General features: G+C 39.9%; 4 protein-coding genes across 10 annotated transcripts; 2 read left to right on the forward strand and 2 right to left on the reverse strand.

The window, feature by feature from the left end:
• Window positions 1–1894: 1894 nt before the first annotated feature.
• Window positions 1895–36273, forward strand: RGS20 (regulator of G protein signaling 20). 2 transcript variants are annotated; one of them, XM_059860604.1, is made up of 6 exons: window positions 1895–2017; window positions 2199–2201; window positions 28661–28809; window positions 32842–32928; window positions 33772–34006; window positions 35210–36273. In XM_059860604.1, exons 1-6 carry the CDS (start codon window positions 1895–1897, stop codon window positions 35396–35398), a joined length of 786 nt encoding a protein of 261 aa, XP_059716587.1. In that variant the 3' UTR covers window positions 35399–36273. The 2 variants fall into 2 exon arrangements, with proteins under 2 accessions (XP_059716587.1, XP_059716576.1); XM_059860593.1 differs by lacking the exon at window positions 2199–2201.
• A 5509-nt stretch (window positions 36274–41782) lies between these two features.
• TCEA1 (transcription elongation factor A1) lies at window positions 41783–67817 on the reverse strand. Of its 3 annotated transcripts, none has more exons than XM_059860570.1 (10): window positions 67673–67817; window positions 61822–61884; window positions 57297–57402; window positions 49460–49547; window positions 48288–48433; window positions 46630–46686; window positions 45642–45796; window positions 44117–44263; window positions 43123–43194; window positions 41783–42090 (listed from the first exon to the last, which is right to left on the reverse strand). In XM_059860570.1, exons 1-10 carry the CDS (start codon window positions 67739–67741, stop codon window positions 42082–42084), a joined length of 912 nt encoding a protein of 303 aa, XP_059716553.1. In that variant the 5' UTR covers window positions 67742–67817; the 3' UTR covers window positions 41783–42081. The 3 variants fall into 3 exon arrangements, with proteins under 3 accessions (XP_059716553.1, XP_059716545.1, XP_059716562.1); XM_059860562.1 differs by having other exon boundaries at window positions 48288–48436; XM_059860579.1 differs by lacking the exon at window positions 67673–67817 and adding an exon at window positions 67099–67299 and having other exon boundaries at window positions 48288–48436.
• A 5255-nt stretch (window positions 67818–73072) lies between these two features.
• LYPLA1 (lysophospholipase 1) lies at window positions 73073–86772 on the reverse strand. 3 transcript variants are annotated; one of them, XM_059860612.1, is made up of 9 exons: window positions 86627–86772; window positions 86172–86203; window positions 83087–83152; window positions 81530–81577; window positions 80614–80684; window positions 79974–80047; window positions 79101–79202; window positions 77939–78115; window positions 73073–76553 (listed from the first exon to the last, which is right to left on the reverse strand). In XM_059860612.1, exons 1-9 carry the CDS (start codon window positions 86693–86695, stop codon window positions 76500–76502), a joined length of 693 nt encoding a protein of 230 aa, XP_059716595.1. In that variant the 5' UTR covers window positions 86696–86772; the 3' UTR covers window positions 73073–76499. The 3 variants fall into 3 exon arrangements, with proteins under 3 accessions (XP_059716595.1, XP_059716607.1, XP_059716601.1); XM_059860624.1 differs by lacking the exon at window positions 86627–86772 and adding an exon at window positions 81675–81781; XM_059860618.1 differs by lacking the exons at window positions 86172–86203; window positions 86627–86772 and adding an exon at window positions 86286–86428.
• A 2747-nt stretch (window positions 86773–89519) lies between these two features.
• MRPL15 (mitochondrial ribosomal protein L15) lies at window positions 89520–98805 on the forward strand. 2 transcript variants are annotated; one of them, XM_059860638.1, is made up of 6 exons: window positions 89520–89687; window positions 90590–90747; window positions 93111–93276; window positions 93745–93868; window positions 95141–95516; window positions 96962–98805. In XM_059860638.1, the coding sequence occupies exons 1-5, from the start codon at window positions 89589–89591 to the stop codon at window positions 95476–95478; spliced, it is 885 nt and encodes a 294-aa protein (XP_059716621.1). In that variant the 5' UTR covers window positions 89520–89588; the 3' UTR covers window positions 95479–95516; window positions 96962–98805. The 2 variants fall into 2 exon arrangements, with proteins under 2 accessions (XP_059716621.1, XP_059716613.1); XM_059860630.1 differs by having other exon boundaries at window positions 95141–97850.
• The last annotated feature ends 45374 nt before the right edge of the window (window positions 98806–144179 follow it).

Here is a 144179-nt window from a genome sequence, read left to right on the forward strand (position 1 = left end):
TTCTCCTCTTATTTTATCTTCATTTTATTGTGCGTATCATGGTGGGAAAACATTATTTTGTGAGTATCCTTTTTAACAAGTAACACCTTCTTCCTGCAGCCTATATAGACTTATCTGATTTGTAGTTCGTAGATCATTTGATAGATCATGGATCACTTGGATAAGTTTTCTTTTAAATTCATCAGATTCTGGCCCAAAGGATCTCGCAAAGCTAATATGCCACAGTTGTGCATATGTTACAACAGGCAACCTTCTGATTGCTCCACCACCTCTTTGAAATTAGGATTTACGAGCTTAGTGAAGGAACTACACATAACTTATCTGCAGCAGGAGTGGCCTTTTTGAAAGAAATATAAACTAACATGTTATTGTAATAAATACATCTTCTGTTTTTTCCCCTAGTATAATGGAACAATGCTGTAGTGCCAGAAAGTTGGAAGTGAAGTGCTGTGCAAAAACAGGCACAGAAAGATCTGTGCAGTACTGTTTGTAGCCTTGAGAAATAATGCATCTGGGGTTAAAATAGAATTGTTTTAGGGAGTAGGGACACGTGTCTCTGTCTCATGTACATTCCTTTCTCTGTTGAAAGCTGAAGAGTCTCCAGCCACTCTTTGAGCCTACTTTCACCATCAGTCTCTGTTGCTTTGTGCCAACAGCTTTTGTTTGTACAAGGTCTGTACACCTGGAAGTGTAGAAGGAGTGCTCTTCTCCTTCATCCTCTCAGAAAAAGGTAAAGTCAGAACAGTAGCTTTTTGGAGAAAAAATGAAATGCTGAGCTACCCAGTGCTGCTGATGGTAAACCTGGCTAGAGGACAGAAAAAAGAAACAAAAAAAAAAAAAGAAAAAGTTGTTTTCTTAAGTCTGAGCAACAACTCTGACAAAGTCAACTTATTACTGGAGCTTATGCTACAGCTTTCTGTAACAGAGTTTACTGTACAATGACTTCTAGTGCCATTGTCAAGCCTCATTGTTCTTAGTTTTTCTCCTCAGCATTTACTAGATTTCTCTGAGAAGAGGACAGAAGTGTGACTGAGGCAGCTCTTCTCACAAGAGATACTGTGTGGGCAGATGTGTTATATCTACCTTGTATCTACAATGCTGAATTGTCAAAACTTTGGACTCTTGGTAAAAAAAAAAATTGTTGGGTTAGACATATTTTTTAGTTTGAACAAAAGATGTAGCCAATAGCAAGTGGGTGTTGGCAAAAACCTGGCAGCCTTCTATACAGCTGGGAGAAATAATCTATTAATAATCTACCTGGAGCCATAGTCCTTATATTTAGTGTGTCTCTATCCTGAGACGCTGCTGCAGCTCGTGTGCTGTTTTCACTGGTGCTGCAAGGATTAGCAGCAGGCCATCTGTTCAGCCAATGAGGAAAAACATGTGATTGGCAGGTACCACTGACCTAAGACAGACATCTCCTTTTGGTGCTGCCTGCAGAGTATAACTGTGTGCTGAGTTCCTTCTTCTTTCAAGTTGTAAATGAAATACATTCACTCTGAGGTGATAAAAAGTTTCTCGTGGTTGTTACAGCTTGTTTTTCTGGCATGTTCAACCACTCTGTGCTTGTCTTTCTCCTTTGCAATTTACTAAAACCTACAAAGTTGTAAATCTAATCTCTAAGCTGGCACATGCTGAAGGGATGAGACACTGCAGATATCCGAGGACAGATAATCCTGTTTGTCTCCAGAACTCCTCCAGGCTGCAGGAAGAACTGGCAAGCTGCAAGAGGCCTGGACATTTGTCCAGCAGTGTAAGGACAAGCAATCTTTATGTTATTGTCATTCAGCCCAATGTCTGGGATTTGGTTTAATTTCATCATTAAATATAAGTGGTGCTTTTCCAAGAAAGGTCATTGTAAAATTTGATTCAGGAACAGCCTTTTTATTTCTTGATGTGGAGGCAAGTTGTGCTCTACTTCAGGACTCACAGCTACCATGCAGACAACTGTCAGGCAAAGGAGAATCTCCAAAAAGAAGATGAAGCAGATATTAAAGCTGCACAATGGATTTTCAAGGTAAGAAAAAAATTCAGGATTAGTTATACAAATGTCCTGTGGGAGGGGGTGAAATGGTGTATCTGGAAAAGAGGAGAAAGAAGTATTGATGTCATGAACAACAGCCATAGGTTGTTTATCACCAAGACATGACTATTCATGCAGTTTTCCTGAGCCTCATCCCCTGCCCTCTGTACTTCAGCAAGTTGCAACCACAGTGACAAAGGAGGTGGTGATCTGCCTTCCCACTAAGTGTCTGCTTTCAAAGAATATAATAAACACATCCATCTAACAAAAATCATTCATGCTTTGTGAAGCTAATCTGTTGCTAAAAGAGTGAGGGAAAATATGTTGCTTCATGGTGTTTAGACACTGAAGAGTTTTGCTGTTTTTACTAGTACTATGTCAGATTATTTTTATTGGTAGTTGACAAAAGATGATATGCTAAAGAAATCAAACTGCATAATACTGGAGTCTACTAGGGAGTTACAGTAAATCCTCTTTAGTGAACCTATAGAGTATTCCTTAATTAGAAACAGCAGTCATGTATCTTCTAGATTTTGTCAAAAGCCTGAAAGCTGCCTGAGAGGTGAACTGATATTATTTATTTATTTATGCATGTTCCTATGCAGCATAGCAAGAGAGACAAATGCAAGAAATGGTATCTTACTAAAATTTTGGGGCAAAAGTAGTGCATCATTGTGCATGATAGGGGAAAGGAAGTGATAGCAAAGTCCTGCACTCCTGGAACCACAAAGGTTGTCTTTTTTCAGACTTAAAGCATAGACATGCTAAGGCATCCAGTTGAGTTTGTTGGCAGGGTTGGGGAAAGTTAAGACAGGGGAAGGAGCCATTCCCAATTCCACATCTGCCTTACAAGTTAAAGCTAGATTTGATCTCTCCATCCCATTTCCTTAGCCAAAGTATAACCATTTCTAAGAGGCTACTTCATTTGAATTACAGGAATGCACTCATCAGAAATCCTAAATTACTTTCACTGCTTTTGCTGAGAGAAAATGCTCAGCCTGGTTTGCTGATATCAGAAAACTGTTTCTGATAATGAACAATGTACACTCTGTTCAGAATTTCATGTCATTCTGGCCTATTTTCTGTCCATTTGGCACATGAGACTGGGGACTTCTTGACCCTCTTGAAGGCAAAAAGGGTTTTGTCATAGACCAAATGGCTCTTGAAGTTAACCATTGACAGTCATAGTTTCTGAAACACAGATTCTGAGTTCCTCATAACTCATGTCCCCAGTCATTTCTCATTTAGTCATCCTTTAATTCACTGCAGGTGAATTGTTCCCTTCAGCTTGCTGATTGCTTTAGTGGATATTGCCTGAATTTGTAGTTTGTTGCTGAGGTTATGAGAACATGGTGCACAGGACTGAGTCAGTGACCTAGCAGAGGATAACTTATGCTTTCTCCATTCTGCAAAGGATTTGTCTGTAGAGGGACATAAATGCCACTGGAATGTTCAGAGCCAGTTACTGTTCACAGTTCCTTTAACAGCACTGTTAAAGGAACTTCTTCCAGCTTCCCTTCTCCTGCTTGCTGTCTGTTCCATTTACTTTGTTTGGTGCTTTTGTTTCTAAATGCTGCAGCTCTACTGGTGTGGCTCTCATCCCTGGTAGCAGAGACAGCCTGCAGGGACTGCCCAGGAGATGCTCTGTACCACTTTCTGAGCTCAGCTGAGTTGAAATTGCTGGGATGTGGAAGCTCAGATATGAGGCTACACTCTCTGGGGGTACATGTCTCCAAAACTTCATAAACCACATCAGCAAATGATCCTTTCACATATGTAATGTAAGCAATGTTACTGGTAGCTAATGGGTCTTCAAGGACTGTGTTAGTGATAGAAGTTAGAAAACTTAGTCATCCAGAAGTGTGTACAGCCCTAAGGCTGGGGAACTAAAATAAACTGCAGGCTTTACTTCACTTGAGTGGGAAATGCCTCTCTCTTTTACTGCTAGGGAACCACTGCACAGAGGGTTACATGATTTCCTAGTAGTATTTAGGAAAATAACTTCAGGTTTGTAAGGTTCAAGACCTGTTTGCGACTTACATTTCCAGAATCGAGAAGATCACATTAAAACTTTTTTTTTCTTTTTAATAACTCCTGGTGACATTGAAATGTACAGAAAGTTCAGGTTCTTTTGGTAAAACATTTTTATATGTGACACTGCTTGCTGCAGAGAGATTATGTTCTTAGACCTATAATTTGTGTGACTGACAGGGTCCTTGATCAGACTGATGCCACAGTCCTCATTAATTCCCATGCTCTCTTCCACTTTAGATGAGATTTCGGATTTGATACTTCTCAATGTGACTGGTGGCTGCTTCTGAGACCAAGTTGGCACCTAATTCCGCATGCCAAAGAGTAAAAAAGCCAAAATATCAAATAAATTTTTCAATTAAAAAAACCCCAACTAAAACAAAGAAAAAACCCACAACAACAACAACAAACCTAAATATTTTAATGGAACACTTGAATTAGGTTTATTTATTCTTCAATGTGCTTTCAAAGAGAAACTGAATTACAAGAGAAATGTTTTTGAAAAGTGGTAGGCAGAGCTTAAAGGCCTTTTAAATTCTCTTCATAACATTTAAATTAACTCAATGAGTTGTTTTTTTTTATCTCCATTTGCATTGCTTAAAAAACCTTTCTCTCTTGCATGTTTGCATCTTGATTTATAAAAGTGTTAAAAAGCAAAAGTGAATAAACTGCTTTTTGCCACTATCAACACAAAGATACAAGGACTTTCTTAAGCCAGAGCTAACACAGACATTTATGTGTGCTCCCAAGGAGCTTTTTGCAAGTAAACAAAATAAAACACCCCTGAAACATTATGATGCCTTGCATCATATGATTCACTGCATAGGGACATAGTGCAAGGTTTCAAATATATCACAGTTTCTTTCCCCTATGGACAAAATTTAGCCAAAGTCCTGTTCCACAGAGCTCATTGCTATACTTTCCTCAGAAGAGGGTGAGAATGTTCTCCAGAGAGCTGCCACATTTTAGTTCATGTCCAGATTACACCTGGATAGAACCTGTTTTACTTCTATAACGTAATTGTGGTTTCAAAGCATACAGTCTCCAGATTTGGTTGGGTTTACAGGAATAATGCACCTACAGACAGCAGGGGACTGGGCAAGTACAGGTAGGAAAGCAGGGTGAGGGCTCTGAGGGCATTAATAAGTCTTCATGGTCCTGACCAGCCTCAGCTGGGGCCTCTACCCTCACCCATGGACCAGCAGCTCCGTTCAAGTTTAGCCCACAGGGCCGGTTCCCTTGAGCTGAGCCTGAAGGGGGGATGGTCCCCAGTCAAGCGACAGCCATGTAGTGGAGCCTCCCACCCTGGGCTGGCTTCCTGGCTTGACCTTGGCTGTCACCTGTCAGTGTGGGCTTGCCTGGTGGTTTTGGGATCTGATCATAAATCTGATCTGAGGAGCTGACTTCCACCTTGCTGTGGTACTGTTTTATCATCTGGATCTTTCTTGAATTTATCTCTATGTTCTGTTTGCCTTTCTCGTGTAGTGGGAGTGGGATGTGGGATCCCTTTGCTTCCAGCTCATCTTCTGTGAGGAGACAGCCCTGTTCCTGCTAGGGATTGAAGCAGAATCCTTTCCACCTTCTGCTGACATTTGCCTTACCTGTAAGGGCTTCCTTTCCTCCACAGGGCATGGAGCAGAGAGGTGAAGAACAGCATAGTGTGAAGTGAGAAGGTGTGTGCCAAGGAGATGCAGAGAGCCAGTATGAATCCTCCTTAAACAAAAACCTGTAGGCTGAGGCACCGTGATACCTGGTTATACTAGCATGGCTTTCCTGCTTGCCAAGTCCTCTCCATTTAAATTCTGTGGGGGGGACCAGTCAGAAATGGAAATGGCCTTGAGCATGCTGTCTGAAGGACTAGCCCCAGGGAAGCATCCTTTATCCTTGGTCTAGCTGATCTAGCTCTGCAGGAATCCTTTGGGCCTGGAGATGTCCAACATTATTCTATGAACTGCTTGTAATGTGAAAGTCACTCATGACCATGCATAGCTCACCTAAATTATTTGGCAACTGCTGTGAATCATAATTTCTTTGATAAAATATAAAATAGAAATCCATTCACAAACAATTCCAGAAATGTCAAAAATCATAAAAGTTATTTGCAAAACTTTGATGCCAGTTGAATAATTGCACTGCTTTTATCCAAGTACTCCAGTGTCTTCAGCTGGTGAGTGCTGGCAGTCATTAATTGCTGTTACTCTTAACAGTCCCACTGAAATCAGATGCTGTCTTTATCTTTGGTAAGAGTAGGAAAAGTCCTGGTATTGGTAAATATACTCACCCTTTTCAGTCAATATAATCTCCACCAAGTATGTTTACAGTATGTTTTTCATACCTAGTCATTTTTGTGTGTCTGAAAGCTTGTGATTGTCAGAGGGTGTTGAGAACAAACCAAGAACACACTTCTCTGCTTCTGAACAGATCTTGCACATAGTTAAACAGGCTGAAACATAATTGAATAGTCACATATTATCTCTTATGTTTGAGATGGGCAGGGGATGCAAACTGTATGGCTAGGGATTGAACCCCTTTCAGATGCAGCCAGCATTCTTTGTCCATGCCAAAATAGTTATTTGTACACAGCAGATGTAAAATTTGAGACATGTTTGACGCTCTGTTTTATTCAGGAGCAAGGTTTCAAAGGGAGACAGAATTCTGGGAGAGATATGAGTATTATGGGGCATTTAGGAACCACCGAGTTATGAGCAGGTAGTCATACTGACGACTTCTTTGATGATACAGTATACTGTTTGATAGGGAAAAGAGTAGGTATTTTGCCAAATAGTTATAGACTAAGATAATAAAATAAAATAATAAGCACTTGGTTTTAAAGGTAAGCAAAGTTATTTCTAGGATGAGCTGGAGAGCATTATATCTCTCTGGTGTTCTCTGGTGTTTAATTTAGTTTGCTGGATATGTATCCTTTATAACAATAGTATATCTTGTCCCTGAAGTGCTTTCACTAGTTAAGAAAGGACTACTCCTGCACAATTTTACAGACAATCAACCTTTATGAGACCTGCAGTGTTGTCTTGGTTTCAGCTGGGATAAACTTAATTTTCTTCCAAGCAGCTGGTGTAGAACTGTGTTTTGGATTCAGTGTGAGACTAACTTTACTAACAAAGTAAAGTTTTAGATGTTGCTAAGCACTGTTTGCCCTAAGTCAAGGACTTTTCCACTTGCCATGTTCTGTTGGTGAATGGGTGCACAAAAACTGGGAGGGAGCAGGGCCAGGAGAACTGACCCAAACTGGCCAAAGGGACATTCCATACCACAGGGTGTCATGGAATGTTGGCCAGGAGAGGCCAGTTCAGCTCTGTGGGTCCTGCTGGGGGCAGTGGAGGAGCGCAGTGTGCTGTGAATGGGGCACCCTGCAGCAGACCTTGGAAGACATGCAGTGAGCCCCTGGCTTAGCTTCTGTCAGTGCATGGGACTCATTTCATCACTTGCTGGCTACCCCTGCACAGCCTTGCAGAGATCTTTAGTGTTGGGTTTGGGCTTTTGTTCCCACATTTCCTCCATGTGTCCCTAGCATACTAGTCTGCTCCAGGCAGCTCGAAGTATTGAATATAACTCCTTTTAAAACATTATCTTTTAATCTTTAGCATGAAAGTAAGAACAGATGAGTGTGGCTTAAGCAAGAATTGTTCTATCAGACAGAAAAAGTTGTGGTCTTTTACTGTGAGGGTGGTGGGACAGGTTGCCTAGAGAGGTTTTGAAGTCTCTGTCCTCAGGGGACTCCAAACCCTGCTCAGCACAGAACTGGGAAGCCTGAGGAACAGGAGGCAAAACAAGACAATATGCAGAGACCCCCTTCCAGTCCCAACTATTCTGTGAAACAAAGAGCTCTTCAAAGAGTCTTTCTTTTTAAACTTTTCTGTAATTACATGGCATAATTATATTTTAATTCATAAATTCTTTTTTTTTTTCCTTTTTGCATCCAGAAACATTTTTCAGAGAATAGCTGGCTGTATTGCTCAGCATTGTCTATGAGCCAATAATAGCTGCATAGACAGCAGTCAGAGGGCATTCTTTTGTAAAAGTTGTCAAAATAATAATGTACTACACATTAATGGGTAGATTACTTGCATATTAATGGTGTGCAAATTTTCTAGTCCTCATAGATAATTTGTACTAATTTGCAATAATGTGTTTTTCTAATTTAGTGATTTACATATTTTACTATTGAAATAGTCCTAAAGCTTCCTGTTCACACATGCACCTTTGAAGTGGGCAAAATGCAGATTCCTGGCCTGATTAAGATATTGCTGTCAGAAAGAATTTAATGAATATGAAAACCAAAAGGCAAAGTGCTTTTACACTAGTTCTGGAAATTTTCAGTAAAACAACCCTAGACTGACCTGAATTGCAGAGATTGTTTTTATTAATTTACAATGACCTTCTTTAAGTGGAACAAAATGTCATACCGATTAATAAATATCCTACTCAGCCTAAATCTAGATCAACTCATTTGAGATATGGGTACCTTCAGGTTTACAAATACATTAATTTACTATATCCTTTCACCAGCAAGAATTAACAATTTAGATAAAGGACGCAGAGAAAAGCAACATTACTCTGGAAGACCATGGAGACCTTAAAAAGGCATCTAGTTTGGGGTGTCTGGGAGTCAGAAGGAATTTACCTTTACTCCATGATATACCTCTCAGACTCAAACTTGATGAAAGTAAATGACTTCTGGTAAAATACAAAATTAAAATGACATACCTTTCTGCATCACTAGCCCAGCATAATGCAGTTGGTGTTGCTGTGACTTGCAGCAGTTCAGTCTGATGTGTTAGAGATCACCCAAGCATAGCATTCCCATGGTACTCTGATTTATTTCCAATACACCTTATTTCTAATTGAAAGAGGTATTGGTGTATGGAGTTTTTTCAGCTCATATTTCACAGGGATTTCTGAGTGCCAGAGGAGTCCTGAAGTACCAGATCAGCAAATCCTTCCAGTGACCAGGAGAATGATGTGGAGTGCAGTATCATGGTAATCAGAGGGCTGGAACTGCTCTCCTATAAAGACAGGCTGAGAGAGTTTGGGTTGTCCTGCCTGGAGAAAAAAGGCTAGGCTGGATGGAGCTCTAAGAAACTTGGTCTAGTGGCAGGTGTCCCTGTTCGTAGGGTGTGGGAGGTTGGAAATAGATTATTTTTAAGGTCTCTTCCAACCCAACTCATTCTATGATCTAAGATTATCAGAGGCAGTTCTGGGTGGGAGTTTGAAAGTGTCATCTGACATTTGCTGTTAGGGTCAGCCTAAATGTCCCTGTTTAAATTCATTACTCCTTGCTGTGTATACTGTGAGTATGAAGAGTAATTTACTCCTTCTCTTTGCCTGTTTGTATACAATGCATGCTACCCGAGATGTATTTCTCATGAGTGATACAAAGACACAAAAATCATAATTTCCACACTTGCTTTCCCACAGTAATTTCTTTCCACAAAAATTTCAAAGATTCCACAGGAAAATAAATGTTTATTTCAAGCCTTTTAATACTTACTCAGTCCTACTTTCTCAGCCCCTTCTAGGACAGTTTTTTACTTCCATTTATTTGCATCTTTTCCTAAGGCATATTCAGTCAAAAAAGAGGTGCAAAAAGAGATCAGAATCCTATCACAAATACCTTACTTTCTAAGCCAAGCTTCATGTTGCTAGCTGACAGCTAGGTGCATCCTTCTGAGAAGGTCAAAGCCAAAGCCATGCCAAGCCAGGAAAGGCAAGGGAGAGACCATCACTCTTCTCCCAGAGACCATATAGGAGATAAAACCACCTTGTTTATGTGCAATGAAAGTAATAGTATATTTCTTCACAAGCACTGAAATTTAAAAGTGAGACAGAGAGAGCATTATTTTTCCATCAGACTCATCCAAAACATGGGCTGAGGAAATTACTTGGGAAATGGCAAGGATCTGTGAGCAGGTGAAGCCTGGCTCACAGCAGCCTGTGCCTGCTTATTGACAGTTCTGGATGTCTCAGAAGGCTTGGCCTTTCCCAAAGCCCCTCCCTGTCCTAACGGTGATTCCAAAACTCTCAGGAAATTAGATGTTGAGATCTTTAGGCTAACAGGTATTTATCCTACCACCTTACGTGGCTGGAAACAGCTCAGGAAGCTAATTGCCTTCAATATTATACATTTAGTGTCAGTCTCAAAGTAAATCCAATCTAAAATACCATATCAACTGTTAAAGGTAAGAGCAGGCTAAAATAAATCAGGAGCTGCCCAGTGATGCCTGCCAAGCAGCAGCTGATTGTCTCACAAAATGTCACATATTTTTTTCTGGTTCACTGTAGCAAGCAGTTTACTCTCACAAGAAGGATGAAATTATTTTCAGGAGCCTAGAGATGTCAGGTCTATGCTGAAGAACTCATACAGGAAAAGGGGAAAGGCTCAAATTTGTTTTGTTATTTATTTGGTTCCAGCTGTGAACACAGCTTAATATCAGGAAGTAGCTGTGATTTTTCCTGTGACAGTTTGTGTGATTTACTTTAGGACTAAGTAAAGAAGAAAACAGTTCTCACTGTTCTGTTGACTTCACTGCTTCCTTTGAGAATAATAAAGTTAAGAACAAAAACAGTGGGTCAGGCTTAGACCAAAATAGGATAAATTATTTGTTCTTCAACTGTAAAACAATTTATTACGAGAGACAGGCAGATTATAATATTTTAAAGTATTAATTTTCTTGCATTGCAGTGCTTCATTTTGTAAAATCTATGCTCTTTTCTTTTTATTACCAAACAAATTTGTTCAAACACACAGATCCTCATGAGACAGTTGTCTTTGGGGAAGAAAATCTCCTTTAAGGGATTCTTGCTAATGCTGTAGTTTAGTATCCCAGATGAGCTTTGGCACTCACACCTTTTGTGCCTTTGGTACTTGGAACTCATGCTCAGATTTGCAGAGGTGCTCAGACTGTGCTGAAGAAGCTGCTGAGTTGCTCCTCTCTGACCCCTTGTCCTGCTTTTTCATTTGCAAATTCTTGCTTCATTTACATTACCCAGGATTCTGCATGGTAATGCACGGGACATGTACAACATTTATATTTAATATGGGCCCTAAATAAGATGGTTAAACGGTATTTCTCAGTTTTCATCCAGACCTTCTGAGTGGTTCAGCATGGAATAGTTTTCCAGTCATAAGACTGACAAAGTGAGTCACAGCCCTTAAAAGCCAAGGACATTTCTTCCAACTAGCATAACCTAATGTTCACTGAAATGCTTGATTCTGATTTTGATGACAGACTAGTCTTTCTCGCTGCGCTGCATTTATTCTGCTCATACAGACTCTGTGCAGTTAAATGCCTGTGCTTCATTTCAGTACAAGAATAGTGTCTTACTGAATGATTTACCTGGGAAACAGTGGCATGCTCTGGCTGTAAAATTGTTTCAGATTCACAAAAAAACTATGCTCTCTCATTTATCCCTTTGAGTTCTAAACAGATTCTTACCAACATTTCCAAATCATCAGGAGAAGTAAGTTAGAGGTGTTACAGAACAGAGGAAGAGGTTAGGCTGTTGCAGACAGGACAATTTCAGTCCCACTTTGTATTTTCTGTGTTTGGTCAGAGGTATGGTCGAAATGAACTGTAGAAAGGAGGTTGGAAGAAACATTTTTTCTGCCCAGGAGGAGAACATGCTCTTTCAAAGTAGTGTAACAGAGGGAGACAAGCCTCAAGTGTGACCTTGTCAGTAAGTTGATTTGAGCAGTGGGGGACACACTGATAGGAATGTGTGATGGGACACAAAAATAGGAATGTGCAAAATTCTATCCATCAGGAGTGCTGTTCTCCGTCTCTCAAGACAATTCTAGAATGCAGAGCAAAGGGCAGTGCAGGGATACATGATAGACAGCCCTGGAGAGGCCAGAGGAAAAGCCCAGTCTGCATAATGGAGGGTCAGTCTGTACATCAAACAGGAGAAATGTGGTTTCACAGGAGCACATCAAGCACCTCCCTCAAAAGCTCGGTAACTCTGAGTTGGTTTTTTGTTGGGTTTTTTGTTGTTGTTTTTATTGACTCATTTGTTGGGGTTGTGTTTGTTTGGAGTGTTTTGTTTGTTTCTTTATTCCTTTGTCTACTTGAGGTCCTCTGTCTTTAACTTGTACCTCAGTATCTGTGGTGTCAAGGGAGACCTGGGAACAGATACCATTTGTTATGCTGCTTCAAGACTAAGCAAGCACAACACTCAGCCAGCAACTTGGGCTGTCTGTAATTACAGTCTCTCTAATCTTGGCAGATACTCCTGTAGGGGCTAAATCACATAGGGCATCTCTGAAATAAATGTTAGTGAGAGATTGTTCAAGGAAATTCCAGGGCTTCCTATTCACTTCCACTGGCATACTCACTTCTATATAACAGGGATAACCTGACCTCTTTAAGAGAGTATTTGTTTGGTACCACTGATAAATCAGTACACTGGGATAGATAACACCTGAAGTCTTCCCTTTCTCAAAACATGTTCACAGCTTCTTCTCACTGTTTTCCTTATCAAATCAACTCCTTTTCCTCTCATCATCATTCATATGTCTTTTTAAGATGCTGGACAAATACTCCTGGCCACCAGCTCAATCTAGTTTGCAATGAGTCAAATACAGAATTTTGTCTTCATGCAGCACCAGCCTGCAACATTCTCATTGATACTGCCCTTTAACCTCATACTCTTCAGCAGTCTCTCATTACCTGCTCTTTATTCTTTTGTTCTTCTTTTTCAAAGGAATTATAGTGTATTTCTCCTTTCATCTTCTCCACCACCAGTCCTACAAGTGCATTATATTTTCTCCCATCAGTCTTTTAACATGGCTGCATAATTTTCCAATTGATCCATATTTTATAAGGTCCAAAACCTGATGAAAATTAATGGCAGAAATCACTGTGTCTTCCTCAGAAATCTTGTCAAGCTGGAATGTTACTGTGCAACCACCTTGTGCAACCAGGCTTTCAGATTCACTTTGAACAACTCAAAGATTCTGAAACCTCGATCTGTTCAGGGACACTGGTTGCAAATTACCCCGTTAATCTTCCTGTCTGAATCAGCTCTGGAATGCAACTACAAACTGCTCTATAAGACCTAAAAATTGCATTCATGGCAGCTTTGATTTCCTCTTTAATTTAACTATATTTATTACCTTGCAAGTAAGAATCCTGTGCAATAATTAGGTTATGTGTGACCCAGAATATCAGAGATACTTCTGCAGGTCACGGTTGGATTGGTACCTCTTGAGTGACAGTGATATTATGGAGATATTGTTACTTTTTGTATCATGAAAAAAAAGAAATGTTGTTCTCCAACGGATCATTTAATTTCCATATGAACAGAGAAGAGGAGCCCTAATAGCACAAGGAGGAACAGTGCTTTGGCAGTAATCCTTATCCCCATTCAAATTGTAGGTGCACAGTGACACCTTCTGGAAGCTTATAATGAGCGTCCCTGAGCCACTTCCTCCATGGTCTGGAAACTCAGGATTTTTGTACACAGAAGCAAATCCTTTTCTGATCAACATTTTGACCAGAGACTTACCACAGGGTCTGTCATGTCGCTGGCACGTACGCTAACAGAACATGGTTGTGATGGAAGAGATTTTTCTTTTTAAATCAAGCCTGTAAGGATTTTCAATTATTCCAAATAATTCAAAGGTTTATGGGGGGAAAAAATAGAGGATAGAATTAGAGATGTATGCTATCCTAAATGGTTTAAAACAAAATGTATGCATTTTGTTTGGCACTCTATTTTTAATTAATTAATGTCATACATCAAGTGAGAGGAACAGAGAATATTGTGAAGATTCAATTTGCCAAACATGACAAATTATATGAATGACAGCATTTCTTAGTGCATTTGCATTTCAGCAAAGATTTCATTTTTGTGTATATCACATTGCAGTTTCTAGTTAGACCTTCTCTGCCCAAGCCATCACATTCCTGTGTAGTCTGTAAATCTGCCAGAAACTCTGCATCACCAAGGATTTCAAGCACACATTAGGCCACAGATCAGGCCAAGGGCTGTCCAAGGGCTCACAAACCCCACAGAGCCCACACCCACACTCATGGGTCAGAATGAGGAGTAGAACCATCACTGAGCTGACTGACACTCTGAAACCCAGCATTCAGTGCCAATTCAATATTACCAGAGAACATATCCTTAGCTCTAATACTGAATTCCATCTCAAATGTTATTTCTCTTTAAGTTTCCTCTGCCTTAGAAGTAATAAAGATGTGATATGTAGGAGGAGAAAAGAAACAGAGTTGTGAGCAGGGATGGCAGAGGCTTCCTGCAGCTTTGGAGCAGACACTGACTGATATAAATACTGAAGCTAAGGGTGTTGTCAGAACATACATGTGGGACTGGACAACCCTGAGAAAATACATCACCCTAGAAAATGACCTGCAGTGATGAAATAATTATCAAAGCACTAAGCAGAGCCACCAACTGCAAAAAATTCTGCCTGCACTGAGATCTAAATCACATCTAGCCATTCTGATAACGTTTCAAGCCCTAATGTAATGCAATCACAGGTTTTAGCATCAGATCTTGAGGAAACCTAGTCCTCCAGAAAAAGGCTCAGACACCCTGTGGCTGCATGAATGACATGACAGTGGAACTTTCACACTTTGGCTTACACAAAATAAATTCTACTGATTAATAAACACACCACTATCAATGTTGATGAAAAATTAAATACTAACAGGCATCCCTGCATGTAGGATAATTTAGTTAATGCTCTATGGGACCATACTACTCTGTGGTTGGTCTTACATGTTTGAAGATGCCAGTTTATTCTTCCTCCCATCAACTTTGAACCTATATTTCCTATGTGAAACCAACTACTGATAGATCCATAAAGAAAAGCGGCTTTGCCTGTAAGAAATTGATGTTGAAAAAACACAAATATTTAAAAGTTCAGCAAAGCTGCTTCCCATAGTATCACTGGTATTATGTTCTCTTCAAAATATGGTTATTTACATGCATCTTTTATTTTATTTTTCTTTTTACATTTTTAGTTTTTATTAAGGGGTAAGGGAAAGCAAATACTAGAATACTGCTGATACATAAAGAAAATTGAAGTTCAGCTGAAGTCCCTGGAAACTCATTCTCCTTCTGAAAATATCTCCTTTCCCAGAAAAGCCTATCAGTCTTCAAAATGATTTGTAACAAGTGCACTTTAATGTCAATGAAAAAGGTAAAAAATGGCTTCTTACTCCCTGTTTGAATTGCTCCCTAATTCCCTATGAATCAGCTCCATTCAATGGTCTAGAAACTCTCTTTTTAACAATTTAAGTGAGCAGGAAACACTGAAATAGACTAGAACACAAAAGCTGCCATAGAAATGTGTATGACTTCTCCTTGTGCAGGGAGCAGAATTTCAGGTGTGAGACCAACAATCAGCCCTCACACCTTAAAGGCAAACAGGCCCCAAAAAAGCTGATGTGTGCATTATGTCACCCATTAATGTGTGACTGCAAGAATGTTGGAATACAATGTTATTAAATTACAGATACATGTTCTGTATTATCTTTCTTATCACCTCTCCTGAACAGTGAGACCAAATTAAAAAGGTGCCATACAAGTTTTCATTTTAAAAAATACAATAAAATAAATAAGAACAATAACAGATTTCTTCATTTCCACAAAGGCAAAATTAGGAAATCATGTTAACTGGACAAGTTTGCAGAAAGAGGGAGGATGGAGTCTAAGAAGCATCCAAAGGTGCAATATTAAATAGCAGAGGTATCCTCATATAAAGCCATCTCTTTCTGATTTAGAATTTAAAAAACTACTGCATGCTGGATAGAATTTCTTCCTAAAAGTTTCCCAAGACCTTATGAGTCTAATGTGAAATATTCAGAAGAACCAAGTAAAGGGTGGAGGCGGGTTTTGTAATGCCTGTTATACTGGTAGATAATACCAATATTGAAACCAGATCTCTTGATCTATTATTTACCATGAATGTTACAGAAAAAAGGTGCCACTATATGGGATAATTATATTAAATGCACAGCTCACATGCACAGCTCACAGCTAGATTTTCCATAACTTATTTTTTGAAACAGAAATAAGTGCAAGGTCAAATACTCCTGAGCCTTGCTGGATTGACATTTTACTTTCCCTCCGTCCCAGTGAAGATGAATTAACCTGAACAAAGTAGAGCAGTAGAGGGGATCAAGAGTAAGGTCACAGAAATACGTGCAGAGCAAGTTGCTCTGATGACTGGGGGAATTTTCTTTCATGCATGAGAAATGTGTGTTCACATTCCTTTAGGGAGAGAAAGGGTTCCAGTCTGGATCTCTCAGCTCTCTCAACTCTAAACTCCATTTCATCAAAGTCCAAGCCCTTGTTTATGCACTTCTGTCTCATGCAGCTGGACATCAGCCTGCATCCATCATTCACGGGGAAAGGAAGAGAAGATGACTACATTAACAATTTTGTGAGGCCTTTATGCCTCCACTCCATTCAGCTGTTTCAGGATGTGGTTGTGTACACACGCAGTGATGCAGAGGTACCTGCCTACAGAGCGAGACAGAGTTGCCTACAAACCCCAGTCACTGGAAGATAGTTAGCTTAGGTGTCTTTTTTTGTCTAACACCATTTATGCTAGGGAGCATAAATACCATATTTTTGTGCAGTACTACTCACCATCACTATGCATCATGAATTCTGAAAAAAAAAATAAATAGCCTTCTTTAATAAGATATCAGTTAGAACCATTTGGTTTGGGTTGGAAGGGGCCTTAAAGATCACTTCATTCCAAACCCTCTGCCTGTTGGCAGGAACAATAGATCATTACTCTCCTGAGAGAAATGGAAAGGATGATGGAGTAAGAGCATACCTTCCAAAGGGGTAATATTCTGCCAGCATTTTAAACCTAAACTTGATCAAGCATTCCTGCTAAGATTTAGGATGCCACCTGAGACTGTAGTCTAGAGAGGTCTTAGGGGAGTCACATTTACTCACCAGTCTGAGAAATGACTGCCTGTCCTGGTAGAGTGACCAAGAGCTGAATTCAAAGGCCAGTGGTGCTAACTGGTGTTTTGAGCTTGGTCTTAAACCACATAAACAACCACCTCAGTACACTTACTGAGTCTTTGTTCCCTTTTCTCTGCCAAGGAGTGAGGCAGTGTCATTTAATCCTACCTGTCAAACCTATAATAGCTCCATAGGTCCTGTCTGGGCCTTAGCAATTGTAGTTTGGCACAGAAATCTGTTCAACATCAGTTCTATGCTTTCTTCCACAACCAAAAGGGCAGGGATTCGCAGAAGGGCTCCTTGCCTCTGGGCAGGAGGAATACTGAGTGGGGTTGTGGGGTGGGAATCAACCTTTCTATTTTTTCTGCTCTCCTGGGAACATTGTCCGGTTTCTGCCGCAGTTCACCTCTCCAAACAGACCTAGGGGAACTCTCTGCTGCTAAGCAACAGCAAGCTCTCCTTCTGTGTAGGAATGGCAGCTTTCCCTGCTGGTTTCAGCTCTAAGGAACACCTTCGCTGGCATCAATGGCACCACAGTCATGTTCTCCCGTTGCTGTGGCAGTGCCTTTGGCCTTCAAGGGCAGCACCATCACGGTGGGAAGGGCTTTCTTCACACCATGAAGACTTCAGTTCCTCTCTGCTCTTTGATGTCTGGTTGTAGGCCAGAAATAGGGACAATGTTATGGGACGGTCTAAACCTTGATGAAATCATGAAACCCCAAACAAAAACAGGTAGAAATCACGGCTAGAGAAAAGGGAAGCAGAGCAGTGATTTTTGTCCGTTCCTGCTCAGGGCCCATGCTCCATCAAAGCGGTTCCTTCTCTGCAGGACAATGGCACTCAGCAAGGAAGAGCAAGGTCGCGCTACCCTGACGCTCGCTGATCGGGGCGGGCCCGCCGAGCTCCCCGGGAGGCGGCGGGGCAGGTTCAGGACCCTGGACAGCTCTGGGCGGCGAGGGCTCTACTCCGCTCCCGGCCGCCGCCGCAGCTCCGTCCGTCGTCTGCGGTTGGCTTTTCGGGAGGGGATTTTTTGGGAGCTGCTTTTTGGGTGTAGGTTGTAAGTGGCCAAATTCGTTCCCGTGCTCCTCCGAGACTATGGCCAGGCCCGAATCCCAATGGGCACTGGCTGGGTACGAGAGCTGTCCTCCGGCCCTCGCCTGTAGTGCCGGCTTAGGAAAGTTGAAAAGACTGAGTGTACCTGGGGGCAAATGGGGGTGCGAGGGCAGCAGGGTGTGGGCTCACGGCTGCCAGCACTCCAACTCTCATCTGAGCACTGCGGGGCTCTGCTGGGTGTGCTAGGCCCCCGCCTGCCCCTCGGTGATGCTCACTTTTTGTTTCTCTCTCTTTCTTTCTCTCTCTCTTCCCTCTCCGTCCCTCTGCTCCCACACCTCCCCCGCTCGCCGCAGACTCCGAGGCCTGCCAGGCCCCTCGCCTCGCTGTCAGTTCTGCTCTCCAGCCCCTTCCTGCGGCCGCAGCTCCCTGCCCGCCGGCCTTGCCCGCGCTTCGTCTCGGCGCCCCGTCGAGACGTCCCGGAGCCCCGCTTATGTCCCTCGGGCTTGGCGGCGCTGCTGGCCGGGACCGGGGTGCCCGCCCGCTGCCCGCTCGCCGCCCTGCTGCGGGGCCGCTGGGCTGAGCCGCCGCCGGCCCCCGCCCCGGCCCCGCCGCCGCCCAGCCGCCTCCCCCCGGAGCGCCGGAGATGCCCGGCGTGCCACGGAGCCGCGCCGCTGCAGCCACGCGCTGCCCCCGAGCCTCCCGGCGCCGTGAGTACCGCTCCTGGGGCCGCGTCCACCCCTTCCTCCTCCTCCTCCTCCTGCTCCCCGCACCAGGGAAGCCGCTGTCCGCCCACGTGCCCTCAGCCGGCAGCGGCGTGGGAGTCTCGGGGGCGCCGGGCGAGCTCCCGCGTTAAGCCTCCGGGAGCCACAGCGAAGCCCGCTGGTCCCATCTGCCATCCCCAGCGGCCCCTGGTCCGCTGGCTCCGGCGAGGCGGCTCCTGCGGCCGCCCTGCTCCGCACCCGGTGCGCGGGCGGGAAGGGAACAGCCCCGACGGCAACGGGGTGCCCAGTTCCAGGAACCGGGAACGCGCAGAGCGTTCACGCACCGGGTCAGTCTTAGTTTCAAGGGAAGACAGTGTCGGTCTGTCCGGGAGCAGCGGAGGTACTAGCAAGCCGCAGTCGTCCCGTTAACCCTTGTCCCGGCAGACGGCTGCCCGGGGGGTGGAGACGGCGGATCATTATCGGTGAGAGAATCCCCTAAACGTGGCGATGTTCCTAAGGGCGCCTCCGGGGATCGGGATGAGCGCCCAGCCCGGCGGCCCCCAGCAAACCCTTGCACGGAGCCGCACTGCCGCAGCCGTATCACACCTGCCCCGCGGAACGGGAGGGCGAGCCCGAGAGAGTCCGGCGGCGGCGAGCCCGGCGCCGCTGGAAAGCAGGAGGCGGCTAGGGGAGGGTAGGCGTGTATCTTAACACGCAGTTACTTAAAATGTGAGCATGTTCCAGCCCCGGGTTGACAAGCCCGGGTCTCCTCTAAGGCATCTGTGAGCACAGAAGCACCAGCACCGAGCCCCACGGCGGCACCGCCGCCTCTCCAAGCCCTTCCCACTCCCTCCCATCCGCGCGCGCACACACACACACACACACACACACACACACACTCCCCACTCACACGCTCTCACGCCGTTCTCTCCGGCATTTCTCCCTGCGGCGCCCGTCCCATGGCTTTCCCCGCGCCCTGCCCAGTCCGCCGCCGCGGAGCGGGCGCTGCTGTGTTTAATCCCTTTGCAAACCGGCCCTGAGCCGTAGCGGCCTCCGGTGTTCATCTCGCAAGGGGCGACCCGGCGGCAGCCCACCCCGTCGGGCCGTGCCGGGGCGGGGAGCGCGGGCTGCCAGCCTCGCTCCCTCCGGCTCCAGCCACGGCGAGCGAACCCACCCGCGGCCGCACCGAGACGAGCCCGCGGGGCCGGGCGCATGCGTGGGTCTGGCGAGCCGCCGTTCCCGGTCGCCCAGCCCGCCGGGACCGGAGGGGAAGCGTGGGAGGAAGCCCGGCCGGGCCCAGCTGCCGACACCGTAAGTAGCGCTCGGTCCCGCTCGGCGGCAGCCGGCCACGGCATCCCGAGCTGCGGGCAGGCGCGGGCTCGCCGCCGGCAGCCGCGACCCCCGGTGCCGCAGCTGGAGCCGCCCCGGGTGCAGCCGGACGGACGGGACGGGACGGACGGCGGTGGCCCCGCGGCCGGGACGGGACAGCGGCTGTGGCCGCCCTGCCCGGGAGGAACGGCGGGGACTCGGCGCAAAAGGCGTTTCCCCCGGTCTCCCGGTAGGTCGGGAGCTGCAAGCCGGGAGCGCCGGCGCTCGGCTCTCACCGCCACGTCCCTCCCCAAGAGCTCCCAGCTCAGAGCCCGGGTAGCACTCGGCCCCGGGAGCGGGGTCAGGATCCCTCCCTGGGGCGGGACCGCACCCCTGGCCGCGCCACCTCCCTGGCCCCAGCGCAGGTCCCACCTCGGCTCGGCCCCCGCTCAAGGGCCATTCCGCCTCGTCTCACGAAGATGAGGCAGCATCCGTGCCCCCGCCCCACCGTGAAGGGGGTCCCGCGGTGCGTCTGCTCTCGGAGCCCGGGGCTCCCCTGCCAAGTTAGAGAGAGAAGCAGCAACAGGCGAGTGTTTCCGTAGGGAGACTTCCAGTGCCAGCCTGCCTCATCAAGCATACTTAGAGAAGAGAAAGAGCTCTTCCCGAGCTCTGTCATTAGGTAATATCAGTGGGTAAGAAAAAGCAGGTAACGAAAATTGGACACAAATACAGAAAAGTGAAATAAGATTATCCTTGTAGACTCCAGTAAGAACCTATGGTAATTTAATAGCAGTGTAATTTACTTTATGCAACCGTTCCATTATTTCATTTTTGCTGTTGAAAAATGTAAAATGAAAACTTTTCATATGACGCTTGTTGCTATGACATAATGGCAAGGAGTCTCCTTGTACCTCTGTTACACAAATAGAATGTCAGCATCGAATCCAGTGCTCTTCAGAGCTGTGGGCTGTGGAGGTAGCTCCACTGTTGTATTACAGGACCAGAAGCAATAAACGCCAGTTCTACTAAACAGAACACCAGAATCATTATCCACTAGGAGATTCCTAGCTGTGGTTCCTAAAATTAGGAACATCATGTTTAAAATTAGGAGTGTCTCTCTAAACTCAGAGCCAACTGAATGTAAAACTAGCACTGTATTTTATAAAATGCTCAAAGGTGAGAGAACAGTTACTTTATTTCCCTTTAATTTTTTTATCTACTCCTCACATCAATACTTACTTTGATATCTTTACTCTGGGTCCCAAATACTTAATCATGGAAGCATTACCTAAAATGTTATACACCTCTACCCCTTGCTTAGAACAGACTGAGTAGTGATGTCTGAGGACTGAGCTTAAAGTAGTGGGGAGGAGTTTTCAGGCTGTAGGGTGCCTGTGTCTCTTGGAGCTCAGGTCAAATGTTGATGAACTTGAAGCATTTAAGCAACTATCAGTACTCAGTCACTTACAGAAATTCATCCCATCTTCTTGTCACTAAGAAAACTGACAAAGGAGACAGCAAGTCTTGGAAGTACTCTGGAGATCTCCTGGCATTCAGAATTAAGAGGACTCTTAGCTAGAGGTTCATTACTCCTCACTTGCTGTTTTCAAAACTCGTCAAAACCGGGTGTAGTAAAGAAGCCCAGAAAGTGTCAGGGTCAAAGTGAATGTGTGCTAAGCCAAATTCTGACCTTTCTTCAGCATGAAATTGACTTTGGTACTGCTCCTCCTGGCTGACACTGCAGGCTGGCACTACAGCCAGGCTCACCAGGCAGAGGGTTGCTATCACAGTGCCTGCCCTGCAGAGCAGCCAGATGCCAGCGTAGTACAATCCGAAGTGAATCGCGACAATCGGAATCAATAGGAAACAGTGTGTGAATCACTGCTTAATGCACTCCAGGGTGAGTCATCCCGATTCAAACCAGCTTTCAGACCAGTACAATGTCAGTCAGCTTCTCATACAGTTCGATGTGAGTCAGATCTCAGCACCGAGTACAATGTGAAATGAGTCACTGACTAACACAGCGCCATGCGCCTCCAGTACCCGGTGCGAGTTGTCAGAGCTTCTGTGTGATATGAGTCACTCCATAGTACAGTAAAACGGGCTTTTTGGAGGCCATTCATAATTAAGCACAATGCAACCAACCTCTCAGGAGGAGATAATGGGAGTGAGCAGAGTAAACTGCTGCAGGCACCAGCTTCACTGCATAGTAGAGAGGTTTGTAAAATATTAGGAGGAAAGATTTTTTAAATGTTATTGTTTCTTAAAACAAGCTGCATAAAAATAACTAGAAACAGGTGCTTTCTCTGACATCAGAGCCAGCAAAAGCAGGGTTGAAGCAGTGGTAAAAATCCCAGCACTGGAGAAGTCTGTGCGATTTTATGTTGGTTTTTAAGAGAGCTAATCAGTCAGTGTGACTGACATTTATCCACTGAGGCCAACCCCAGATGCCACAGAAGACAAGGCAAGGAATGCTGACAGCTTGTGCTGTGCAGACTAGAAGATCCTGACACTGATTTAAGTTAATTGCAGTTTGCAGTGACCTAGTTTGTGAAGGACTCAGCCTGGGATGAAGTTATATCCATACTTACATTCATACTACCCCACTGTCATAGCAACCACTTAATCAGCTGGACAGAAACTACAGATTGCTTTTGTTGCCTTTTCTATGCAACTCATAAAGAATTCTTGAATGTCTTTCCTTTATTACAGGACAAATAATGACAGTGACCCTGCTAATTACATGTTAGAGTAACATTTTCAATGAAGTCTCTTGTGATAAAATCCAAACTAAATAAATTCTTTATCCAGAGGAGATATAGGGCATCCCTCTGAAAAACAAACGAAGCCCCCACAAAAATCCCATTGAAGCCCCAAATAACTAGGTTTTTAACAGAAAAGTCAGATTTTAGTCAGAGAAAGACTTTAGTGCAGGAAGGTTTTGCAGAGAGTGGCCTTGTGGTGGCCAACTGGGCAGAACTGAATACCAAAGTAAGAGGAATAGAAGACTTCTAAGGCATTGGTAGAAAAATACCTATGACAGGTGACATGATCAAGGCACCATTTACCTCTTACTATGTGGGTGTGATACCCTTTCAGCCATTCCTTTTGAAATGGAAAGCAATGCTTTAAGCTGAATAGATGAACTTGGCTCCTCTGAGCTGCTGCTCCTCTGGAAAACTAAATTAAGTAAAACAAGCAAAGGTACTCAATTTCTGGACACTTGCAATGAAAGTGTCCCAGAGCTGTTAGTTACAGAATAACACTTTTACTCGCAACTTTATCCACTGAAGCCTTTAACAGGCTTGGGCACAGCAGGCACATAAAAAGCTGGTTTATTCCATGTGCTGCCACTTTTCTTTCTGCCAACTTCTGTCTTGCAGTCACAAACTCTCATCCATTTCATCCACCCCACTACAATATGCCAAATCTCCAATAATACAAGGTAACTTTCTAGGAGCTCTTGCTCTTAACCTACTAAGTGGGCAATCTGACAACTATGCCTGAAGCATGTGCATATGTGTGGGCGAGTTCATTAACATATATTAGAATTCTTTTCTGACTAAAATAGCACACTGCTTAATGCAGAAAGCCTGCTTGTCACATTTGTCAATGAAAAGGAAGAAGCACGAGCATCAAGTTTCCTGTTCATATTTCAGCTGACAGTGAACTGCCACAGGCTTCAGTGGGAGTTTGTTGCAGCCCCAAATATATCTGAATTGTTAAAAAATAGATTAAGAGATTTATTTGGAACTTGACCCCAGTTGCAAATCTGTTATGACATTAGTAGATAAGAACAGAATCTCTTCCAACTCACTGCATTTCATCACTGGGAGGATCCAAAGCAGCAACTGAGAGACATACATAACTTCACCTGAAGCTTGCTGACACCAAGAGGTGGCTTTCATTGCTTTAGTGGAGTTTGGACCGGGCCTGAGTATTTGCTGAAAAGTGACTGGACTATATGATCCACATCTGTGCCCTCACTCCAAGTGGCTGTCAGCTCGTGTTCCAGCACAGGGCTTCCCAGGCTCTGGAGTTACTGGGGAAGCTTCATGCTGTGGCCATGAAAATCAGCCCCAAGAACAAGCTAAAGGCTTGCACACCTGCCTGATGGTAATGTATACAGGAGGAAACCTTACATCTCAGTAATTAAGTTTGAGTAATAGAATCTTTGCACTCTGAGCTGAAAAAATGTCATTGTGTTTTAGCATAAAGTAGGGATAAAAGTATAAAGTTTTGTCTACAATCTTCTGCATATTCCTGGGTTTGGGGCTTTTTTTTTTTTTTTTTGGTTGATGTTTTGGTTTGGTTTTTAAATTGACATTTGTGGCTTAGATTTTAAATATTCCTCCTTTGGGAATGCTATTTTCTTTGTAGCCCACCTTTCTGCTGAGAAATTAACAAATACTATAAATGTTACAACTAAGCCAAATATCACCTGAGGTGTTTTTAACCAGGGAAATAATTTTCACTCCTGACCTTTACACTCCTTTGTGTTTATAAGGTTACATGGAGAAATGCTTCATAATCTGAATGTCAGATAGGTATGCTTTGAAGTGCAAAAGTTATGACAGACATTCTTATCTCACCACTTCAGCACTACTCTTAAGGCATTACAGTGGTTTTGCCACTATTGTCAAAAGTAGCATCTCTGATGCTTGCCTAAATCCTTAGACTTTTTTTTTTAATTACTTATTAGCATTCAATAATATGAACACATACATTTTTACATGATTCATAGATGCTATCTAGAGGGATAAGAAAAAAGAACATGTGCCACTAATTTTCCTCTATTTTTGTTTCATTGCTCTTTAGGGACAATTTTATAATGGACTCAATTTGTTTTTATCATTATATAGAGAAGGACATCCCTTTCCTTGGGAGATCCAGGAAGTCTGCACCTTGGCATCTGCAGAGATGCTACATTAGATTGACTTGAAACAATGAACCAACTGGAGACAAGCTGATCTCCTCAACACCTACTCCCCATTCTCATTGAAGTTTTTGAGTAATTGGCACTGTCCATGTGAAATTTAGATGGTTCTGTGGATTACTCCAGGCAGGACCCACTGCCTGGAAAAGTTTCTTTATGTTCCAGTGTGCTGATTAATATCCAGGGTGGAGGATATCCAGAAACTCCAAAGCTACAAAATCAACCCAATTCTGCACAGACTGCAGGTAGTCAGAGGAGGCTTTTAAGTGTTACTTGTCCAGAGTTAGAAGAAACTTCCTGCACATGCAAAAATGATCATGCAGGATAGACTCATGTACACAATTTAGGGAGGTAGAAGATGCTTCGCAGCTCCTGAAAATCATCAGGGATGGATTATGCATGTGCTGGAGTGGTCCCAAGGCACATGAGACAGCTATGTGTAGGATCTGGGCAGTAATGCAGGTCCCAGAGCCTCATGTGACCCAGCCAACACCACCACCATGAGGACCTGTGCAACAGAACCCCCTCTTGCCATCTAGACACTGACACTGACTGTCCCATTCAAGGATTTGATTCCTCACAGTGAGTCAATATCAGCAAAATTAGATCCTACTGACTATTCATGTTATACTCAGCAAGTGGCTGAAACCATACCCACTCTGAGTATAAACAGAGCATGAGATGGGTAGGGGTTGAAATCCTTTGGTTAAGGGTATCTTACATCATTCCATCAGTAGCCTAAAAGCATTTTTGGATTCCTCAGAAAACTTGTACAGGATAGCAGTCCATCTCCAGTTTTCTAATCCTCTGTGTTTTCTTCTCTAACCCATTTTGAAACAAGGCACATTGCTGCTCCAGATGGTGGGGACAGAGAAGGCAGACTCCAGTTCTCAAAGTGCAGAGAATATCCAGTACAGAGGGTTCTCATACAATTTTTTCATTCCCATAGCACCTTCAGAGAGGTCTGGAAATCTGATGTCCCAAAGTAACAACTGTAAAATTACATGAATAGAAGATCTTTTCACTACAAGGTCTAAAAACATCCTCTCCTTTTTGCCCTGAAGGAGCCTGAAGTCTACTGAAGGCAAAATAATAACCCACCTCAACTCCCACAGATCCACAGATCAATAAAGTAATTATTTAAATTGTTGCTAATGTGGGCTGTACTCTTAAGGAGCAAGGACTTTTGTTAATTCCTACAAATAATATTCACTGGATTAATTGATAAATCTACTGCCCATTACTGCACACAGCACAACTCAAACCAGCAACTGCCTGGCAAGGCTCATTACACAGCTCTGGTGGCTGCAGCAAGAAGCAGCAAAGTGCAATGGAAAACTTCCATGTCCTACAGTGAAATTCTGGATATATTAGAAGCAGCAGAAAGACACCTACATACATAAAATGAGGCTCTCCTGAAGTTAGGTAAACAGTGCTGAGATAGATCACTTATTGCTTGTTCTGTGTACCTGACCAGCCTGACACGGTTTTGTCGTATGGGACTTAGACTAAGTGCACCAAAGGAGGTCTACAGCTCTGTAATAACCTGCACCACTGCTCAGCTCTCTACTTTGCCATGCTGTTCCATGGGCCCTGGATTGTGTTTAGCCCAGGCTAACTCATTACTAATATGAATTAGAGATACAAATGTGTGAACATAAATTATCTCAGAAGTAAGAGTGGATGTAATAGGCTATATAAACAGCACATGTCTGAATCTAAGTTACATTTTTCTAATCAATAATAATAGTTTACTGTCCAAAGCAGCAAATATTGTTAGATATATGATCCTTCCAAAAATGTTTTATATGCTATCACTCTCTAATTGAAATGTGAAAATGCTCCATTTAAAAAAGTATAGGTATCTGGAAGGAAATTAATTCTTATTCATTCCATTCATGTGAATCTGAAGCTGACAGGAAGAAATTTGAATCTACAAATACATTGTACATTTCAGTGATCCTTTCACATTTTGAAACAAGAAAGGTTGGGGAGGGGCAGTTGGAAGCTATGTTATTTTTTCTGATTTGCTATTTCTGGTCATTTAGGCATTGCTTGTCAGATTGGGCCTTCAGAGTTTTAAAATGGGTTGTAGTTTCTATCTATATTGTTGTTCTTGTATTTTATTCCTCCTGCTACACAGGTGCATCTTCTGCTACCATGTCATGCATTTGTCTCTTGGGAGAGTGGGTGGTTCTCACAAATACAAAAACTATTAAGCTCTACAAGACAGAAATAAATTCAACATTGAAAAAAAACATAGTAACCAAAGTGCAGCAAAATGTAATGCTGCACTCTGCTAAAATAACATTATTTCTTCTCCAACACTTCTGTCAAGTCTGTGACACGATCTGTACATTCCCCCTTAAGTTAAAACAGCAGCATTTCCTAAACCTGGACAAACATTTTAGAAAGGAAAGCAACTTTTAACCCCCAAGTATTTATCTCATTAGATTCAAGTCTGATATTATAGATTAAAAAAAGAACTCAAAATTGGTAGCAGCTAATTTTAATTCTCCTACAATTGTCACGGCCTCAAAAGAAAGTTTAGCAACCCGAAACAAACCTACACACAAAGGGATCTCGTGACACAGGAGGATGACTAGCTATGTATCCAAAAATCAAATACAAATAAGATTAAGAAAGCCATACTAATCTTTGTACAAGCTAGCATTTTATCTCTCAAAGCATTTTATCTGTCACTTACATATGGCACAACTTTCAGCATAACAGGGAAAGCACTATTAAGTGCTGTAGAGCAAATGTGAAGCTCAGAGACAGGTCAGAAACAAACAGGGACTTCAAGGGTACTTGTCATTTCATCAACAACACTTATCTGCACATTCTGCAAAATGCAGTCTCCAAAAAGGCTTCCTAAAACTGTGCTAAACAACCAACTAGTTCATCCACCAAAAACTGTTTCATGCGGTCTTCAGTTGGGGAGCTCAGTGAAAACCATGTCATTATTAACATCTAGTTTTGTGTTTCCTCCTCACCTTCACAGAAGCACATAGACAAAAGTTTTTTAAAACTGTAGGAGTCAGACCTTCAATGGAGAAATGAGTATTGGCCCTTCCCCCTTTGCTACAAAGGGAACCAGCAGGTTTGAGACATCCTCAATATTCACCAAAGGCCAGATTTTCAGGAGAGCTCAGGTGTCTTACTCAAGCATTGTGAAGCCTGTGAGTTGGCTAATCAGGTGAAAGAAAGAAAAAAAGAAAAAGAGGCCCTAATTACTTCTATTCTGTACCATTTTCCTTAGGATAGCCTTTGAAGTCAAAACCTCAGGAAACCCTTTCCAGCTCCTTGGCTGATACACCTCTGTGCCAAGAGCTCTAGCTCTCCAAGGCCCCTCACTCATGCCTTTTGGTCTCTGCATCACCACCCCCCTCTCATTGCATTCCCAGGCATGTGAAGAATTCATTAGCCCTTGGCCTTCCATCACAGCACTTAAATGAGTGAACCTTCCAAAGGATTCAACACCTTAGAACTTCCATGGGGGAAAAAAAATCAGTGACTTAGCTTTTCAGTTCCCTTGAGGCTGTGGTCTTCAGCACTTCTGGTAGGATTTTTAAAGCAAACAAAAAAGGAAAAAAGAGAGAGATGTTTCTTACTTCCCCCTCCCTTTGTTGCTTGCAGCCCATGGGATCGGAGAGGACAGAGATACGCAAACGGCAGATGGCTGCGACCCCGGAGAGCCCAGGTGCTGCACAGGCTCAGCTCAGCACAGGAAATCGAGGCTCCAATGCCTGCTGCTTTTGTTGGTGCTGCTGCTGCAGCTGCTCATGGTAACTCCTCTCATTCAAGCCTCTAGGGAACAGAATAGCAGGGAAGGCACACATAGCTCCTGCACAGGACAACATAAGCCAAAGAAAACAGATTGTATAATTCTGCAGATCTGGGACACAAAGAGATTGCTGTGCTCTACTATGAGGCACAACCCTCTACTCCAGTGTACTCTTTCTTTCCCCTGCCATTGAAATAACAGATTTTAAAAGAAATATCTGTATCTCTATTGCTCTTTTTTGTCAATACTGTGTAATGTCTGTTTTGTGCTGGATGGGGTAACTTCAACACTGAGCTTCACCAAGGCTCCCACTAAAAACTGAAAGCAATGCCAGAATATGTCAGAGCTTTATTTTTAGATTTGGGCCTTGACAAGAAGCACCAAAGGTGTTAAATGGAGTTAGGAGAAGGTGGAAGGATTTGTAGGTCAGAAAATGAATAAGCAGGTGCCCAGCACATTTTTTTTCCCCTGAAGGTAACTGGATCTGTTGTCATTAATTAGTTTTGCCAACTCATGGCACCTGCAACTCATGTGAAGATAATCACTGGGATCAGAAACTTTAAACACTGTGGGTATTTGGTGAAGTTGAGAAGCTAAGCAGAAAAAAATCAGAAAAACTCCCATTACAAAAGTCCCACTCCTGTTAAGGAAGAAAATTTATCAATCAAAGCAAAAGAGGAGGAATCACTTAATTCCTTAAATTAACAATCTGTTCACATCAATTTCTTACCAGCCCCTCCAGTGATTTCATTCTAAACTGAAGTAAATCTTCTCATATTCAAAAGCCCTGTATCTAGTTTGGGCAATGTGTTACTTCATGGGAAAGAGTAGAACTTGCATTCAAATAAACAAAAAGTCTTAAATAGCCATAGAGTTTAGCCAAAATTCTGACAGCAAGTGAATCCTTCTTAGAGATTGACTATCTACCACATAAACACTTTAGAGCAAGCAAACCTGGCACTGAGGTGATGGGAAGTGGTTACAGATAACCTTACAGCCTGGGCTAGGAGTCTATTCCACTCATGTTGTTTTCCAATAGCACCCTGTGGCAAATGCTTTGGAGAACACCATTAGAAGGCAAGGGAAGAGCAGACTGATCAGTTCCTTGCTATTGATACTCAGCTCATCAGAAGCCAAGACACACAAGGTTCTGCCCTCCCTATTGGAAATAGTGAATATTTTGCAAGGACAAAAGGCTGCTTGGAGGTTTGGGTTTTTTTGTGAGATGCCAAGAACTCTGGCTCTGATCCTACTAAGATTTTCAGCAGGTGCTTAGAGGTAAACTAAGGTAGAATTTAGAGAGACATTAAGACTCTGCCTGTACAGGATCAGTTTGTGACCTATTGCACCTATGTTAAAGCATCCCATACAAATTCCAATGCCATTTCTACAGCTGTCCAGTGCAATTGCAAGTGGCTCAGTCCAGAGCTGCATTACACAAAAATGGTTTTCCATTAAAGGAAAAAATCAGACACATTTATCTACTAAGTCATAGTATATCAAATTTGCATTTTACTTTTTAAATTGTTGATAAAGTGGGGGGGTTTTTTGTGATTTTACCTGATATCAGTTTTCCAGGATGCTCATTTTCTGTGTATCTCACTATTCAAACAATTCAAAGAAAGCAATTTACTCAACAGGGTTTGAGAAAGTACCCAAATTTCATGATGCTTAAAATTCCTATTTGCATTTCAGAATCATCTGGGAAACCAATACAGGCTCAGAAACAGAGTAGCTTGTTTCAGCTTTAAAATAATTTCTGATTTTTTTGAAACAATTGTTTTCTAGTAGCAAGAAATGCAAAACAAACCGTAATTAAGCTATTTATGTTCCCCATTCATAGACCATTTTCCTCAAAATAGCCTAAGCTCTTGGAACAGAAAGATTATGAATAGGAATAAAAATAACAGTCTCCATGAGTCATGCTGCTGAGCTGCTGAACATCCAATATTCAGCATATTCTTAATAGTAGATTTAGAATGAACTGAAATCAGTCTCTCAGCTGGGTGCTCAGAGCCTGTGTTCATTCCTACAGTCAAACCCAAGCCTCCAGCCTGTTACTCTTCCAAATCCTGAGAGGATACAGTATTGCACTACTCTCTTTATTGTTTACTTGTACATTTCTAGGGAAAGAGCCTGCCTGTAAGTAATTTTCTGAAGCATGGCATGTTCTCTTAGGGAGACTTTTGTTATTTCTTTGGTCTTTTTCCTTTTCTGTGCATTATCCCACAAGACTGTATTCCTTTCTATTGGATGTGTTGGTTCCCCTTAATCCAAAAATAGCTCTGACAAGAGTATAACTTTCTGTTTGTGTGTGAGAATACATCACTTTACAGATTCAAAAAAAGGCCAGAACCACTGGTAAAAAGGGTAGTAAAGACTTGAGACCCATATAACCTAATAGAAAAAAAGAACTAGCATTACTACTTACATTTTTCCCTTTTTTTTCCTGAAAAGGTAAGTTGACATAGTTCATTGGTTTGAACATATGGTTCAGATATTGCTGGAAAAAAGTGTTTGCACTATCTGCTCTTCATCTTAGCAACACAAAAGCTTTCCTATATCTTCAACACATGGACTGCCATGGCAAAGAGAGAAACAGGTCTCTGCAGATTATGGACTAACAGTAGACAAAGATGGAGAAGGAAATGCCCAGTAAACAATAAGGCTGCAAATAAGACTTGGCCAAGAGTTTAGAATGCAAAACAGGCAGAAAAATCCACTGGTTTAACGAAAAACCTTCCTAGAGATAAATGATATTCTTAGGGATTAAGGCATCAAAACTTAGAACATTAGCATGAAAGAAAGGTAAAATACAAGTGAGGTTTGGTGTTTCCCTAGAAGTTATAGCAACTGTGTTGCCTTGTTTCAGCTGGAGGGCCCATTTCATATAAATAACTGGTAGTATAAAATATAAAAAACAGTGGGACCTTTTCTTCTTGACATATTTTACAGATTATATGACAGCATGTGTGTATGCACATGCATTTCTCACCAAGCTGTCACAGCCTGGATGAAATGGAATGTAGTCCCCACTCCCTAAAAAAAAAAATTTATTTTCAAATCCAGTTTCAAATGAAAATGAATCATCTACAACTACAAAATAATTTTTTAAAAACTAGAGCTATCATAACTAACATTTGATGAAAGAAGCAAGAGTTCACAGCTGCCTTTCCACAGGACATCAAAAACTGTCAGCAATCACTAGTGCTCGCAGCAAACTTTGTTTTTGTAATGCTACAAACAAGTGTTTCCATTCAGACATAATCAAAGCGATATTCACCAATGATAGATCTGCTCTTTGTGCTCCAGACCTCACATTTTGACACATGTATTAGCAATCTGCTAAAATGCAATCAATCACCACACAATCCGGCTGTATCTACATCTGAACTCTGAAAGATGCTTATCCTTCCAAAATCACATACAGAAGTCTTTAGCTCACTTAAATCTTGTGTCCTGCTTCTGACCTCTGGCTTTCCTATGACGTGATATCACCATTCCAAACCAGTCTTGGCCCTCATCACAACTGAGAAGAAAAAAAATGCAAACAAACAAATCCAAACCAACCTACCTTGAAACCTAACTCACATAACACCAGTGCATCAGGTTCAGCTCAAGTAAAAGCATTGCACTGAGCATACCCAGTACAAAAACCAATTGAGAATAGATTTGGTATGTGACAAAGGGTATGCATGTACACATATACATCCCATACACACTTGTGTGCATCTATACATTTATAATTGGACCTGACAATCCTTATAGATCCCTTCAACATGAGATATTTTATGGAACTATGCTCCTTCTGTAGAAAATCTGTATTATGGAATATTAAACAGCATTCAGCTACACTCAGGGTTTATACAATTGTAAAAATAAGGTCAGAATGTAACTGTGGGTAATGTGCCTATCATTAGCGTCTGTCCTTTTAGAATTTTTTTTTTTTTTTAGTATAGAAGGCAAAGTGTCTGCTGTATGTTCAGTCTTCTTCTCTATAAAGTTGACTAAAACTTTGTTTGCTACTTTTCAGTCTTACTGTTAGAAATCAAGAAGAAGAGAGAGCGAGGAGAACATCTCATGAACTCCAAGCAGAGGGTATTCCAAACTGTGAGGAAAGGTATGGTCTTTATTAAGTGTTTTGTCAAGCTAAAATGAAACAAACCCAACTAACCATACTAAGTAATTGCAATGGTTTACCTGAAATATGAAAATAACTATTATCTACTTGTCATTTACACCCAATTTGCAAGTCACCTATTTTTTACCCCCTAATGAACCAAAGATCTGATCTATACTATTTTACTTCATTTATATGCAGCACATAAGCACATCCCCACTCTCATGACAAATTAAAACCAGCATTGTAAACTGAAATTTTACCCTTTTTCCTGAAATAATTTAAAAATACACCCTGTTCCCACCCAGCAAGTATGCAATGAGCTTAACTGACAGTGCTCAGCCTAACAATCACAATAAACTGGAGCTTAAGTACTCCCAAAAGTCAGGCAACAGTTTCTTCAGAAATGCTCAAACAGGTAAAAGCACCTGCAAAATGGTAACATACAGGTGGGTACCTTCCAAAATGTTTGAATCATTGTTTCTTTATATGCATCTTCATTCAATTTTTAACCATAATTTAAAAAGGAATATTAGGGATAGAAAAAATGTCTAGCTGTTGCACAGGTATTTCTTTGTTGCATTTACTCTGAGCAGTAAACTGCAATTTTTGCATCAAAGCAGAGGCAATCACCTGCATCAGAGCTTTTGATAAGCACACTTTCAAAAAACATCTTATAGATGTGTTTACATGAGTTTGCACTTGGGTGGTTACAACGAGGAATCAGAATCCCATGAACCTCACAATTTTGTTCCATTGTGATGGCAGATGCCTCCTGCCAGCTGCAAGCAACTTGAGTAACAATAATTCGTTTCTCTCTTTTTGCTCTTCTTCCTCCTTAAGCCCTGCTCCCACTCTCGAAGAAGTAAATGCCTGGGCTCAATCATTTGACAAGTTGATGCTTACCCCAGCTGGCAGAAATGCTTTTCGCGAATTTCTGCGAACAGAATTCAGCGAGGAAAACATGCTTTTCTGGATGGCCTGCGAGGAACTAAAACAAGAATCCAACAAAAGCGTCATTGAAGAAAAAGCGCGACTAATTTATGAAGATTATATTTCTATCCTTTCTCCAAAGGAGGTATATTGCTTTCCCTAATACATTCTTTGATGTTTCTTTGCACAGTTAGTTCTAACGTGTTTAAAGCTACAACAATACTCAGGGAGAACTTCCCCCCACCCCCACATTCCACTGCCATCAAGTAGATATTTAGGGGAAGAAGGCAAACATCATTAAGGTGAGATGGTCAAAACTACTTTCACTGGTTGTATGGAAGCTCTTCCTATGTTACCCTGGCATGCTGATGTGGAATTTTTAGTTTGAGGCACAAATATATGGCTAATCACATTATCCTTGCAGAATTCAAATTTTATTTGTTAGACAAATCAATTCCTTTTCTCGTTACACTCCGAAGAGGGTGTATACGTTTCTCCAAAAGCACAGTAACCACAAATAAAGTGTCATTTTCTCACAGAGCAGCTGACAAAATAGGGCATAGAGCAAACACAATGACTTCCCCAAAATTTTCAAAACTATTTTGCTGTTAGCAAATATGTCAAGTTTCAAAGACACCTCAGTACAGTTTGAATATAATCCTGCCAAGCAGGATTATAAAATTTGAAGCCTTTCAACATCCTTGCAAAATTGCAATTTAATTTTCTTTTTGTGCCAGCTATATTTATGTACTTATAAAAATGCTGTTTAAATCTACCCAGTCTGTTCCTGCAATACTAATATCTCTCTACAGACACATAGGACCTGCAGAAAAAAAATTACATTACTGTATGTCGCATGGAATCGTTATATAGCCCTACCTGTGGTTCACATCAACCCACTCTGCTTTTTAACAGCAATTTGATTAAGAAATAGCTTCCAGGTTACATTGTCCACCTGCGTCATACTCTTACTCCAAACTCGGTCTCTTTACAACAGCACCAACTCTCCAGGAAATGAACTGTCACAAAAAATTATAAATGCTCTTTACTACAGAGCAGGAAGTTGGTCTGGAAATAACCCATCGGTCTCAGTAATAAAGGGATTGCAGACAGCCTTGTTCCAATAAGGTACCTCAGTGAGGACATTACCCATACTCAAGATATTACTCCACTCAAATTTAAACAGAATAATTTTTTGCATAAGTTTATTTAGCAGTTTTTACAGTCTTGGAGGACACCAGCTGAAATGCTTAAAAAAGATGGTTTTTTTCAACCAATGAAACAAAACTAAGACCCACCTGTACTAGTCACCACTATTATTTACATGACTTTTTATTTTAATACACAGGTCAGTCTGGACTCCAGAGTAAGAGAAGTTATTAACCGAAATATGCTGGAACCCTCACAACACACCTTTGATGATGCACAGCTTCAAATTTATACCTTAATGCACAGAGACTCTTACCCACGGTTTATGAACTCTTCTATTTATAAGGACTTGCTTCAGTCCTTGTCCGAAAAATCCATTGAAGCATAGAATTTTTTCTTAAATGTATTTATTTTAAAACAGACGGGACTCTGGGCTACAGAAATCCACAGGGAATTTAGAATTAATCAGATATTTACCTGAAAATAACTCAGGCAAGTTTTACTACAGACTGAATAATTTAAATCCGCACAAAGCTCTGACACAATCAAGTAAGTACAGTTTCTGATTAAATTCAGTATTACTTTGCAAAAGGAAATGAAGAGAAATGAAGAAGAAATATTGTTCCAAAAATGCAGTATTTTTTCAAACACAGCAGACAATTCAGACACAAAGCTATTACAACTTATGTCTGAGGTACAAATACCAACTGAGCACGAAACTAAAACTGATTTTTAAGTGGAGTGTTAAGAATTTTCTTGAAAATCAAACCAGTTGCTCCATCCACACTGTGACCAAAGTAAAAATATTACTGTCAATACTGTGTTACTCTAGGCACTGCCATCACACACCTGGCATAGGTACACTCCACTTGTTTTGGTATATTTAATGCATACATGATGCACTCATGGAAATTGGCACGGCAGTCTCAAGTTTATGAAAGTTACTGGTTGAAATAATGCTGCTTATAAAAAGAAATCTTTTGCTGAAGAATTGTTATTTTAGTATTAGAATCTGCTGAAAGCATTAAGTTCCCTTTGTTGATGTTCATAAAGTTAAATTATTTATTTCAGAGGAAGACAAGTCTGGGCATTCAAATTCCAAAATAAAGCACAAGAATTCTCACATATTTTTCTCTTCCCTCAGTAGATGTTTGTAAAACCCTTCACTATTTGTTCCCAAGACGTCAACAGTTTCAATCAGCTTGGGTTTGTAAATACAAAATTCTCCCATTCCCTGACAGATCTTGTAAGGTTTCCATTACAGATATACACTTAATTTACTTAATAAAAGCAGGAAGATGGAACTTGTGTTCTGATACAGCACCATTTCAGACTGTCCAACAGCACCAGCTCTATCCAGTTATAAACCATGTTCATTTACAGCATACCCAAAGCATTACTCTTAATTCCTGGTCATATCTCAAAATCTGTAACCACAGGAAATACTAGGAAGAAAGTAAGTTGAATCCACATAAACTATCTGTAGATCTAATGTCTTCTTTCTTTTAAATCACATGATTCACTACAATTCCACTACATTAAACTATGGAGTTTATAGTGGATTTCCACTGAATTGTATTTTTCCCTGTGTATTTATTTAAATGAGCCAAATGACTCCTATAGGTTGGAAAAAGACATATGGGAAACAGAAAGACACAAAAAAATACCCCCAGAAAGGGGTACCAGACAGACAGAGTTCAGTGATGTATACTGTAGCCTTTCCAAAACCTACCGTTTGCCTAAATCCAGCACTATGGAAAATACAAAATGGAAACTTTCTCAAAAAAAAAAAAAGAAATAGGAAGAACAAAACAGAATTTAAGAGATCAATTTGTTCCTTTATGCACTTGGCAAAATACAGTAGGGGCACAACAAGTAATGTTATGCCCTTACTGTATTTTGAAGCACATACTGATTTGATTTTTTCAGTACATAGCACCACAGGAGAAGAGCTGGTACATGGTAATTTATCAGTGCTATGGGCTGGTTCAAGCCAGGCTGGATGGGCAACCTGGTGTAGTGGAAAGTGCTCTTGCCAGTGGGGATGGTACTAGATTAAGGTACCTTCCAACCCAAATCATTTATGATTCTATGACCAGTTTTCATCATCTCCTTCCAACAACAAAACAGCATTCAACATGTCAGCACAAAAAAGTAAACCTAAAAAACAAGAGAGAGCAAAGCAAAGTGCTTTTGCCTGCTGTAGTACAGTGCTGCATGACTAAGAGGAAACCCTTCCATGTACCACTAAAGACACAGTTCAGTTAGTGTTTGCCACTGCTTACCCTATCAATGCTGCTTACCTCAGCTGAATTTCTATTTAACACACACAAAGCACTACCAATACAATTTCAGTTTATGTGAAATACTACAATGTAAGTAGTAACTTCAACAAAACAAAACAGGTATCTTCAAAAGGCAGCACTCATGGGGAGCTTGCAGTCAAACAGATGCTACTGTATTTGTTTTAATCAGAGTGGGCAGGAGTGCTCTAAACCTCTAAGCTGACAAATAAAGTTTACCTTGGTCAAATTCAGCTTGTTGGAAAGATCATATGTACACACAAAAAAAAAAACCAAAAAAAAAACTTCAAAGCATGTCACCTCACAAAATGGGGGATTTAATTTATTTTAAGTTATCTCTCTTCCCTGCAAAGATACTTCATTAAAAGTTGGAAGACAGACTGAACACTCATAGTCCATATCAAAGAATATATTATATTATTTTGCAAGAAAAAATTCAATGAAGTTAGAGGTGAGAGAAAACTAATTTTTTTGGGCAGCTTTATGGTTAATATTAAATTATGAAAAAAGAAAGTAATAATTTCTAAGCTTATTTTCCATGTGCCACAACTTCTAAGCAATTAACATTCTCTAGGCAATTTTCAGTTTACTTCTGCATTACAATATGTTGACATTTGCAATGTGCATTCTTTCCTGAAATATCTTAACAAATCTTAATGCTCTGCTTTGGGCCTAAGATTACACCCACCACCAGTAGCAGAATGCTGATACTTAGACATCCTGAGAATATCCCAAAAACCCAAACAACCCACCCCCTTAAATATCTTGTTATTTTGAGGCTGGTTAATGTTGGATTTAATTGATGGCATGGAGGCAAGGAGGAAAGTGGGGGGGGGGGGGGGGAGGAGAAGATGAAAACAAAAACCCACCCACACAGGCAACAAATTTTTCATTACATTTCATTGCTATATACCTGCTCATGGTGCATAAACTTCTCAGGGCAAAAGAAAAGTGCACTGAAAAGGAAAAGTTTCCATAGACAAACTGTTACATGAGTAGCAAGAGAAAATAATCATATTGACATAAGACATTATTTAATCATGTAAGAAATTATCAGAAAATCAATTTATCCTAGGTTGAAAATGAGCATGGTTGGTTTGCCTTGGCATTTATCAAACTGCAGGATATCATTAAGCTGTAAAAACTTTCCAGTCCACTGGCATTCTTCCTTCAATGTCTGCACATCATAAAGCAGTAACCCCCACAGAACATGCATACTGTTAAAGACTGCTCTTTTCACCAGCCTGCTAAGCACTATTAAAATTGCATGGGTTCTTTCAGCCAACATATTGTGCTTTACAGTGACCTTTAAATTCCAAAGTCATTAGCACAGTACAAATGGAGGGGAAAAAAATATGTATTCTGAAGGGCTCTACCATATAAAGTTAGATTAAAAATCATCACACAGGCATCATGTACTTAAGCAGTTTTGGATTACAAAGGATATCAGAAAAAAGACAAAGTGATGAGAAAGGCTATCATATCATAATGTTAAGTATTTTTTAAACAACTTTGCTGTAAGCAGTTCTTAAGAACGTGTCTTCTGCTATAAAAGATATGAGTATTGTTTCAATGACATTATGAAAAATTTTTTATACTAAGGTTGTAACTAAATTAATCCCAAACTCTTTGAAATGGTAAAAGAATTCAAGAGTAGTGATGATCTAGTGAAACAGAAGCTAATATACAGCTGTAAAAAATCAAGCTTAAAAGAAGTAAAATTCCTCAGGTTTGTTTATATGAATAACTAGTATTTCAAGATCCATTTCCAGAGGCATGTGTTTGAAAGGTAATACAACCACATTTTACAGAATGAAGACTTCATGTTGATGAATTAAGTCCTGTCCAGGCTGGTAAGGGTTGTGAGTTTCAATTTAAAACTCATGTATGTGATCAAAAGTGGAATCCTGAACTCCGGATAAAAACAGGCCCTTCCTTGGATTTACAAAAGCCAAGATCACTGGGCAGATATTTCTCTTCTGCTTAGTGATAGTCAAAAAGAACCATTCAGTACAAGATAGCTTAAAACTCATACTTTCTCCTGAATGAGATAACAGAATATTTGAGCAAATGTATTATGTATGAGAAAATGTCTTCTAATGAAGGATCCAGAAGTTGTGTTTTTGAGCAGCACAATCCTCTAGCCTGGCTTACAGAAGATTGGATCCTTAAAGAACACACACACACATGCACACTTTAGAAGGAATGTGGCCTACTCTTTCTCTCTATTAGAATTGTGTACAAACTACCTTAAATTGCAGGACAACTCTGCTCCATCTGAGAGGATTCAAGTGTCCATAAAGGTAATATCCAAACCTGCTATTCTTAGATGGAGAGATTCATCACCAGTTCTGCTGGCACGTTTCAGTGCATGAAATACCCCAGTGTACTGGGTCAGTCATAGCACAACTGCAGCCCAGTAGACAAGTCAGACAGCTGGAGAAATGAGACAGCCTCAGCCCCACCTTTGCATCCTCTTCGATAAAGGAGGGCGATTTCAGACAGCTGTTAAACTGCAGCAACTGTTCCATCCAAAGATCAGTACCAGAAAGTTTTATATTTGGATTTGGGTAACCAAAATAAAACATTAATATAAGAGATGCATTTTTAGATCTAGTTGTTGCACTCCATCTTTCACTGGGCAAAAGAAACAGTTCTTTTTACCATGGGGGCAGAAGAGAGAAGGATGAAGGCTGCTGCTCAGGTATCAGGTGAAATCACATTTTATTTCAACTCCTACTGGGATATACCTGCATCACAGAAAGTGAGACCACAGTTCTGGTTCTTTTAATATAGTCCAGATATAATCTGGACTACAGAAAGACAATTACTACATTTTCTCAGAAGATATTTAAGTGTCACAATCAGACACAAAGATCAAAGTCTGAGGAGGGTTATGCAAACCAACCACTGCCTGCCCTGCATATGTATGGTATGAACAGCTCTGGAAATTTAGGTCTACTTGGCATCCAATTTGCTGTCATTTTAACACAATTTTTTGGACTTGTTCTTTTACAAAGGTCCCCAACCAAAGCACTCTAATTGAGTGTAAACATCTTAAATTGGTTTGTTGTCCTCAACAACTTGAAAAAAAAAATTATATCTTTTAGTAACTCTTAGGAAGCAATCCTGCCAATGGACCTACACACAGGTTAAAAATTAACCCATGCTGCTAGTAGAAAAAAAATTCCTAAGAGGCATTAGCATAAGTTAACATGTTTATATATAAAAATCTATTCAATAAATTTTAAATGCTAAGCAATTTTCTGCCTAAAAAAATAGTCTGTAACAAAACTTCTTCTATTTTAATAATTTTTACCCTTCAGCAGAAAAGCCACACTTCCTTGCATAAGCTGACTGGAAAAGCTTGCTGTATCAAGTATTAACCAAACAGCTCTCAAAGTTCAAGTGTCATCACACTATTTCAAACTCATTCATTACGGTTGCCACTACCACACAAAAAACATTCAACATAGAAGAACTTGGTTTTCCTTTACATTCAAGGAATTTATTTTCCAGGAGCTGTCATACTCTTCCCATCCCCTCATGAATAATTTATACAGTGCCAAAATAGACCAACTCAGCCCCAAACTCTAACAAATTAAGTAATATAAAATTAGATTTAATGAATTTAATCTGTTCTAAAGATGTTGACATGTTTTTCCTTGAAAACACATTTGCAAATATTTCTAAACATGCACTGTTAAAAAGCAAACTCTAAAAAAGCAGTATTTATATCATTTCTCATATGGAAAAGATCATAACTTTAATAATTTTTTCCCACTTGCAGGTCTATGATGGACACGGATACCCTACACCTCAAAAATCATTTCATGAACAAAATCAATGCCATTTAAATGAAGGGAGTATAGTATTATCTCCCCAGCCAGTTTAATGTAATGAATTGGTGAGCTGCTGTTATTAGGATAGCCTACAACACAATGCCTTTGCTTATTTACAAAGTCTAAGCCCAAGCTGGTTCTCAAGTACATTAAGCAAGACTGAACACTCAAATCAGATTTAACCACTATTTTAAGACATTCTTAGAAATAATGCCTGCTCACAGAAGGTAAAATACATGCTTTGGGCAATAAAATATATTGCATTGATCAAAGCTGGTTACATAAACAAGCTTAACCAACCATTGCAAAAGAGGTCATCATATCCATTAATAAATATTCAAACCCCATGACTGCAAATTTAGTCCTAGTCCAGAAAGAGCACACAAACTAGAGAGTTAATTAAATTGTGCTTTAGTTAACAACTGAGTTTAATGTTATGAGGAACTTATATACCTTTTCTGCTTGCAAAGCAAAGTGAACAGAGCAGAGAGAAACAAATTTCATTCTAACAACCAAGCAAATGTGGAGAGGCAAAATACACACAGGAGGAGCGTGTATATTTCAGACCACAAAAACTACAGTACATTATTCACATAGTTAGAAAAAAACAAGACAATTACCAAAATGTTTAACTGGTAAAAGTTTAATGTCAACTTACTTATAAAAATGAAAAAATATTTTAAAATTCACCATACAATTGAGCAACCTGGCCCTACTGACTACCAGCTATAGGAAGGCATTTAAGGAAATGATGGTTGTGTCAAAACAAAGGCTAACTTGAGGCATGTATGCTGCTTTGAAATAAAAAGTAAAGAAAAACCAAAAAACCCTCTCATTTGCAGGAAGCTAGATGCTTAGTCTAGTTTTTAAAGCTAATTACAAAATCTTCGTTCATACTGGTCCAGATGTCTTGACAATTTCTTCTTCTAACAGAACTGTCAAAAGAAAATAATGTTTTATGAGATCTTCATACATCTTAGGTCTAAATCTCTGCAAGAAGAAACAGAAATACAGCACCATACTTAGGATATGGAAACGACTAATCAAAGCACTTTCTTATATTTTAACCATTCCTTCAGGCATCTGTATACAGACACTTCTGTAACTGCTACCTTACAAAAGGTTTTAAGGACAAATATACTTTTTCAGTTTCTGCAAACAATTCTATCAGATGATTTCCAAGCTTTATAGATTATTTAGATATCTCAGAGCCTATATATGAACAATATTCAGCAATAAGCTACGTAAACCAAGATACATAAAATACTTTTTTATGTGGAAATCTTAATGTACACCGTGGCATGGCTCTGCAGAGCTGCAGCATTCTTAACATAGAAAAATAACAGAATGAGGTTATCATGCTTCCTATGGCATGTCTTCATTTCAGTGTTTCTGTTTTATTGAACTACCAATGCTTCTCAGAAACTTTATAAATTCCTGTTTCCCAAACTTAAAAAAAAATATTTGATCAAGTTATCACTGCCCTACACTTATCCTGGCACAGAAATACAGCAGCAGTCATCTCTCTTTTCTATTACTTCTTCTTTTCAGATTAGCAAAAAAGCAGAACAAACAATAACAACAAAAAGCCTAAAAAAGGCCAGTTACATTCACCTAAACAGACATTAAAACCAGTTAAAAGAACTTTGGGTGAAGAAAGAGAAAACAGTGACTAGCTTGTCACCACTTAGCATGGCAAAGCAGTAGTGTAACTAAATGTTGCAAGGACTAAGTCCTGACTTCTCTCCCCCTTTGCCACCAACCTTCTTGAGAGATCTCACACCTTTAGTCAAAAATACATTTCTAATGTAAAGCTATTTTGCAATCTCAACATGTAATATCATTAATGGGTTAAGAAGTAACTAAAAGTCAAGAGAAAGTGGTTTGTCACATTTACTGTAAATCCAAATTAACCACAGAGGCTGGCTGCCTGCTATCAAATATGCAGAGCAGTCTAACAGTCTTACCTTCCATCTGTTTCCACATTCATTACAGACAACAAATGTTGTCATGGGTTCATCAGCACTGCGGGTTTGAACCTTTGGCAAAGGCAAGAGCCAGATCGGAAAAGGAAAATTAGTATCTTCAATTTTTGTTAGTGTGTGTTCAATGTAACTGTTTAAATCAAACTTTAACATTGAGGAAACAACCTTGCAAAAAAATACAAGTTAACTTTATGTATCAACTGAAACTGGGCTTTTTGCCTTGCTATAAAGCCACCATAAACTTGGATTTTGAGAGATTTAGTAGCACTAAAACACCAATTTCTGCACTGAAACTGCGCATGTATTTCTAGGAGAAGATTCTGCACTAAAAGTACAATGGCCAGGACAGCTTCACATACATTTACCAATGCAAAGGCTTAAAATCTCATGACTGAAAAACAACTTGCTATTTAAAGCATCTGATAAACAGTACAAAATATAAATGCAGCTGATCCTACAACGAAAATGACATTCCCTGTAGCACAGTTAAGCCAATTAAAGCACCCTTTCTGTGGTTGTAGAAATTACTACAAATCAGGGTCTAGTGTTAGTCAAATAGTACATTAAGTAAATATAAAAATACACATGTATATATATGTACATATAATTTTCTGCTATTTGGTCCCTCTGTAAAAATAAGCTTACACACATTAAAAACAGTATCTCTCCTCCACATAAACCCCTTACAAACATGATGTATTAAGAAGAATTAGCAAAAATTCAGCATTGCAAAGAAACTCAAGTTTCAGTTTATATAGATACTCAGCTCGGATCTACCTAAAATTTTTGGCAAATAGATACAACAGTCTTGCTTTACATAAAAACAACTAAGTAGATCTAGCTATCTTCATGTTTTATAATTTTTCAGCATTTTGCTGAAAGTTCATTTTGCAATTCCAATTTTTTTTCTCTGACAATCTTTATATAGGACTTAAGGTTTGAAAAAGGAAAACAAAGAATCTGAATAATCACGCACCTGGGTGTATGTACAGTTCTTCTTTTTGCACTTGCCACATGTAAACAGATCAGTTTGGGTACCTCCTGTTTTAGCCATCTGGTGCTCTCTGATAGCTTCTTTGGTCAGATTTTTGCGCATTTCTTTCAGCTCATCACTTGCCATCTCCTATAAAGGACAAAGAGCAGACAGAGTTTACTAGAGAGTTTTAGCTTTAAAACAAGTTACCACTGTGTGAGCCAATACAATTTTTTATTTAGAATCCATGAACAACAACTCTGTTGAAGGGCAATGTAATTCTACACATTTTTAATTTTACAAGACTTAAGCTGGGCTATTTCACAGCACAGAAGCTACAAGAAGTTAAAAATGTTCTCTTTTTTAACAGAGATAGGAAAAAAATTTACAAGTTACAACATCATGCATCTAGAAACATTTCTATGCAAATACACTTCTGAAGTTCAGAAATGTAAGCGAGGCAAGGATTTAGAAGTCCTCCGAAGAGGCAAAAAAGATGCTCTTCCTAGGTTAGATCTTTGGATAATTATCTCATTGACCTACATAACATTTATTACAGGAAAAATTTACATTTTTTTGACTTCCATATTTGTACTGATAAATACAGTACAGCCATAATTAGCCATATGTCACCAGAAATCATATTAACTTCGTTTCTAAGCACTAGCCAAAGAGCTCAGAATCACCCATTTTCTTTTTCCTTTAAAATAGTTTTAGTGCACGAGATCTCCACAAGATCTAGTAATCAAGTGTGCACAGCAAAACCAATTTGTTACATTTTTCTTCAAATTAATTTTATTCACCATCCCATGTAGATGTGGAATGAAAATCTTGTATCAATGCTCCTTCACTACTGTCACGAAGTTATCTTAACACTAAGAGGGTTTTAGCCATTTGACATTTCAATCCAAAACATTAATCAAACAAAAAATGTGCACTGGACAGGACAAAATATATGTTTGTGCATATGTACATAAATATGGAGATGAAAGAATATCAAAATACATACTGAAGGTACAATTTCCTTTTTTTACACATTTTTTCACCATCTTCTCTTTGCCCTAACCTTTATGTAAAGACATATTAAAAAAAAACACCCACCAAAAAAAACCCACCACAACTTTCTTTTGGAATAGTTTGTCACGATTTTCATTAATTGACCATAACTAATTTCTCTCAGTCACCAAGACACTCCTTTATATTGTATTTGAGGGGGCAGAATCTAACACATAGAAGCAGAACTACAGAACTGAAACAAGATGTTAACAAGATGTGCTTTCATATTTCTCTCCTATAAAATCTCATTTTTCATTTGAATTTCTAGATCTATTTTGACTTGTAAAGACACTTTCATGCCCTCTACCCCAACACAGGCCTGTAATTCAATTTCTGCAAGCCATTAAAAAAAAAAAAAAGCCACAGTCATTCAGAAGTACACCAGCTTGCACAAATTACTTTTATGGCTAATAAATACAGGTCAGGGTGTAAGTCCAAGATGGAAATAGTTCAAGACCTGTGCTTTACTTACCTCTGCTGTCATTTTAGCAAATTTGTCAGGAGGAATGTTTCCACATAATACATTTTTCCTTAGGTTAGGGTTCTTCGCATCCTTGAGATTCGCTATCCTACTTCGTACCCTATTTTTGTATTTCATATCAGTGTTTTTTAATTCTTGAAAAATAGGTGCTTTGGATTTAAGGAACAAAACATGGATAAGTAAAATAGAGTAAAACATTAACAAATAAAACAGAGCATTGGAAAGGATTCATTCTGGGGGCAAGTTCTAAACCAATGTACTTCTCCACTGTCCATCAAGTCCTCCCCCCACCCCAACCAACAGCTACTTTCCTGTTCAACACAGCAGAATTCACAACCTTCTGAATCCTAATCATAGTTTAGTACAGGGTCAGTGAAATATGAATTTTTGGGTAGTAGGACCTCAACTGTAATTGTGAAAAGCCTCCCATAACTTTATGTCCAGTTTCTTGATCTCATCCTGAGAATTAATTTCTGAAATATTCTAACAATGACAGCTCACTAATACAAATTTTTTTGTTAAAAAAAGAAGCACAGACCTCTGTTCTGGAATGATTCAAACACTGGTACCAGAACCACCCTTTTGAGAACTGTGAATTCATTTAGAAATAAACTTGTAGAAAATGATTAAGACTGTTAACAAGAAAAGATTTTAAAATAGCATAGAAGAGCTGGGCATTTTATGTAAGAATTCTCCAGTAAGATATAATATTGCTGCTACAAGGAAACATATTGAGCCAAAAAGAACCCACACACACTCACCTACACACATTCCTACATATTTTAAGGCAAATCATTTAGGCTGGGCTGGTTTTTAAACACTAAATTTATGTACTGATGTGTTGAACACAGTTGCCATTTTTGTTTTATACAAAATATAAACACACTCAATATATAGAACAAGTTAATTAATTTGAAAATTACTGTGTTTTTCAAAAATACTCCTGCTCTAGGGCACACAGATATACAACAAAGGATATCTTCTTCAATCTGAGAACCCAGCTCTTCTTCATCAGCACCAATAGCAATGTAATCGTCTGAGGAAAACAAATGATAAAATATTAGCAACCTGACACTCTGTGTTCTATATCCCTGAGATCCCTATAGTTCCAGAATGCTCAAACTCAGCAAATTATAAAACAGTTGCAGTGAGTCTTCTTGTTGTATATGTAACTTTAATCTACTGTGTACTTAACCTTTCAAAATTTATTAGTTGGAAGAATACAAGTAAGTGAAAGAAGGCGAACAGAATTTTAAAAGAGTCAAAAACATTTAAAAACCAAAAAACTTCTGATACCTAGTTGCAAGCCCAAATAGGAACAAAAACCATTGTTATACAGAAAAATCTAAAATATTCCAATGGGCTTGGCATCTCTCCCATCTCCACAGCCTGTGCACAGAACAAACTATCATAAAGGGAAACATTTTATATGGTGTTTAATCAATTGTTTTAGTCCATACAATACAAGAATAAGCAAATAAATGTTTTGCATGCGTGGAAGAGAAAGATTTCATTAGAAGCATGGTAATTAAATAACAAACAATCTTATTGGATTTTTTTTTAAATGCAAAGCAGAGATGTAAAGACATAAATTAGAAGAAATAGACCACAGCAGCCTTGAAGGCAGTAAAACACTTGAGCTAAAATGTCTCAACTCTTTCTGACCAAAATGCTTCCCCACAAAGACGTCTACCTTTCCAAGACAGCTTAAAAACAAACTGCATATAATGTTTGCCTCCTCATTTCAACATGGGTATATTTCAGTGAGTAACCCAAACATCATGTTCTTTAGTCAACATTGCTTATTGTCTATACCTGAATTTATATGAATCAAAAGAAAGAATAAAAGAGTGAAGAGAGTAAACACAGATGATTCAGAAGTCTACTTACACTGGGCCAAGTTAGACAAAGTTAAAAACAGAGAAACAGGAGCTGGGTCATAATTTTGACAAAGAGAAAGATGCACCAGAAAAAAAATCAGGTAATTCTGAAAAGTCCAGTTTTCAGTTTGCTCCTTATCTAGCAAATCATTCAATTTGTCAGTTTAAAGACACCCAAGTGTATATGAGAGATAAAAAGAAAAAATCCCAGAACAGTCAAGGAATTTACAGACACCCAAAAGGCACGGGGTTAAGAGCAATGTAAGAGTTTATTATTACAAGTTATCTTAATGAAATGTCAAGAATAAATCTAAATAGAAAGGCAGCCTTCAAAAATTGAAATCTGAAGGCTCCCAGGACCTCTGGTGTAAGACAGTCCTGCATGTAGTCACACCCTCACAGTCAAAAAGACCGAGACAAAAAAAAAAACCAGCCTCTACAAAAAGATTCAAATGAAGCATTAAGGGGGCAATAACATTCTTGAAAAGAAGATCCCCTGTTGGCAACGTATCAGATGAACTGAGCCACAAAATGTCCTGAATTAGCAGCAACAAAAATGCATTTTGAAACATCCCCATGCCATCAAGGTTACTCATTACTTGCACCTTGGGTGAACTGGTTTATGGGTCTACACACAGAAATGGATGCAAACAGGGTTTATTCTACCCTACAGGGTAACAGAAAAAGTATAGTGGGAAAGACAGAAATAGAGAGGAAGGAAATAGTTAAACTGGAAAATATTATCTAAAAAGCTCACCTCCTGTTCTGAGAGCTGCAGAGAGCATTTCTCTACATTTCACTCGTACAGAGTCTGAAGTGCTTGGAGCCCGGGGAAAAGAAGGGATGAAAGAATTTGAGGGAGTACTACCCTCCTCCTTCCTGCTGCTGGAATTGCTACTTGAACTGCTAAAAAAAGACAAAATGAAAACCAATATTAATGTTTTTTCCCCCTTCAAATAACTTTGTTTCTGAGCAAAATACGGGTCTTTTGCTACATCCATTTGATGGTATTCCAAAATAAGAACACAAGCCACCTTTTAAAAGTTATTTATAGCTGTAGAGTCAGTACGATTTTTAAAGTGTCTTTAGACTATTCACTAGGGTATTCCACACAATAGAGACAACAGCAGGTATTTTATTCCATTATGTGGCACATAAGCTTTAATTCTCAGTTCTTTACATTAACATGAAATCTTTTTTCCTCCCACGGACCTTTGCTTTAAAAAACAGTGACGATACATCACACCAACATTCACTCTGCATGCCTTGCATTCAATCTGCTTACTGTACTGAAGGGGTGCCACGGTCACAAACCACCCCCCCCCCACAACTTATGTAGTTTTGCAAACTTTAAACCAAGCTTTCAGCTTCCATCTGGACATACAGTTCGAGGTTCAACTTAAATTTTAAAATGGCTGCTGAAAAGAGATCACTAAAGTCAGAAATGTATAGAAGAAATGGGCTTGTGAATACTCTTTTGTAAATGTTCTTTAGCTCCTGCAGTGACATTAATGCAGGCTTCTTTTTCTGGTAACATACTTTGTGTTTACCAAAAAAAGTGCAGAATGTTTATTAAACTTAAAAGCTAACTCACAAAAGAAGCATATGCAATTACCACCAAGCAGAGAAAGCTGTTTAACAATTCTCAAAGCTGGCTGCTAGTACCAAGAGAGGACAGAGTATTTGACAGACTCAACAGATGGAATAAACAAAACTTGTCTGGCCATATCTTGACCTATGTTTGTTGGGGTTTTTTTCATGTCAACAGGAGCACAGTTTACTTCCCCAACAACACACTGTTTCTTGTACAACTCTGTCTTTCAGAAAAGAACACGGCAGCTGTCTCTAATATTACCAATTCAGACCAAATAGTTTAATGTTAATTTATACTGAGTGAAACTATTTGCACAGCCATTAAGAATTAAGCACCTTTCTTCTCTGGCATCAGGGCTGTTTTGTGAGGAAGATGCAGGCTCCTTTTTCTTTTCTTCAGAATCTTTATCAGTTGAAGGTCCATCTGGAAATACAAAACATGAGAAACTCTCTTCTACCCAGAAATAGTAACTGATTTAAAGCAGTGATAAAATATCATGATTTTTCCCGAATCAGTTAGAAATGCTATCATCTCCCACTCTCTGCTTTGACCTTCTCTCACAGTACAGCCTTCCACTTCCCAACACCACCCTCCCAATGCAGGAAATGGAAAACATGACAACAATTCAAATCCTTCGAGTCAAGTCCAGCATCTGCTTAAACTGGCAGTAAAGACATGATAGAAACATCGACTTTTCTGATTAATTTTTTCCAACACTCCTGCATTAGGTAGACAGTAACTTCCCAGGTATTGCATCAAGTCTCTGGAATTTGTCTTCCATGCTTTATATACTTAAGTTCCTTCTACATACATGCCATTCTTTTTAATTATATTGTGGAAGACAGCATAGTTGGCAAAATATAAAATCACTTTCATATTTTCAAAGGAGTTTTCCAGACACACAGACAGTATTTTCTGTGATAGCTCTTAAATTATTTGCCTCGCTATTTAAATATATTTGAATCTGCCATTCGCATATAGGTTATGTTTCACTACAATTTTATAAAGAATAAGGACAAGAGTCTTTATAGAAAAGAGCAATCACAACATTTAACTCAGGCACAGCAAAAATGCAAACACCCATTTCCATTGTAAAGAGGATTTCAGAGTGGCTAAATTGAGTGCCTGCTTTGATTTGTTCTCTAGAAAGGATGGCTCTCTACTGCCTACAGAGAAAGCCTAGTGAGATTGGCATCACTGATTGACAGATTTCATTAATTTCTCTTTGCAAGCTGCTATAACACTTCTAAATTCATAGACTGTATTACTGGAATAAGCATATACTACAAACTTGAAAATTAATTAAAAACAGGACAAGAAAAGGAGGGAAATCTGTTAAGGCTCAGTCTTGCCAACAAAGATGTCCTGAACTAAGCATGCTAATCCTTGTTTAAGCAATCTAAAAGTATCCTTATTTTCAGAGGAACCCCATCCCTGTGCTTCTCAGAGGAACTTGGTTGTATGTAACACAAATCTGGGTCTCTTCAAACATCAAGCTTTTTAATTTTATTTTTATAGAGCAGAAAATAACTGTACTGGCTTTATTTTTATAGGAACAATAAACTGAACATGATTTTGATCCTTTCCTTAACCTGTGAGTTAAGGAATTTATCCAAACAAATACCACTTTGTTAAAAAAATCATCATAAAAGGAGAGCAGAGACAGCAGTACTGGATCAAACCAGGCACCAATCTACTATCCTGTCTCCAGCTGCACCTATAAAGAGATGCACACAAAATAGTACAAGAGCCAGAAAAGCACAAGAAGATACTTCTCCAGAGTATTTCTCCAGCCTTCAAGAACTCACCCATTGTTTGCAATGTTGTATTCAATCCTTGAAAAATTTCATTTAGGAAAAAAAAGATAATTTAACACAGATGATGCATCAGGCTGATTGCCTTTAATAAACTGAAGATGTTATTTAAAAAAATTCCTAATAAAGAGACCAAATTAACGACTTCTGTTTATAAAAACAATTTCACTAAGAAAGCAAACAAGACTATAAACTGAATGGATCACATGAGTTCTCTGCTATGACAACTGAAGTGCACTAAGAGAAGGAAAACAACTCCCATTTTTAAAATGCATACTCGCTCTCTCTATGGCAACTACTGATTACATGATATAATCTTTAAAGATGTTCCAAATATGCATACAATCTTATTTAACTTCATAATGTTTTAAGAACATGCTCATTTTTGTCAGAGGCTTTAAGACAAACCAGTAGATCAAACAGGTATCTTGGGGTACTGCTCAAGTCCTGCAAAGCAGGAGGTGTGCTTCAGCCCATTTACCTACACATTTTTTTGGCACACAAGTTGTCAAATTCAGGTCTGACTTGTGTATCTCTGGTTTATTACGCACACACACCACAGTGGTATAGCTGGCACCCAGATCACTTTTATCAAACACTTCCATTTAGCCCAGCACCATTTCACCAAGGGCAGGCACTTGCCAACACCTGCCAATACCCCAGTGGCTTCTTTCCCTTATGGAGGGCAGGGTGTACACAAGGCACACAGATAAAAGCACAACTCCTCCTACAGCTGCAGACCAGTCTATGCAAGGATGTCTCAAACCAAGGTCAGACTTGAGCAGCTGAAACTGGACATCTTTAGCAAGTATGTTTTCAAAACTACAGCTTCTTTAACCACTTAAGAGTTTTTGCTTAATCTAGTTTCAAAAAGCTGAAAATAAAGTTAATATTATCCTAAGTGTTTAAGTTGCTTTATGGCTCATAAATTGGAAAGCACTAGAAGAGATGCTTTCCATCTTTAAACTCACACAAAAATAAGGATATCTTGCTTTACTGAAATACTGTCTTGACAAAAGAACAGAGTGCAATTAACAGCCTGCGAGGCAGCATTTCATCTATCCTCCAGGGATAGAAAAATTATCCTTGACAAATTAAAAGTCCCTACTAATTAGGTTATTTTACATTCAATGACCAGACTCTAATACAGAGGAAGAATGACATTTAATGGGAACTATGAACAACCACAGAAATTTTAACAAAGCAAGGTGGAAAAAAATGGCCCTTCTGTGAAATGTCTTTAAAAATTCCAATGTGATTTATCTCAGAAAGTCTACAGAACATTATAAATATTAATATACTACAAACTACAAGTTGTGCAGTTCCTTTTTGCAACTCCATACAGCTATTCAAACTTACCAAATTTTTCTTCAGAAACAAGTGGAAACTGTCACCAATTTTAGGACTGAAAACTGTAACTTCGCAGTTTTAGCTATTGCATCTTCAGGCAGCCATAAAAAAACCTCAAAGCTTTGATTTTTTTATAAGAGAAGTTAATTTATATTAGTACTTCTTCTTTAAAATATAAAGAACATGGTAGTAACAAGAATACACCATTAGTCACTGGAATAAGACATTCAAAGTTTAACAACAGAACTGCAGTTTCTACCTGGAACTTGCAATTAATTTTAAAGATACTTGAAGCTTCTCCAGTGAAAAATCTCTCCAGGGTCAAATAAGACATAACAGTGGTTTGTGTTATCAAACCAAAAATTTTAACACAATAAGATACAGCCAGATATCATAATTAATCTGAATGTTAGAAGCCATTAATAGCTTTCTCCTAGATTGTTCTATGTTACAAGCCAACACTAGACATTTGCTAGTAACAAGAAAAAACTAGAAAATATAAAGATGAAATGTTATAAATTTACAAATCTAACTTCAAATTAAGAAAAATATTAAAGTAAAAAAAATTTCCAGAAACATTAATGAAAGGGGGCTAGTTATTACCTGGAAGCACATGAAAATTTAATTTACCGGGATATTGTGTGTTGCCTACTCAGGAACCACCACCAGAACTTGGAAAGTTTTCTGAGTATTCAGTTTAAATAAGTTAAAGGAAAGAGATCAGAGAACCGGTATCAAATTACATAATCATTAATTCAACAATGACCTTCATATGCAATAATTATTCAGGCTCCATTTTCCAGAATCTGACCAAATAGTCTTGAGATGCACAAGCAGCTACACTTGTCAGCAATTCCTCTACAAGACGTATTAAGGCATGAAGGTAAGATCAGTAAAAATTTCTTTTCAGTGGTAGCTCTGGAAGGAGGAACATCTAAAAGTCCATAAATAAACAACAAAATTATGAACTATTTGCTAAAGATTTTTTTATCATCAGTGTCAAAAGACCATGACACATGGACTTATTCACTCTATGTGTTTTTCTTTTATATAGTAAAATGCATTGTGTGTTGTTATCTCTCCACTGATTAGCTTAACAAATTACAAACCTACTAACAGTACATGAACAGTTCAAAATAAACACTTCACAAGAGGTGATTTCTACAGCTCATACTCGATATGAAAATGAAACCACTGAAATTGTTTTTGCACTTGATTCTGCTTGATGTCTTATATAGACATGTACTCTTCTTATCAAAAGTAAATAATATTTGTAAATGCTATTAGATTCTAATTTAAGAACTTGCTTTGCCAGGAACATTTTTTTTGTTGAGCAAACGAAGCAGGCTTTGAGATGTCCTTGAACAACTTCACTTATGACAGCATTAACATATCTGTAAGATAGTCATAGACTGCACCTGCTGGCTCCAGAAGAATCAAATCCAGGTTTGAAATAACAAAGGATTTTGTGAGCAAAGTAATCTTAGTAAAATACTTCCGTGATGCCTGACTGGTGTTATTAACACTTAAACACTCTTAAAATAAAATTACTCAGGCATGCCCTTCTTTGAAATAGGCATTTCAAAATGTTTGTGGCCTCATTTTAAGTTTTCAGTAGTGGCAACAGATGATCACTTAATAATATTGTACCATGCTGCTGCATTTTCAGTTCAGTATATAAAGTAACTGGAGGAAAGTTTACCTACAGGTCTGGACATTTTTTTTCACTGTATACTCTTCAGTTCAGCAAGTAATTATTTATTATGAGGGTTATATTCCTTAAGGAATTTTTGTTGCTTTTCTAACATAAGAAACACTCCTGACAACCTAAATGAGCGTGCATAATTCATTATCTGCACAGCATACTCTATATATTCAGCTACTTGGCAAAACAATCATTATTGGTAAATCCCATGTTATAACTGAGCAGCATTTTATTCTGAGAGGTGAATTTAGCTCCTTATGCAAATTGTGACCATCTCTGCTGTGTAGTTTAACTTTCAGAAAGTATCTGAAAGGGACCTTGCACTGTGAGGTGACCTTGCTCACCCAGTGAGTCACTTCAGATGGTTACAAGCCCTCTGCTGCGCAGCTTCTGACCCCTCCAAAACACATTTGGTAACCTGGGAAGGCTCAAGTCAAGCCACAAAGATCTGGTGATTCACAACTCACTTTGATTTGTATTCATGTATCCCATGCATTCCTAAAAACTAAACTCTGATAGCATTGAACTGAAACATTACATGCAGCCTGAACAGTGAACAATTCTTGCCTAAATTCAAAATGTCATTTATAAAAATAACTCACAAAGACTTCAGAGCTCTGAGTACAATGCCTGGTAGGATTAACAGCTGTCCGCTTCTGCTGCCATCTTTGCTCCATACCATTTTACATGCACTATAAACAGCATAATCGAAACTGATTTCTCAAGCAGCTCAACATACGGTATTTCGCATTCTTCCAAGAAAGTCAAAACTAATGATAAAACAGAATAAGAGTACTTTGTAAGATTCCCACCCATACTTATACCCTATCTTTCACAGAAACTTTTCACATGAAACTTTACATTCTAATGAGTAACTGAGCAGTGATAAAAGAGGCAAAACATTTGCCTTACTATGCTTTATTAGAAGATCTACATTACAACCAAGGAAAATTTAACTACCCAAATTCTGAATGTAAGCAGCGCTGTAATTTCAGGATCAATTTGATTTTATGTAGTAAGTGCACATACTAGAGCTGGCACAATAAATTACACACAATAATATCTGTTCTGTAACAAAAATTACCACATGAACGAAGGTCACATACTCACTGCCTCAAGAAGTACTCAGTTCTGATAAATGCCAAAGATTTCTTATTTGCTTTCCAGCTCCTCACGTTTGACTTCACCTCATGCAAAATGCCTTAGTTAGAGTCTCCCAACTGTGTTGAAACAATCTGAATCTATCAAGCTACAAAAGGGGAAGGTCCACCTTGCCCCAGCTGTTTGTTACTGCTACAATCCTTGTGCAGCAAACAGCAACTGCAAACAGGCTGGACCAAAAAGTCATAGTTGAAATTTCAAGCCAGAAGAAATGAACAAAACAATTAGTTTCCAACTGGTCAATTCCCAGCTCTGGTCTTCTGGAGAGCCACTCCAGCACCAGTTGTAACACAGGAGGGAGCAAAGAGGCAGAAGGGAAGTCAGGAGCGCTCCTTTGCACAGCAGCCTACACCCAGACTGACCTGCTGTGACCTTCAGGCATCACATTCTTACCCAGACTACGACAGCATGGAAACCCTCCAGGCAGGAGTAACACTCCCCAAGTTTCACAATGTTTGAACACTTAAACACCAGTAAACTTTAAGTAACAACATATTAAGACAATTTTTACTGACTTAAGGAACTCTAGCATTAAAAAAATGAGAGAATTATTTTTAGTGTCTCAACAAAAAAATGGCAAATCCTTTAGTCAAAAGACAGCAATAATCAGGCAGATCTCCCACTCCCCAAGGAGAGCAGCATCTGAGCACACTCCCAGTGAGAATTCTGTTGAAATTGAGAGTATCTCCTCTACTATGCTGTCTAAGCTAAGTGGCAGTATTAAAAATTTGAACTTCAAAGAAAAAAAAATAACTCTCACCAAATACTGATAGGGTTTTGTTTTTAAAACTTAGACTAATAACTTTTAATTACTTGAGAGTTAAATCACTCAATCCAGCAGCTACTTTTAGAAGTCTTTAGAGTAACTGATGCTAATATGCAAGTCAATTTCTCTACTTATATACCTTACCACTTTTATATACTGATTTAATAAAGCTGGACTTTCACATTTAAATTTAAAAAGTATATTACTTTCACTATTTATCAGTCATCTCTGATCAGATCCTACACTAAGATTCAAAATATGCATTTACTTTTATTATTATGGTCATTATGAATTTTAAGGTGTTTTATCAGCACGTCTAGTATTACCCAATTTTAACTTCTAAAACTAACATAATTAGTAGATAAGTTAAAAGTCTTTAAGGTAGCTTTAAAAAGTTTGCTGTAGAGACTGTTGTTTCTTACTAGAGCATCAAAGTTTAAGGTTCTGACAAACTGTCCATTTCTACAGAGTATTTTCTATATCATTTACAAGACAGTAATAAAGTATCTGATAAAACACTTCATAACTGATAAAAATGAAGCTGAGGTCAAATGGAAGGGGACCTGGTATTTGGTATATTTTTCCAGACAGAACTGTAAATATTTAAACTGCTAAGTAAACTGTTTTCTATTTTAAAATTTTAAGCTTCAAAAATCTTAATTTACTTAAGCTTACATACAAAGAAACAAAACAGAGTGCACCACAGTGTATGAACAAAAATACCTGGACATATTCTGAGATTTAAATGTTTTCAGACGTATTAAATACTTCCAAATACCCTTGAATAAAACCTTAACAGAAAGGTTTTAAGTGTATTAATTACTTTAAGGGAAATTAAACAAAAAGTATTAAGTTGCTAATTAGTAAGCTGTTTAAAATTATGAAGGTTTTAGTTTTAGAAAGTGCAGCTCTGTTTCTTGCTACCTGCAAGTTTTAACAGATTTTAACATTTTTAATGTTTTTTTTCTCTTCATAACCAAACATCAAAGCCTCCACACTCTCACATGAGATTTTGCACGAGTTTTTCAGAGCACTTGTTATATTTGACGAAGAAACTAGTCAAGAAGTTTGTTAGTGCTTAGTGCTGCAGTACAGTCACTCCAGCTCAAATGCAGGCAATGAGACTTCAGAAATTAATCACATCAGAGAAGCTGACTTCCTGCTGCCTGCCAGCCCCAATAAAATACATTAACTGTTTCTCTGCACACACTCTCACAGTAATGGCCTGGTGACAGTCAAAGAGTAAAAAACCAATTATACCAGCACAGGAAGTTTCAACATTCACACAGAAGCACAAATATGTCTAAAGCAAGGCAGTGACAATGATGAGCACCGAGTTAAAACATGCAAGAACAGGGATGTTTTTGTTGCCATACCTAACAGCTTCTTCCAAGACTTGATAAGAGATTTTGCTAAAGATGTAACCTCTTCATCTGTGCTTTGCTTGCGTATTGCATTCACTGACATTCCAATTCTGGTAGACTGCAAAGGAAATAGAAATATACATTATCACAAGTGACATGAGGACAATTTAACAAATAAACATACATAAATTTGTACTTTGACATTAATTTTTACAGCATCTTTTTTCTTTTTCTTTTGTGGTGGGTTCGTTTCCCTTTTTTCTCGTGATTCTCAGTTCAAAATACTGCAAGCCTTTAGAAAAATTATTTTAATGACATGGATATTTTAAAAATAAATACAACAGTATTACCATCTGTCTTCATCATAAAAATCTGGGGAGGGGTGGGCAGTGATTGTGGGCACAAGGCTTAAGGACTGTGTTTATATTTCAGCACTCTAAGAAGCTTGCTGACTTCTTCATTGACATCATACTCAGAATTCCCATTTAGTGGCTGTGGAAAATGCTGTAATACCCAGCTGGGAACAAGCATGTTTTAGGTAACTACAATTTTTGGTGGTACTGACATTCTTTAGAATCATTAGCACAAAGAGCTCTGACTTTAGACAGAAGCAGTACTCTCTGTGTTTAAGATTTTAAAGAATGAGCTATCCTGTCTTTCTGAAAAGGCCAAGACAGTGACAAGCTTTAAACCTTTGCCACTACTGCCACCTACAGAGCGAATATGAGAGTAAGTTACAATTCACACCTTTCAAGACCCAGAAGACGAGGACATAAGTATAGCTCAACAGTAACATTTTGGAAGATTTATGGCTAATGTGTACATGTAACAAGGAGAAAATTTCCACCCTTTTAGCTCCACAAGAGGAGAAAACCATTTACCAATATAAATAAGGATTTTATTATCTTTTTGTATTCTGACTGATGACTAAATTTTTTTATTTGCTGTTAAGATGCTCAGTTTTGTTGCATTACCATTTACAGGACTCACTAAATATAAATTACTCTACTTACTTTTGCAATAGATCATCATTAACGTTCTTCTTCTTGAAAGGAAAATTTAAATCTTTCTAGCTTGCTAAAAATGGAAATGATTTGTTCCTGTAAATTACTTCTTACAACCCAAACAACACTTTCTGAGGCACCATGGATGTGCTAAATGACTGGAAACATACTGAAATAATGCATAGCTATTTCAGCCAAGGAAACACATTACATAACCTCAGGCCTGAGCATCAGCTCTAAACATGCATTTTGAATTAAAGAAAACAGATGGCTACTCACCTGTAACTAAAATGTTCCAAGATGGACTCTGATCATCCATATTAATGGTACTGGCCATTTCTCTTGATATTTTGAACACTTAAATCTCAACAATATGTTCAGACAGTAAAAAAATAACATGTCCTTGAAAAGCCATAAAATACCACATCCAGATGGGAAAAATGTAACTACCAAAAAACCCAACCCTCCATTAATAGCTGGGCACAATGACAGCCTATGCTCATCAGTGAAGGGAAAACACACAAACTTGCAGACTTACTTAGCTAAGTAAAATCCAAAAATTCAAGTAAAACTCAAAACTAACCAGAAAAATTTCTTCTCCTGATCACACAAGAGAGACAGTTTATGGGAACTTTCTGAACTGCTTTCTTAAAGTAGTACATAAAAGCAACTCATTTGTTTGCTTTTATAGAGCACTGGATCAGGTCTACCTGAAGAGAAGAAGTAATGATCTACTAATTTATCTGCCTTCTAGCTAGCACAGGTAGTCACAAAAGATCAGTGTTATATTCTCAAAATTATTATGTTTTAGTGACAAACCAGCTGACAATATTTGAAATTTCCTTAGTCATCCCGTCTGTTGCCATTGTTAAATGAAAAACTCAAGTATTCTCATTCTTCCCCACTTTAAATTCTAGAGCACTTTCATCTGCTTTCAGAGTAAAGACAGTCAAAGACAGCATAAGAGAGCTGTTTTCACCCTGAAGCACTGAAGCTTTAGCCAGCAGGCCTCAGAAGGTGCAAGCAGTAGTGAGCACAAGTAACCTATGTCTGAACACAAAGCAGAGCACATGGGGGCAGCAGGTGCTCTCTAAACCAGAACAAATGCAAAAATGTAAGGAACACAGCCAGGGAGGGAGAGCAACCACTGAAGCAAGCAGACATGCTTCCAACTTAAAACTGTAAGTGTATGAGGGTAGAGAATTGGTGAGCACTTGGACCAAAGCAGAGCCAAACCAACCACTGAAGAATAACCACCCCTGGGTTTCCAGGTCTTGCCAGTGAACTGCCCTAAAGCCATTAACAAGGGCTGCACATCATAACCTAGTTCTGTACCTGTGTGTGTAACTTCCTGTAAAACCTGTTTGTGAAAATAGAGCCTGACTGTGTCACTCACTGTCTAGCTCTGCACTAACCACAATTAGCACCAGGGACACGATGCCTTTAATACTCTGAAGCTGCTAAACAGATTTGCAAGTCAGACCACCGCATAAATTGTGTGAGGAAGCCTACTGGCTCCCTGCCTAGCTGAGCAAGGATCAGCTTGCTTACATAAAACTCATCAGATGCAACACAGTGGTATTATTGCCTGTAATCACTTCAGCTTTCTGTGAAAATAAATGTGGCAAGAAAGACAGAAGACACCAGCACAAGTCCAGACTAATATGCACAAGTCCTACTAATATGCACCTTCCTATTGCACATACCTGTGAAACTCGTCAGATGACCTCATAATTTCAGGCTGAGGTAGCAGCAATATTACACAAAAAATCATCACTTCTCTCATTACACAGGAATAACAGAGCTAGCAGAGCTTTTCTCAATGTAGCCAGCCTTCAAAGCTTCATAAAAATGGGTATGGAAGTATGCTTTTCATTTTTGTTCTGCATTTCATCAATTCAAACACAATTGTCAGAAGTCTTGATCTGCACAGAGGAAGACTGCCTCCACTATCTCATGATCATCACCCTTCCTGACAGTGGCACACTAATGATGCACCACCAGAGCAATGAGTATGATTTCTTCGCATTTCAGCTCTTGCTCCGAGTCCACCATTTCTTAAGCAAACTTGGGAGGCCAACAAAGAAAATTTATGTCAGATTTAATATTTTATCAAACTCTCAAGGAAAAAAAAAAGTAAATTTGGGTCCAAATATGTTGCTAAATGCAATCTTATGCAGTGGAACTGTTTTGAATACAGCAATGGATATTTACGAAAAGCTTCCTAACGAAGGTACAGACAATGAACTATGCAAGAGTATCCCAAAGTACTTGAAATTTCAGAGCTCTTGCAGACAGATTTTTAACTCCAAAGGCAAAATAATGTTACTATACTTAATGCAAAATATAATTTGCATTAAGACCTGCATTAAAAAATTCCAAAAAGTCACGTAAAGCAGAAGGCTTTTCTGGGTTTTCTCTTGTTTTGTGGGAGGGTATTTTTTCTAGGGGGTTTTGAGTTTATTTTCTTTTAAAAGAAGAAGGTTGAACATAAGAGACAAAGCAACAGAGTTGTACCAGCATTCATACATAAAAGTGACACCTTAATCCTACTTTCTGTCAGAAATAGTATTAGTAATAACTTACTAAGTACATTCTGCAAGTATTAGGACGCATGAATCAAAAATGCTATCACTCCTGACACCTTTAAAATTTGAACTTTATAGCTAATTCTTTATCTGTGACCATTAATTTCCCCTTAGAAAAAAGTTACTTTTCAGTCTTCTCCAATTTAAGCGGCTACTGCAGCAAATCAGATCTCAGATTTAACTGAAATTTTAAAATTTTCACAGATAGGGAATATCTGGCTAGTTTGGAACAAAAGTTGCTCACTGAAGAACTACATGATAAGCTCTTAAACTTGTCATGTAAGGAAAGTTGACCAATGTTATTTTTTGAAAGAATTTACAAAAATATATGAAATATTGTTAAAGATGGAATTCTAAGCAACATTAGTGAGAGTATCCATGCAAGTGGGAGAGATTGTACCCCTCCATCACTCCAGCCCAGGAGAGTAAAAGAAGAGTATAATTACCTTAAGAAATACATTACTCAGAATGAGGAAGGGGGGACACAGAGTGTTTCTCAAATACAACTTGCCTAAAAGGTATCAAGTATGTTTCTCCTCACAAGGCAAAACCAGAACTAACTACACAAGAGAAGATGGTATCAGATATAATCAGGGGCATTCTCCTTCAAGAAGAAAGAAACACACTCATTTGTGTTAGAGTAAAAATGTAAGATTCTATGACTGGTAAATTTGTAAGTAGCTCTTCTCCCTTGTCCATGACAAAATTTACAACTCTCAACTTAATCAGAAAGATAAGCTTTAAGAGTTTGCTACTGGAAGAAAATACTTAAGATAAGTGTGCTACATGAGGTGAAGTGAGACTAGATTACCATGTAACAAAAAGCTTCCAAGGACTTTGGACATAGGAATCTATTTAAATAGTGTAACCTTCTTTCAAATCTGCTGGCTCCACCTTCTTCATTAGGGAATTAACATTTGCAACACAACTACAATAAAATCATACCTGCAGTAACTCAAGGGTCATGGGAATATTCTTAAGCTCCTTCAACAAATCAAGAGCTCCAGCCTAAAAAGAAAGAAAATAAAAAAGTCAACTTAGTAGCAATCAGGAACACCAAATAAAATATCAACAATATAATCTTATCTGCCTTCAGGGCACTGGGTTCAAACCACCAGTTCTCAATTTATCCACAGAACTAGAACAAGGAATGGTCCACTTCACAAACTCTAAGCATTTAGAGGCCTTAACTTGGAAATCAAAGTATTCACTCAAGACTAGGGGAGTTTTACCCCAAGTAACTCAAATGACAGTCAAAGCATTCTGACAATTACTACTTAACCAACACACATCTTCAAGGGTGCTTTGCTTAACAGCATCCGAAACAATCCAGACAACAGCAGCAACTTTCAGCTCAGAACAACCACATCAGTTTTAGGACAAGAACTTGGAGTTGAGAAGCTCTGCACAGTCCATCAATATTGCACATATATATAAAAAACATACACAGACATCACTCTTTACTATATTTGTGGTGATGTGGTAAAGCCACACATCATGGGTTTTTCTTTTTCCCCTGCTAAGACTGTTAGGAAAGGTACTAACCACTTCTGTGTAAGCAGCTTTCTAGATAGATGATTCAGGTTCAGAGATTGCACTATTAGATGTTAGCAAAGTCTCTACCCAGCTACTTTAACAATTGGTTCCTTAGCAATATAGGCCTTACTTAAAAAAAAGTTTGCATAAATGTGAGCTCTGTAATTCTCTTTAACCTCTCCAACCTTGAATGATTTACCAATGCTACTTCAGCAAAGTTCTGCACCATCCACTCCTGACTGTGCAAGTGGGCCGTCAGCCCACACAAACCTCCCAAAGGCTGAGATGATGTGGCTGTTATTCAAGTGCATGTGGTGCTGAACCTGGAAGCTATGAACAGAAGGGAGGCAACAACTGCCTGTGCATCCAAGAGGCCGTTCAGTTCACTCAGGCTCAGTTCGTTACTTTTTTTTTTTTTTTTTTTTTTTTTTTTTAATCCATGAGGTTTGGAAAGAAATCCCACAAAATATCCATTTGAAAATCTGTGGAATTTGATTCACTTTTTTTTCTCCTTACCTCTTAACTAATCTTATTTTATTTTGCATTTTGCTTGCTTTTCAAATTCTCCCTAATGAACTTCTATTATAACACCTGTTGCAAGGATACTTAAAATATTCTGCTACAACTGCAATCTTACACTATAACCACTAAAGATAAAATAGCCACCAGGAGGTTGAGAAAGATGGAAGTGGAACTTTTGGTGTCACATCTAAAAACCCTCAGCTTTGGACACCTTCAAATGTTGGCTACAACCTTTGTTTCACAAACACTTCTGACCCAAAGAAACCTCCAAACCCAAACTTACATAAATTCAATTAACATGTAAAGCTAAAGTTTTACTATTTTGCCATGATAGTAAAAGTTCCGTTTAACTTTTATTCATGTTATACAAAACTTCTCCAGTCTTAACCACAGAATTTTAGCAGCAATGATGCAAGACTGAGAAATGTCACAATGTTTTCAGGTGCTAAATTGAGTTGGCATACTAAACCATATCTTTCTCTCAACAGCCATAAGGGTGGTTTCTTCTGTGCAAACACAGATCCAAATAAAGCAAGTTAATTATCTTCACTGCTACAAAACAAAATCAAATTCAAGAAAATTTTCTTAGCCAAAACAAAACTCATGACAGAAGTCAATGTGCCATTTTAAAAAATATAATCCAATAAAACTTACCTCCAAACTAATTAAGTTATTAGCACTGTACACAGCATGTAATTTTAAAATTAACACAGCTGATTGTAGGCTGCAAATTCAATATGAAAGAAACACCGTAATGCAAAGTAGCATTCTCTTAATCTCATCTTAGAAATGCAGCCTAGTCAAAATTCCTTTGCCTGTTATATCCCTTCCCAACTGCACATGTGAAAACAAATTTATTATTCCCAGAGTAAATGTTTTCCAATACTAGCAACTTCCAATACATAGCAGGTTGACATGCAGATTGACAAGCAACAAACTTTAAAATAAAACAAAACAGAAAACAAACAAAAACCAAGCAAACAAACAAACCTGCAAAAAATCCCACAAACGAACAAGAACAAAAAAAAAAAAAAAAACCTCACAAACAAAAGACAAAAACAAAAAAACCAAACCCAGCCAAAAAACAACAGGTTAACAGATGTTATCTACATTTTATGCTGGTTTCTATACCAAATTACCAAAATTGATAATGCACTAATACTTTCTAAGCCTTCACTTCTCTAATCAATTAAACCGTGCACCAAGAATTAGATGCTTTAAAATTAAATTTAAATTGGTTTTAAACTCGTACCAACTAAACAGCTTTTCATAATCACTCTTCTTAGCATAAACTCAAATGCTCTCTGTATCTCAAAACTAGTGTGGAAGTTGCACAGCATAACTTGTAATTACTTTTCTCCTAATGTAAGACTTCTGTGTTCAAAAAACCCACCAGTCATTAAGAGCATTGCTATAAACCCTCTTTTAAAAGCATTTCTATAATTTTATAGAAAATTAAAGGCTATGTCCCATTCTCCTAAGCTAGCTGGCTTTCAATTTACCTTGTCACTTAACAGAACTCAGCTTCATACAGACTTAGTAGATTACTCAGCTTCTTTCAGCTGGTCAGACGACAGCACAGAATGGTATTCTATAGTCATATTTTAAAAGCTGAGCTTCAGGCAATAGAAAATGGAGTACATTTTTGAACACAGCAGAGCTATCCAGTCATAATTCTGTTCTACTTAAAGGAGTATACATTAATAACACAGACAATTTTATTTTCTTCTCTAAATTTACTCGAGCATTCTTCTTTTTTTTTTTTTTAATCCATGGGTGCAGCCTTAGTTTTCATACCTATGAAACTAAGTTTTCATTACAGCAGCTCAATGAAAGAAAGGTGTACTTACATACAACAGAAGCTCAAAGGAAGGCACTACAGGTTTTAATCCAATCACAGCTCTGAAGGAGGAGTAGTATCTATTTCAATTTGAAGCAATGGCAGAAATGTGTATCGCACAGTGCATTAAATACTAAATCGTATTATTTCATTTCCTCCTTCAAAACAAAAGAACTGCACATATCACTATTCACTAAAATAGTTATGAAATCTGCACAGCTACAATTAAATTCTTAGTCAAGGCAAATCACCAAGAGTCTGACTCAGAAAGAGTGTCGGCATGGCCTGCCCTTTTAACTCATCAAAAGACATGTCACAGAGTGCTTTGCCACAAGCCAGAGTCACCTTTTGTATGAGAGATCAAACATTTCTTGTCATCTGACTCTTGACAGCTTCAGAGAGAGCAAGTATCAAAGCTTTTCTTCCTTTCTTTTATTATTAATGTGTCTCATCAAATCATTCTCATTCAAAGACACAGACCAAATACCTGTTCTTGATGAGTAAAAATGGAGAAAGGAACACAAGAGGCTGTCAAGAGTATCATTATTCAGTGGGTACTTGTGTAAGAATGCATTTATCAATTTTTCTTCATCTTGGTGAGACAATAAAGTACCTCTTCATAGAGACTACCTTAATAATTTTGCTAAAGTTAGCATTTTAACTGCAGGACAGAATTAGGTAGGAAATCACTTTGTGCAATAAAGAAATACTTTGCAAATGACAAAGACTTAGAAAAATGGAGAAATCTCCTGGTTTGAATACTAAAGTACATCCTCTCCTTTGACGCCGCTAAGGGCTTTTATCATACCACACACATGGGCTTTGGACAAACTGACAAATCTCCACTCTTCGCCACTGTGGCAGCTCATTGAGAAAACATCAGCCTAACAAAGGAGCCACTTGTGCGTAGTAAGGAGCCTGACTGAAGGAGCTCGCTTTCAACACAGCACAAAAGCCCAACGCCTCTGGGGCTCCCATGCTCTCACTCCTCGCTCTCACAGCTGGGACAGAGGTGAACATGAAGGTCCAGCTCAGGCTCCAGCCAGGCACAGCCCGGCCCAGCTGTGCCAGCTGTGTTCAGCCACGTCACATCATCACTGACCCCAAGGAAGTCAACGCAGCGCTCCCCAGAGCTCTGAAAGTTAATCATGTTACACATGCTAGAGAGTGAATACATGTTCCCAGCTGCTGTTAGGAATTTTATGCAAACTCCTAAGCCTTTCAGATCACAGAGAAATACCCTGTGGTCACCTGCAGCATCCCTGGTATTGCGGCTCCCCAGGAACAACAGTCATTCTCATGCTACCTGAGAGCTGTCATTTTCTTTCTGTTATCAGAAGTTTTACAAATAAAATGGAGCTGGCTGCCCTTTATCAGTCTCATGACCATGATATTTAAGCATTTCAGTCAGTAAGTCTTCACCCTTTCAACACCTTGAAGGAAAGAGCCACTACTTCAGTTTTAGAGAAAGTGGGACAGCAAATGCTTTTGTGCTTAAATGCATGGAGAATAGAAATAAAAACAAAGAGGGAAAAATAATGGAATTAATAAATGCCAGTGTCACAAAATATTCTTTCCTCTAAACAAGGGTCTTGCTGCCATAATGTATCATTTGAGAGTTCAAATATATCAGAGCTAAATCATGCCATATTATGGAACCTTATGAATTGAAGCATGGCTTGTGAGTACTGACAATGAATTTGTCTGTATTCTGAACTAAACAAATGTCCTTGGTTTAATATAGTCAGTATTTCTATAAATACACAGATATTATTAATAATGCTCTTTATACTCCCAAGTATTAAGCAATAAGAAAACTACTTCTATAAAGTTGAATTGCAGTGTTGAGTTCTCAACTATTACTGTTACTAAGCTTTTCATGCACTATCATAACATATAGAAAAAACCCCCTTTAACTTTACATGTATAATAGTTTCTTGCAGGAAGAACAACAATCACATATACAAACACAAATTTCCAGAGAATAGTAATATGCCCACCTGATAAAGAAATAGTAAACAGAGTTGACAACTTACTTGCATGCTACTTTATGTATAGCACCACGATCATTTATCTGGTTGTTGCTCTACACTCTGATTGTACTTACTTTGATGTGTTTGCAGACACTGTATAAACACCATATGTTACCTCAGTTCTTTATGAAGGGCATACATGACAATAACACCTCAGCTAAGCCAACTGAATCCTGCCTAACTATATTTTTCATACGTTCTGAGGCACAAGTTATTCTCCAGATTAATAAATACATTTAGAAGTGTTGCAGGTTAAAGGAAAAAAAAAAAAGAAGAAGAAAAAATGCTTACATTCCTCATCTGTTTGTGAAGTTTACCCACTCAACTCCGGCCCTGCCGCAGCTGAGTTCGGGCTCTTCACTCATATCTTAGTTTTTACATCCCACCTAAAACGCCAGCTTTCACACCTAAACGCGACAACAGCCCACGTACAGGGGGCCATCTCCGCAGGGTTCTCAAGGGGGTGACAGGTTTTCTTTCCCCGCCAAGGCCAGCCCCGCCGTTCCAGCCAGCAGGAAGCGAGGGCGCAGCCGCTCCCAGCCAGGGCCGGTGCCCGGGCGGGAACCTCCTCTCGGCCCAAAGCGCTGCAGCGAGGGCGGCGGGGCCGCCCCGCGGGGGAGCAGAACCGGCTGCCGTCCCCCATCCTCTGGCGGGGCCCGGGGGAGGCGCCGCGGCCCCGCGGGGCAGCGAGGGAGGCAGCGAGGGAAGCGCCGAGGCCGCCGGGCAGCGCGGGGAAACGCGGCGGCGGGAAGGGACAGGCCCCGTGCTCGCGGGAAGGAGGGAGCGCGGGGCCGGCCGGGGCCGCGCCGGGGCCCGCGGCGCCGCCGCCGATCCGCCTCCCGCCCCGTCCCGTCCCGGCGCTCACCGCGTTCTTCTTCTGCACCATCTTGTCCATCTTCTTGGCGATGCGGATGATCTCGTCCTCCGTGGCCATGGCGGCGGCGGCCCGGGCGGCGCCAGGCAGCGCACGTCGAGCGCCGGCCGCGGGAGGCAGGCAGCGCTGCCGCTCGCCGAGAGCGGGGGCGGGGCTGCGGCCGCCCGCGCACCGCGCTACCCCCGAAAAAGCCCCAAACCCAGTAAAAGTACAGTGAGATGTCTGACCTCTGGCAATCTTCACTGGCCCCTGCACCGAGTCCGACCGAGCTTAAGAAGCGTTTGGACAACCATCTTCAGGCCCACGGTGTCATTCTTCGGTGTCCTGTGCGGGGCCAGGAGTCGGACTCCATGATCCTAGTGGATCCTTTCCAAATCACGACAGTCTGATTCTGTGACCCTCTTACCCTCTCCATCTCCCAGCAATGCTTCTAGAGCCACCCCTGCTCGTACCCGCGGACACAGTGCGAACCACGCCGCCCGGAAACCCCTTCCTACGGCAGCGCTTTTCTGCGGCTGGCAGGAGGCTCGGAATTACAGCAGACACTTGATTTTCACTAGCGTCAAAGGGATGGGGAAAAGCCCCCGTTCCCTCTGACAGAAAAGGTTTTTATACATACATCTTTTCAATAGTTACTTTTATATTAAATCGAGTGAGGGTTTCAAATTGCAGCTTCAGAGTGAAGTTTGGAAGATAAAAGCTCCGAGGCATTACAAAAGAGCTGGAGATAAACTTTGGCATTGGCCAAGCATCACAGTGTGAGGTGCTACCGTGCTTCTAAGTCTAAGTCTTAGATCTAGTTTAAAACTTGTGTGTGTTCCAGTGGGATATACCACATTAATAAAGTTTGACATACAAAAACTACACAACATTTACTAACGGAAGTCTGTTCAGCAGCGGAGCTAGATGCCTTCTTACTGTGATTTTTGATTGAGAACAGCATCATTAAACCATTTTTGCTGTAAAACAGGAGTGTTTACTTCACAACAGCAGTAGGCACATCTGAAGGTCACAGGAAGATTATCCCTTCCTAAGATCCGGAGGGTGCTTACACAGCCACTCAAATCCATCCTTAATAAGCAGTCAAATGCTGTGGATGGCCCAGTTGTGAACCAAGGGCTGTAAAATATGGACATTTTGGAGAACAGGTGAGGCAGACCTTTTCCTCCAATAGCACTCAAGGAAGCCATTATAGCAAAAAACCATCAACACACTTGTCTGTCATGCACTGAGCAGCAAGACTGTCCTGTGTTTTGAAGCCAAACAGAGACGGGTGGGTTTTGGGCACTTCTGCATCCTGCTCAATGGACACCATGGTCAACTCTAAGGCCTGCACATATTAGAAGCAATTAATATTATCTGGGACCTACACAGGATCTTCCCCCAGGTTAGATCTGGGCCATGAACTGGACAAGCATACAGAAACTTTGTCTGCTGCCTTTTTGTTTATTCTGACCAACAGGGGGTAAAAAAACCCCACAAGAACAAAGAAAATATTTTTTAAGGAAAAGAATACCTTTTAATTCAGGAGCAGACTATGGGAAGACAAAAATAAAACAATGCAGCTTCTGAAATGTGCCATTTCAGGTTTAATTCCATTTTGTCTAGATTTAGTTACCTAGTACCTGTAATAATCAAACACTGGTATTTAACCTGATGCTAACCTCAAATGAAGTTTAGCATCATTGTTCCCCACAATCACATAAATGATAAAAACAACACACAGGGTGTTGGCAGCTCATAGCTATTGCTACAATACAGGATCAACATGCTTGTACATGTTCTACAGTAGGTGCAAGTTAGGTCAGGGACAACACAATCACAAAACCAGAAATCTCAAATCAGTCACTTAGGTTAGATTAAATATATTTAAACTCTGGAATAAAGTCATCCAGACTTTTCTAAAATTTCTTTTAAAAATACAATTCAACACCTACTTCACTGGAAATGCATGGAAAGAGTTCAAATTGCAGATGAAATCTATTGACATCCAAAATGTATCAGGTGAGAAAATGACAATTATAAATCAAATCCCATGAGAGCACTTATAAAAGACAAGCACATCATACTTATTTAACATCTAATCTTTAAAAAGTAGCATCAGAGAAATAGTTCAGTAGGGAAATCAAAGAATAATCAGATGGCAATGCATACCCTTTTTCTTTTTGCAAGTAGATGCATTAAAAGAAAACATAATATAGCTCACATTATTTATATTGTATGCTACAATACCAGAACAGGATCAGTTAACTGAATAAGTCCTAACCAAATTCTTTATATCAGCTGCTCCACCACCCTGGGGACAGCAAGTCTTTGTTGAAAAGGAACACACACCACCCCTCGTGCTTGTTCTCTTTTAGCTGGTTCTAAACCAAGCAGCTTTGTACAGCATCAATCTCTTCTATAACATGCCACTCCAAGTCCAAAGAAGAGTAAGAGAGAGAAAAACAACCTAACTGACCTTTTCCTTTCTGTTTAGCATTATTCTCCTAAATTAACACATTAGACAGAAGAAATAATACACTGTTTGTTGCACTGCACTTACCTGTTATGGCACATCCTCACCTTCCTCTTGCAACATTTTCTAAAAGGTTTTGCACACCTGCTCATGCAGAAAGCCTGTGTCCAACTCTCATTTGCTGGACCACGGGGCTTTCTGCAATACCAAGACTTAGCAGGCAGAGATGACTCTTCCTAAAAGAGTGCACTTCTGAAATAAAGTCAATTTTTACTGGCTAGTCTCTTGATATGAGACAGCATCTTCGGAAATTTGGCGCAGGAGGGGCAACACAGTAGCACATTCGCTACTGCAGAATTTGAAGTAAAGAATCCCTGAACTGCTATCAAGGCACTTAAAATCCTTAAAATTTTCAGGACTGATACTCTGTATCAGGTAGTAATACAACTGTGCAATATATAACATTCACAGCATTGCAAAAGCTTTTATGTAACCATGTTATGGTTACCCTCTCCTCTTTATTTGAGCCCTGGGTGCAATGTCTTAGATCTTCCACAACAGAATCTCAGCTGGTCTGAATCAGCCAAATGGTCACCAACCTTTGCAGAGGAAGAGGAGATGAGTCCAATCACAGACACATAAGAGGAGCTATAGCAAATGGAATTTCCAATTTCTCATAAAAAGATTTTATTCAAAAACTTCTGAAATAGCAATAAACATCTTGATTAGTTGTTCTATAGCTATACAACAGATGGGTTGGATTTTTTTATTTACTTTTTTCAAAATGTTATTTACATTTTTAAAATGTCTTCACTTTTTTCAACTGAGAAGCTGTAACAGTAGGCATTCAAATATAAAAAAAACTAAGCTAATGTTTTGGGGTTTTTACTTCTATTTTAGTGTCAAGAGTTTTTAAGTTCATTAGGCTTCTCTATTCTGTGGCAACTTTATCTATTTTTTCAATACAGACTTAAAATATTTAAGTCTTTTAAAGATCCCCTCTGATAATTTCAAATACTGCAACACAGCTAGCAAATTATTTCAAGCACAAACTACTTTAAGAGTTTGCTTGTATTCCCAGCTGAAGAACATTCAGACTCCATCTGCTCCATCTGTTAATGCAGAGAAGTAGCTCTTTAAAACAAACCTTAGATGAGGGAAGTCTATTTTCTCCTCACAAGCACAAGCTAAACCTCCCACTTAGATGCCTGAAGCAAATTCACTATACCTCTGCAAACTGGCTGGAAGTTTTAAGTTTTACTAGTTTTGCAGATAAAAAATGAGGCAATGGGTTGCTCTTTTCTAGTAATTGGTCCTAAAAGAAAAACATTATCTACTGGTTCACTTTGTGGACGCCCATTAAATTATACAAGTACTTTGTATAAATCAACTTTAATCAGCTACATCAAAGGTGCCTGTTCAACTCAAAGAGAATGAATAAAATCTGCAATCCCAAAGGCAAATGTGGTAAAATGAGTGGCAAGCAATGAAAAGGAAGGAAAAAAAAAAAAGTGTGGGCAGGGGGAATTACAGCTATTAATCTTCAAAGAACCCCATTCTTAATTTAACCAACAGACATTCTGAAAACTTCTTGAGTCACGTTCTTCACTTACACCACTGCTCTCATACTATATTTGATAAAGTTTAATACACTACATTTTCTTGTTTTGGGGATTTTTGCTAGTTTTAGGCAATTTTTCTCTTCAGAATTACCTTATCAGGGATGCCAGGGCTGAAAGTAAATAGAAACTGAACATTACTCAAAATGTTTTTCAAAAAACATAAACTGGCAGATTGCTCTGCGTAATATTGCATCTTTATTGTTACTAGCTATTCTTAGACTCTTGATTTCCCACAACCTATTCACATAGAGCACTGCATCTACCACACATTCCCATACATTTATGAAATTCCTCATTGTACTCCACACTGATTTTTGCAGTCTGTGGAGACAAGTGGCCTTTAAGTTGCTTTAAGCCTCTTGAAGGGGGAAGTCTGCCTTTACCACACTATACTCCATTCCCTCTCTTCCCAGATAATCCCACTTTTCTCTAGAGTGCCCTGCACTATGTACAGCACTGATTGCCTTCAAATATTAAACTAAATAGTGCATGTAACCCCTGACCTGAAAATTGTCTAACAAATTTGTGAAGTGGTGTGTATGCCAAACTTTAATCAACTTCAAATCCTTTCCAACAGCACAGAACACCCAGAGAATGGTGCAGCAATCCAGAGTGAGAAGACTTGGGCTCTTCAGTGTCCTAGAATAACTTTACTAGAAAATAACTTAATTTCTTTGATCTTTCAATATTATTGCAAATTCCAAGAAAACAAGTTAAAATAAAATTAACCCAGAATTTGAAAACCACCTTCCAATCATACTTAGGATTCTTTCAACCAAGTAGCAAAAATTAGCTTGGTAAGTGATTTTTCTTTTTAGTAACTACAAATCGTTGTTCTCCTGTATTATAGTATGCATAGATTACCATACAATACATTTTCAAGGAGCCTCTAGAGTGCCTGTTTCACAGCACAGCTGAATAAAAGCTCAACTTCCTTCAGGTAAGTATGGAAAAAATCTTTAGTACTTGCCCAAATACCAATTGAAATTTATTTCACAATGATTAAAAATTGAAAGCTTTTACATTTTCCCTAGTACAGAAATAATTTCTAAAGTTAAGATTTCTTATCAGAAATAAAATTAGTAAAATAAATTACATTTAAGATGTTTATAGTAAATATAAATGGCTTATATTTCTTAACACAAGGAATAAGTGTTCAGTATTTGTTTGTAAAATTTAAGAGACAGGCCTTTTACATATGGCTTCATTAACATCTTACAGTTTGCCCTCAGTCATATCCATCAACCCAAAAAAGACCTCTACACATAAAAGATGCATCCAAATGATTTCAATGAAGTGCAGTATACTTCATTAGAGAGAACATGTTTTAATTAACAGTTCTAATACCAGTTACAGTGTACAGTACTTTTACCAATCTACTGTGTTGTAATTATACAGAGACCAAATCATACAGCCCTCACCATAGTACAGACCCCAGTAAAGTTTTACCTCAAGAATCCCTGGAAAATTTAGCTTATAGTATACAATTCAACATATTTATTCAAAAGTGGGCAATATATTCCAACAAGAAGTCAGACTTCTGACAGTACAAAACTGCAGTCCAATTTAAGTACCATTTTGAAATTAAGCACACATAAAGGAGTTAGATACCCACTGAAACAAACTGATCTGCAAGCAAGGTATTTTCTTATCAATGTTTTCAAAGGTTTGATAGACATCATCTCCTTTGGTGGAAAGTCTAACATGACAAAGAATAGACATTATTGGAAAATTTCAAATTGTAGTTTAAGAGGATAGGACATTCATATTTAGAACACTGACAGTCCAACTTCTCCATTTTAACAGAATACTATGAAAACTCCCCCATCAGACTGAGCTATTTTTCAGCCTCAAATACATGCATTATAACAACAATCCCAGCATCAAATCACTTCAGGTAGTGAAGATGTTCAGCTGCAAGATCATACACAAAGCTTTCAAACCAGCTGGGAAGTTACAAAAGACATGAGCTCAACATATACAGTGCAATATGGGAGGACACACAGACTTGAAGTTTCCTCTAGCTTCTAGGCTCTTTAAGAACTCCCAACCACAGTATAAACATACACTCCTGAATAAAAAATAAAGACAAGTATTCTTCCTAGAATACAGAAATTCAAAGTAAAAAATTTACTGTTACTGACTTTGGTAACACAGCTCTTTGTAGATATAGCAAGCAGTGAAACAACAATATGAAAAAGAGTCTTGTTATGATAACTCAATGTTTGAACAAAGTTAACACATAAAAAGCATTTCTAGAAAAACATCTGAAAGTATCATGACAGTGACAGCTGAAGCTGACTTGGATTAGAGTGTCTAAGTACTAGAATATGATCACAAACTGTAAACACAGTTCACCAACTTGAAGAAAGTGTTATGGAGCTAACACAGAAGGAAGCGAGGGCAGATCTCATTTTAACATTTCAGAAATACTTTTCAAAACTAATTCTTGCAGAAGGAAAAATATGTGAAATGAGCACACAGTCAATTAGAAGTTAAGACAGATAACCAGAGTTATCAACAAATCTACAAACAGAACATGAAAACAATGAAGGAAAAATTAGAAGCTTGTGCAAGAACTTTGGAAATACACCAATGCTCAGGGAATTATTTAGACAACAGGGGAATGAAAAGAAATCTAAAAAACAAGGAGAAATAACATATAGTTTGCTTACCAAGACTGCAATTTAGTAGAATTGCAAAATCAGCTAATGCAATTTGGGAATGACTCCAAGCTAGGACATAATGTTTTCTCAAGAGAACTTTGGCACAACTACAGTAAGAATATTATAGTTTCTTCTGTGAACTAAATTAACTGAAAGACAAATTGGCAGATCTATGGAAGTGAGCGACTGAGAGAAATTACTAATTAAACTTCAAAGTTAATAAAAATGCCCTCTTAACTACACAGATGGAATATCTAAAACTGTTTCATCACCATTTAGGAAAAAAACTCTTTTTCAATTTTACATATTAAGAGATGTTGAATAATCCAGAGAAACTGGATTAGAAAAGAAGCAGCTTCCTAAAAATGAAGTGCAACATGAAAAAAAAAAAAGCACTGAAAACTGGTTGCTCAGACTAGGTAAACAGGTCAGATCTCTGGCAGCAGCAATGTTAGAGGAGAGATATAAAGGTGCAATTCTTCAGGTATATATTTGTACTGGCAGATACCTGATGTAAATCCACATACACTGTAAGAGGACCCCCAGGAGAGGAAAAGTACCTTAAATTCAGGTGTGAAACACAGTGCTGACATGACAGATACATCCAAAATAGAAATATTCTTTGACTGTAAGCATATTACAGGATAGAACATTGTTATGCAGCAAATGATGCAGTAAAAAGTGTTTTAAACATTTCTAGTATGGTGACAGCCTCTGAATGCTACAAAACAGCTGCTCCCAGCAGTAAATTATGGCTCTGAACTGAAAAAAAGCTATTGAGTGTGCATGAACTCCTGTAAACCAGTGCATTCTACAATCTTAAGGTTCTGAAAGAAGAAATATTCTGTATCTATCTTGTAAACTTACTCCTTTTTTCCCAGGATAGGTCTTCATATTTCTAGGCTATACTGTTCTGGGGAAATGTAGAAGGACAAATTTAAAAGAAAATGCTTTGTTCCTATTAAGGAAAAAAAAAAAATCAAGTCTCAACATGTAATTTGAGAAGGTATTATATGGTATTATCTAAAAGTATCACTTTAAAATTTTGCTAAATTATATCCCAATTGCACTTATATTTCTAGCAAAAAAAAATTCAAATAAGTGTGTGTTACAGATGAGAACTCAACAATACAGAGAACTACACAGCTGCACTATTTTCAGTTATTTTCTCCAAAGCACAGAAAAAAAATCAAAACAATATTCTGTAGTTGTTCATGTGAAATACATAAACAAATGAAAACTACAACTAAAGCATCAGATGAATATTCAGTATGAAAACAAGAATTTTTTTAACAAAACTCAAATTAATCCTCTGCACTTTTTCAGAATTCTGTTCCAAGTCAACATTTGCAATGAGTTTAAAAGAAAAAAGACAATAAGACAAACAACAGTCTAATAAGGAATGAGTCCCTTTAAAATTTCCACAGTATTTATCTATATGAACATTTTAAAATTGAGGTGGTTTAAATATAAGAAATACCTTTGCTGACTTCTAGCCATTATAGAATAACCCTCCTTATCTGTTAAACAATTAACATATAATCCATAAGCTTTATCCCTAGTAGCATTTATTCTATCATCATATGCCCAGTACGTTACATGTTCTGTACTTTATGCCCACTGTTTTATGTTGAGTTCTTTATGTATTCATTACATAAAAGAAATGCCACATGTTTTCAATGAGTTTTAAGAACAAATCACATTTCAAGTAAAACTAAACTGGTCAAAACTATGTTGCTCACTTAAATTTAGTTTTTTATTACTTGTACAAATAGTTTGAAATTCTGCAATCAAGAAAAAAAAAAATCAGCCATCTTAAAACAGTTACATTCTATCATTGTTACCTAGTTCCCTCATTCACATCATTCCCAGCACTGGGAGAAAAATACTAAAAAGATTATCATTTCTTGTACATGTGCATTATTTAATCTTCATTGTAAGTATAAATTTGCAACACAGTAGTAACACTGTAGGTATAGAAATAATGTTTCCTATCAGGCATATGAAAAGATTTAACACTCTACCACAGTTGATGCTGGTGTATTTATATAGAAAGCTTCTCACAGATCAGTTCAGTCTACGGGAGGTAGATGTTTGTCTATGAACTGTTTTACATCCATCATTTCCTGTTCAAAGATAAAAGGATGTATTAGTTGAAGTCCTCTACTACTACATAATCAGCTACACTAAATCATGCTTTAACATTTGAGTTATAATGAGCAGCTGGGCTAGAAATATTGAGCAATCAGTTACTTAATTACCACTCTGCACACAAGTCAAGGCTGATAACTTCATAGGGCTGATAAGTACTTAGCAGAGGCTAAAATACAAGAAAAAAAGCAAAGACTACTTTTTCTCTTCCTCTGGAGCTGAACAGGCAAGCTACATATTAAGTGATCTTGATAGCACCAGGTTGACTGTGTAGCTAAGGCCATAGCTTCCTGTACACTTAAAACTTTTACAAGTTAGCAGCAGCATGGAAAGCCAGCAACTCCTCCTCCTAACCATTCAGTTTAATTTTCAGCATGCTTCCTTCCTTAAGGAAAAGAAATACAGCAAACAAGACTGAGAAACTAATCCATGGTATTTTTTTAATTAAGTCACTGTTGTAAGAAAGAACACATTACTAATATATTTGTGTAACAGCTCAGCAATATTATAGGCTAAATGCAATGCTACTCTGTAAATGTTACAAAGAGGTTGTTCAAAGTTACAGTTCCCACAAGATGCAACAATCTAAATTAACATGTTACTGGTGCTGGCAAATGGTAAATCTGTTCTTTGCCTCCTCTGAGTTCTTGCTCCCGTCACTTTGTGTGAGTTCTAATGCTCCAGCTCCCTAGGGTGCAAACACTGAAGACTGCAGCTTTTTGCCATTTTAGCAAATTCAAATGATTCAAGGAAGTTTCTGATCTGCCCCAGAGTTGGTACAAGGAGGAAGTGAGGGTCACAAGGTCAGGAGCAGAGGGAGTCCACCCCTTTCTAGCAGCAGGAAGTTATTACATCAGCTCAGCTGTCTGCTGAGCCAGAACCATAAATACAGGTTCTGAGGCTGCCTCTTCCATAGTGTCAGACCTCCCTCTCTACTCATTTGATGTCTCTCTCCTCAGAACTACCAGGATTCTTCTCTCCAAAACACTATCTTGGATTTATGCTATGAGAATTTGTCTTTTAATGCTAATTAGTTTTTTCACTAAGCAAATAATGAAAATTTGGGAAAAAGAGCATTTTCTAGACCAAGTCACCTGGTCCCCAAAATACAATCTTACAAGGAAGTTCTCACCTGTCATACAAACTTCTGCTTTGGATGCTTTTTAGCCCAGAATTCAGTAACTCACCAAAATAAGTAGCATGAAGCATTTATTAAAAAAAAAAAAAAAAGAAAGAAACAAAACCAAAACAAGCAGAAAAAACAAAAACTAACCCCCCTACAAAAAGCCTATAAATATTTGTTTTGAAGGAAAAAGAATTAACTATAACCAGCTAAAATGGGGTGTATTTAGAAAATTACCTCAAGAGATGAACTATGCATCATGCCAGAGTAAGTCTTGAAAGTTACATTGGCTGGATTTATCATAGTCTTCAGCTTCTCAACAGTGAGGGAACCAAACATTACAGGAACCAGGGGGTCACAGTCCCCGTGGCATTGAAGAACAGCAATATCCTTGTTGACACCACTGATAGGGCCCTGGGAGGGGTGGAATTAGACAGGAGAAGAGAAGAAAGAGACACTAAGTGGAGATAAGGCTAACAGCTTTGAAATAAAACAACCCCATGGCACTATACCCTGTGGCATGACAAGCAAATTGAATTCTGAGGGGAAATAGTACAACATATAGCCTGGAAGTAGCTCCTTATGAAGTAAGCTCTGTACCTGACAACACATTAAGCTCAAAGACCTGCAAATAAAATTTTGACAAAAAAAGTTTTGTAGCAGAAAGTCATAATTTCTGACCAAGTAAAAAAACTGAAACTTTGCTCAAATGCCCAGTCTCTAATAAGAGAGTGCCTTGCAATGGAACAAATGGCAGACAAAAAATTAACAAAATTTGTTATATCTGTCACTGATATGTTTTATGAAAAATCCTTTCCTTAGGATTTTTCCTCCTGAGAAGCTGAGAGGCCTCAGGAACAAAATGTAAACAATGATTATCTGCTTCTGTGGAATGCAACAGCTGGATCTGTGATTGGTCTCATGTGGTTGTTTTTAATTAATAGCCAATCACAGTCCAGCTGTCCAGACTGTCTCAGTCAGAGACAAGCCTTTGTTATTCATTCTTGTTCTATTCTTAGCTAGCCTTCTGATGAAATTTTTTCTTCTATTCTTTTAGTATAGTTTTTAATATAATATATATCATAAAATAATAAATCAGGCCTTCTGAAACATGGAGTCAACTTTCTTGTCTCTTCCCTCATCCTGGGACTCCTGCGAACACCATCACATCAAGTCCTTTAAATTTTCTAGTAGTGTCATTTTAAGCAAAAATAGCTACTGAGTGTTTCTTCATTTTCCTTACTTAACAAAATCTAAAATTTTAAGGCCTTATTTTAAAAACTTCTAAATTATCAAACAATAGTCATCATCTGGTAATAATGATGACCACTAATTCTTGCACAAGATTCAGAGATACTCATTCCCCAAGTGCAAATCATCTCAGGAAAGAAACAAATACCTGAGGAAAAGAAGCCCGTAGAGGAAGCCAGCAGCTGAGGGCTATGACACCTGCTAATTTCTGATGTGTTGTAAGAGCTGTATACAATGATAAAGCACCTCCCTAAAATAGAGAGGTATAAGTATTATTAGAAAAATTACAGTAAAGTTCTTTTTAACGTTTGCTTCAAAATCCCTGATTTCTCCTTTAAAAGTCTTTTCCTATTGCAATCTATTCTTCTTTAGAGCCAACAACTAAAACCAGTATTTATGTACAATGTTTGTTTTGCTTTTTTTCCTCCCTTCCAAGCCCATGTGGTCAATTAAGAAGTAAGCCAGCAAATTTACTGTAACTAACAGTTGTCAAAAATAAACCCCAAAACCAAAGACTATTACTTACAACATTTTATCACTGTAATCATTTTATCACAACAGTATTACCAATACTTTAATATTTAATTCATTTGCGTGCAAACTGGGGGGAGTTGATGTATGGCCCAATCAATCAACTAACCTACCTACCACATATGCCTTACAAATGTAAAGGAAAAGATTTCCCAAATAAATCCAGACCACCAAATATCTACCAAATTCAGTTAAAAATAGGAGCAAAAGTTTCAAGCCAAACTATGTAGGTTATGTGCATAAAGATTTTAAACAGACTATTTATTTTAGTACTTTTTTTACACATGTATGTTCATTTTCCAGCGAACAGTAATTATTTGCATAAAACTAAAAAACTTCATTTCTTTAAGCAAAGGAAAATTGGTACATTAAAATTTTAGAGGCATCTAACATCAGCTGATTTCAATTTAAGTGTCTGGGTTTCTGAGGTAAATAAAGCTAGGTTACTTCCCTAGAAAAAAGACAATGGTTCTTTCCAACCATACCTTACCTGAGAAAAACCTCCCAGAATAATTCTATTAGAAGGAATTCCGTTTCTTACTTCTTGATCTATCAGTGCTTTAACTGCAACATAAATAAAGGCCAGCTGTTAAAATCCACTCCATTCTCTAGCAAGTCCAGAAGAATAAAAATACCTTCTTCCTGGCATCAAGAGAAAGCTAGCGAAAGGAAAATCTAGGCTGCTATACATTAAAAGTACCAGAAGATCTAGAGCACAGTCAGAAATATCAGTGCCACTGAATCATTTCCAAAGAGAAAAACATGCAAATAGGTTTTGCAAAAGAGCCAGTGTTGGGAAGATGGCATCTTCTTCCAAGTAAAAGCAAAACAACTCAACTGCTCTGACCTGCTGCACTACCCAAAAGCTCCTTAAAAAAACCTACACTTGTTCCCATATTTCAGAGTATGAAGTGTTTATACTGGTGAATTACTCTACTTACTAATAAAGTTAAAAAACAAAAAAACAATAAACAATTAATGTAGCTAAACTTTGGTCAGTGATAATACCATATACATATACTTTTTTCCTTAAAAAAATATTGGCTTTAGAAAACCTGTTTCAGATTGATAGTTCATTTTCAAGAATACCTGGAAGTACTTTTAAGACATAAAAATACTCCTAAGTATACCATTCTCCGCTGCCTGCTTGATTCCAGCTTCATCTTCCTGTGAATCTGGAGAAAGTCCAATGATATCAAACCTTACAAAAACATCAACAAGAGCATTATTCATTAGAGCATCCATTCCACTTCCTTAATACACAAATAATGAAATCTGGATGTTTTCCAGACAAAAATGTTAGCTGTCATATTGTTTATTACCAACTACCCATAGATAACAAGAAACAGTGCACAATCTGTGAATGTGGCTTAAAAGACTAGATCTAGTCAACAAGGCTGTTCTGAGTTTTGACATCTTCTGTAACTTACTGCAGATTAAGCAGCACAGTTTTGATATTTGCTCAAAAAATATTATCAGGAATTTTGCCGGACACAGAAATTAAAATATGGTTTGAAGAAATACAAGAAAAATAAACACAAGTCACTTGGGGGTGGAAAGCCCAAAATCCAATAAAACTGAAGATTGGTTTAAGATCATTGAAATACACCATATTCTTCTGGTTCTCTATTCAGAATGGATGTTCTAAAAAACAGTTTCTACATATCCTACTGACCCACCAAATACTACTCACTAGTAGCAATAATATTTCCATTCCAAGTCTCTACTTCTACTGACTAGGAATTCAGACACAATGCATACTACAGACCATACCTGTAGAATAAAATGGGGTTTTGTTCTAAGACATACAAATTAGTCCTTTAGGAATAATCACTACCACAGATACAAAATGATAATTAGAGTGCACTCATGACAGCCCTTTTAGCTCTGTACCTTTATAAGAAAAGATCTAAAGTAAAAAGGCTTACACTTGCATGTGATTAAAAGCAGATACTCAGGTCGTTCATGATTTTAAATTAAGAACAATGAGTTCATAGCCCCAGATATAATTTGATTAGAACCATCTGCATTTGGACAAATACTTACCACGATGGCATAGACATGTTCATGTTCAAAGAAACAGGCATAACTGGCCTAGAAATGAGAATGAACACTCCTGACATAAGATATACACTGAAATTCAATAATGCAGATGCAGTTATATCATGAAATTGCATATCCTCTGTCTTACTTTTAAGCAGTAATTAACATTAGCTGTTTTGCGGCATCTGTTGAAGAAACTCTCTTGAAACCAGCCAGCCCAAACACATTTAATATTCAGGGTTGAATTACCACTCTCTATGGAAAGCAAGCAAAATGTTAATGGCTGCTTTAAACGTGCATGTGTGCGAGTGCATGTATCTCATAAACGTATTTTAATATACATATATCATTTACTTATTTGTAATTAGGAATTATTTATCACAGTTCCATTCACAAGTTCAGCGGATTAAGGCACCTTATACAGCAGCATCACCAGGAAACAGCCAAAAGCAGCACATGGTGGAGCCTGGCCGTGCATGCTTCTGTCAGCGGCTGAATCTGCTTGGGCAATGCCTGCCCTCACTGCTGGACTCCTTCCCAGCGCTGTGCTGTCGTGTGCCATCTCTTCAGCCACAACAAGACAGCTTCAGGGGATCATGCCATGGATCAAACCTGGCTCAAGTTTTAATCTACAAACTGAGCAGCATAAGTTCTGTGGGGAAGGACTGATAGAAGACAAAGGGCAAGCAAAGAAAACAGCAGATATTGCTAAGCTCCTTTTGAATGATTCAGCAAAGCTGGGACATGTGGTAAAATAAATAAATAAATAAACCACAGCTCAGTAATACACCAAAACATTGCTTCCTTCTCTCCCTATCATCTCTGCTCCATGTCTGCCAAGACCACTTGAGCAAGAGACAATCAGAATTTTGTGTTAAAATAAATTATTATACTTTATTAGTTTTTCTACTACCAAGTCAATAGTAGATAGATCTTACTGCCTTATTTAATGGTGCCTGACCATGCTTAGAAGTATTTCACTTCTCAAACTGCACACAAAGACAGCTCAAATTGCATTATTTGCTGAAAATACCAATATCCTGTCAATCTTTAAATTTCTTTGTAACCTACAGCAAGTTTCAATCTGCTATACACACACCCAAGTTTAAGTACAGCTGGCTAATGCAAATTATGTGTAATGGTAAGTAAAATTTAAAAAAATTATTCCATGATAAAACTGTTTTTGACAAAAGATTGTTGGGGGGGGGGGGGGGGGGGGAAGATACCAACAAACAACTCAAGCCACTGTGAAAAAATTCAAAATAATATAACTTTGTACCTAAGACTTTCCAAATATGTTCTCAGTCTGAATAAGTACCAGAACCAAAGTACAAATAAAAATGCAGCTTTACCCCAAAGTAAGTCACACAGAATTTCCTGAAAACAAAAAACATTTAATAGCATCAACACTCTTTTAGATTGAACTTTTATATAAAAAAACAAAATGCAGGGATATCAGATACCATCTCACTTCTGAGGTGGCTCTCTGACATATGCATAAGCATGTTAACAGACCATATCTCTACAGGAAAAGGTAAAACAAGAAAGTTACAAACTTACGCATGTGGGCAAATGTATTTCACATGGGGGCTTTTGATACCAGCAAGTGCTTCTGACCATCCGTGCCTGTTAACAAACACATATTCAACTGCTTTTAGGTTTTGGCTTAGCTCTTATTTCTGAGCTGGTGCATCAGCACAGACCAAATACGAAACATGCTGAATTAGATCAATATAAATACACTTTTAGAAAATATTTACATCAACCACAGTATACTGGGAATGTAGTACTAAACTTAGAAGGTCTATTCAGCCCTTGAATGCTTGTGGAATACATAGAGTCAGGAAGATTTGATCTAATTTGGCTGCCATAGTTGTGGTGCAGCTACAGAAATATCACTTTGGCTCCAGGCAAAGCCCACTCTGTATCCGTCTGGCTTTATTAATTCATGTGCCACAACAGATGCACACAGGTATCCTGCTTCCAGGCAGCACAGAGGCTGCTTTGGTGCTCCTGCAGAGCTAAGACAGCTTCTCTGACAGCCAACTTGGCATTCTGTAAACCACATTTCTTGATGTGGGACAGCAGCAAACTGACACCTAAGCTAAGTCCACATGGATCCAACCCAATCAATCAGCCCTATTAACTCCAGCTCAGCTTGAATGCTCTTGGATTCAGTTAGTCCTGAACAACACCCTAGATTGCAGTAGCTTTTTAATCTCAAGCAGGTACTGTATATGAATGTCCATAACAAAACAAGATCTGCACAGCAGGTGAGTTAATGAGCTTCCTCCAAACCAGAACACTGGAGAGCATAAGGTCAAGACTCACTCCAGGCCTCATCTAGACAAGAACTGACCTTGACCCAAATCTGAACCCATACACAGCCACTGCACATGCCTGAACTTGGCTTTCCAGAACACTCAATAGCACCTATATTTCCTGATTTTTCTCATCATTTAGTATTCCTAACTCACCCACTAAATTAGATACTGGAAATTTGGTTCTAAGCAGGGAACACCTCTAACAAATTCGTCAGTGATAAAGATAAACTAATCAGACTAACAGCAGACCAGCCATAAAAGCATGATTGGTTTAGTTTTAATACCATCCTGAAAAGTTAATTAATGTATGTTACCTGAAGTTGGAGACATTTCCAACACACAGACATTTGAAACACTGACTGTAGTATCTCAGATTACCTCCTACCGGTACTTTCAGATATATTATTAACAAATTGCAGGAAATATGATTTGCAGTATCACATTGAGTTGAATAAGAGTCTAAAGGAGAAATACCACTGAGAAAAAAGTTACATAAGAATTTAGGGACATTTTTAAGCCAACTATGAAGTTGACAAATTTGAAATGCAACACTGTGTACATACTAATGCAGACTCCTTAGAACAATTCTCTATATGGCACCTTTTGTTCAGATTTTGACAAGTATGTATCAATCTTTAAGTGCCATTTATACTGGAGCTAAGACAGAAAAAGCATGTAACCTCTGCTAAACACTTTCCAAAGTAAGAAAAATGCAGCTGGTAAATGGAAATGATCAATTTAGAAATTCGTGTGAAGTGGAACAGGTCAGTTTAAACTGGGGGAAGTTATAAAAATGTTAATAGGTTTGCTTCAGATGATTTTTTTGGGTCACTCCTACAGCTTTTACTTAAAAAACCCTCAAATGACAGTATATCAAAGGCAGTCTATCTAATCTGCAGCAGACTAGAAAAAGAAATACACCTAAATCACTGTATTTCCACAGAGGTGTCATGTCTTGTCAAATGCAGATGTTACAGTGTGCTCACTGCATTTGCAAGATTGAGGCTGTGCGCTAGCTCTGACACTGAAATGGAAATGCCATCTTGTCTAGGGAATACAACTTAGGTTTAAGAGAAAGTCTCTATTTTTTGCCCCTGCCAAAACAAACACCAAGCCAATTTGCAAGGACTCAAATTCCAAAAGCTCAAAAGATTCTGCAATCACTTGCTGAACATTTGGTGCCAAGATGCAGGCAGTACTGCTGCCTCAGCTGCCTCCTACCAGCAGAAAGGAAGAGGGGTAATGCAAACAAGGTGTTGTGTCAGCACAACAAATCAGAACAAAAACCTCCACTTGTAGAATGCTGCCAAGTGCATGGACTTGACTCTTTTCTAACTTACTAAATGCCCAGGTTATGCAAGTTTTAATTCTGACAGCTAATTTTAGTTAGTACTTTGGAAAAAATAACATAGCAAGTTTCAACCTAGAGGACACATTCAAATTCCAGGTAACAAAAAAAAAAGTTCTTAAAAAAATATTATGTAATTTTGGCCACAAGAGAGCACAATAGACAAAGCATTCATGCTACTTATTTTCAGTATCTAAGTGCCAATTCCTTTAAAGTATTCCACTAAAAAGGCTTCAACACTCTCTTAACTTGTTAATTCAATGGCTTTAATGAATGCATGCTTATTTCTGGGCACACACAAGCTTCAAAAGGAAACATTACACCAGAGCTAGAACGCCTCCCAGAAATTCCCAACACTTTCCATTTCTACTCAAACATGGAAATAACAGGAACAAGGCAACAGGGCATTACACATTTTATTTGGGGGGCGTTTCTTAGAGTCTAAAGACCATATTTTAGAGACAAAAATCTGTAGACATTAGGTGACTACTTTGGAGTTTGCTTATATAGATCAAAGAGGTGTGGATTTTAGTGCAAGTATAACATATTGATGAAGAAACCACGGATTAACAGCAGCTATTGGCAAACCAGCAATCCACAAGTCTGGAATAAAAAACTCTAAATTTAGACAAACACAGGAATAACCAGAAACCCACTCTCAGGAAAGCAAATGATCAGAAAACCACAGACTTCTTTTTGTATAAAGTTTGTCTCAGGAACAAAAGAGAGATCACATTCAGACCAAATTAGGTAAGTGAGTAAAGTTTTCAAGGACTTGGTGGAAAATTTTAATTAAATAGTTGTCCACCATCACTGCAGGACGCATGAAGTTTTATCTGCTGTTGGCCGTTGCATTCAGTAAAGGGCAAAATAAGAAGCTTAAGTAAATTTTAACTGCTCACGTGTTTAAAATATGCAGGTCATATCTGAAAGTATAAAAGCTACTGAGTATGCAATAGATCAGAATACACACCCGGTATCTCCTAATCCGTGAAGAAAAATGACCTGAGGGAAATAAAACAGCAACAACACAAAGAAAGACAACAAAGGCAGAGGTTTAGGATCGTTGAACAAGCAGCACACGCACCTCGCCCACGAGCCCCAGGAGCCCACCCAAGGTCAGGCACGGTTCGGAGCGCGGCACCACTTTCTCCCAAGAAAACTCCGCTTCGCTCACTTCCCCTCCCCGGACCCGCCGCCATCAGAGGCCGCTCCCCGCGGGCACCGCTGACCTTCCAGGTACCGAGCCCGGCCCGCCTCTGGAAGGGAAGGGAAGGAACGGGAGACACCCGCCCGGGCCGGGCCGCCCGCCATCCCCCTCAGCCGCGGCGCGGCCGCGCCTCGCCCCTCGCCCCCCGCCCGCCCGCGGCCGCCGCGCCAACAAAGCGGGGCGGCGGCGCTCCCTGCCCGCGCCCCCGCCCCACTCACGGCTGCCGTCGCCTTCCTGGCGGCCGGGACGATGGCAGGCAGAGGAGCCGACATGTTGTTGCCGCACATGCACCGGGCTGCGGGGCGGCCGGCGGGACACGGGCCAGCGGCGGGGAGGCGACGCGGGAGGGCGGCGGGAGCCGGGTGGGAGGGGCGCGGGCGGGCGGGCGCCTTGTGCTGTGCTGTAAGGCCCAGGGAAAAAGGAAATTACGGTATTCTTAAATAGGTGAAATATAAAAGGCTAATCACGGGATGGCAGGAAAAGCAGCACAAATAGAGCAAACAACACGGCTCGACGGGGCTCATCTGTACTCATCGGGTCAGATGCCTCCACCGCTGAATTAAGCTTGGGGCTTACAGCTCCCAAGCCACTGATTCTTACTCATCTTGAAATGTCTTAGGCTATTCAGGCACTCTGGTTGGAGTTACTGGATCATTCCAGTCCATTCCAAATACTTAGACCAACTCTGAATATGTATGGCAAACACATTTTAATCAAAAGGGAATACTTTGTTCTTTGTCTTCTATTCCATACATCTTTGTCAGATATTTACTCCCAGAAAATCAATATGCTCATTGTGTTTGCCGGGTGGTAAGTGGCTGCCATCGATGCTTGTTTGGCAGCTCCAAGAGCAGCTGAATGCACACTATGCTTCTTTCACATCCTTCCCACTGCTGTGTTCCATCCCAAACAGGGACAATTTTTCACAAAGCTTTTGCTCATCAACATCACCAGCATTGGCTGCATAAAATTTATTGGAGGAGCCCTTATGCCAGCTGTGTAACATTGAATGCACATCCTCTTTTGCCACGATTGTTAGGCTGCTTTGATACATAGTATTGATGCCAGGGCATCCCTGTTATGGCTAAAATTTGATTATTTTCATAGGTAACTTTTGTGGTTTGATTTGTCTCTAATTTAGCGTGTGCTCCTGCCTCATGTACTGTACCCAATTCAAGTATGCTAAGAAAATACGGTTTATGCATTAAAAATTCTTCAAAGATGAGGAGCTGCACATAATGTCAGGTGCTTATTAAGTATGCTGAACCTGACTCTTGCTCTAGATCATCTTTTTGGGACAAGAAGAAAATTTTGTTTTCCCTCTCTACTCTGCTATTTACCATGTAAATGTCACTTCCACAAAGTGAGCTGCTGCTGAACCTCCAGCCTAAGAAGTAATAGTCTGCTAGTAAACAGAGCAAGATTTTAGTATTTTAGTCAGCAGAGCTGGAGTGATCTTACTTGAATTCCTGGTTGCTGCTAGCATGGCCCCGGGGGCACTAGGGAAACGTGAGCTCTGCATGGATTGGGAATGGGGCATTGTCTGCTGGGCACAGACAAGTGTTCAAGAAACTGACCTTCAGGAATGCCAAAGGAATTGCTGAAAACATCTGAGCTGTGAACCTTTCAAAAATGGTACATTGGCTGTCCCTTCAATGTGAGATAGCTATCTTAGGTATGATACTTTTCTACCTGATTTGAAATTTCTGTTTAGAGCAGTGAGAGTTTTACAAGGCAAAGCATGTTTTAAATTATGTCATTTTCCCTGCCCTAGAGGCTAAAATGGGCTTAGATAAGATGGTTGTCCATACCAGCATCTTGTGCATTGCTACAATGTAATGTTTCATAATTTTTTTGAAGGGGGTAAGAAGCTACACTGGTTTCATACTGAAACTCACAGATTTTTGCAGCATGGTTGTCATTTTACCTCCATTTATTCTCAGGGCTGGCAGAGCTGCTGCCTGATCCCTTTTCCAATCTGAAGCAGACATTGAACATATCAACTGTCAAACCGAAGTTTCAGGATGGAAAGCAGGATATTACACTGAGGACTATCAGCTTTGACAATGGGAGCTGTCCTTTCTGCTCTGTAACTCCACAAAGGCAATTTCTACAATTCAGTTCTTCACTGCACTGAGCCTGCACCCCACACACCCTCCCCACCAGACCAATATACTGATGGAAGCTGCTGTATGGTTTTCCAGTAGGTACACATTTAAAGTTAAAAGACTGAAATAATAGATGTGATCAAGTACTGCAGCAGTACTAGGAACGTCTTTGTCTCAGTGTTGACTGCACTAATTTTCTTCCCAATGTTCAGTGAGGGACTCAGCTTTGGATTTGTGCTGAACACAGGAAGGGTAATACAGAGACGTTTTTGTTATTGCTCAGCAGGGCTTACACAGAGCCAAGGTCTCCTCTGCTTTTCAGGTTGCCATGCTCATGAGAAGACTGGGAATGCATAGAGACACAGCCAGGACAGGTGACCTCAACCACCAAAGGGATATTCCAGACCTTATGGCATCATGCTCAGTATATAAAGTGGGGGGAAGGAGGGGGGATGTTTTGGGTGATGGTGTTTGTCTTCCCAAGTAACCATTACACATGGTGAGGCCCTGCTCTCCTGGAGATGGCTGACCACCTGCCTACCCGTGGTAAAATGTGAATTCCTTCCTTCTTTTGCTTTGCTTGGATGCACAGCTTTTGCTTTGCCTAGTAATGTCTTTATCTCAGCCCACGAGCTTTCTACCTTTTATCCTTCCAGTTCTCTCCCCGATCCCACTGGTGGGGGTGATCCTGTGTGAGGTTGCTGGCTGGGGTTAAGCCCCGGCCGTCTCCCACCGCAGCGGATATTCCACTATCTGCACGGGTGCAGCTGAGCAAGGCTCGGTGCACCGCCCGCCAGCCGCGTTTAGATGCAGCCTGATGGTTTTAGAGACTCGGCTTGGGAACACTCAGCTGCGGCTGCGGTCTCAGTAATAAAACAGCAGTAACAAAACGCCACCAGCGCCCTGTGCCCGACCATTGAAATTCTGAGGTCCGGCACCGCCGGAACACCGGGCCCGCCGCCGCTGCCTGCGCGACACCGCTGCGAAGGCGCGGCAGCTGCGGTTTACGGCGCTGCCGTAAAGCGCCGCGGCCGGGCGCGATCTCCGCGGGCGCCCTTGGCAGGGAGCGGCCATGAGCGGTAGCGGCGTGAACCGGGGCCTGGAGCTGCTGCGCTCGCTGCCCAGGGTCAGCCTGGCCAACTTAAGGCCCAACCCCGGCTCCAAAAAGAGGGTGAGTGCCTGCGGCCTGCCAGTTGGGCCCTGGCGGCAGGACTGTGCCCCGGCAACGGGCGCGCCCCGTCCCGGTGTGCTTTGCCCCCGGGCTGTCAGAAGGACACCGTCCTGGCACGGCCGGGAGAGCCGCCTGGCCAGAGGAGGCGTGGAGAGGCAGAGGAGCGGATGGCACTGCTGTGTGTGTGTGTGTTGGCCCGCCGCTTGCCCTTCGCGTGCCTTGTGGCCGATGTGTGGCCATCCCCATAGAGCTGGCTGGTGGTGGTGCTGGCTGAACCTCAGGGCATTGCTGGGGCTGGAGGGGAAGAGTAAAAGGCTTCGAACTCTCAGATGTTTATGGGATGGAGTAATATGTTTGGAAATGGAAGGTTAGAAGGTGTACAGAGGAAAGGAATATTATGCCAGCTAATATTCTTACTTCTTGAAAACAAACCTGTGATATGTGTCCTTATAAAGTGGTAGAGAAATTATGAAAAGAAACCAGGGAGAAACCCTTGTGGTTTATATTAGTTTATATTATATATTAATATGATTGAACAGGGAGATGAGGTTCAAAGTCTGAAACCGTAGGAACTGAGAGGGGAATAGCATGCAGCACTCTTCTAAAAGTGCTGAAGACTCCTGAATAGTATGGAATTCAAGTGCAGTTTTGTGCTAGACTCGACCATCCTTGCCACCAAAGGAAGCTGACTTGTCCCCAGACTATTTGTGATGCCAGCCTAAAGCTGTGCTCTGCAAAAATCACATTAACTGCTTTTCTATTTTTCCACTTAGAAAAGATCTATAATTTAATTTTTCCTCAAGAATCAGCATTTTCTCAGTTGTGTATGTCTCTGAAACTAATGTTTTGTAGGTACTGGTTTCTGCAATAATTGTCTAAATGTACCATTGATTGTTTTGAAGGAGAGAAGACGTGGCCGTGGAAGGTACGGGGGTAGGAAGTGTGGCCGAGGTCACAAAGGAGAAAGACAAAGAGGGAATCGGCCTCGACTGGGCTTTGAGGGTGGCCAAACTCCATTTTACTTGGCCATACCAAAATATGGATTTAATGAGGGACATAGGTAAGTTCTAAATGTTTACCTGGAAATTAATCGTCTGCATTTCTTGATCTTTCTCCTGAAGCAAGAATCCAGGATGCCAAAACAGGCCTAACTGAAAAAGTTCAGCTTCCTAAATTCCTCTCAGGTTTTTAGCTAGTTTACCAGAAGAATCTCCCATTTCTTGTGAGATTATTCTTTTAATTAATTATTTCCTGTTTTGCACATCTGCTTATTTACTCTCTTCTCCTCATAATCCTTCATGTGTAGCAGACTACCTTTCCTTCTCCAGCTGAGTGAATTTCTCCTCTGAAACTATTTCTTCATTCCTGCTTGTTTTTCTTTTTGCTTCATAACCCAGTGAACTGAATGGGAGCAGTCCCAGTGACTGGAGTGAGGATGTTGGGCATGGAAGTGTAATCCAAAGCCTTGTTTTGTTGTTTCTCCTCACTTTGTTCACCGGAACCTCTGATCTGCTGCCGGCCAAACAGTTCTGCTTCTCTTCATGATTCTACCTTTTCAGCCCTCTGACACTGTGGTGTTTGTCTGTCTGTGCTCTGTTACATCTAGGACCCTAGTAAGCTCTTTAATACCAAATCTGCTGGATGAGGCATTAAATCACCTTTCACCATTGCTCTTCTTGGGCATTTTGCCTTGTTTAATACTTCTGTCCTTTGTTCACATTGTGTTTGTGTCATGTCCTTATTCCATCTTTTTAATGTATTTTCTCCAGTCACTGTTCTTACCTGGAGAGGTGCATGTCAGCATTTTCCAATTTTCCTTCGCTTATATTGATAATTTAAAAAATTTTGATTAAAATGTATAACATTTTTTTGAAAGCTGGGTTTGCTTCATCAGATAGCATTTGTGTTACCTGGGCCAGCAACCATTTTGTTGCTTTTTGATCTGGTCTTGCAAACTTCTGTGTCCATACGATGCTGTTACAGGCAGTAGTAACAAAAGCCTGCTACAGCAAGCAGACAGTTCAAGGATGAAAAGACTAATGTGTATTTGTGAATTGTTAGACTTGATTTAATGTTCCATTTCCTGATACCACTTCATCAAATAGCTGAGCACTTTTATATTTCCATTCTTAATGCATGCAGTAGAACTTACAGACTTGTCCCAGTTTAAGGGTTTCCTCTGAATCTTAATAGTTTTGAGATGTGACTCAAATTCTATTTCCAGGTACTATTATTTCCTCCTGTTTGCTAAATTATTATGAGGGTAAACAAGAAGCACTTTCAGTAGCTGAAGGCAGAGTGTAAATCCACAGTCCTGCAAAGGAAATGCTGCAGAATGCAGACACTCAGCTTCTTATGGTAATAGTGGTCAAAAGTTCATGAATAACCATCAGCAAAAATCCAGCCTCCTGCAGTGACAAGAAGTTATTAGAATCTTGCTGTTTTTAACAACATCTGACAGCATGTGAAAACAAAAAAAAAAGTACTCTGAGTTTCAATGTTGTTTGCAAAAATTCAGTGTCAGGCTGCTGTAAATGTTCCTGTGGTGAGCACTGTAAGTGCACTCGAGTGATGCTGTTGGGGTGGAGGGAGCACGCTGAACAATGTTCAGCCTGTTTATCTTCACCTCACTCCTCCTTCTGCCCCCACTTCTTGAGCCCTTTCTCTGTAAGGGGCTGTCTGACAGCAAAAATTCTTGTTGCTTGTCCTTTGTGCGTGGCTTGCCAGTAACAGAGATCAGCTGCTTCCCAGTTTGTGAGCTGCCACTCAAAGCCTTCCAATAGCAGCCATCAAATGGATTTTAGGTTTAAGTTTTGGGTATCAGCATAAGTGGTTTGTATAGACAGGAACAGACTTTGGCTTTGGAAAACTGTGCTAGGGATTGGTTTGTACAGTAAAGTTAGAACTTGAGAAAAAACAAACGGAGGTTCTGCTGAAGGCAATGGCATGAGATTCCAGCTCCCTTTGAGGAATGTGGGTTAATGCATATTTCCTCAATATTTCTCTTCCTTGATGGTGTTTTGAGGGAGATTCCTTTCACTGAGTACTTTCTGAGATGTTGGGTACAGTGGTAATGGATCAGAAAATCTTGTTTGTAAACTATGCATGTACAGAATTTTGCTGATAGTCTTTGACTGTGTTTGTATGGGAGGAGTTCTTTGGTTTTTTGACAGTCTTATCAGCAAAGCACTCAAGGTGGATTCACTTTGAAAGTGGTCATTATTTACAGTCTTGTTGGTTTGCCAAGATGTGTTGACACTGTAATGTTTTAGTTTTTTGGTTTAGGACTAGATAAAAACCAGAATATCTCAGTTGACCAGTTGCTATTAAAACTTTAGTTTGGTAAATTACTCATTGTTTTGTTTGTTTTTTGTTTGTTTTTTTGTTTGTTTGTTTGGGTTTTTTTTGTCTTTCTCACCCCAGCCTCAGACGTCAGTACCAGCCTCTGAGTCTTCGGAGGCTGCAGTACCTGATTGATTTGGGCAGAGTTGACCCCACGCAGCCGATTGACTTAACTCAGCTCACTAATGCCAGAGGTGTGACAGTGCAGCCTCTCAAGAGGGATTATGGTGTTCAGCTCGTGGAGGAGGTATGCAGACAACACACTTGGTACTTCAGGCTTTCAGATTGTCATTCCCATGGTTTGGAAGCATCTTTGATTCTCCAAATTCGTTTGCTGTGGGACTTTTGTTCATCATAAATCCACTAGAGGGCACTGTGTGTCAGCAAAAAAAGAAATAACTCTGGAGGATGTCTTCATACACAAGGGACTGCAGAAATCAGAGTTAAGAAGTACCTAACAAAAGGCTGAAGAAGTGTTTTACAACAGAAAACTAAAATGTACTGAAAAAATGTATGACTATTCTGGAAATTGAAAGGTTTTTTAATTCAGCCCATGTGACTGAGAGCAACTTGGTTACTTAACTTTGTGCACGGAACAGACAATTCATAATATTTTTGCAGGATTTAATGTTCCTTACAAGTTCTTAGAGAAGAATAAACATGTGTCTTAAAATACTCATTTTAATGTTACTGTAATATGTGTTGAAATTTACAGGGTGCTGATATTTTTGCAGCAAAAGTAAATATTGAAGTGCAGAGAGCATCTGAATTAGCAATTGCGGTGATAGAAAAAAACGGAGGCGTAGTAACAACATCGTTCTATGACCCAAGGAGCTTGGGTAAGAACTTCTTTTAATTTCTGGGGTTTTTTTGGGGTTTTTTTTGGTTTTTTTTTTTTTTTTTTTGGATGTGCAGAGATTAAATGATCCAAATCAAACTTTCAAACACAGTTCTTAGTAGAAAGTAATCAACTTCTAAGCTTCAAAAACAGTTACATGTATATTTATAGAATCATAGAATACTTTGGGTTGGGAAGGACCTTAAAGATCATCTAGTTCTAGCCCCCAGTGAGGAATGATAATGCATCCTCAATTTTGCCTTTTTTAACCATTCACCTGTTTAGCTCTTCCAGTGTTAGTAATTGTATACCAATCAACCAGTTAAGGAAATCTGAATAGCTTTGTAAATAGAGGAACTAAAAATATGTTTTGCTGCATTTTTGTCTTCTGTTTCCCCTGTTTAATAGCACTAAGAAAACTCAGGAAAAAATAGATTTAAAAAACACTGTGGATGTTTATATTTTTAATTTAAAATACTTTTCCACTTAAAGTGAGGAAGTAAGTTACAGAAGCTCAGAATCATTCTAGTTAAAATGGCTATTGTTCTCAGAACACTTTCACTGAAGAATGAGGCTTTGCTTTGCTTGAGGCTGCATCCTGCCTAACATTCATTCATGCAGTTTTTATTGACAATAACACAGCTTTCATGTGTGAATGAGGCTGAGAAGAAGAGGAATAGACATTTTAAGTGTGCAAAATATGTTACCCTAGGGTGATATAAGTTCTGGTATTTTTTTTTTTTTGTTCCACAAAATAGTAAAAATAATAAGGTTAAAAGGTTCTGGAATATAATTTGCTAAAATCAGTAGAATTTCAAGAACATAAAATAATCTCACAAAGGACTGAATAGGTGCATGTGCCATTGAAACTTTATTTTAAATGCTCATAGAAGCACTAAATTTGACATTAGTTGGTACGCTGTGTAAATAGCCATGCAAATGCATTGTTTCAAACTGGGAAATAATCATGTAAATGAGTTTAGTTATGGTTATCTTTCCCAAGTAGTCATTCTAAATGTATTAGAAGTAGCAACTCTTCCAGACTGGCATTATAAATATCAGTTAAAACAGAGTTTTTTGTATGGTTAAGTGAAACTTGCAAACCACTATCTCATTCTGAACAAGAGTATTCTTGAGATTCAATTTTTTTGCTTGGTCCTTTTTGATGCGAGTGTGGTAACTAATTCAGTACAGAATAAGAAGATGTCATTTAATGTCTTTAAATCTGTGATATGAAGTGCCATCACTAACCTTCTCTCATGTTTGCCCACAGAAATTTTAATCAAGCCAGTAGTATTTTTCCTGCGTGGCAAACCAATCCCAAAGCGAATGCTCCCACCTGAAGACCTCGTCCGTTACTACACAGATCCCAGGAATCGGGGCTACCTGGCAGATCCATCTAAGGTTGCAGAAGCCAGGCTGGAACTTGCCAAGAAATATGGCTATGTCTTACCAGACATAACTAAGGATGAACTCTTTAAGATGTTAAGTGCACGCAAGGATCCTAGACAGATATTTTTTGGTCTTGCTCCAGGATGGATTGTAAACCTGGCAGACAAGAAAATTCTGAAACCAACTGATGAGAGACTGTTGAAATACTACAGCTCATGAATTCAGGACACAATTGCAGGTGTACAGGAAACATCTGGGTATGAAATAATGGGTAGAAGTGGTGTGTGTTTGTTTGTTTTTAAGACTCCTATTATACTAGAAAAAACATTTTTTTCTTCATGTAATCTTCTGGTGTAGCTCTCAACTTTTTTATTGTCATAATAGAGTGTATCAGAAGTCTTAACATTTTAAAACAATGTGGAGTCTGACATAAAGTGGGGTCTGGGCACTTTCTCTTCCAATGGTTGGCCAGTTATTTTTTTCAGACAAAAGGTTTCAGTGTTGCATTTGCTTCAGAGGATAATTCCAAAGAGTCATTTGACCTAATAATTAGTTTATATTTCCCCTTCTCAGTTTAAAATCGGAAACTTGACTGTACAAAACCAAAATTAGTTTTACAGTCGTATTGCATAAAATTATAAGTTCTAGAAAATGTATCTTGAATAGCTCTAAGAGGTATTTTTGGTTGGGGAAAAGTAAAAAGAACCAGAAATAAAGTACTAAAGATTGCATTAACCTCTTCAATTCCATAGCTATATTTTGGATTTTGCCATTGCCATCAATAGCACTAGAGCTTGAGAGATCTTGATTTTTCTTTTATTTCTTCATATGCAATTGAGGAGGACAGAGAGTGCTGTTAAACATAACTTTCTATCTAAATTTGGGGCTGGAGAGGGTAGATAGCTGTCTTAATTCAATGGCTTTTATTATTCAGAATTTAAAACTTGTCCTGACACAAATGTAGTGTTATTAATAAAAATGCATAGCAGAATCCAGAGTCAATGAAGGACAGTGACAGCTGATTATGAAGGATGGGGATGTGATGGACATAGTACACAGTTAGAATTCAGTTTTCAGCTTGATCACAGATTGCATGTGTGACAGTGGACAAATTAATTTAAATGTTGTGAAAAGTTATGAGCAAATTGTTCTCATGGGAGACAACATTTTAATCACGCCAACTTGATTAAGTCTTGAAAAATACTCTTCAACAAAGGTTTGTTTTATCAGTCTCTCCAGAATACTGCATTATTACAATGCAAGAGTACTGTAGGTTTTGTGTGGAAGCATTGGGCATTGTGTGGACTGGGCATTTGAGACAGTGAACCAGACAGTAAAGGAGGATGAGAAGGGAGACCAAGATGATGTATCAGAATGTGCTCTGTCTGCTTGGAAGTTAATGAGCTGCTTCATAATTACGTGGTTTAATGGAAGCTGAATTTGGCTTTAAAATAGTCTTAATTTGATTATAAGAATGCAGGAAACAGTTCAGGAGAACAGAACATGAGATGTCATCTTGCTTTCCAATTTTGATGTGCCTTTGGAAATGCTACTTAGAGTTTCCTGTAGCTGCCAAACCATCCCATCTCATAGGGAGAGTCCTCTGTGTGCTAGAATCTCCTCTTTCTCCTGTGCAACATCTGTATTTTGCTGGTATATCTCAATGGGGGAGGATTTAAGAAAAATCTTCTTTTTCTTTCAGACAATAAAATGAAGCGGATGAATTTCTGTTGGTGTTTGTTAATCAGCCCAGATTTTTCCTTCACTCAACAACCTTCCTGATCAATTAATATGACTGTTATCACAGAACAAAATGAAAGAAGTCTTCTCATTCTGATTAAATAATCTGAAATCAAGAGATTAAGAATAAAAAGTCACTAAATTTTGACAACTTACTCTTCAACTTCAATTGTTCCTTGTTAATATGTGTTAAATGGTATCAGTAATGTTCATTCCTCTAACTTGGGGTTTAAGTATAGGTGACATGTACTAAAACAACAGCAATATAAAGTTGGACTATGAATAGCAGGAATTTTGTTTTAGTGGCATTAACATTCATATTTGATAAGGTGTCCAACACTTTTTTGGCACATTAAGAATAATACTGTGTGCCAAAAAAAGTACAGTTGGTGTTAACTTGAATGTGAAGTAAATAACTTTCTCACTTTAGATGTATCCTGTTCTGCATCCTGATGATTGTTGGTAAGAACCTTAATGACAAGCAATACTTTTTTCTTTTTCTTTTTTTTCAAGTTTTTGTTATTACAATAACTTTACAATAACAATATTACTACTGCCTCCATTTGGGAAGGAGTTGGAGAGGGGGAAGAGTATTTATTGCCTTCCCTTATTTGTGCCATAATGTTTCTGTTTTTATGAATCAATTCACAATTGTATTTTGTGGAGGTGGTGGTACTCAACAGGAAAGCTACTTAACTGGAAGTGAAGAAGGAAGTTAGTCATATTAGTGAAGACCAGAAGACAAAAGTGTTTATGTATCATTGTGTATTTTGGGGAGGAGAAGACGGGGGAAGGCAAGTTTGTTTCCATTTCTGCTCTTTGTATTAAAATGAACAAATTGCTCTCAGCAATTTTTTTCTTAATCAACTTCTTTGATACACACTCCTGCGTGCATGCACTGGTTTCTGTAGGTTTCTGAATGGCTTTCAGGTGAAAGGGTAACTTGGATAAAATGATAACAGTGAAAGAAAGAATGAAAACAGGAAACAGATGTCTGGTGACGTTGAGGGATTGGATAGCACTTATTCAGTGAACGATGTCTTAGTCACAAGGCAGCTGTATCCTGGCTCTGATACTACAACGCTACAAATACTTTGGAGCCAAAACAGCCACGTTCCACAAAATCCGGTCATTCTACTTTATAAAGGTGATCTTTTATCATCTTATAGTTGGAGAGGGCAAAAAAGGGCTGTATGTTCCTTTATTAATAAAATAAGCAATGCTTGTCTTTTTTTCTCACTTCTGTTAACAGTAGCCAGTATTTTGTATCAGTTGTTTGCATTTTTATTTACTAGTGCAAAAAGTCACAAAGCTATAGAGGATTTCCTGTTCATTTTATCTCATCAGGAACACAAGTCTCCTAGCAACCAAATACAGAATTGTCAAAAGCACAAGTTATTGACAAGGTTTCTAATAAGTCTATAATAAACAGTGTCCCAAAGGACTGTTGTTTATATGTTAGGCTTCCTGGGGCAAGACTAAGTCAATGCTGGCATCTAAAGCCATTCTCATTACTTAGGTATATGGACCATGTTTTCATGTTCATAAGATAAAGGATTGTCTTGAATATCTTGTTTTGACAGGGCTTTTTCATGTGCAACAAGTGTGACATGGCAAGAAGTACCCAATCTACTGTAGGTGGAAAAGTATTATAGGGTAGCTGAGGAAAAGGAGCTTTTATTCATGTCACAAAATGCTGAAAGCCATGTCGATTTTTATCAGCAACATCATACTTCTGAATGACTACTCGATGAAACTGATTACAGATGTGAGACTGCAATCTAAATAAAGGTCTGTAAACCTGTCCATACCTTGTTTCATCCTGTGATAATTAGAAATCACGTGTTTCTTGGGAACAGATTCTACGGACTGCAGCCAGTCGATGCTATACTTACAGGTGGCTGACTGCAGACTCAAAATGAAATGGATTAAAATATGTGTTTTCCCTTTTCTTATATGTATAACAGTGATAACATGGCTTCATTATACTTCATATAAAATTTGTGTTTAACAGTCAAAAGTTGACTGTACAATCCACTGATTTCCAAAAAGGAATAAATTAAATCAGTGCCCCTGATCTGAATCTTTGCTGGCAGTGTGCCAGCATTGTTTTGACATAGAAGCATAATTGATGTTAGTCCTTCAGGAAGTCATATAAAAGTGATCAATTATGAAGATACCTTCTCATTACTGTTTTATTATTTTCTACTACTATTTCTATTTTCTATTATTTTCTATATTAAAACCTTAAAGGCTAATGCAAAACTAATTTTGCACTGCTTAACACAAGTTTTTTAAACAATTTGAAATTGTTGCACAAGTCCCATATTTTAAATATTTAAGCTTTGCCTACATCTAAACTATGAAAATGGTCTGTATATGCAAAATGTCCAGTTTAATATTCTATATGCAGCTTTACGTTTTAAAATTTTCGAAAAATATAATCAGACAGGAATAATTTTACATAGCTCACAATCCGCACAGTTTAAGGTTATGGTTTACTCTTTGAAAAGAGAGGTCCAAATGTGACAGGGCTCTTGCCCATTAGAGGAAAATATGAACGTTTTAAGCTCCTTTATCTCCCACCTAGGTGGCTCCTCTTAGTCTTTTGTAGCAGAAATATACAGCATAGTCTAAAGAAGGATGGTTTTTCAGTGGAAGCAAACTATCCTCAGATGTATTCTGTCTCCTGTGCTTAATGTTCCCTCTGAAGCATCTGCATCTTCCCAAGGTCTCTTCTCACCTTTCCCGTTGTAGTGGTGGGAACTACAGGGCTCAATCATTCTCACAGTGTCATCCTGTCTGGCCCACTCTGGGTTTGAAAATCTGGTTGTTTTATGTGCCTCTGGAGCAGGAAAAGTGTTGATCATTCCTGCATCTGTTTATATGGGGGGGTTGGGGGGGATTGGCTAGAGTTTCCTGGACTGGTGTTGCTTTTGTTGTTAAAAATGTCAACAGCAATGTTGTTTACTTGTTAACCTTGTAGATTCCAAGCTACATGCCAAGCAACTTGGAGGGCCCTTTGAGCAAAGGATTTGGTGTTTATCAGTCAATGAACACTCCTAGAAGTGTGCCTGTGCACTTAAATCAGAATTGCACACACTAGATACCAGTATGAAAGGATAGACAATTTTGCATTCAATGGACCAATGCCCAAATCTGTCTCTCCTTGCACTTTTCTTCAGCCTCTGTAAGATTTATTCTGTCTCATGGTAGCATTGTCCTGTCTGGGTTTTAGTCTCTAAATATGGGCAGGTTAGTCTGTATTCAGCCTGAAAATCTGCCATTTTTTTATTCCTTGGGCAGATAATGAGAGCTAGAAGTTTGTGGACATAAAGTGGCCGATGAAAAATAAGTTGATATGTAAATTTATGGTAAACTAGTTCCCTAGGGGTTTTTGTGATGCTGGTATAGTTTGCTCCCTGTGCAGAGTACCTTAAATTAAGAAAATAAATTCGTTTGGTGTCTGGCAAGGAAGATGCATTTTTTAGTTGAACATAGCTGTGGTCCAGTGCTGCAAAAATTGGAATACACGTTTCTTATGCAGTTATTATAGTGAGGTATTGTGTTAGTTTCCAAATTAACGCAGGTCTAAATTTACATTGCTTACATGTAAACAATACTTCAAACTCCTCTCATAGGAGTCTTGCTGCTTTTGGAGTAATGTGATTGATACAATCATTGTCTAGAGCCTAGAGAAAGGCCATTTTCATCTTGGACCAGACATCTAAGCAGTTCAGTCACACTCTAGACTCCACTGACTGTGACAGGAGTTGTAACATAGCCCTCTTGTATGCACCCAAAACCCCAGCATCTGGAGCAGAATCACACTCTTTTTTTTCAGTGACCCGAGATATTTGAAGTTAATGGTCAGAATTCCTGGACAGGATCAACATCTTGCCAGTGTGTGTTGCTGAGCTCTGCCATTGGGATCTTGTGAAACCTGATCTACTAGGCTGTATTTATCTTTGAAAATAAGCATGCTCTTAAAATTACTTAGTGAAAAAAAGCAGTCTAGAGGGTCTATTGGTGCCACAAGAGGCGAGATGCTGGCAATCAGACAGTGTTATTTTAAAACTATTGGAGACAGCAGCTTCTCCAGGATACAGAAATTGGTGACATCCCCACCTGGAAGTCTCTGACTTTCAAAGTGGATGACTCCCAGTTCCCAGCCCTGCATTGATGCTTCTGCTCAAAATTTGCCTGCTGGCCTGCCTTCTTTGACCCTTGTGTAATGTGTTCTGATGTTTGTGCTAGTTCTAATGTATATGTTTACTCCATAAAGAAAGAATAGAAACTCGCCTGAATTTGCAAAAGAAAAAATTGGGAGAGCAGAATGGTGCCTCTCTTGAGGTGTCTGCTTCACAAGTGCTGCTAGAGAAGGTGACTGAGATGCTTAAACACAGATGCTGTCTCACTGCTATCTGAGAAGATGCATCCAGTATATCCTGTAGGGTACCCCCTACAGCTACTGTGACAGCTTTTGATGTTAGTACAAAAGACAGATTTGGTGGTGATGTGCTTGGCTTTTGTGCATAGGCAATCATTTATCCCTTCCCTTGTTGTTGTTGTTGTTGTTTCTCGTGGGGTTTTTTTTTTTGTTTTTGTTTTGCTTGGCAAGGCCATTGCGCTTATTGCAGCAGGCAGTCTGAGTATGGGCCATGTACTAGGCTTGAAAATGTTCCAGACAAAATATTATTCTGCTGTTTTTTTGTTGGACTTGGGTGATGTGATGTTGCTGCTGCCCTGACTTTTAGGTAAAATTTCTGAGCTAAATGTGACTTTGCTGTTGGGCTTTGTTTTTATTGTTGTTTTTGGAAGGCTTCCATCCTTCCAAGTTCATCATTAAAGGTAGATATTTACTGTAGGATGATCATGAAATGAATTACCATAGTGAGGATGTGATTGTGTAGTAAAGTTCTACCTGGGTCAGTTTTTGTGCATTCATTTATATGTCTCTGAGGGAGTTGAAGCTCTGGGGTGCTCTGATTTTATGTTTGATATGGGAAAGCTTATCTGTCCGTTAAGAGAACCTAAGAAGAAAATGGGAGGTAAAAACCTGTCAAGTAATTTCTGCTGCATCTTGTGAAAACTGCATGTTGTTCCAATTCCAGCTGTTGTTCTTGACTGAGCTGGATGGCTTTGCTTATGGCATATTGGGAAACTGCAATGGCAGCAGACCACCATGGGTACTGACATTCACCTATGGTATATAACAGGCTGGGGCCAAAGGAAAATTAATTTTGGAGACTTGGGAACGTGAGAATCAGGGCATGAGAATCCCTGAAGAGATTCCATAGTCAGAAATGTGTATTCTGCAACACCACTGCAACTGTGCTACATGTTTAATTATGCTTTGTTTTTGCTGACTATACTGTTATGAACTGTAAGTAGTCAAGAAATTATTTAAAGAATATACATTTTAGGTTTTCTTTGTTGTCCTTGGAGTTTTCAGCTCTGCAGGAATCTGGTTTCCAAGTATTGTTCCTGTGTCCAGCAAGACTAGAAGCAAATTTAAGAAGTGGGAGCCAGCATTTTCATGTGATGGCAATATTCCAGAAACTGGTGCTCTAGGATAAACAGTAAATACTGTGAGGCTTGCAAAACACTTACTCATTCATTGCTAATACCCTGCTGATATTCTCACTGTTAGAGAGCATAATTTCTCTGCTGTCTCTGCAGGTGACATCCAGTCACATCTCCTCAGCAGGAAACCTGTCTTTGTTTCCAACATCCAAACCTGAGGGTAACAAATATGATATTACCAGGTACACAGGCACCCTGCACAAACATCCTTCTCCATCTGCTCCTCTGCCCTAATTAGGAGACTGCTACGGTCATTTGTGGTGCTGGGAGCATCTGCTTAGTGGGGACTGGGAGAAGAAGGTCGGGTGTCCTGGTAGAGGCAAGGCTGACACCTAGTGACCAGATGTATTTATTCCTATGGGAATTCCGTGTGTTCTGCTTCAGTCGTTATTCACTCTTACCTAGGTCTGCAAGGTGTAAACTTCAAAGTGAATGGTTAGTTAATTTCATCGTCATTTTTGGCCTTTGCTTTCATTGTTTCTAGTATACTCTTCTGAAGTTGGAGTTCAGAAATCTTGCAGGCTTTTTCTCACCTGATGTTGTAGAGGATTTTGCATGCAGTCTCCTGGGAACTGTTCATGCCAGCTGTGCTGAGCAAACTGAGGTGGCTGATTGCAATCAACAGTAACTTCAGAACATCATGCTTTTTCTTTTTGACTTTTCCTTAATAAAATCATGGCTGACTGCAGTATCTGTATTATTCTTTCTCATCCTGTGGCAAAGAATCCAAAATCAAATGTATTGGAATATTCTCTGAGTTGCAGTTTTCTTCCTGCAGATGTCTGCTGACCAGAGGGTAGCATCTCACAATTAGGCTGCCACCTGGAAAGCACTACTTGTTCCATCATCATTGCAGATCCTGCTGGAAACACTCTGAGTTCTGGGATATTAAAGAGGAAGAGTAAAATTTAGCTAAAAGACTCTTACAGAATGCTTTCTTTGGTTATGTAGATTAGGATTTCGAGAGTATAACATATTGATGAGATTTACTTTTAACCTTTACCAAAAGGAGTAGACATATCAATTTAGGAAAACAGCCCCCCAACTGGAACCAAAGGAGTCATGTCACGTGTTGACTCCAAAAGTAGACTGCAGAGGGTCTCAGTGGCTGCACACGCTAATGGATTTCACACTAATCCCTATACTGAAGCCCTAAAAAAGCCTTCTTGGAGCAGTCCTTGCAATTGGAGGAATATTTTGTCTTTAAAATGTCTTTTGTCATTTAAATGAAGTACTGGAAATGAGGTTGTGTTTGCTACTAGCACTGTGTTTGACTACACAAGGAGTCAGAGCTCAATGTTTTTCTGTGCCTGAAAGGAAACTTTGATTCTTCCTGAATGAAATAACTAGGAACTTGCACAAGCCCTGTGTTGTTGAACGGAAAAGGCAAGCTTTTTTACTTCAGATAATCTTTTATATCTCACTCTAAACTTTATGTATGGCCCCGATTCTGTATCTGTGGCATGTTTCTAATTAGCTCATGAAAAAATAAAGGTTCTGTATTTTAGAATCTACTGATTTTTCCTCTGCTAACTGCTGTCGATAGGACGAGCCTCTGGAGAGAAGGCTAGCATGTTCCCAAGGCAAATTCTCCTTCACAGCACTGTGGCACTAGGAATGAGAATAGCAAACCTTATAGAACACATACACACACTGAAGGTTTTTTCCCTCTCTGAAAACTGGTGGCTCAATTCCACATCTCAAAACCATCACCTGATATTGTTTGTCTGAGGTGAAAGTTGTATTTTCTTGTGCTTGCAGCCATCTTTGGCGTCTCTCACAAACAAAATTTTATAAGGTTGTTCAATTGCATAGTTACTTTGAATAATTATTCTTAAAATTCACAAAACCTGACTTCTAAACTTAATTTTAATTAATTAATTAATCTGAACAAAAGCCAGGGAACAGGTAAACATGGCTTTGACCAGGGGTAGGTAAGAGACCTCAAATTTTTCATGTTGAAAGAGAAATATTTGGGACTCTGAAGACCTGAAGGCCTTAAATGTGATCCTTGAGTTTATAAGGAACTCTTTATATATATATATATATATATATATATATATATATATATATATATTTTTTTTTTTTTTTTTTTTTTTTTTTTAATTGGTCAGACTAAGCCAATTGTTTTCTTTATTTTGGACCCCAAGTGCAGGATTCCTGCCTTTGTTCAGAGCAAAGGGGAAAAATAAAGTTCTCCAGTATCAAATAAGTAGGCACAAAAAAGCAGGGCATCTGTTAGAGCTCCATCTCTACGTACTGGTAGACACCACCTCTGGAAAACCTACTCAGAGCCTCAGTCTTTGTCAGTCATGTGCTCTTGCACTCGTAGCAGTAGCACCAAAGCAGGTGCCCAAGGGTACATCCAGGTCCATGTCTGCTCCAAAATAAGATTTGGTGTGGAGCAGACATGGGAACATGTGCAGGCAGAGCCAAGGTGTGCTGGTTTTGGTTGGGATAGAGTTGATTTTCTTCACAGTGGCTGGTATGAAGCTCTGTTTTGGATTTGTGCTGAACACAGAGATGTTTTTGTTACTCCCTTTTCTGCTTTCTGTACTGGCACACTGGTGAGGGGGGTGGGGGTTCATAGAAGGGTGGGAGGAGACACAGCCAGGACAGGTGACCCCAACTGACCAAAGGGATATTCCAGTCCATATGGCATCATGTTCACTACAGAAAGTGGGGGAAGAAGTAGGAAGTGGGGAGGCATTTGAAGGGATGCCATTTATCTTCCCAAGTCACTGTTACATGTGATGGGGGATGGCTGAACACCTGCCTGCCCATGGGAAGCACTGAATCAATTCCTTGTTTTGCTTTGCTTTTGTGTATGGCTTCTGCTTTCCCTGTTAAAGTCTTTATCCCAACCTGTGAGTTCTTTTTTACCCTTCCAAATCTTTCCCCAATCCCACTGGTTGGGGCAGTGAGTGAGTGACTGCATGGGGCTTGGCTGCTGGCTGAGGTTAAACCATGTCATAAGGGAAATCACTCAGAGCAATCCCCTGTGCTCAAAACTCCCCCTGACACCTATTTCATGTGGTAATCACAGTCCTCCAGCACTGTACCAGCCTGGAGATGGTGGCACACAGAGAGCCCTGTGACCCAGACAGGTGCTCCCATTTCCTCTCCACTGCTGTGACCTGGATGGAAAGTAGCCTGTGTCCTTCCTGTCCTGGATCTCTGGGTTGAAATGCTTTGTTGGCTGGACTGGGAACTGAAGGGTTGACCTGCTTCCTGGCCTAACGCAGGGTTTTGGAAGAGTTCTCCTCTGACAGAGCTCACCTGCAAGGCCCCACCATCAGCTGCCACATGGCAATGGGGGAAGAATTGACTTTCCTTTCTTTGTGCAGTGTCAAACCCAGTCAGGACAGTCACTGGCCCAGTTCTGCATGCTCATAAAACCACCTGCCATCATACTAAAGCAGAGAATGATGTTTCAAACTCACATGCCTTTGTCAGAAGGAACCATGAACCAGAACCATGAACCATGAAGCAGAAGGTCATGTAGGAACCAACAAGTAAGGCAGGTAGTTCTGCAGCTCTTCTGATTGTATTGTATCCAAAATTGCCAGAGATTTAGAGCTACTTCTGACTATTCAAGGAGTCAAGCCACTTATATTTCCCTTTTTTATAGTAAGCTTTACCACCACTTTACTTGGATTTTGCATGTTTTTAATTGATAATGCTGTTGAACCCATCATATACTTGCAAATGTGAAGTACAATGGCATTTCCTAATTTCATTCACAGCTGAAGTTGCAGTTAAATTAAAGTTAAAGCTCAGTGTACCTATTTGATCTTAGTTTTCTTCTAGTGACTCAGGATGTGTCCCCACTGCACATTCCCTTGTATTTTACATGGCTGTGTTCTAAGAATACCAACTGACGAAACCTTAGGTAGAAGAATTTATAATGTTGAGATTGTTTGTTGGGTTTGTTTTTTTTTTTGTAAAGACCACCTGGAAATACATAATTTTACAATGATAAACTGTTTTGTATCTCTGCCCACTAATACTCTTTATCAGAAGTAGTCAGCAGTTTGTGATAATTTCTGCCTAGAGTGTTATTGACTCCTTTTTGAAACAGGAATTTTTGAAAACTCCTAATTCCACTTTCCTATAAAAGCTTATCAACTAGTCCAAATAAAGACATCATGTGAACTTTTGTGGTCATTGGAGAATGAATGAATTTTTTTGTATGTATGATCTACTTTTTTTTTTTTTTTTGTATGATCAGCTTATTCAGATTATTAACATGAACAGAAAGTTCTCACTAAAATAAACAGGTCACAGGTCTATTATGAAAGAAAAGGTTGTGATGACATGGAGAGAAATGAGAGAAATGACTGAGCGCTACAGGACATAGGTCATCCTGACTCATGGCACGTTTCTATTCTGATTAACCTATCTGTACTAATTTGTTCAGATCAATTAGATTACATATCTTTGTGGTTTTTTCACATCCAATCTGAAAACAAATGTGTCCCTTATTTACTATGAAAATACTGTAGTTTGTTGCCCCTTGACTGATAATCAAAATCCAATCAGCAAGCTACTCCCTGGCTACTACTTTGTTCTGGTAGAAATCATAGTGTACATAAACCACTGATTAAATCAAACTCCAGCCTGGTGGCCAAAAATACACCATCCTTGTATATAATCTTAAAGAATTTTCAAGGAAAACTTTGACCTGATGCCTGGCAGTCTATAGCTTTTCTGGGAGGTTGATAACTAGTTTTCCATTGCTCACAAAGTTTGGAAGGCACAGACAGGGCAAGAACTGGCCATTTTGGCTTTGCCAGAACTTCATTAGATAGCAGAGCTCTTAGATGCAGGCCCACCTGGGAAGGAGGGGAAATATACTTTGGGAGTTAACAATAATGCCAGCTGGCATTCCTAGAATATGACAGCTTCCTATAATATCCATATACAGTCAGAAGCCGATTCCCTTAGTTGGATTCAGGGAATGATAGAGCCAAGTTTTCCTGTGTTTTAATCCGATTCCCTAAGGAAAAATGTTGTGCAGCAGCACACACTTGCCTGCTTGTGCATGCATTTGGCTCCCTTAACTTTTCTTTTGAAACCTCTCGAACTGTTTCAGCTCTGCTTTATGGAGGAGTAGAAGTGCTAAAGAGGGAAAGGTCCCACAAGCCCCATGCAGACAAGAGGAAGACTGGGAGTGGAATCTCAAATGTCCCCCATAGATTGGGGCTTAAAAGTGAGTTCTTTTCCTCTCACCAGACAGCAAACACAGGCTCTCAGACTTCAACTGGAGAATCCAGGCTTTAGCAGGGTGCTGCTCCTAAGCCGTGAGTGAGGGCGCATCTGCTGCCCTTCATGCTGTTGGAAGGATACACAAAGGTACTGATTGGAGAGGGGAAGGATGAAAAATGATCCACAAAATGTCCCATCAAAGGTAAAACAAACATTTCTCCCCTGAGTATTTTACAGCTGCAGAAGTCATAATACTGCTTGTAACAGTAGTAAGAACTACTCTTTCGGCTGCGCTGATTTATACAGACTTGATACCCTTTAATGTTGGAAAATTTAGAACTGTAACTGTTGCATTTGGTCGCCTGCAGTGGGTCTGAAGCTGCACATATAACCTTCTGCTTTCATATCAACAGTCCTAAAATTTTTGAAAATTTTACAAGTGTATTTAACACAAATTCAGCTCTGTAAGTTGAATTTTCATATGCTGCTTTGTTCCAGTTTTGCCTCCATTTACATGCTGCTATGTTGTTTTTTTTTTTTACTTGCTTCCTCTAAACAAGGAAGACAGTTTGTTGGTCAGTGTCAGAACAGATACATAAAGCACAAATCAGTAGAGAGAATAAAAGTTCTAATTGGTAGCTGCTATCAGCCTAGAAGATTCTCCTTAACAAGATAATTTCCTAAATTTCTGTGAAAGGAGCATTTATCCTTCCTCTTAACTTATGCCATGCAAGACTTGGTGGTTACTTTTATTGATCACTCAGACAATCATAAAGAATAATGTTTTGCTTAAACTCATGCTGCAGATGTAGACCCATTTCAAATTGCCTAAAAAATATCTTTTTTTAAATGCTAATAATCTACTTTATGAGAGGAACCAACTTCTTTTCCTCTCTGGCTGGGACTGGGGAATGCATCTGCCTGGGTGACTCGGTGGGAAGCAAGAAGGGAGCTAACTGAGTTCTGTGGGAGGCTAGCATGGTCAGCATGTTCCACTGCTCGAGAAAGCGACTGGCTGGTAATTCCTGGCATCTGCCCAGGGGATCTAGCTACCAAAATACGTTTATTGTAAAACACCAGCACCAATGATATGGAGCAGCCAGCTGCCCTGTGGGGGCTGGGGCTGAGCTGAGTGTCTCCCAGAGCTGCAAGGGCCAGGAGTGAGGAAGGCTGCAGCAGGAGTCTCTAGTTTGCAGACGTGTTGTTCTTCACTGTAGGGTTTGTGCCATTGGTGGATAGTTTCTTCTTCAAGTGCATTTCTTTCTGACACTGATTAAGAAAATCTGTTGCTCTTGTTTGGAAACGGCGAGTGAAAAAATGTGCAGGGTGGAGACAGATACAAAGCAGCGTGAAAAGATTCAATTCACAGGACTGAATTTGAGTTTAATTCACTTGGAATAGCTCTGCCAGTGGCGGTGGTGATCTGCAGGGCTTTGCAGGTACAGTACTACCGGTGGCTATCGGCAGGGAGATGCACGCAGTTACACAGTGAGCGGTACACCCATCACCTCCACTGCCTTACGAGAAATTATAATTAAGGCTGAAGAGTGTTTGTTTGGGTTTCTTTCCTCCCCAGAATGAACATCCAAGCCCTGGGGGGAAGGAGAGCGGCGCAGCGGCCGCTGGGGGGAGATGTTCCCCCGGGCACCCCGGCTCCGAGCGCCGGGGGAGCCGGAGCGCTCCGCGTCCTGCTCAGCCCGGGCAGTAAAACCTGCTGATTTGAGGCTGGACGTCTCGGGGGGGCTCCGAAGCAGGACTGCTTCAAAATGTGTTTTGCACCACAGCAGAGCGAGCTCTTTAAAACGGTGGGAAATGTCCCCCAGAAGTCTTTTTTGGTAACGAATTACCCGTGAAAGCTTTTAACGCTTTCAGTCACGCGTGGAGATTAATGAAGCAGCAGCTTTGGGGGGGAAGGAGAGTTTTGAAAGATAGTGGTTAGTAAATGGGAAAGCTGCCACCATATTACCTTTACATTTCCTGGTGTTTACAGCTGCAGTCCTTGAGGATATCTGTAAGTCAGCAAGGGTAAGATGAATACTCTTACCACACTGAAATAATGAAGTGGTGGTGAAATCCTTTAAGATTGCCAGGAAAAGAAGTATTACAATACAAAAAAGCAAAGGTCTCTTGTAAAGACACATTTTCTTTCTCTAAATAGATTCAAATGGCGATGGAAAGTATTCAATAAAGCATTATGTGTTTGGACCAGATTTCAAAAGGATTAGAATTACATTAAGCTACATCACTCTCCTAACAGCCCCACTGACCTGCTTGTGAAGTTACTGTTTGGTGGAGGTAAATTTATTCCTCTGGCTTGTAAATTAAGAATTGAAGGTATGCTGAGACTTAATTTTCTGGGTGGGAAAACATCACCAAGCAGTCAAATATGGGAACAAGTGGCCTTGGAAAATCAGGTACAATACAAATACACAGCATTTTCATGTTCATTTCCATAACCAAAGTATGGAAAACCTGTTTTGTGGTATGTGGTCCCTGTTTATAGCATGATACTCTAAATATCCTACAAAGAGGATACTTTTCACCCTAAAATCTGGCAGTGTGCTATTCTGTGGACCCAAGCACAAAATGGCCAATTTGAGGATGACAAAAAGCAGAAGCAGTGTATTTCTGCTGCTGATATATGTCTGATATATAAAACCCCCCTCCAGTCTAGTAGACTGGGTAGCCATAGGAAATATGATTACTCTGCATATATTTGATGAATGATGCCTGAGAGTTTTGCTGTAGAGTTCAGTAAATGCAGATTATTGTTTCAGAAGGCAGAAGTGATTCCTGAAATTCCTGTCATCATCTCTTTGAAAAGATCAATCAGAATAAAATGCTGAGCAGGTAAATAAAGGACTTCTCAAGCTCTCCATCTGATTAATTTCTTATGATTTTGAGGTAAAACTATGGATCAGCACATGAAATATGGCCCAGGTTAGAAAATGAGTTCCAGATATCATGAACCTGGTTTATGAACTAAGCTGAGATCTTACTGTTCAATTGCTTTGTTCAGGTGTAGACCAGAAAATAAAATCCTGCTTATTTCAGAACTGTCCTTGATGTTTCCACAGGTTTTGTGATATTTTCACAATGGGTGAGACTTAGAACAAAAGCACAAGGGCAGATTCAACTCCTTCTGAATATAAATCTTCCTCTATGCATAGTCTCTTGTAATATAAAGAAATTCCCTACTGAGGCAATCTTCTCCTTATTTATTTCAGGATCACATGAACTGGTAGAGAATGTCCTAAACTTTCTTCCTAATTCCCAGTTAGGCAAACTGTCTAGAGTCAGAACAACCCTGGCCTCATACTTCTTCCTACAATCTCCTGCTGAGTGTAAAATATGGCTGTCTTGTGGTTTGAATAAGGCTTTTAATGTGCCATGGGATGTCACGGTCCACAGAAAGGGAATACAGTGTTCTACTTGCTGAGAAACAGAAAAAAAGCTAACCAAACTGGTTTCTTCCTCCTGAGTACATAGAGACTGGCTGGAAATCCAATCACTGAGACTAAAAATATCAGCGTTGATCACAAAAAAAAAAAAAAAAAAAAAGCACCTGACAGATGGATTTAGTCTTCCTTCAGCACAAACATCTATTTGCCACTAAAAGTTCGGTGAGTTCATTGGTCTTGTCTCCCAAAACATTATTGACAGACTCTGGGATAAGGTGGATGTTATTTCTTCAAAGTAATCCCTCCAAGAGGGAATGGTCAGAGCTCTCATGGGAATATAGTTCCTGGTTTATAGTTTGTACATGGCTGGGGGAAAAAGAAAATTTTATCTGATCATGTAGAAGAAAAAACTTAAAATCAGGGCTTGGTCCCTTCCCACTGCAATGTTTAAAAGAGCTGACCCCATTGTCCTCACACTGCTGCCTATTCTGTCCAGTCTGGGCATTGATTTCTGTGAAATGCCAATGAATATAAAAGCACTTCAGGAAAAGCACACAAGGAGTGCAGCATCAAACATCCCCAGTCCTGCTGAGCATTCCTACAGATTTCTTACTGCCTTTTTTTCCTTCCTTCTTCCTGATGCAAAAGTTGCAGGGCCAAGTGAGGTGTGGGATGGGTAAGTTCTATCCAGCCCTTATGAAGACTCACCTGTGAAAATGACCACCAGCTGATGATGATATTTCAGAAGCAAAATAAATCAGCATTGCTTTGAGTCAAATTTTGTGCAGTGGACTGGAGACCTCAGAAAATGTGTAATGAAGACCATGACCACATGCTTTGTTCCTAAGTGCTCGAGCATGTAGAGAAGTTGGTGAGACAACTTAAGATACCTTCAGGAAATTTTTGCTCTATCTCACTCCTCTACCAAGGTGGACCCTTGCACAGTCCTGATTCTGAGGATAATATTACTTTTCAGAACTTTCTTATTTCCAAGCCATTACTGAGATGTATTTTCTTCTGGGCTTTATAGCACACTTTTTTACCGGGTTGGACTCAACCAAGGCTAGTCTCCATTTTAATAGATGTATTTTCCACAGGAAATTAATGTATTGTTTCCCCAAAGCTATTTCAGTCTCTAAACTTCACTGCAGTCTGCCCAGTTGCACGATATTTCAGCCAGCTAAACAAATCTAGTGCCCCTGACAGTCCTTTTAGTAGTGCTAGCCAAGGGAATTGTGCCAGGCTTAGATTTATTACTTGGATCCTCCAAATGACAGTGCCCTGCAAGGGATCTGGTGGATGAATATCCCTGTAATTTTTTTCACCCAGCAACCCTGTATGGAGGGGTTACAGTGTTTTCCTAATTGTTGTATTAGTTTTCTTCCCACATGTGTGCCATGGGACCTAGAGGTGCCAGGATATAGGGTATATATGGGCAGTATGTGTATCATGGTACCTGCAGACACCAAGGTATATGGTATTTATGGACTGTACATTTATAGAGATATCAGTGTATTCTGTCTTGGACTGTGGATTTGTATATTTGTAAAAGTCCTTTCATTCAATATTCTGGGGATTTTTAAAATTAGCATGAGTAGTTTGATTTCTCCCTTTTCTCAAGAGGCATTAATAAAATGGCATTGAGGGGTGCAGCTTCACTTTTGCAGTGCCAAATGCTTGCAAGCAGCCAGGATCCCTTCCCTGAGCCGCTCTCTGTCGGGATGACAAGTCGCTGGCGGCTGTCAGGTCTGCGTAGGAAATCTCCACAGCGGTGCTGAGAATGTTTATTGTAGGGAGAGAACTTTTGCCCTGTGAAGTCACCTCCTACTAGTCACCAGTAGGTTTCTGATATTCTATCACAGGAAATTCCTGGTGGACCACAAAAGCAATCCCCTGAGTCCAGCTGCTGGCGGGGAGCAGTGGTGCACCACACCGCCCGGCTGAGCCTCAGCCTCCAGCGTGGGGCAGAGCACCTGTGCCCTGCAAAATGCAAACTCTGTGCTCCTCAAACAATGTTAAAATGAACTATACAAAGGGGCAAAGGTCAAGTGAACCATTATTGTGCTGCATTTTATGCAAACAAAAAAAAATGTATTAGAGGATGTGCTTTGTATTGTAACAAGGTACTGTAAGATTATATTTAGGCTTCATGTCTTTGAAGCCCTTGGTAACACAACTGTATAATCACAGCTCTTGATGTTAATGAGGAAGTTATATTATAAGGTACCCCATCTAACTGGGAACAGTGTAGGAAGGATTAATAACCTCTAGGAAAGCATATAAAACCAGCTACCAACACTATCAGGTGAATATATACACATTTCTACAAAAGAGAAAAAAAAAGCAAAAAAAAAAAGCAATAGACAATTACTTTTGTCACCTTTGAATACAAAGGCATTGCTTGGCAGGTGCCAGTCCTTTTTCTTGCACAGCTTGGAGGGCACAACTCTCCTTAACACTCCATTTTCCTCTGCTCTTTTGCCAGGGTTTCAAGCATTCAGTCAAAGCAGCAAGCAAGACTGGATGAACCTTTATCTGTGTGAGATAGTGCACAGCAGGGAAGCAGCCTTGGAAAAGATGAACATCATGTATGTGGCTGGATGCTGTGGGGCTGCTTGTCCTGTAACTAAAAGACATCAAACTCCTCCTTTCTTCATGAAGATAAGGATATTGTGAAAGCAAAATAGTGACCCCTGCTAAAAATGGAGGACACACCTCCAGAGAGCTGCTATTAACCTCTAATCAATGCCTGATTTCATCTGTCTGCAACCTCAGGATGTGTAAGCCCTCTGAAAAGGACCATCTCTGGAGCTTTTGGGATTTTTATGCCATGTTCCTTGTTTGGTTCTTCTGAAGTTCTTCCCTGTTCATTGACTTTTGCATCACCACACCATGGCTGAGCAGCCTCATCAATCTGAGCCAGTGTGTGCAGGTGCAAGCAGCCAGGAGCCAGCACTTCAGGCATTGGCTCCTTTAACCAGAGCAGTGCAGTGGAACAAAATTGTGCTTTAAGATGTTGTGAGGTTTGGGATTTAGATGGTGGTGCATTTTTTTTGAGTTAATGAGTATGGCTGCCTGATCTCTATTTTGCAAAGAACACTTCTAGGAGGGTAAAACTATGTGTGGCTGATAATGAGCACTGTGGTAACCTGCAGCAGCTGCACCAGGTCCTTATAATCCCAGAGCATTGTATTTCCAGACCTAGGAGAAAGGCATTATAATAAGAGATGCTATCCAGAGTCCCATGTGATTTAGAGACACATGCACCCTTTTTTAAAACTGACTTACTGAGAAGTGATGGGCTGGGTAGGGTCTGTAGAGAAGTCAGATGGGCATTTTTGAAAACTGTACCCCTTATTTTAAAAGAAAGGAAAACGTGAGGCAATCACAGCTGATTCAGCATCCGGCAGCCTCAGCCAAGTCATATTTTACCTCTTCCCTTCCCTCCCCGCACAAAACTTCCAGGAAAACCTGCAAAGAAAAGGCATATGTGGGTAGGAGGAGACCTGCTTTTAATTTCTGTACCTCCTATTCAACACAATGCCACACAATGCACAGGATGCGAATATCCCAAGGCACTTATACAATACAAGTAACAAAAGCACACACACATGCACCAGAAAAGGGGGAGCAGCAAGCATGACATGGTTCTAAAACAAAATGCAGGTAAAATGTCTGTAAAATGCTTATCTAAAGGGGATATGTGGGAAAAAAATCATCTTGCAAAGGGAGAAAGTGGATGCTGAAGAAATGTTCAGGTGGTCACAAGACTTTGAGTTCCATTTCAGAACAGCGATTATCTGTTTTTCCCTACCGTGTTGAAAGCAGTGGTCAGCCCTTCATTATCAGAAGGGCAATCAGTGCCTCTCCAGTGAAACACCCTGATACTTCTGTGATCCCATCTATGGAGCAACCTGGAATCAGCACTGAGTCATATCATGGCTGTTCCTTGTTTCCCGGTCTTTTGACTGTGGAGAGAAAGTGTGTGTAGGAGCTGCTCACTCCCACAGACCCACTGCCATCTGTTTAAGAGAAATCATTCATGGGACCACTATTCTGGTCAAGTGGTGGAAGGTATTTGGAGAAACACCCAGCATTAAAGCTACTGTCAACACTAAATGAGTGCATCAGAGCCTCAACAAAGAAATCAAAGTTTTCTTCAGCTTTCTTGCTGATGCGTTGCTCCACATTTCCATTAGAAAGACAGTGTTGTGGATGAAGCAGCTGGAACCTTGCCAAACCTGCTCTTGCTTGCAGGCTCATAAAAAGTTAGTGATGAAGGAGCTCATAAAATCTGCAAACCTACAATCTTCAGAACAAAAAAAAACCAAAAAACAAACAAACAAAAAAAATCTACAACCCCCCCCATGCAGTCTTGAGATATTTGCAGCAAGAATGTATTCTGTGTTTTTGAACAAGAATAAAAGTAAAACACTTTAAATTAGAAGTGAGAGACAAGATCTTACAGTCTTTATTAAATGCATCCATGTTTTAATGTAAAGGGCTTTGTACCTAGATAGAAAACACTACATGATTTTTAGTCAAAACAGTGTTAGCTAGGGCCTCAAAATCAAATGTGAACATACAGAGGCATAAAGGATAAACTGCATGAAATTTAAGTGGTGTGTAGCTATGAATCCTTTCTCCCTATTACATGTGGTCACTAGAAGAACTTAATGTACATTACTTAAGAAAAAATGGAGTTGGCACTTTTTTTGCATTGGCATGTTGATGGGCAGTTGCTATCAGTATAATGTAATTTTAGTGGCCAAATAGAATTGTTTGCAACACCTTAGCTGCCTAATTCTGAATCCAAATAAAATGAACAATACAAAATTTTTCTTTTATATTGGTTTGGTTGCCACATCAAATCCATACTTGGTGTAACATTACTAGGAAATTTACTAGGAAGGAGGGAGAAGAGCAGCAAAAATACCAGAGAAGACTTTTTTCTTTACACAGTGAGACAAGGCAGAAATTTTTATATGTTTACTCTTGAAATCATGACTGGAAAAACCAAATGGCCCAAACCCATCTGCAGGCCATGGTATGGCAACCATGCCTTCTGTGGGATGTAAAGCTGTAATTGCTGTGCTTTTAAAAGCCACATCCAAGGTTTCTGTAAGTATGAGTTCTTGCTATATAGTATTGTATACCACTACTCCTTACATTGTGCTACAGCCCTTGATTTTGCTTTCCTAAAAAAAGGGAAAAAAACCCACAAAAAATGAACAAAGTTTTTCTTTTTTATACTAGGTAAGTGTTACTTTAAAAATGAGTTTATCTTTGGTGTGAGTTTGTACTTTGTATCCAAAGTTTTGTATTTTGATAAGAGGTTAGATAAGTAAAGAGCCTCTCATTCAGAGCCTCTCCATCCAGCCCCACTTCCCAGTGAGCTCCTCACCTAAGGATTGTAGGTTGAAGGCTTCCCCTTCCCACACAGCTCTGCAGAATCTGGCTTTGTCTGGCATCTCGAAGTCCTGACCTGCTCAGGAAAAGGAGTCATTTGTGCTGGACATTGGACTGAGTGGTGAAAGTGACCAAAAATGAATCAGTAGGTTCGTTCCAGTAAGTGATTTCATTTCTTCTTGTGCTGAAAAAACTTTACTTGGCTGAAAGCCAGTGATTTGCCTAGAAAGACTCTGGACACAAATGTTCTCTGCTCTGTGAAAATTAGCTTGCACTGTGCATCAATACCCTTTTAAATGTTCTGGTGTCTGTAAGTGTGCACTTATAAATCTCTGCTTTCCTAGTAAAATAGCTCCCAAAGCTTATCCCATGGATGCTCTGTTTATAGTTTCTTGCAGAAGATAGAACTTTTATCTCTGCATAACATCTGGTGATGTATTTACAGCCGTACAGAATCCAAATTACTTTGTGGACAAGTGGTTGTAGGCAGAGCCAATTTTTGGAGAGTCTTGTCTCTTCTACAGGAATTGGATTAACTGAATGAAAAATTCAGTGGTCTGATTACCAGAAAACTTTTATGCAGTTTCAAATTACTCCTGCTTTTCACTGTGGAAACCAAGACCTTGTGGAGGGACTGAACCTGTTAGATTTTGAGTACGTAAAATCAGAAAGGTTGAATCAGAGTAAAGTAGGCCTGAGATATGAGTCCATGAATTTAAGTAATGTTTCAAGAGTGTATTGTGATCAGCAGACTCTTATGGAACAGTCTGCTCCATAAAGGAGTAGCTCTGTAGAGGAGCCAGAACTTCTCACTCATGGGCTACAGTGTCACTAGATTGCCTTAAGAAAAATTTACTTAATTTACTTTTTTTAAGCAATTAATTCTGTTGCTTTCCATAGGTCTGCTTTTGAGTGGCAAAATAACCTTTCTCTGAACAGAGTACAAGCTACACTGGATCTGTTATGCTGTCATTCCAAATGTCCTCCATCAGATTCCAGTGCAAAGAAAAATGATCAAGATTTTAAAAACTGAATAAAATATATAAACCCCACATAGTGAAAAACTAATACTTTTAGTTAATCTTGAGAGAAGAAAGGGTTTTCTGTTGGGGCAATCTACACAGAAAAGGAGCAAGCTTCATGTGAGCGAAGGTACGAAGAGAATCTTTCTGAGATCTTTGGAGTGTAATAAAGCATAACCTAATCAGGGCTGACAACTTCACACAACGAAACAGATCTGACAGCCCAGTGTTTCAGCATGCAAAGCTCTGATGCTGCCCCTGATTAAAAACAGCCTCAGAACCCAGATGGACATTTATCACTGATATTGACAACCTCAGCCTGGCAAGGCAGTGGGAAATATGTCCAACCTCCAAACCCAAATTTTGCAGTTAAGACTTCTCTTTCATTTTGGTTTGCTCTGGAACCACAAACATAAACATCTCCATTTTTGTGGGCTGTTAACACACAGAACCTGAACTGAAGATCAGAGCCATCTCCTTCCTCTACTTGTCTGCACTGGGTTCCACCAGAACCTCATCTAAGGGTGATGACAGTGATAACAGTGAAATTTGTTTTTAACTAGCTATAGTAATGTCTTCAGATCAGAAACTGCACTTTGGCAGTTTGTGACCCATATTCAGTTTTGACTCATGCTTGTATTTCCAACTAATAACCTAAAAAGCCCCCAAACAACCACAAACCCCTCTGTTTCCACCCCATCCCTGCAGCACAAACATGTCAGACAAAATGACACTTTATTCTAAAGCTTCCTATAAAGTGTTATGGCTTATGCTCAGATACAATACACACCACCACAGACTTTAGTGCTTGTGCCTGCTGCTATTATGGGAAATGAGCAGTTGACCATATTACTGACTCCTGCATCTCCCAGGAGTAAAATTTATTTGAATAGAATCCCCTTCCCAGTCTTGAATAATTAATCTTGGGAAGGAAGGATAAGAACACCCTAAGTATGTCTCTTAACTGCAGGTGGTGAGCACGGGATATTCTGTTTTTAATACAGGTTTTGACCAGGAAGCTTCATATCCAATGGACATTCTCACATTTATATAATTAGGAAAAAATCACAGTGTCTATCTAGGATTGTTTGGACAAGAATTGTGTGTTATTGTCTCAGTGCAGCAGGAATGTCAGCTATGAAGAGAGGAATTCTTCACATCCCACCCATGGGAGCAAGAGGGAATCTCTGGCACATCCCTGTGTCCAGTCCAGCAGCGAGACAGCTTTCAGTTGTTGGACACAACATAAATTAAAAGTGAACTGCAAAGTAGGGGGGAGCATGGGTGTGTTTTGCTTTGACTGCACTGCAGCGCACAAAGGACACATTTTCCTCCTGATTTTTTCCCCTCTCTGCTTGTGCTTCTTTTGTTTATTTGTTTTTTAACATCAGGAACTTGGGTTTGTTTGTCCCTGGAAGACTCTGTGACTAAGCTGAACTAATAATAATACTACTGTAGTGAATGCTGAGAAATCAAAAGGAAGGGATTTAGTGATAGATGTAGTAGTGTTAAATAAATGGTTTCACTCGATCTTTAGGGCCTTCCAACCTAAACAATTGTATGATTTCTGCAACTGGGGCAGCCATCTCTGCCTTTGCTAACATTGCACTGACAACTGGAAAACTAAATTTCTTGGCCATGTACCTGTGGGGCTCTGGGGTGGCCAGTTCTGAATACTAGCAGCATTAGGTACCCTATGATGGATCTATAAGCCATTTTTTTATTCAAGCATTCTGATGCTGGCCAAGAGAGCTGAGCTCTTTGTTTAGCTGTGAAAGGATCTACTTCCACCTTTAAAATTCTCATAGTCAGGTGTACTTGATTTTTCCCTCTCTGCTGCTTGCCTTGTGCTAGAAGTCCTGGATCACATTCCAGGATGCCACAGAGACCACTATATGGAGAGTATTTCTTCTGCATGGAGGCTGCCACAATGCTCAAACCTTCTGTGAGACACCATTTCCCATTTCCTCTGTATTTATCCAGCTCCAGAAAAAACATGGCCCCAAGCACAACATTCAGCTGCAGGTCTGTGGAGGGATAGAATGTGAGAGAATAGAGATAGGGCAGAAGGTAGGCTCACCCCTGAGGAGTTGCAGCTGTACTAATTCCCAAAGATTAGGAGCAGGCCTGCCCTTAACAGGCCACAGCTGCATCCAGTGAGGATGAGTGCTAAAAAAGAGTGGGTTAGCTGGTGGGGAAGAGAGCTGCAGTTTGTTGGTTGTACTGTAAGGAAGAGGGAGGCAGTGCTGTGAGGAGCTGCCTATGAGAAATCACCAAGAAGGTATGGGAATTTACAATAAGGTGACAACACAGATCCTTATTAGAGAAATAGAAGCTGGGTGTGTTGGCACCTGCAGTGCCCCTCTAACACCTGCAGTGCTGAGCACAGGGCTGTGTGAATGGCCAGCACAAGGGAGAGGCTGAAAGGAACTATGCACTCAAACCCCAAAACAGCTGTCCTCCAGCCCAAACAGGTCACAGCTACAGAGTGCAGTGTACATCCAGCCATCTCTCCTTGTTGGCCCTCTGTGGAGATGCTGGTGGGTATGTCAGTTCCCTAGAACCCAGGCTGTTTCCCTGAGAAAGAGATGTGGAAGATATGTGTTATCTGATGAGCAGCAGCCACCACCTCCAGGTTTCCAGGAGGAAGAAAGCCTAGAGGGATGACTTTGGAGAGGATACTCTTCCAGCATTTTCCTTCTTGCAGCTGTGGGCTGCTGAGAGCCATCAGATGAGTGAGCGATCGTGGGTTTCACCTGCAGGTCAGTGCATTGCTCCTGCTGGGAGAGTTTTAAAATGTTGTGTGGGTAAAGTGTGTGTGCCAGACCAACAGAAGCAAGGAGTCCTGTTGTGGGTGCTGGGCACCTTCCCACAAAGAACAGATACCTGTATGGGCTGCCCCAGGATGTGCCCAAGGAGTGTCGCAGTCTGGAGCGAGCACCAGAGTCTGCAGCACTGACAGGGCAACACAGCATCAGCAATGAGGTAAGGACATGGATTTGGCTCATTGTGGGATTTGGAGCTGGGCTCAGTGCCTGTGCCATGGGAATATCTTCTGATATCTTTCTGTTCTTCCTTCAGGGCCTTCACAATTGCTTCACCCCTTGAATTATCCACTAAGAGCTCAGGGCAGGGGTCTTTCAAATATTGCCTGGCAAGGACATGGAAGATAAAGACAGCAACATGCAAACATAGATTCAGAACTTAGATCTTCATTTCAGGCCTCTGGTTTCCCTGGTACTGGTATTGTAAAATCCCTTTCCAGCTAAAGTCTGTTTCTCCAGGGAACTTTGATGCCATAACAAAAATAGAGGCTTTTTTTTCCCATTTGATCCACTTTGTACACCAAAAGAGAATTGATAAAGAGGGAATGCAAGCTCACTTCAAATAAAAAAAAGGAAAAAAACCTGAGGGCTAATGAATTTGTGTATCTTTAGAAGTGATTATTAGACATAGTAATTTATTTTCTGTTTCTGTACCTGTGTCTGTGATTGTAGGTCACAGCAGTACCCATAAGGATAAATCTGTCCAGGGGATCCTGTAAAGCAGCTCATAGGCAGGATGGCAGGCATAGGAGTCCATGGATGAACAGTGGCTAAGCTGGCTCAGCAATTTAATTAGCTAAGATTAATACTTCTTTCTAGTGTGACCTGTATGAAACATAAAGGTCTTTGTCATTTAATTTGATATCCATTCATTTGCCATTAGTTTGGTAACAAATTCAAGCTTTTCCATGCCTTTATATTCTATTATTTTTCTGCCTATTGTTTTTATCTACTTTTAAGTATAATGCATCCTATAAGAATTATTTTATTAAACAGTGTTTTGAGGAAACTCACATATTACTGGAAAGTTGAAGTCAGTCCAGGAACCCTCCAACTTGCAAGCTTCCAGTACCTAAAGGAAACCTACAAGACAGATATAAATAGAAAGGCTTTTTGCAAGAGCATTTACTGATAGGACAAGGGGCAATGTTTTCAAACCAAAAGAGTGTAGGTTTAAATTATATTGGAAAAAAAATCTTTTATGTGAGTGTGGTGAGGCACTGGGACAGGTTGCCCAGGGAAGTTGTGGGTGCCCTATTCCTTGAAGTGTTCATGGCCAGGTTGGATGGAGCTCTGAGTGATCTGGTCTAGTGGAAGGTGTCCTTCTCCATGGCATAGGGGCTGGAAAGAGGTGATCTTTAGGGTCCCTTCCAACCCAAATAATTCTGTAGTTCTGTGATTTTTATAATCCTTGTATTTAATGTCTGTTGGAGCTTTCTAAGAGATTATTTCCATTTTAACCATGATGCTTTTCAAGATTTAGAATGCAGAAATTCAATAGCTCTTTCTGAATCTACTCATCAGTCTCACCTACCTGGAATGAGCTGATTTGGGGTCTTGGTTGCTCTATACATCCTCCTAACGTGATTTTCCTTTGCTAATTTAATGCCTTATGTAATTTAAGGCTCTGAATCTCATTAATAGTTGGGGTGTTTTTTGTACATTGTTTTGACCTTAGATCTGGTAACTGTGGGTCACCACCTATAATGAATAAATTGGAAGTCCAGAATGCTGGCTGGCAAAGTCAACTAAAAAGCCAGGGCTAAAGTGATGAAGTAAAGGGCACACTTCCTAGTGTCATCTTGTTTTTCAGTGCTTAAAGCTTTCAATTGTTATGTACCCAATTATTTCTTTCAGGTACAGCATTATGTAGTTGAATACATATCTTATGGGACTATTAATTTAATAAAAAATACTTATTAGCAGCATCCAAAGAGAAGTTATTCAATGGATAAGTGTCTGTTCTGCATTTTCACTGAATGAAAGTGACCTTTTTCTGTTGAAAATCAAAGTATGTCACTCTGCCATATCTCTTTAAATTCAACTGTATAGTTTCTGTCTTTATTCAGTTTACAGCCATATTACCTCATCTCAGGCTGGCAAGGCTGGGCCACCTGGGATCTCGTGGGTGCTTTGGGAAGTGTTGGTGATTCAGCACAGCAGTTGGCATGCTGCCCTCTGAGTCTCTGTGGAAAAATTCCTTCACCACTGCACCTGGGCACCATCTGTTGAAGGAGGTGGCATCTGTCAGATGAGGTAGAAAACCAACCCTTGGAAACTCCAGAGTGTTTTCTCCTGGTTGTTGCCCAAGTAGTTTTCTACCTAAGTAATATTTTTATGAATATTTCTCTTGAACAGCCAAAATATGTACAAGCACACACATCAGTAACTTTGGTACCTTCTCTGTTCAGGAGATTCATAAATTAATAACAGTCCCATGGATGCATTAACTTGTAACACATTTGAGGGTTTAGCACTATTCCAGCAAGTATTGTTTAAACTGGGAGGATATAGAAGGCAAAAATCTTTCTTTTCCTGTATAACAAGAAGTGATTGAGCTAGGTTTAACTAATATGCTAGTAAACCAAAGCCAAAATTCCTCTTGTTTAACCAAGACAGTATCTAAGGACTCAGATTTTAAAATAGGACTCCTAACTGGACTTCTGTGAGCAAATGGCATTAACAGGCAAAGGGGCTTCTTTTTGCTATATTTAGTAGGGACTGTGTTCAAAATGTGAATGTCACAACACATCCTCCACTGACTGTCACATCTTACTTTCTAGCTAGCTTTTGCAAATGCTGGGGGTTTTAGGAAGAACTTTTTCCTTGTTTTGCTAGCAAAGATTTTGATTTCTTGGTCAGAAGGAAAGAAGGACATCTCTGGTCTAGCCCCAGCCCCATGGACCTCCTGCTGCACCCCTCTGTCTTCCTTTCCCTGTGGGCTGCCTGGTGTTTGGCATAGTGGCTGCAGGGAAGAGGTAGGCAGGGGGTCACAGGCAGCCCATAGGGAGAGGCAGTCCTTACAGCCACCCCAATGTTTCCCTTCTCTGGGAAGTGTTGCTGTTAGGTGTTGAAGAGACAAGAAAGGCAGAAGTGAGCTGGGGGAATGGCTGAAGTTTGGCCTCCCTGGCTCAGCTCCCTCTCCACTGGTGACTCCATACGTGGGCTTGGAAAAGCTTTGCACAATAGGTACAGGACCACGGAGTGGGCAGCTACAGGGGCAGCCTCTCTGGAGGGGAGCAGTATGCTCTGCATGAGCCAACAGAGAAAAGAAGAGAGCTCCTCATTCCTCCGTACCATGTACGTATTTCAGTATGCTTCTGAAGTCCACACATCCAAGAAGTGGCATATTTTAGCTCAAAATCTACAGTAGAGACACAATGTTATTAGGCAAGTAAAATAAAACCAAATTTAACACATGGCAAAGGTGTTTCTGGTTTTTATTAAATTTTTTTAGGGTTGGTCAGTTCTGCTGTGCAAATACAATGAGCTGAGAGATTTAAAATACCCAAATGGGCAAAATCTGTGTGATCATGTATTTGAGGCAGATTCATCTCACTTTTATCTGCTCATCTGAGCCTGATGACTCTGGTGGAAACAATGCTCTGGACATCAATCCAAAGTTTCTCCTGATGCCTCTGTGACATTGATAGATTCTAGCACGGCTTCCAAACTGTAGTCTGATGGTCATATTGTGGATAATGCACCTTTAGCCCTACCTCTGCAGAGGGGGGTTGCATTATTCATTATTACTTGTCTCTCTCCAGTCCGAGTTCACGGTGATAAATCTAGCTTATAAGGCACTTACAAAGATGGGTGTGGTGTGCTGATAGCATTCATGATTAAGTGCTTTCCTGTGTCAAATATAGCCTGTAATATACTACAAACAGGCAGTAGATTTTTTTTATACAAACTGATCTGGCTGCTATCAGACCCTGACATTTTATACTAATACTTAAAATAAATCTAGAAACAGGAAAGAAAGTGCAGAATTATTGTTTTAAGCTAACTGTGAGGGCTTATCTTCAAAGTGACAGAGTTTCTATTGTATTTAAAGAAACTGGTCAGTATACTGGCATAAAGGTTAGAAGTATGTATGAAGTTGGAGTTAAGTTCCAGCCTCAGTTTTCACTTTTGATATAGACCCTCTAAGATGCTTTTTTGTGTTGTGCTAACATGAAGATTTAAAAATACTTGTGCTTTATTTTTTTCCAAGCTTGCCAATTTGCGTTAAAGCCTACTCCTATTGAAATCACTGGGAGTTTTGCCATGTATTGTAAAAGGTCTGGGATGTGGCAGCATGTACTAAAATATTTGTGATTTGTTGGACTAATCGGACAAGAGCTAGGGATATGTGAGCTACCATCATCAGCCTTTTTTTCCACATCTTATCTCAGGTAACTTTTGCACACCATTTGAGATCCCTGGTTTAATGGGTAAAAACATGCCAAAAGTTGGGTCCCCTTGAAAATGAAGACAATTTTCTATCTGAAAGTACTCACCTTAATGTATTTTAAAGAGTTGGCATTTCACTATATGTAAGGACTAGTTAGACAAATGGCCCAAAATCAAGCTGAAAACAAAACTGAGTATAAAATGTTTTAATGAAGGTCATAAAATGTTCATCTGCTAAATAGAGGGCACATTTCACAATCATGTATGAGATTTGGACCATCTTGAGGCTGCTTTCACTGCCAGGCTCTTTCCATGAGCCTGACTGAGACTGAGCTTGTCAGTCTTCTGTGCAGCACACACCCATGGTCACACCAGGCTTGGCTCCAGATGTGGAGTGCTGAGGGAAAGGTGGATCACATTTAGACTCTGATGTGGTCTGAGCTTCCCTTCCCACAGGCTGGATAGATCAGGTGTGATACTACAGACCCTGGGAGATTTCTTGTGTCTGGCTCATCATGAGCACAATATGAGGGTTTGGAGTTAGCGCTTCACCTGGGCAAAAAGGTAATGGTATGGAATTCTGAATAAGGACCAGGAGAATGGAGTTTCCCACCCTGAGCCTGTTCTCAGGCCTGATGGCAACTTCACTGCATAGATGTTTGTTTTGTCATTTTGCCTGGAAGTGAAAATTACTAACAGTGACATGTCACTGTCAAATTCTGAATATAAGGAAATGTGACACTAACACAAAATAATTGAGAAATAAAAATTAGGAGCTTCTTTAAAATGGGAAAAATTGTAGTCTTGAAGGAATGGACTGACACACTGCTCATTAAACATGTAGGATCCTAAAAAAATCTATTGAATTTATGCATAATGAGTTTTTCTTATTACTGTTACCATATAACTCTTCTCATAGGCCCTAAACCTATGAAATATCAACAGAGAAGAACAACTCAAACACAAGAGAAATCACACTATTAGAATTGCTTGCATGTGCAAGGTTGCTTGATTGGTTTACATGTCTTTGCTCACAGCAAGAAAATCCAAACTCCAACACTTTTTTTGGCAGTTTGATTAGTGTTTTGAGTGGGTATTATCAAAAGAAAATTATTTCTGTCTCCAACTGACTAGTCTGAAAATCAAACTCTTTTTTTAAATTAGTATATAACTTTTTGAGTCAATAGACATAAGTGGCATTTTATGTGTGGGTTGAGTGGCTGATGAAGGAATAATGCTTTTCTAAGGCACATGTGAGAACATTTTTTTATTAGAAATTAGAGCATACATTCCACCAGTTTAATTACCCAACATATAAAATGCTGTTATGACAGCCTTTGACTTTCTGAAGTCATCTGAATAAATAAAATCATTCTTAGCTAATAGAAAGAGAGGAAAATATTTCTGGTGCAAGTCCATTTGCTTCTTCTTGCTGACCAGTGTTCTAATGGCGGTTAGAAGTGGGATTTGTGTGTCATTGATCATTTTACTAGAGCAACACTTCTTTCCTCAAAGTTAGAAATTATTTCCTGATAAATTATATTAAACAAAATTAAAATTATTGCAAAAATCACATTCCTGTTCCTGGAGCTTGGAAGTTTTGTGAGTCCTTTCAACAGACTCTGTTTAACACACTGTGATGGCAAGGGGTGAGGCAAAATTGAAGGAAAAAATGCCTGACTGACAGCACCCCACCCAGATAAGGCCACTGCTTAGAGAAACTCGGGAATGTCTCAATGCAAGTGCTGTGCCAGGAACACACGCTCCACTGCATCCAGGAGTGATTTTCAATCACCCAGCTCTTAAAGAGGTCAGCAGTAGCAACAGCCTGCAGGCTTGTTCTCTCCTCTCAACACAGGAAAGACTCATGCCCCTCCTCAATCTGATTTTAGCTCCCTTTTCTTGCAACCTCCACCTTATTTATAGAATCACAGAATAATTTAGATTGGAAAGGACCCCTGAAAGTCATCCAGTCCCACCCTTTGCTCCTGACAAGGCTGATTTGAAAGCCAGATGAGGTTATTCATGGCCTTGCCTCATCAAGTTTTGAAAGTATCTGAGGGTGGAGATTCCCCCACCTCTCTAGCTGGGTTTAACCACTCTTACCACAATGTTTTTTTCTTCTTATCCGTGCTGAAAATTTCCCTGGATGCAAGCTGTGGGCATTGCCTATTGCCCTTTGGCTGCATGTTTCTGAGACAAGTCTGGCTCCCTCTTGTCCTTTAAGCAGCTGAAGATCAGAGTCATATTCAGAGTCCTTTCCACCCCCAGCCTTTCCTTCTCCAGACTGGCAACCTCGGTTTCCTCAGCTCTCCTTGCCCATCGTGTCCCACAGCCTTGGTGCTCCTCCACTGGGCTTGGTCTGGCACACTAATGCCTTTTAGTGGGAAAAGCAGACACGACAAGAGTGGGCATGGCAGAGCATCCCAAATGTGGCCTCGGTGGAAGGGAGCAGCTGTCGGCTGCTCTCTGCTGAGGCAGCCTGGCGTGTTTTAGCTTTCCTTGCCTCAAGGGCGCACTGCTGACTCATCTTCTGCAAGTTCTCCACCTCAGGTCCTGCTCTGCAGAGCTGCTTGCCCTCCCAGGCAATCTCCAGTTTGTGTTGCTGCAGGGGGTTCTTCTGTCCCATGGGAAGGACCTTGCATCTGTTCTGATGAATTTTATGAAGTTTCTGTCAGCCAGAGGATATAGGATATAAGGTGTATATCAGCAAATCCATCATCCTTTCCTTCACAAGTTCTTTCATATCTGTCTGTCTTTGAGCTTTGACTTTCTGACTTTTGTCAGAGGCCCATGGACAAGTGACTGGCTTGCCCCCCTTAAATTTGGCTCTGCACCACAAAATCTTTGTGCTTTAAAACACTTTTTACTGTCTATATATAGTCTGAGACAGGATTTATCAGGTCCCTCACAGATGAGGGCAGGTCTAGCTCCCTCAGAGGCGCACACTACCCTGTGTTAGGCCAAAAAGCAGGAGAGGAGACTGCAAGTGATTGTATCACTGGCCAAAATGAAGAAAAAACCAATGAACAGAAAGGACACAAACCTAATTAAGCTATTTTCAAGCATCTGGTGAAAGTATTCAATAGTTAGGAAAATTTACAAAAGAAATACAGAAAAGGAAAAACCCAACCAAAACCCGAGGAATATCATATAAGAATGGGCATACAAGAAATTAGGATATGAGACATTGCCACCAGAAGGTATCAGTTAGTTAGTTCACTCTGATCTTTCTTCTATGGAGATGCCAGTGGCCCATCCCTGGAAGGGTTCAAGGCCAGATTGGATGGGGCTTTGGACAACCTGGTCTAGTGGAAGGTGCCCCTGCCCATGGCAGGGGGGGTTGGGACTAGAAGATATTGAAAGCACCTTCTATGATTCTGTGGTGGTATGATATGTCATAAACAGGACCCTATTTCTGCTCTTGAAAGTGAGAAAGAGTGTAATAGCAGCTTTTTCTCCTACTGGAAAGCAAGAGAAATTTCTGAACACGTGCATAAAAAATTCAGAAACATTCATTATCTGGGAGTATGTTTTTTTTATCACAGCTGGCAGAAAAAGAACCTCAGAGGACTGAATTTTATGCTGAATTCCATGTCTCCTATTCTGGTGATAATATCCAGGAGAATGCTAAAGGAGTCTGTTGAGAAGGCAGGACTTTGAGGAAAACCAGGACATTTGCACACCTGATGGCAATTCAGGCTTGTTCCTGGCCAATGGATAGTAGTTACCCACAAACTGTGTATCAAACATCTGGATATGTAGTCCACAATCTCTTAAAAACTTATTTTAGGTCCTAAACTCTTAAGCAAATCTTTTATAATTTGTGTTAAACTCTCAGCTTTTCACTTGAAATCCCGAATTAGTCTCTTGCTGCCTCTTCATATGTGATTAGGTATATTTTTCATGCAGTATTCTCAAAAAATATTTGAGATTTTTGGAAGACTTTAAACAAAACTAGATTGTCATCTCTTGTCTCAGCAATACATGATCACTATCCTACTTAGAAAAGGACTGATAATCATACTGTGAGAGCTCTGCTGGAGAATTCACCTGGGCCAGATTCAGTGTCTAAATTATAACTAAATTTTTGTATGGTCAAATAAGAGAGGTGAGCAAAGATGAAATAGTTCCCTCCATCATAATTATTTGAATGACCATGTGTTTGTCCTGCAGAATGGAAATGCCTTGGAGCGGGAGATAAACGTGGGAAGGGCATGAAATGCAGATGTCCTTTGTTCATGACACTGGGAGGAGGAAACTCTAGGAAGCCTCAGTGCCTGACTCATGGCATCGACTTTGGAGTGAAATTGAAAATGTAGCTGCTGACAGCAGCAGACATGGCCAAAGGCATTGACAAAGCTCAGGGGTCAGACTCAGAGGTGACAGACTGATTTAATTTCTGGGACTTGACATAAACAACACATCTGGTTTAAAAAGCAAAACAAAAACTTATGTGAGGAAAAAAGATGGCTTGGAGTGTCTGAAAGGCCTTTGCCAGACGCTCTCACTCAGCAGTGCAGTTCTCACTGTTCTGGATCACTTCTTTGCTGTTTATCTTGAGTAAAGCCCTTTGTAATTAAGTTAATACTGATTTAATCATGACAATCATAGCTGGTAGATATCCAAGGAAATGATAGCAAAAATTAGGCAGTGTGCAGATTGCATCTATGACAAGAGATTGAAGAATAAAAGAATACTGCAGAGGCAGGCCATCCTGCAGGTTTTTTTTGAAACTGCTGTTGAAAACAAAACCAAACAAGTGGGAAAGTTAGGGCTCCTTCTTCTGCAAGATTACACATGATTTGTGTACTATACTTGGACTAGTTTCTTAACACAATCCCATGAAGTGGTGAGGGTTTGACGGCCACGTTATTACATCGCAACTTGGCTGAGAGGTTGTGGGAGACAAACTCATTGTGTTTCAGGTCATTTGTGCTCATTAGCAAGTGCAAAGTCATCAAAGCCATGTTTGCCTTCTGCTAAGTGAAGCTGCGGCTCTCTCACCTGGACTCAGCATCATCCAGATATGCAGCAAGGTTGTCCCATCTAACACCTCATCTTTTAAGGAAAATGAGTTGGGATTATGAGACGTTAGGCACAGCTCGACTGTTTCCTCAGGTTTTCTAATGACCTGGTGTGCTGTCTGCCCAACAGTAGCAGTGGATTGGAGGAGTCCTGGGGGCAGGTGGTGGAGCCACTACCTGCAGTGCCAGTACAATACTTCATCAGGCTTAGGCCTCCATCCTTAGACTGGAGCTTGCTTAGATAAGGTAACCAGTGCTAGCAGAGGAAAACCCTTTAGCATGATTCATGTGTTACCTGAAACAATGTCACAGCACAGTTTCAGATTAGAAAATGTAATTACCCTGATCAGTTGTTTACAAAGAAATTGTTTGAAGCTTTCCAAAGACATTGTTTGCCATGGGGGCAGTATCACTTCCATTGTGTGTTTTGTGTACTGGCCTGACAGATAATGATGGGAGCTCCCAGAAAATGACTCTCCCTCGGAGCATCAAAGTTTTTGTAGTATTTGTAACCCAGCCACAGAATCTCATGCAAGATGCATGCAACAGTCTTTAAATCTGTCACTATTAAGCTCATTATGTTTTAATTTGAAAATTGGACAGTCAGTTTTCAATGATTTATGGCCTTATCCTGAACACACTGAAGTCAATGGAAGTTTTGTCCTTGGCTTCATTTGAAATAGGAGAGAGTTCTTGTGATGTAATGTTTGATCTCCAAGCAATGGATTCAAGAAATAACTAGATCTGAGTAGTTATCAAGATCACTTAGAGCTAATCAGATAAAAACTCTACAATTTTGAGGGAAAGAATAAGAGTACCAGAAATTCAGGGCCACAGAATGCCACGGGAAGACATAGTGGAGAGCATTTCTGTGCTGACAAAATTTAAATCACAGTCAGAACCATTCTAATCTGACTCAAGCTGGAAAACCCACAGCTGACTTGCAGAGCTGAGCAGCTCTGAAGGACTGCCATTTAGTTTTAAATTGCAGTTCAAAACTGTTGCTGATCTTAAATGCTACTTCACTGTGGGATCAATATACGAGACAAATCTCTCACCAGTTATAATCTGGAAGTAAAATCTGTTTGTAAACCTTTGAATGCAAGGGATTGCTATGTCTGAATGCAGACAAGTTCAGATTTTTTTCTTTTTTTCCTTCTTCACATTAGTGTAAGGCTGCTTGGTGTGGGGACAAGGGGAATTGACAGTAACTCTGCTGCATTGATTTTATGGAATGGGAAATTTTTCTAAATGGGAGGAGCTTTGTAAATTAATTAACCAAACACAGCGACAAGAGCAGTAGAACACAAAGGTGAAGAAAACATCCTTAACCTTAATTGTGCTTTAACATGGCTGATTTCACAGCTGTGTGGACACATTCTGCACTGACTTTAGTGCTTTACAGATGTGCCTTTTAAACTTCATCTTATCCTTATGTAGATCAGACACTGGGCTGCCCTTAGTCTTTGAAGATGCTTGAAAACAGCAAGTCTAACACATGCGAGATTTTGCTATATTTAAGTCACTAGTTTTCAGCTATTCTAGAGGAGCATCAGGTGTGTTTAAAATGTATAGGCTTTGACTGAAGGGATAACTACTGTGAAAGGTGTACTGAATGCACCATGAGCTGCTCAGAAACCCAGCTGAGCTGAGTAAGCTCAAACTGCCAGCAAGCTGGTTTGCTATCCAGTGCCAAAACTGGATTGCATTGCTTCCTCTTGCTATGGTGCTGGTGGCTAGTTGCATGCCCTGCATCAGTATGAAGTGACACAAAGATGGAGCAGGGATTCACATTTGTAAAATCTGGGATTCAAACATAAAAACAGCTAGTCTGGGAGACAAACCCAGAGAAATCTTTTTGTATGGCATTTATTAAATATTACTTTTCAATGGTGAGGGACATTTATAATAATCTTTCACCTTTGCCAGCAAAAGAAGGAGTAGTCTCAGTTATCTTTGAAACCCAGAAGACCCCCTGTTCCTGTGCAGAGGTCTAGAGAGCTGCCAGAGCCACAAAGGCATGCTCCTGACATCTGTAGGCCGTGGTTTCAAAGATCTCCTCCCTTACACACACCCTTTACCCCCCCCCCCCCCCCCTTCATTTTGCCTTCCTCCTCCAGCCTGATCCCCGTGGGTTCCTTGCTGGAGGCTGTGCCAGAAAGAAAATGCAGATCCTTATTTTAATCATCCTTAATGGCTGGGAGAGCTACCCATACCCCACCATTACCACTTCTGTCAGAGATCTGCCCCAAGAACTGTTGGAATTATCTACAATTAAGTGTTGGCTGTGATGCATGACCCTGGTTTTACAAGTCCAGAGCTAGATCTCACCTTCTCCGCAGTAGGGTGTGCAGATCTCTCAGCCAGCACTCCTGCACCATGATGCCACTCTGATGTTGATTCTGCCACCAGCCTTCCACTCGTTTTTGGTGATCAGATCACAGCATTTTCACATGCTTAGGTTGTCATAGGAAAGCATTTCTTGTCCCCCTGTGCTCCTGACAGCATTGCATAAAGCCACTTCCTACACAGAGCACAATGAACCGGAATTTCTCCTCCTACAGAGGGCCATATCCTCCCTGCAGCTGCACACACAGAGTCAGAACTTGTAAATGCAGGCTAACCCATGGCCTTACACAGTGCTGTTACTCCTGGTCTCTGTTGGAAATAGCCATCCGGATGGAACCATTCGTGAAATCCAAAGTTTGTTTTTCTCATGTGCAGTAGTTTTCCAGTATTCCAAAAAGAGGATTCCTTTGGAAGGGGGCAGGATAAAATTCTTGAAGAATTGAACCCATTGATCTGAGCCATTTCTCCCATTCCCAGAACAGAATAGAGACAGCCAATAGACCACATACAGGTATGAGTGTAGCAGGAAGATCCAAGTGGTTGGAGCACTGGAAGACACTGAAAATGTGAAGGGGTCTGAAAAACTGGTATTTAATGCACTGATCTTTGGAGCCTTCACAATGAGCATTGTTAGATATAGGATCTGCTAAACAATGAGTCCTTGATAGGACATAATACCTATTCAGAAGCTCAGCTTTGCACACTTGCTCTTAAAACATCCTTAGCTCAACTTAAATTTACCTTTGTTACACACAATGCACATGTGACAGACGGTTGCATTCATTCATCTACTTTATTTAGATCTTTGACAGGCTTACCTACTCTCTGCTGTAAAGCTGGGATTCTTATGGGTTCCTGAAATCAATGTTATTGCTAATTAGTACCATTTGAAATTCTCAGTGTCAGATGCTTCAGGCAACACAGAAATAACATTGAGGAAAAGTTAGAAACCTGGAGGTCTGTGAGCTAAACCTGATTCTGCCTAATTGCCTTCTGTGCTTACCTTCTATTCTCTGCTTGGCCAGCTTCTCCTTTTGAATAAGAAAAGTAATTTCCAGCACATACTGTCCTTCATCTACCAGCCAGTAAAGACCCAAAAGTACTGCTTGTTGTTGGCAATTGGTTGAGCACCTCCTATTACCTCAGGCTGGCAGCCAAGCTGGTAAGTCTGGGAAAGGTATGACAATCCAGGATGCAGTATCCTGACTGTACATAATGTACTTTACCAGCCAAACAGAGGCTTTCCTTAGTGAGAGGCATTCCTCTAGTATGACAGTAAATGACAAAAAAATGGCAAAGTTTTTCCCCAGAAACACTCTGTTCTGCTTTAATTCCTTAAATGGGAACTGACTTGTAAACAGTTGCTTTTGTAAGCTAGCCTGCTCTTTCAAATTTTGCCAGTGGCTCCTACAATCACCTGAACAAAAGTGACCATTTGAAAATATGTAAACTTTTAAAATATCATAAATCAAAAAAAGGAAATTTCAGGGCTTCAAAACCTATAAAAATATATTTGTGCATTTGTTCAGATGAATTTAGAAGAGTTGTTAACTATTTCCAAGCTCTAAAGAGAAATTTGAAAATAGTGGTGATGTTTGTATGAAATATGTGCCTAAAGTGTTTATGGCAGTTTTTGGAGACTCTAAACAGGAAAAATATTTTCTGGAGGATGTGCTGGCATGCTGCAGTTCCAAAGAGCAAATCCATAGTGTGGAAAGACAGTACCCTGTAGTAGTTCAGGTTTTAATTAGAGGTAAACACTACTTAGCCCATCTGATCCAAACTCTTCATGGAGCTAAGCAGTTCACCATTCAGATTCCTGTCTGCCACTGTAAAGTGCAGCATTAATAGGGGAAAGAAAGAGGAGAAGAAGGAAAGGACTGCTAAACATAGGAGGTCGTTCTTGTCTGTTGGACAAGCCTGTTCTTGCTTCCCTAAGAAGAGAGTTTGCATATTAGTTGAGGCAGGAATGCCAAGCTAACCTTTCAAGGAGGGGAACTTATGAAGTAGAAGTAATTGCTGGTGTGATTGGCCAAGTCAGAATGATCTGAAAAGCTCGTCAGGGTGATTGTGATTTTGATCAAGTACAAGAGCGAGGAGGAAGTAATGCATTTGCCTATGTTCCTTATTTAACAGTCAAAAGAATAGATGAAAATTAAAAGTAGAAGCTGTGGAATCTCCTGAAAGCAAATTTATTACCTTTAAGACATACAGAAATGAGAATCTTAACTCAAAATTTGATTAGAAGAGATTTCACTCATGGCACTTGGCAGCCCACTAATTGCTCACATTCCCTGCTAATACAGGTGCTGTGGTAGAGAGGCAGACCAGGCCAAATCTTACAGCTATTGCCAGTCCTTTCATAACTCCCACTTTCCCTCCCCTTCTGCAGTGCTTTAAAATGACGTTGAATATTTAAGGGATTGATAATGAAAAATATAGGCCTGCCTTTTAAATGGCCATCACTTTTTGTCACCAGACAGTCTTATTATCTGTGATTGGAGAGGGTGAAAATCCTTGGCATGTAAATAAGGTGCTTGGCGAGGTGGCAGACGAAGGGGCTGTGGATTGACATGCACGGCCACCAAGGGGGAGCCAGCGTCAGACACCCTGGCTGGTCAGCTTGGCTTGGAAGGCTCAAAATCAATGAATCATAGAATTATAGAATCATGTAGGTCCTCTTGTAAACCTCACGGGCAAATCCACCTCTAAACTAAGTGCCACATTTACACATGTCTTAAGCACACCTAGGGATGGTGTCTCAACCACTCCCCTGGGCAGTCTGTTCCAATGTTTGACTACCCCTTCTGGGAAGAAATGCTTCCTAATATCCAATCTGAGCCTCCCCAGGTGCAGCCCGAGGCCATTTGCTCTTGTCCTGTCTCTTGCTGCTTGGGAAAAGAAACATAGACCCTCTTCTCTACAACCTCCTTTCAGGTAGCTGTAGAGAGCAAAAAGGTCATGGTTGTTCCCTTCCCCCTTCCCCAGCATGCCCCCAGCCTCCTTTTCTCCAGGCTAAACAATCCCAGCTCCCCCAGGCTCTCCCCATGGGACATTTTTCTCAAGACCTATGATGAGCTTCATTACAAAGAACTTGTTTCTCTTTGGACTCTGGCCACTTCTTTGTCCAAATCTAGGAGATTATTCTAGAAAATTAGAACATCTTTTCTGCCAAATACTAATGTACCTTAAATGTCATTCTTACCTAGTTGTAGGAAGAATACTGTTTCATCTAATGAAGGATGAGGCTAAGTGCTAATGTCTGTTTATTCTTAGAGGCTAAGTTATCTGCATTAGAATTTGTCTTTTGTTTGGTTTGTTTACACAGTGTTTTCAGGCCTGGTTTTCTAAAGGTTAGGGAGGAGAGTTACTGAGGCTTTGAGCATAAATCTCAGCTGCTCTCTGTGCTGGGCTTTACCAGCTCTGTGCACCTACTCACAAGGATGCCTTTATTATCACTTCACCCATCTTTGCCTTGCAGTTTCCTGGTGCAAACTGGAAAAGAGGGAGCCAGAACTCACTGTGCTTGGATTTTACAATGTTTTCATCCTGCACTGGATATTAAAGGCAACTGGAAAAAAGCCTGTTTGGATTGTCAAGTCCACATAAACAACAACTTATCAGATAGCTGTATTGTAAAAGAATCACCTGTAGTACTGAGGAATGTCGCTAGAGACGCATATTTGATGTGCTTTATGATTCATTGTTTTTCAGCTGTCAATTTGAAACAAAACCTTAAGTGTTTTGAATCATTTCTTCACCAAAGCTGCAAAAGCTTTGGGGAATTCTTTGGTAGGAAATTCTGATGCCGGTATATATTATTTTTAGGGATAGTTCAATAATATTCTCATGCACTGAGGTAAATAGGACCAGCTGATTGATGGCTACAGAATCCCCTGCAATAATCTGAGTACCTCGCAGTGCTCTGTTAATTACCTCACCACTCATTAGAAAATCAAGGTTGCTCTCCTATATCACTTAAGGCTGCTGCAATGTAGTGTAGGGAAAACTGTCCATGGTTGCTCAAGATGTCTGGATCAGAAACCCCAGTGTCAGTCACTTTTGTTCTTGATTATCACCCTAATCCAGTTTTCCTAACAGGGAAATATGAAATTTCCAGGCTAAGTCCTCACTTCTGTTCTATGGTTTGACACCACCCCCCCCCCAACATTATCCAGCTGTCATTCCTGCATATCTGTGTGTGACTGCTTGTGGATCCTGCTCCTGCACTTTCAGCCTCTCTTATACCCAGTAGTGCCTTCCACTGACAAGAAATGCTTGTCCCTTTAGCAGCTTTGCACCCTCTTCCCAAAGATCCTCTGTGCAGCATGGTGGGGACATGCAGACTTAGATAACCAGTTCTGTGTTTTCCTGGGGGCCAGATTAGCTTAGAGTAATGCAGCACCAGGGCTGCCAGAGCTGGCTCCAAGCTCCCCTGGTCACTGAGCCTCTTGCTTATGCCAAAGATATCACAAGGAGTCATAATTCCCACAGAAACGTGACTCTGAGGGGGTATTTTGATGTTCTTTCTGTCCTGACCAGCCTGAGCATCCCCATGGCAAATTGCTGGTCCCATGTGGCAGGGTCAGCTGCTGGTCTGTGGTTTCCCAACACTCAGAAAAGAGAAGTGGGGAAAGGGAGGAAAGAAATGAAGGGAGGGGCAAATCAGCTGCTGCCAAACCCATGTGGTGAAGCATGGTCTAACCCACCTGGCCACTCCACCATGCACACTGCATCAGCATTGTGTGATGAGAACACTGCAGAGAAGAGAAGGGCCCTGGTGTGCCAAAGGGGAGGGGAAGAGAAACAGGAAACTAAGAATGGAAATTAGGGAAGAGGTAAAATCAAGGTGGGAATATTTTGCTGCTGTGATCCATGGTCTTATTCTGTTCTCCACATAAAAAACCGTATCCCAATTTGAGAAGTCTTTCTGCACTGGGGGATGAAAAGCAAGACTGGCACCATGAGGATAAGGGCCAGGGCAGGCAAAGGCAACTGAGTTCTTGTTTATGAGTCACTCTTGTATGGGCAAGGCCAGCTTTTTGTCTGGGGAAAGAATTTTCCTTCAGAGTAGGGGGCAAAGAGGAACTGGCTTTGTTGCTGGATCTTGCAAAACATGTAGAGCTTGGAAAAGAGTTAGGGAGACCAGCATTAATTACTCCACACTTGGTTCTGTTGCTGCTAGAAATCTCAATGGCACCATTAAAACTAAAGTGTTAGAGTGAGGGGTTGGGCCCAGGATGCTGGGGCTGATAATAAACCTTTTACTAATTGTTTGGTTCTGGTTTTGGGCTTTTTTTGCTGGATCCTAATGCTGAATGTTTCTAGTTACAAATGTAGACAGTAAATTTTGGAAATGTATGTGGGTCAATAGGCAATCTGCTGTCTCAGTTCTAACAGTAAGTATATTCTGGGTAGTTTACATTTGTATCTAAGGTGATTGTAGGCTGTCTCTGTAGGATCTTGCAACCTCTATAATTTTTAAATTCCTACTATCCTGGATTTAGAGTTCTCTCTTCAATGTTGTGCTTAACTTAGGCTTGTGAGATTATTGACACCACCCACATTAAGAAATCCAGGGCCATTTGCTACTGCTTTCAGCCTTAGCTGGGCTTTGCATACCACCTTCTGCTTCAGCCAGTTCTAGCCCCACTTTTATAGCTCATTAAGCCCAACCTTGTCAGTGCTGGTTGTTTCAACATCAGTCTGCATCTTATCCATTTCAGGCATCTCTCTGGGTTCCTGCCTTCATCACGGACCTCCAGGTATTGTAAAATTCAGAGATAAAGCAATCTTTTCATCTCTTGTGGTGCCCTACTGTAGCTGTACAGTAAGGTACAGCACAGCAAACTTGTTTCTGCCAGCACTTGTTCACCTTTTTTTTGGTGTAGTCTTAATCCTACTGTAACTCTGCATATCTGGTAATGAAATCAGGTCTGTCCTGGACACGAACTCTAACCTCAAGGTGTGACAGTAGCCTGATTATATTTATAAGGAGGATGGCAGAGTTAGCAGAGCTATATGTTTTGAAGTATGCATTTTGTATCATTTTTTAAGCTGCAAGCTACACAGAGACACTCTGCTATGATTATGCCTTAACCCTGTGCCGCAAAGGTGAAGGCAGTTCACTGCTGGATCCCACAAGCCCTGCAGTGCTAGGATGAAAGTTCACTGTGATGAGTAAGAATAACTTAAGGCATGTTTTAAAATATAACATTTAAAAATCTTAGGTTCAAGATAGGGCTTGGTAAAGTTTCTCATGAAGATGTGTGTTGTACTAGGTCTCAGAGTCGCAGCTCCTCTAGGTGCTGACAGGGGAAGTTTTCTTGTTGTGGATAGATGCTGTAGGGCCATGATTAAATTAAGGTTACTTTATATTGTCTGTAAAAGAAGGCTGAGGATTTGAGATTGTTACTGGATGTTGTGTCACTGTTCTTGTAGGAGGAATTGGAGTGGACAACAACTTGAAGAGTTTTGTGACAGTCGTGAGTTACGTGGGCTTTGGGTTGGGTCTGGGCTTAAGTTTAGGATGACTCTAACAGGGGCAGCTTTATAGTTAGATAGATAAAGCTCTTGGAGATAAATTGAAAACCAGAACCAATAACATTTAAAGAACAAATATGTGCTGTTTTTACTTCTGCTGTGAGAAGGATTTCTGAGATGCAAGGAGTCTTTACTGGGGGTTAGGATAAGGATTTTGGACAGCCAGAGCTAGATGTATTTCTGAATGATTCAAATTGCTGCTTGGATGCGATCTTTTGCTAGTCATAAGAAAAGTCTTCTGATTAGTGCTGGGGCAGGTATAAGTCACTGGGATAAGGTTCAAGGTTAGTGTATGCCTAAACACAGCTTTATTCTCCCTTCATTTGCCTGTGGACAACAGCACATGCACTTCCTGTTTGTGACTTTTCTAAAAATGAGCCTGAGCAGGAACAGTTCAGGTTTGAAGGGTCTTCAGGTTCTGAGGAAACTGGGGTCTCTCTTTGAACTATGTGGTTCCGCTCCTGTTCATCTGGAATTTGGAAATGTTAATTATGGAATGGGAAAATATCTAGAATGCAGTGCCCTGCTTAAATGCTTGGTTTTGACTTCTAAAGAGTAAGTGTTACAGCAGAGCTGTATCTGTCTTTCCTGGTGCCTGTTTAAGCTGTGCTTATTTAGTTAGAAAACAGCTTAATTGCTCAGGGTGAAGAGTTAAAGTTTATTTTTGTGCTGCTCTGTTTTTAGCTGCAGATTGACATAACTGGCTAGTAGTGGAAGCCCCTTTGTATGAAACATCCCTTATCGTATTTGTCCCTCGAGCATATTCGGTGCCAAATTATCACTCCTAATAGGCTGGTTGACTTTCTGGACAGAGGAAACATCTTGATAAGTTTGCTAAATATGTTATGTCAGAGAAAGTGCATCGCAGATATTTTATCATCTGCATAAAGACACACTTGGTTCACCTCTGAAGTGCCTAATTCCCTAAGCTCACCTGTTGAGCTGACTGTTATTCACAGCATCTGATTATCCAACTGTGTGCACTTGGCTGCCATTTTTTTCAGAGACACTTACGCAGTGGCGTTTTGCAATGACGTCAATTCTTTTCCTGTCTGACCTAGAAGACTTCGGTGACTCAATGTTGGCTAAGCAGCCCTAAAGATTAAATCGAGGACACTGGCTTAATTACTTTAACAGTTCTTTTAAAGGATTTCCCAAGAATGAGAATCATGACAAATTGCAGCTTAGGGGATTTTAGTAATTCCTGAAACTGAAGCTAATGATGCAACCCAAGATATGCCCTGCGTTCCTGTTGATATGTTGAGGACATTTAAAAGAATAAACAGCATTGGGAGGACTTTTGTGATACAAATCCTAAATGCATGAATTTGTGGAATAAATCCTACTAGCCCAGATCTCACCTATGTAAGATTGCAGGATTTGGACATAGTGGAGTGTTTGGAAAATATATTCACAACTTTCTTATGTCTTGTTATAGCAATTTGTGAAAAATTAAAAAAAATTGTCATTGTTTAATGCTCACACTTGCCATTTAAAATTATCTTCAGATATTATTTTCATCTGCAGAACTTGGCCATGCACATTCAGAGAATGAGTATTTGCAGTTGTTACTAAAGTGAGTGCCTCTTCTCCCCTTGCTAATAAGCACATGTCAGATTTAGATTTCTGCTACTCCTGCTTAAATGAGAAGTGAATCCTGTGACTTTCACCTTAGTTCTCAAGCTTTTATTTTTAAAAATTATTTAATTTTCTTTTAAAAAATACTTTGTGTTTATTATATCTGAGCAGAAATATTGTGGGGTTTTTAGATTCTCACACAAAGACATTCTCTATTGGTGTTATGTAATCAATAAATCAAGAAAAAAAACCGGTCAAAACTTTGTCTCATTAACAGTGAGGTATTTCTAAAATAGCTTTACTACAGTTAGTGCATTTACTCTATATTAATAATGGAGTAAATTTGAGAGCTTATTAGCAACTTATTTATTATTATGATTGGAAACTGCAATCTATCACAAGTTTGATGTTTGCTAATTCTGCATAGTTTCTCACTATTTGCAACTTGCTCCAGCTTGCAGCATCGGAGCTGCAGGAGGAAGAGCATCTACTTTTGGAGACATGGAGAGAAAGGAGGCTGACTAAGTATGAAGGAATTCTGAGGACTTTTATGCAATGCTTAAGACTTGCTTATCAGAAAAACCTTCTCCTTCCATAGTGAAGTTCTCCTAACTGCTACTGAATTGTTCTTCCCGTAGAGCTGGTTTGGGGCAAAAGCTAGTGTAATTTCCTTAAAATACTTTTCCAAAGGTAAATTAGGATTGAGAATAATTAATGATGATTAAAACATAGTGTTGCTGAAGGTAGTAAGTCCTCAAATCCAGGGAACTCAGAGCAAAATAAACTGAAAATAGATACCATATCCTTGAAGCTGAGGTAGCAAGATCCTCATTCACAAGCTGGGGGTGGAGGAGATATCTTTGAAAGATATTTAGATTTCTGTGGTTGCTTTTAAAGAAAAACTTTTAAGGTGTTTAGCCTTTTATTATGTATAGGTATTACCTGTGTTATTTAAAGTATAGTTTCCTAAGACATGGAGTGACAAATTGAAAGTAGGACACTGAATGGGAATGCCTTGCCATTGGCTGCGTGGCGTGTCCATAAAAAGGCAAAGGAAAACCAGTAGTTTTGGACTCTTGCTAAATTTAGTAATTTGAAAGTATTCAATATTGAATTTATGATAACAAATCTGATACCCAAATTATTTACAATGGCTATAAAACCTAGATAGGTATGTTTTAGCTTGGTATCAACCTACCTCTCAAAACTGTCAGAAGAAAAGATATCTTTCACAGTGTGTTAGTTTGAAAACTAGCCCCCAAACCATAAAGAGAATGGCCTTTCCCCCCTTAGATGGGGTCCTCTGGTTTGACCAGGTATTTTAAGAATATCCTCAGAAAACCCTAAAGTACTACAAAACCCAGCCTGTTTACCTTTGATAAGAGCAAAAAGAAATGCAAAGAGAATTGTTTGCTCTAGGGGAGAAGCAGAGCTGGATGATCTGAAGACTTTTATAGCCAGCTGTGTGTACGGAGCATCCTGAATTCCACAGTAGCCCCATTTGTCAAGGACAGAGATTTCTTCTTTCCCAGCACTGACTGCCTTACTCCTGCTGCCTGCAGCTTCATTCATCCACAGCAACCACATTCGGCCCCCTCAATAACATTTTTAGGAAGTATATATTAAAAGAATGTGGTGATCCCAATAATTCCATTATATTCCGGCATCTTGAATTTTTTATTGTGGGTTTTTGTTTTTTTTTTTTTTGTTTTTGTAGTTAAATAACTCACTTTGAAATAAATTAGTATATTAGGGCATAAAATAAGTGCGAAGCTTGGGTTTAACCTGCTTATGTTCAAAGCGATGGTGGGGGCAGAATTTCAAAGATGCTGTCCTGAGATTCAAAGGAGTTGCCTTGGACTTCTGTGGGAACAGACGCAGAGGAAAAGAGCACTTTTGAATGGTTTGGTATCCCGGGAGCACACTAAAGTATAAAAACAAGCTCTGAGGAAATTGCTGTGTCCTGAAAGGCAGTCATTATTTCAAAGCAAGTAACATGAAAGAGTCACAAGGAGATGGCTGAGTGCTAAGTCATGAAGGTAACATGCACATGTCATCTTGGAGGAAAAGAGATTCTGTCAGAAAAGATCCTTGCCTTTCTTTCTGACTTGTCATACAGATGTGAGATATAAACAAAGAGTAATCAAAAGGGATTTAAATCAGGAATAAACTGATATATGACTCTTCATGAAATATTCCTATCTTCACAGCTATTGTGCTCTTTATCTAATTTCCCTGGCTATCTGATCAGAACTGTTTATTTCACTGTTGAATTATTGCTGAAGTCTGAGAGGGCGCTGCTTTAAACAATGGAGCTGGTCAACAGTGTTAGCAATTCATTTCCATAGTATCTAGTTCTGTTTGGGGCTGCAAAGGCTGGGTTTGCCCTTGGAGCTTTCTCTTATCCCAGAAAACTTCTGTGGATATGACCAGAAGAGCACCAGAGTTTAATCAAGGAAAGACATATACATTAGGGGGTTTTTGAGTGATAAGTGCACTTGATATTGCTTTAGAATATGTATTTACTGCTGGTGGCTGTTAAATTTGAATTATAAGGTTACTTGGGTCCTGACATAGTTGAAGGTGCCCCTGCTCATGGCAAGAGGATTTAACAGATTGGCCTCCAAAGGTGCCTTCTAGCCCAAATTGTTCTGTGATTCTGTGAATAAAAAGGAGAAACTTCCAACATCAGAGTGCCTTATGTGATATTCTAGGCATTTTATTTAATGGTGGTCTCCTGGTTTTAGCAGCAAGGAGCTGGCAATAGGGAGCTCTTGTCTGAAGCCTCCTTTGTTACTGAGTTGGCTTCCCAAGCTCCAACTCCAAAGCCTGTGTTTACTTTAAGTTCTAAAGCAGTATTGCCATAGTGAAAAAGAGGTGCAGACAGAGCTCCCCCTTCTTGACTTTGCAAAGATATGACTAAACAATGTCACTCTTGCATCATTTAAATCCTAGACTGACTGAGGGCTAGGAAGTTATTTAAAATATAGCTGTGGTTTCACTTGCCACATGTCACCAGTTCATTTCTGATGGTAAGGCAGCTGCACACAAAAGGTTATGACAGGGCTGAGGCTGCATTTGCTTTTTTTACCTGGTTGCAAAAAAAGGGCTGAGGCTATTTTTAAAAAACCTGGCAGTTCTGTACAATATTTCTAGCAATAACTAGTTGGTTCCCCATCATTACCACTGTGAAACAATACAAGCTCTACTAATATATGATCTGAGAATTTAATCTGCTGCAGATGGGGCACACAGCAGACAGCACCAGGGATTGTAGAATAATAGAATGGTTTGGGGAAGGGACTACCAAGTTCCAACCTGCCTGCCATGGGCAGGGACACCTTGCACTAGGCCAGGACATAGTACAGGCTGTTCTCAGTGCTGATCTGCCAAGCCAGGAGATATTGTCAGCAGCTTTCCAGTTTCCTGCAAGTTTGAAACAGGCTATAACAGAGTAGAAGATCCTTGAAAATGCCTCTGTGTATGTAGGGCTGTAGAGGGTTCTGATATTTTTTTACTTTATTTTATCAAAGGCAAGCCCATGTGGTTTTCATATGAACTTTAAGTGCAGATGGGCCAAGGCAGTTGCTAAATACGCTGTCACTACATAGAGTGGAGCAAGTGACAGCTGCTCAGGCCTCTGGAAGCACATTATGGGAAGACTGCTGGCCTTAGCTGACATTCCTGGACAGCAGAGCAGGCTCTTAATCTGCTGTCCCTGCTGAGGGGATGCATGCCACCAGCAGGGAGGTTTCCTCCAAAGGGAGCAGCAAACAAACTCCCAGAGAGAGGCTGAGCCGGCAAGCTCAGCTCCCTGCCTGCCGCGCCTGGGGAGAC

The sequence above is a fragment of the Haemorhous mexicanus genome, chromosome 1, assembly GCF_027477595.1.
Source record: "Haemorhous mexicanus isolate bHaeMex1 chromosome 1, bHaeMex1.pri, whole genome shotgun sequence".
In the NCBI taxonomy this organism is placed as follows: domain Eukaryota; kingdom Metazoa; phylum Chordata; class Aves; order Passeriformes; family Fringillidae; genus Haemorhous; species Haemorhous mexicanus.

Bases quoted from the DNA above. Each gene is read 5' to 3' on its own strand.
- MRPL15 (XM_059860638.1), top strand. From the start codon at position 89,589: ATGAGCGGTAGCGGCGTGAACCGGGGCCTGGAGCTGCTGCGCTCGCTG. The intron at 90,748-93,110 runs GTAAGTTCTAAA...TTCTCACCCCAG, and splicing joins GGATTTAATGAGGGACATAG to CCTCAGACGTCAGTACCAGC. The intron at 93,277-93,744 runs GTATGCAGACAA...TGAAATTTACAG, and splicing joins GTGTTCAGCTCGTGGAGGAG to GGTGCTGATATTTTTGCAGC.
- RGS20 (XM_059860604.1), top strand. From the start codon at position 1,895: ATGTGGAGGCAAGTTGTGCTCTACTTCAGGACTCACAGCTACCATGCA. The intron at 32,929-33,771 runs GTATGGTCTTTA...TTCCTCCTTAAG, and splicing joins ATTCCAAACTGTGAGGAAAG to CCCTGCTCCCACTCTCGAAG. The intron at 34,007-35,209 runs GTATATTGCTTT...TTTAATACACAG, and splicing joins CTATCCTTTCTCCAAAGGAG to GTCAGTCTGGACTCCAGAGT.
- TCEA1 (XM_059860562.1), bottom strand. From the start codon at position 67,741: ATGGCCACGGAGGACGAGATCATCCGCATCGCCAAGAAGATGGACAAG. The intron at 57,403-61,821 runs GTATGATTTTAT...TTTCCTTTGCAG, and splicing joins TGACCCTTGAGTTACTGCAG to TCTACCAGAATTGGAATGTC. The intron at 46,687-48,287 runs GTGAGCTTTTTA...TGTTTTCCTCAG, and splicing joins TGCAGCTCTCAGAACAGGAG to ACGATTACATTGCTATTGGT.
- LYPLA1 (XM_059860612.1), bottom strand. From the start codon at position 86,695: ATGTGCGGCAACAACATGTCGGCTCCTCTGCCTGCCATCGTCCCGGCC. The intron at 86,204-86,626 runs GTGAGTGGGGCG...TATTTCCCTCAG, and splicing joins CCAGGAAGGCGACGGCAGCC to GTCATTTTTCTTCACGGATT. The intron at 80,048-80,613 runs GTATACTTAGGA...TTTATGTTGCAG, and splicing joins CAAGCAGGCAGCGGAGAATG to TTAAAGCACTGATAGATCAA.